The sequence below is a fragment of the Rhinopithecus roxellana genome, chromosome 8 (genome assembly GCF_007565055.1).
Source record: "Rhinopithecus roxellana isolate Shanxi Qingling chromosome 8, ASM756505v1, whole genome shotgun sequence".
NCBI classification, from domain to species: domain Eukaryota; kingdom Metazoa; phylum Chordata; class Mammalia; order Primates; family Cercopithecidae; genus Rhinopithecus; species Rhinopithecus roxellana.
In genome coordinates, this window is record NC_044556.1 from 920230 (window position 1) to 1042125 (window position 121896).

The following is a 121896-nucleotide window of genomic DNA, read 5'->3' on the forward strand; positions in this document are numbered from 1 at the left end:
GTGTGCTGAATGAAGACTGAATGGATGAATGATGTAGGTGTTCTAGACAAAGATACATGACTTTTACCCCCAGGTCTTCCTAACAACTCCCTGGACTGGACTGGAGGGTAGGAATTAGTGAACAAAAGAGCAAACTTTCAGGAAGTAAAGATGTTCAAAAAAATGCTAATTCAGAGAAAATAGGAAAGAAGTGAAGGTAAAATTCATTGATTGAACGTGTCTAGGTGTCATCATCTGCCTTCACATATTGTCACTAGTTCTCTCAGCAGGCTAGGACTCTGTGTCCCAAAAGCCTGAAAATTTTCCCCTGTGAGCCAAGCTAGATACCAAGTTCTGTCTCTGGGCTCTACTCCTAGTACTGCTAAGCAATAATGGAAGAATTGACAAAAACAACTTCCCCCTCGCCACATGAGCAAACATTCAAGAAGTGAGGATGTTCGAAAAAAATGATATTTCTGGGAGAAAAGAAAGAGAGTGGAGGGGAAGTTCATTTGCTGAACATGTGCAAAGTGGCATTATCTGTCCTCACATACTGTCACCAATTCTCTCAGCAGCCCGGGTCTTTTGGTCCTAAAGGCCTGCAACGTTTCCCCTGACAGCCAGGCTGGGTGTCAAGCCCTGCCTGTGGTCTTCTGCTTTTATACCCACTACACAATAGTGGAAGAATCAACAAAACAACTCCTCCACCCCTCCTCACTTGGGGAGCAGAACAAATGATGGGCTCAGGAACAGGCCAGAAGAACCTGCACTCACCATTCAATCTCTTTAGGATCGCGGTCCTTCAGAAGCTCTTGCACCTCCTGTCGGCAGCGCTCCTGGTATTCTGGGTGCCTCGCAAGGTTGTACAGGACCCAGGAGAGACCACTGGCCGTGGTGTCATGGCCTGAGGAGCAGCCAGGTAAGCTTGACTTCAGCACCAGAGGGTGGACAGCGCCCAGATATTGAGCCCCTCAGGAGGATGGAGGGAGGGGGAAGATGGGCAGAATGGAGTGATCCAGGGTCCACCCACCTGGATCCTGAGATGGAGGGACTTCTGTCCCCATTGTAGTCCCACACTGGGACCCTCACCTGCAAACATGAAGGTGTCAGCCTCTGCTCTTATATCCTCATTTGCCAACGCCTTCCCATCTTCATCCTGAAGAGAAAGAAAGACACACACACACACACACACACACACACACACACACACACACACACAAAGTATACTATCTCTGAGACTTCAGAGTCTAACCTGAGATGATCTCTGAAGCTCTGATCTTCTTAAGAAAACTCAAATCCACTCTGCACGCCTAAATCTCTCTTGTTCACCGTCACCAGAGCCCCAACTCCGAGGGCCTCCCCCAGCTTCTTTGTCTCCTCTTTGGACCCTGGTGGCAGGAATCAATGGCTCTCGAATGTTTTCTTTTTCTGCATAATACAGACTTTCAGAGGAAAAGATACTGGCAACCTGGGGTACAGGATATTTGAATGGCAATTTGCCTTGGAGGTCAGAAATTATGTATTGCTCCAAAAATATTTGCTCACATTCTAGAGTGGTAAACTCAGAGAGTCTTATCTTTCCAGAAGATATATGGGTTATAAAACTATAGAAATTGCCATCTCACAGGAGAGGAGTAATTTATACTCCAGAACAAAGCATTCTCTCTCTCTCTCTCTCTCTCTCTCTCTCTCTCTCTCTCTCTCTCTCTCTCTCTTCTCTGTCTCTCTCTCTCTCTCTCTCTCTCTCTCTCTCTCTCTCTCTCAACTTTCACCCTGTAAGAAAGAAGGAACATATGAGCTAGCAGTCCTATATAAGATATAAGACTCATCATGTGGGGGCCCCTCTCCTATGGTGCAAATTCTTGTGCATTTACAGGTAAAAAACATTGTGTTGCCCTAGGAATGGGGAACCAGCACTACAATCCTACTCTGTCTGATGTTATTGCTGTAAATAGCTAATGGGCTGCTATGATCCAGGGGTTTGGTGCATCTGTCATCATAGATATAGACATAGACATAAACATATAGATATACATAAAAATGTGAAAGACTAACACAGTAACTTGTAAGTTAAGTAAAATCTCAGGCTCTTCACAGTTTCAAAATTAGCAGTGCCCCATGAGCTGCATGCAGTAAAGTCATCTCTAAAACCTATCTGTGACCTTCCATTTCTCAAGCATCTTCCATGGCTCCCAGTGCCCTTTGGATCAAGACCAATTTATTTCATCTGACATTTGACATCAAGCTCTATTCTCTCACTTAAATTCAGATCATAGAGAAACCCACCTTGCTCAGCAGAAGCACATCAATGAAATCCAGAGTCTTGGACTTGGCTTTGTCCTTGAGGAAATCATCAATACCCTGAGTAGGGAGGGTGCGGCGCCGCTCCTGGATGACAGCATCTGTGAAGTCATGCACCAGGCGGCAGGCCCTGCGGAAGCGCTGCCCGTCTTGGGTGAGGTAATACAGAAAGTCCATGTGCTGGAAGATACGCTGGCTTCTTTTCTCTACAAGGGCACTGAGCTCCAAGATGGTGGCAATATATTCACTGGGCCTCCTGCAGGCCGAGGGCAGAAAGGGAGGCAGCACTGTAACATATGCAAAGCCCAAGGAACACCTCCCACCAGCAGCCAGGAGCGACCTCCCATCAGGAAACTCAGTATCTAGAAACAGATGGTCCTAGAGATACATGGTGGATATCAGTCATGAGATTGACTCTCCAGACCGTCTTCTCTCCCTGCATCTCATATCTGAGAGAGTGTCTCCATGCACCTAGGCACCTAGAGTACAGCTTGGACACCACGTTTCTCTCCTCTCTCTCCCACCCAGTATCCAGTACTGATCATTTTTCTTACCAAAAGTGTCCACACAACTCAGACTTCATCCTCTTCCAATTCATCCCTGCTCCAGCTACCCTCCCCCCGCCCCAATAACCAAATCTCTCTCATCTCTCTTTCTCCCTCTCTCTCTTTCACCGTGTAAGAAAGAAAGAGCAGCCAGGCACAGTGGCTCATGCCTGTAATCCCAACACTTTCTGAGGCCAAAAAGGGCAGATCACCTGAGGTCAGGAATTCGAGACCAGCCTGGATAACATGGTGAATCCCCTCTCTACTAAAAATACAGAAATTACCTGGACGTGGTGGCGGGCTATCAGTTTCCCATACAGCTCAACTCTTACCACATTCATCATCAGCTGAAATTACAAAAGCTCTCCGGAAATCTCTTTATAAACTTCATACCACTTTTCCTGATTTTCAGTGTCCTTAATATCTAGCCCCTACTTCCACAACCTCGTTTCTACTGTCTCCTGCACATGCTTGGCTCATCCTAACCTTGCTTTTGCCCAAATATTTCTACCTACCTGGAAAGACAACACTTTCTTCTCTTCGTCGACCTTCAAAGCACAGCTATGATACAAATCCTCCAGAAAGTTACTTCTGGTTACTTTGCTCATTCCTCCCTTCCCAACTTACTCCCTTTGGTCCGTGGATTCACATCCCAGGCCCTGGGAAGGAACTCACTCCTGACAATGGCTGTCAAAGCTGAAGATGCATTTCTGCAGACTGTCCAAGGTCATCAGGCTGATGTGCTCAAACATGTCCAGACGACTGCTGCCCTCTGAGGCCAGGTGCTGCCACTTGTCCTGGCCAGAGAAGGGAAGAGAGCTAGAGCTGGGCCCTGCTGCCTTTGTGCTCCTCCCCAGCCCGAAGCATCAGGATGGACTCCCCCACAACCAGCCGGCTGCTCCTCTGCCCCAGGAACCCATTGCCAGCAAGAACCAGACTTGGATGGGAGCAGAAGCTGTTTGTATTAGGAGATGAAGACCCATGGCTTGGAGTCAAGAAACCAGCATTCAAGTTTCAGCTCTGTCTCCTAAGCTCTGTGTGCCCTTGGTCAACCTAGTGCACTCCTCTAGGTCCCACCTGTCAAATATTCAATAAAGATCAAGATGATCTGCTTTGGGGCCAGATCAATCAGGATAGAATCTCTGCTCCACCACTCCTAGCTCACCTCCTGACTGGTTGAACTGTGTCCAGCTCTCTAATCTCTCTGGCCCTCAGTTCGTCATCTGCAATAGGACAAAAATAACCATAACCTAACAGGGTTATTAAAATTAAATTAGACAACTTATATCCTGGCATTGGGACACGACTTTTTTTAGGCATATGATGAGTGCCCAGTAAATGTTTGCTTTATTCATCTCCATTGCAATAAATTCGTTTCAAAAATATCCCTGTGTTGGAAGAGGCACTTCTTCATCAGCCCTGAGCATCCTTGCTGGGTATGCCACCAATGCAAGACCATTATGTTCTTACTTGAGCCATTTCTCAGAGTTGTGTTTGCAGAAAACAACCTGGAGAGACAAGGCAGTGACTCCCCCTGGACCAGTATCAGGCTTGTATCTGCCACTATTAAAGCAGATTCCCTAAGCCTAATGCACATTGTCTGTCATACAATGTACTGCATGAGCAGACTACTATAGAGGCCCACCAGTGTCACCCCCATGGAATTTAGGTTGACTCAGAAAAAGGATACAAACCAACAAGAAGTACATGTCACTTATTGTGCCATGAGTAATCAACTACCCTTTGTCTCTGACCCAGGAGTCTTGTGTCTTGTGTTAGAATCCATGAAATGGTAACAAGCCAACTTATCAGCTTGCATATTTTAAAAAGTCCTAGACACTTCACAAAATCCTGACCCCCAATTCTTCACTTCTCCCTGTATTCACACCCTTTGCACAGTAATTTTTCAGCAACTCCCATTAAGAGATGCATTCTGTTTTACACCCCTTTGAGTCTGTACTGGACTTTTGACTTTCTTTGGCCAATACAGTGTGGTGAAATGATGACGTAGTAACTCTAATAGACCCAAACCTGGTTGCACTTTGAAGCATTGCAGAGACAATGTCCACCGACATTGCAGCCTCCTCTCAGTTTCTCGGAACACAGTCTCTGCCATGTGAGCAACCGGGTGCCTTCTGGAGGCAGAGAATCACATGGGGGAAGTCCAGCTGTCACAGCTGAGGCCATCCCAGATCAGTCTGAAGCTAGTGAAGCCCCAAACATGTGAATGAACTAAGCCAGGATCAACAAAGCTGCCCACCGGACCCACAGCTTCTCATGTGCCAAGAGTGATCCCTTCCACATCCAGAAGAACTGGCCAGCTGTCTCACAGACTCGTTAGAAATCGTAAACCCTTTTTGCTCTAAGCCAGTGTGTTCTGAAGTGATTTGTACTCAGCAATGACTACTACGCAATCTTTACTTTTACTCTCTTGAGTTTACAGGGATTCTGTGAGAAAAACACAGAAATTGACACCTTCTGAGAACCTACTTGTGCCAAGTAAATGACCTTTTAAGTAGGGATTATCCTCCCCATTTTACAGATGAGGAAACCAAGGTTCAGAAAGGAAGAGCAATGGCCCAATGTCATCCAGAAGAGCCAAAATTCCAGACCAGATCTGTCCATTGTTCCTCCACCCCAAGACTCCAGCTGGGACCCAGAGTTCAAGGGACTCACAAGCATGATGGTCGCACTCTTGTTGAAGATCTTTATATAGGGCTTCAGGATGTTGAAATGGAAGGCGGGCGTCAGCATCCGACGGTGGTGGCTCCATTTGTCACCGCCACTCAGCAGTATCCCTTCTCCTAGTAGGGCAACCAAGGACAGTGGGCAAGAGCAGCACCTTCCCCACCCCTGCCCAAGGTCGTCCCCAACCCCTTTCATGTGCAGGTACTCACCCAGCCAGGGCTTCAGAAACCTGATGAAGAGATCATCCTTGGGTGCAATGGCAGCTGGCATGAATGAGGATCATGAGGGGCCATGTAGAGGGCAAGAGAGGAACTTCAGGTGTAGGGCAAGGCTCCCTACCAGCACTTTCCCCACTCCATGCCCAGCATAGTGGGAAGGGGGCCAAGGGCAAAAGACGAAGGGAGGATAGAGGAAGAAGGACCAGCCCAGGCTGCAACAGCACAGTTGCAAATGACACAACCTAACGAGGCATAGCACAGCCCAGCACACCTTGACGTGGCTCCTATATGTCCCAACATGTTCTGCAATAACCAAGCACAGCTCCACACTCTACAAAATACCTTTAAAGGAGCCCAGGACACCCTGTCTGCCCCAGCACTCTCTGTCATCTCCTGACATGGACCTGAGATAGTCTGACATGACCTCTGTGTACCCCACAGACAGGCCCTAGATAGAGTTTAAATATGATTTCTTAAATGTCCCAGACGTGTCCCAGGTGTAACCAAGGCTTTTCTTCAAGCATGAGAGGAATGGATTTCAAAACCTGGCTCAGGAAGACTAAAATAATGACTCTGACAAATTCCAAAGAGACCTTAGCTCCCAGACCTTGGACAAGCTACAAACATGGTGAAGGGATGACAAGGAGGAGAAAAGACAATTTCAAATCACATGTCAGAGAAGAGCCGGAAAGTCTCTGCCATGCCCCAAGTGTCCTTGGTCAAAGCTGAGCCACACACGTGATGACTTCTCCATACGATCCCAGGTTAAACAGAAAAGATATAACCAGGTATAATATTGAAACTATAGGCTATTTATGGGACCTCTGGGGGAAAGCTGAGCTTTCTAACAAGAACCGAGCTGCTGGGACCCATGGTTGACACCATAAGAGAAAGACTGCCTTAAAAGAAAAAGTGATGCAGAGAAATGGTGAACTTAAGAAAAGGAGACAGATTCCTGATGATGTTCATTGACACCTGGATTCAGGCATGCCTGAAGACCACCGTCCCTGGACTTTACACTACTTTGATTCTCTTTATTTGCTTAGAGCACACAAAGTTGAGTTTCCAGCACTCACAACTGAAAGAAACCTCAGCAGCCAGAGAGCTGGTGACCTGCACAGAGTCACTAAGGATTTTGGGGTCAGAACCATAGTTTCTGTGGGATGCTGCCACTTCCCTTGCTGAGCCTGGTATGTCCAAGGACGAGAAGAGCAGAGAGCAAGGGGAGATCAAGCAGCTGGTGTGGGTTCTCCTATTGGAGAATCCTGAAGCCTGCAGGAGGAGAGCAGTGAACGTAGGGTGGATGAGTGACAGGATGAGGTAGAAGGAACAGACCCATCATAGGTGGACGTCACATAAATAACAGCCCAGATTTGCTGCCAGCCACAAGTCCTCCTACTGCTCTGGGCTGAGGGATGGACAAAGCTTGTGCCAGTACTGGCCTGGCCCCCAAATACCGATGAAGCCCACTGCATCATCCTGCCACACACTTTTTTAAAAATCCTACTCATTGGTCCAGACTCAGCTCCAACAACTCCTCCTCCAGGAAACATTCCAGCCTGCCCCATCAAACACCCAGCTCTCTGGGGTGTCACACCCATCTCTCTCTTGCCGATTCCTGATCCCATGAAGCTGGAAATGTCTCTGTCTAGACCTGTCTCCTCAAGCATGGGGGTTCCTTCAAGAAAGGGCCCTGAATTGAGACGTCTTGGGCCCCAGTGGTGCCCAGAACACCAAGGCAGGGAGCAGATGGCAATGGAGGGAGAAGACTTTGAGATGGAAGTCTCAGTGATGGGCATGAATAGTCAAGGAGGGGCCGGGGTACTGTAGGGACCACGCAGAGGCTTGGCCTTGCACCCACCACCACAAGCTCTGCATGGGTACCTGAGGCATTGGTGATAGACCGGATGGTGTCAGGGTGGCATAAAACGATGAAGGGGATGATGGGACCCATCCATATCGTAAACCCCTGGGAATAGGTGGCCGACAGCTGGGTCAAGTTCTTCAAGCCCTCCTCTGTAGGAGTGATCTGAAACAAGTCAGGGGGCGTCAACTCCTGTGATGGTTAATTCTAGGTGTCCACTCGACCGGGCTAAGGGATGTCCAGGTAGCCAGTCAAACATTATTGCTGTGTGTGTCTGTGAGGGTGTGTGAGAAGACATTAGCATTTGAAGGTAAACAGGATGGAAATAGTAGGTACAGAGGAATGAGTGAGTGAGGAGAGGAATGAGTGAGTGGGTAGAGGAATGAGTGAGTGAGGAGAGGAAAGAGTGAGTGAGGAGAGGAATGAGTGAGTGAGGAGAGGAATGAGTGAGTGGATAGAGGAATGAGTGAGTGGGTAGAGGAATGAGTGAGTGGGTAGAGGAATGAGTGATTGAGGAGAGGAATGAGTGAGTGGATAGAGGAATAAGTGAGTGGGTAGAGCAATGAGTGAGTAGATAGAGGAATCAGTGAGTGAGGAGAGGAATGAGTGAGTCAGGAGAAGAATGAGTGAGTGGATAGAGGAATGAGTGAGTGAGGAGAGGAATGAGTGAGTGAGGAGTGGAATGAGTGAGTGGATAGAGGAATGAGTGAGTGAGGAGAGGAATAAGTCAGTGGGTAGAGGAATGAGTGATTGAGGAGAGGAATGAGTGAGTGGATAGAGGAATGAGTGAGTTAGCAGAGGAATGAGTGAGTGGGTAGAGGAATGAGTGAGTGGGTAGAGGGATGAGTGAGGAGAGGAATGAGTGAGTGGGCAGAGGAATGAGTGAGTGAGGAGAGGAATGAGTGAGTGGATAGAAGAATGAGTGAGTGGGTAGAGGAACGAGTGAGTGGATAGAGGAATCAGTGAGTGGGTAGAGGAATGAGTGAGTGGATAGAGGAATGGGTGAGTGAGGAGAGGAAAGAGTGAGTGGAGAGAGGAATGGGTGAGTGAGGAGAGGAATGGGTGAGTGAGGAGAGAAATGAGTGAGTGGATAGAGAAATGAGTGAGTTGATAGAGGAATGAGTGAGTGGATAGAGGAATCAGTGAGTGAGGAGAGGAATGAGTGAGTCAGGAGAAGAATGAGTGAGTGGATAGAGGAATGAGTGAGTGGATAGAGGAATGAGTGAGTGGGTAGAGGAATGAGTGAGCGAGGAGAGGAATCAGTGAATGAGGAGAGGAATGAGTGAGTGGATAGAGGAATGAGTGAGTGAGGAGAGGAATGAGTGAGTGAGGAGAGGAATGAGTGAGTGAGGAGAGGAATGAGTGAGTGAGGAGAGGAATGAGTGAATGGATAGAGGAATGAGTGAGTGGGCAGAGGAATGAGTGAGTGGATAGAGGAATGAGTGAGGAGAGGAATGAGTGAGTCAGGAGAGGAATGAGTGAGTGGGCAGAGGAATGAGTGAGTGGGTAGAGGGATGAGTGAGTGAGGAGAGGAATGAGTGAGTGGGTAGAGGAGTGAGTGAAGAGAGGAATGAGTGTGAGCAGAGGAATGAATGAGCCATCACCCTTGCTTCTCTGGGGTCCTACGCCCCAGACGCCATCAATACCAAGCTCCCTGAGCACCATTCCTGCTCCTCTGGAAATCCGTCCACCCTGAGACCCCAGACACATTTTGCTGTCACACTCACCAGGCCCAGGTGGCCCCAAAACCAGTTCTGTTTTGGGGGCTGCGGGAAACACTGGAGCCGGCGGCAGTTGTCATAGAAGGCGTAGGTCCAGGCCAGGACGCGGGCGAGGAGCCAGGAGCCTGCAACCAGCATCAGGAGCAGCCCTGGGGACGTTGTCACCGGTCCCAGGCCCAGCCAGGGTAGGCTCAGCAGTGACATCCTACGGGGCAGATGGGATGGAAGATGAGGTCCTGAGGCCCAGGGAAGAGCTCCAGGGACAGTGGAGAAGGGCAGGATCAGGAACTACTGGGGGCAGGGGAGGGAGGGCTCCGAGGTGGGTAAACAAGGGCTGAGATCTAAAGTCCAGAAAGGCCCAACCAAAACCAACAACCAGTGGCCTCCAGTGATCTGGCAACCACACAGAAAGGGAGAGAGATGGGCTGATTAGAGTCCAGAAGGGCCCAGCCTGAATCCTTGGGAATTTGCTGGGAGTTCAGTTACCAGGAAACCACCAGTTTCCCATGCCAGCAGCTTGTAGCCACCCCAGCCTTGGGCAGTGCCTTCCCCATTCCAGGCCAGGACCCTCCAGCCCGGCCACCCCCAGCCTGGCACCTTTTGTCAGGAACAGCCTGTCCCACAGAAACTCCTCTCCGCTTCTGCTGGGAGGTCTTTGGCCCTGGTCTCTGACCTAGGGAAGGCCTTAGGAGGCTGGGCTGGGCTCGGATGGGCTGAGGCAGCCAATCCCCACAGTCTGGGTGTGTCTTCCGTGCCTGGGCAGCCAGCTAAAACCTCGGGTTGGGCCAGCTGGGTGCAGCTTAGGGTGCTCCAGCACGAGCACTGAATTCTCAGGTCTCAGTACCTTCTTGGCAGTCTGCAGGGGAAGTTGGGGGGTGGTTAAAGGGGAATCTGAGCCCCAAGTTTACCTCCACCCTGCCGTTCCAAGACAAGGGCGTTCAGATAAAAGCATATACTTAGCGTGGGAGTTCGCAGCCAGCTGAGCTGGACCAGGACAACCCTTGCCCCAGATCATCTGGGCTCCTCTCCAAACATGGGCAGGGAGGACGTCAGGCACCATATCTGGTGCAGACTTTGGAGATTCAGAGACAGAAGCCTGTCATCTCTGGCTTCACAACCTGGCAAGAGTTCAAGTCCTGCCTCCAGGCAGCCCAGGGCCTGAGCTAAGACCTGACTGCTGGAAGCAGGAAGAAAGAATCCAGCCCCAGCCCCGCTGAGGATTATCCACATCAGATTCTGGGGATAAAGAGTCCAGCTGAATGAGTAAACCTAGAGGTTGAGTTTAGCTTAGGAGGACAGAGTGGAGGCAGAGGGGAGGAGGCTGAGAGGGGCCATGAGCAGACAGGGTCCAGGCAGGGGAGGGCAGAGCGAGGGGACCCTGAGTGGAGTCCTTGTTCTGCCCTGTCCTTTCTCTGACTGTGGGCAATGTGGCCCTCCTGGGCTCAGGCTTCCCAGGGATGTCAGATGAGGCCTTAGAGGGCAACAGAGGAAGGCTCCTAAGAAGACAGAGTCCAAAAAGAGGGACCGAAGGGAAGCGGGTGGCAACTAGCACTCCAGCTGCTGCGTGCCTGTCTCTACTCTGTGCAAAAGACTGTATGGAAGGTACTACTGTGTGTGCACCTACTGTGTGCCAGTCTCACTATATAAAGTGCACCTACTGTGTATCAGCTACTCTACATAAATTGTGTCTACTATGTGCCAGGTGTGCCACATAAAGCTCACCTACTGTGTGCAGCATGCTCTATATATATAGAGTTTGCGCAGAGTACTTCACATAAAGCGTGCCTACTCTGTGCCACATGCTGTATATAAAGCATACCTACTGTGTGTCAGGTGCTCCACATTGAACATGTCTGCTATGTACGTGGTGACCTACCTAAAGCGCACCTACTCTGTGTCAAGTATTCTATATAAATCTTGTCTATTATGTCTATTATGTGCTGGCTACTCCACATATAGTGCACCTACTGTGTGCCAAGTGCTCCACATAAAGAGTGTCTACTGTGTGCTGGGTGCCCTTCACAAAACCTGTATCTTGAGTCCCTAGCCCTTTATATAAACCATACCTGCTGTGTGCCAGGTGCTTTAAATAAAGCACACGTACTGTGTGCTAGATGTTCCACATAAAGTGCTTCTCCCGTGTATTAGGTCCCCTACATAAAGTAAAAGTACTCTGTGCAACATATTTGACATAAAGCACACATACTGTGTGCCAGGTGCACTATATAAAGTGTGCCTTACTGAGTGCCAGATATGCTACATAAAGAGCACCTGCTGTGTGACAAATATGCCGCATAAAGTGTACCTACTATGTGCTAGGTGCTCCACATAAAGTACACCTACTGTGTGCCAGATGCTCTACATAACGTGCACCTACCATGTGCCAGGTGTTCTACATAATGTGCACCTGACTGTATCAGATGCTCACCTGCATCACAGTGCCCAAAGCTGTCCCACCACCCTCCCATTGGCTCTCTAGACCAGAACCCTGGGCATTGTTGGAGAGACCTGAGTGATGGCATCCAGAGGAGGGAAGGTGTCCATTTAACATAAAAACAAGTTGAGGCTCAGAGGAGGCAGTCCTCTAGTCCAAGTTGCAGAGCTCATAGGAACTCAGGTCTATGAGACCCTCAAGTCCAAATCTGTTCTCTCTGCCATGCTGCACCGTCCCCATTCATTAGCGTCAATGCCATGTTAATATAGGGACATTTATAATGGAGGAATCTCAGGCAATGTGGTGGCCCCAAAGGGGAAATATCTTGAGGCCCTTGGACAGTACCTGGCTCCTTCTCCCACACGCAGGATTTTCCGCCCAACAGAGGGGGCCAGGGCTCCCCTCCTGGCCCTCCCTAGATCGTGTCCAGAATTTCCCTGTGGGGTGGACTTAGGTGAGGGGAGGCTTGAAGGAGGTGGCTCCTAGCAGAACTGCTGAGCAGGAGGGTGGGGAAGCCAGTACTCCTGACACTGGTTGGGTGTTGGGGAGCACGTAGACCACCCCCACCCCACTACCCTTGCCAACTCAAACAACTCCGTCTCAAAAAAAAAAAAAAAAAATACAGTGTATGTGTGTATATTTGTTTACTCATTTATATATGCACTTGACAAATTTTCAGAAAAATCCACACATCACTATGGAATTAGAAGAAGTAGAATTAAGGTAAAGACCATTTTATCTTTCTACACATCTCTGTTGCTTTGTTTTTCAAACTGAGCTGCTCTACATTTAATTGCTAAGCAAATATTTCAGAATAAATAAGGATTTGGCAGAGCAAAGGCACATAGTTGACACACAACACAGGTGAGCAGTTGTATGTTTATCTATGAAGACACAGCTCCTAGGAATCTGCATGGAGTCTCTAGAACAAGCATTCATCAGTTGTGTGTATATCTATGAAGACACAGCTCCTAGGAATCTGCATGGGGTCTCTAGAACAAGCATTCATCAGTTGTATGTATATCTATGAAGACACAGCTCCTAGGAATCTGCATGGAGTCTCTAGAACAAGCATTCATCAGTTGTGTGTATATCTATGAAGACACAGCTCCTAGGAATCTGCATGGGGTCTCTAGAACAAGCATTCATGCCGCCTGTTGCCTGTCGTTTCACCTTGCCTGTCTTCAACTTTCAAGAAGGAAGAAGTTCTGGATTTAGTAGAACTCAGTTGATGTCCAGACTCTCACCGGCTGAGTGACCTTTAGTAAATCCCTTGCTCTCTCTGAGCCTCGTAGCCTCCTTGGTAAGAGGAAGAAGTGGAGTTCTACCTCCCAGGTAGTTGAACTCAATAATACACTTTACTTGAGCAACTACACTGTGCCAGGCATGGTGAGAGGGCCCTGGATACAGGATGAACAAGACAGATCGGGTCCCTGCCAACCTGTTGCTCATGTCTGACAAGGGAAGCCAACAGGTCATAAGACCTAGTCCAACGGTGGTGGTAATGAAAAACATTGCCACACTGAGGCAAGCTAGAAGGGGAGGGAGGGGGCTCTTCCAAACAAGGTGATCACTCAGGGACTCCCCCAGAGGTCACCTTGGAGCAGAAAGCTGAGTGACATTGAAGACGGGGCCCTGGGGAGGGACCAGCCCCTGAGGCTGTGCCAGGAGTATGAAAACCCAGCTCCCAGAGGAACAACCAAATGGCTAAAAGATGTGTCCATTTCTGCCTCCTTCCTCTGACGACCTGTTGGCTTCCTCTGTCAGACATTGGATATCCACATCCAAAAACACTGTCAAACCACAATTCACGCCCCATACAAAATTTAACTAAATAGAGATTATGGAATTTCATGTAAAATCTAAAACTATAAAACTTTTAAAGACAGTGTAGGGGAAAATCTCCATGACCTCCAGTTAAGCAAAGAGTTTCTATGTATGGCAGTGTAAACATAATTCACCAAAAAAAGAATTGATAAGTCTTACCTCATTCAAATTTAAAACGTTTTCTCTACGAAAGAAACTTCAGAGTCTAGGAAAAAGACTTGTAAATCACACAACTGACAAAGGATTTGTACATAAAATTTATAAAGAACTCTCAAAATCCAATAATAAGAAGGCGAACAACCCAAGGAAAAATTAACGAGCAGATGATTGAACAGACACTTCACCAAAGAAAATATAGGAGTGTCAGATGGGCACAGGAAGGCACAAGTGGTTCAACGCCATTAGTCACTGGGAGACACAAATTAAAATCTCAGGGATATGCCACAGCATACCCATAAGGAAGGCTGAAACAAAAACTCACACTACCAAGGGATGTTAATTATTTGGAGGACCCAGAATTCTCATACATGACTTATGGAAATTAAACATGATGCAGATGCTTTGGAAACAGTTTGGTAGTTTCTTTTTTTTTTTTCTTTCTTTTTTTTTTTTTGAGACTGAGTCTCGCTATGTCCCCCTCCCCCAGGCTGGAGTGCAGTGGCACCACCTCAGCTCACTGCAACCTCCGCCTCCCAGTTTCAAGTGATTCTCATGCATCAGCCTCCAGAGTAGCTGGGATTACAGGCCCGCACCTCCACAACCAGCTAACTTCTGTATTTTTGTTGCCCAGACTGGTCTCGAACTCTTGGCTTCAAGAGATTTGCCTGCGTAGGCCTCCCCAAGTGCTGGGATTACAGGCCCGGCCCTGTTTGATAGTTTCTTATCATGTTATACGTACACTTAGAATATGATCCAGCCATCTCATTCTAACAGCAATGAGAACTTAGGCTCCCCGAAGAACCTCTATATAAATATTCGTAGCAGTTTCATTCATAATAGCCAAAAACTGGAAACAATCCACACATCCTTCAGCTGATGAGCAAAGAGTGTCCCATCTATGCCAGGGACTCTTATTCAGCAATAAAAAGAATCAAGGTCTTGACATGTGCAATATGGGAGAATCTCAAATGCATTATACTAAGCGAAAGCAGCCAGACTCCAAGGCTACATATGATATGACTCCATTTACAACAATATGAAGAAAGAAAATCTATAGGAATACAAAACACATTGTGGCTGCCAGGGGTTAGGGATGGAAGAAAGCTTTTTACTGCAAAGAGTGGCTATGGTAGTGATGGGTACACAACTCTAGCCATTTGTCAAAACTCAAAACTGTGCGCCCAGTAGAAGAAAGTTTACTTCTGAAGTTTTGACGTAATTTCAAGGTGAGGCAGAGGGTGACTAGTTACATGTTGTTTGCCTAAATAATGAAAGGATACCCAAAGAATAAAAGTGTTTACCTTTATAAAGAGGGAGAAACTGGGCCTGGTGCGCTGGCTCACACCTGTAATCCAGCAGTTTGGGAGGCCGAGGCGGGCGGATCACCTGAGGTCAGGAGTTCGAGACCAGCCTGGCCAATGTGGTGAAACCCCATCTCTACTAAAAATACAAAATACTTGGGAGGCTGAGGCATGAGAATCTCTTGAACCCAGGAGGCGGAGGTTGCAGTGAGCTGAGATCACTTTACTGCACTCCAGACTGGGCAACACAGTGAGAAAAGACAGAAAGACAGAAGGAAGGGTAGGGGAAGAGGAGGGGAAGGGGAGGGGAAGGGAGGGGAAGGGAGGGGAAGGGAGGGGAAGGGAGGGGAAGGGGAGGGGAAGGGGAGGGGAAGGGAGGGGAAGGGGAGGTGAAGGGAGGGGAGAGAGAAGGGGGAGGGGAGGTGAAGGGAGGGGAGGAGAAGGGGAGGGGGAGTGAAGGGAGGGGAGGAGAAGGGGAAGGGGAGGTGAAGGGAGGGGAGGAGAAGGGGAAGGGGAGGTGAAGGGAGGGGAGGAGAAGGGGAGGGGGAGGTGAAGGGAGGGGAGGAGAAGGGGAGGGGGAGGTGAAGGGAGGGGAGGAGAAGGGGAGGGGAGGTGAAGGGAGGGAGGAGAAGGGGAGGGGGAGGTGAAGGGAGGGGAGGAGAAGGGGAAGGGGAAGTGAAGGGAGAGGAGGGGAAGGGAAGAGAAGGGAACCCCTGTGGCTGCCAGGGGTTAGGGATGGAAGAAAGCTTTCTACTGCAAAGGGTGGCTATGGTAGTGATGGGTACACAACTCTAGCCATTTGTGAAAACTCAGAACTGTGCACCCAATAGAACAAAGTTTTACTTCTGAAAATTTAACGTAATTTGAGGGTGAGGCAGAGGGTTACTAACTACATGTATTGCTTGCCTAAATAAATGAAAGGATACTCAGAGAGTAAAAGTGTTTACCTTTATAAAGAGGGAGAAACTGGGCAGAGGAAGGACATATGTAGCACCAGTACTTCTCACTGTGCATTTAACTTTTTACATGAGTGAATGTATTTCATGTCCACAATATTACATTTAAAAATTTAGGGCCAGGCGTGGTGGCTCACACCTGTAATCTCAGAACTTTGGGAGGCTGATGTGGGCAGATCACGTGAGGTCAGGAGTTCAACACCAGTCTGGCCAACATGGTGAAACCCTGTCTCTATTAAAAATACAACAATTAGCTGGGTGTGGTGGCGGGTGCCTGTAATCCCAGCTACTTGGGAGGCTGAGGCAGGACAATTACTTGAACCTGGGAGGTGGAGGTTACAATGAGCCGAGATCGTGCCACTGCACTCCAGCCTGGGCAACAGAGTGAGACTCTGTCTCAAAAAAAAAAAAAAAATTAGAGGCCGAGCGCGGTGGCTCAAGCCTGTAATCCCAGCACTTTGGGAGGCCAAGACGGGCGGATCACAAGGTCAGCAGATCGAGACCATCCTGGTTAATACGGTGAAACCCCGTCTCTACTAAAGAATACAAAAAACTAGCCGGGCGAGGAGGCGGGCGCCTGTAGTCCCAGCTACTTGGGAGGCGGAGGCAGGAGAATGGCGTGAACCTGGGAGGCGGAGCTTGCAGTGAGCTGAGATCCGGCCACCGCACTCCAGCCTGGGCGACAGAGCCAGACTCCATCTCAAAAAAAAAAAGCCGGGCGCGGTGGCTCAAGCCTGTAATCCCAGCACTTTGGGAGGCCGAGACGGGCAGGATCACGAGGTCAGGAGATCGAGACCATCCTGGCTAACATGGTGAAACCCCGTCTCTACTAAAAATACAAAAAACTAGCCGGGCGAGGTGGCGGGCGCCTGTAGTCCCAGCTACTCGGGAGGCTGAGGCAGGAGAATGGCGTAAACCCGGGAGGCGGAGCTTGCAGTGAGCTGAGATCTGGCCACTGCACTCCAGTCCGGGCGACAGAGCGAGACTCCACCTCAAAAAAAAAAAAAAAAAAAAAAAAAATAGGCACCCCCTATCAAAGCCTCGTCTACTCACTCTGGAGTGGTCCCCAGGTGATCTGATGTGCCTAGGGCAGAGGGTCACTTTGAAAATCACTTCTGTGGTAGGATAAGGCATGATCTCTGATGCCAAATGAACCAGATTTATTCCCACTCTGCCACTCACTGAGTGACCTTGAGCAAGAGAGTTAACGTCCACTCCATAAAATTGGTGTGAGGATGAAAACCACTTTTACCTGGGAAAGCTAAAATGTCACCTTCTCCCTTCTCAGTGGTCTATTTGTTAATAGGACAAAAACAATCAGTGTCTGTGGAGTTTGCAGGGCATACCTGTTCTAGAAAAGTGTCTAACCACACCTGTATCTTACAGGAATATTTGTGCATCTATTGGTATAAAAATAAGATCTCTACTCCAAAAGTCATTTGATGAAGAATAACTCGATTTCTAACTGATAGTGATACCTCAAGCCACTAATGTGCATGAAAAGAAATCTTACAAACTGAGACAAAACCCTTTTACATTATTTTCTAAAATTACATCTTTTAAAACATTTAAGACTGATTTGAATATTTAACATACACATTTTGAAGAACACAAAATAATGTTTCCTAAGATGATTTAACGTCATGGAAAGATGCTCACAACATATTCCTGTGTGAATAATCCAGATAGAAAAAAGAATATATGAGCTACAATAGCATTTTTAGGTAGAATTCACATGAAAATCACCATTTCAACCATTCTAAAGTGTCCAATTCAACAGCGTTTAGTGCACTCACAATGTCGTGCTACCTTCGTCACTATCTAGGTCCGGAACATTTTCACCATCCCAGGAGGAAACCCCATCCTGATTAGCAGTCGCTCCTCAGTCCCACCTCCCCACAGCTGCTGAAAGCCACCAATCTGCTATACATCTCTTCAGATTGGCCTGTTCTGGAAATTTCATATAAAAGGACCACACACTGTGTGACCTTTTGCATCTGATGTCTTTCACTCAGTATCATGTATTCAAGGTTCATCCACAGTGTAGTAGGGATCACTGCTTCATTCCTTTTTATGGCTGTGTAATATTCCATTGTATGGATGGACCACATTTTGTTTATCCTTTCATCTGGTAATATACACCTTGGGGTTGTTTTCATCGTTTGGCCTCTGTGAATAGGGCTGCCATGAACATTCATGCACAAGCGTCTTTTTGTTTGAACACCTGTCTCAATTATTTTGAGTAGATATCTAGGATGGAATACAGGACTGTGGAATAGGGTCATAGGGTAAATTCTATGCTTCACTTTTGATGAATCAGGGGTCATTTTAATGGGGTCAGAGTGAGTCTCTGCAGAACTTAGTTCAGGGGCTCCACCCGCAGCCAAAGTCCGCCCTCTGCGCGCAGGACCAGCTCCGGCTTCCTGCGGGGTTCGGTGTGGTCCGGCAGGACGCGGAAGCGCAGCAGCGTGAGCGCCAGGACCACCTTCATCTCCGCCATCGCGAACGCCTGCCCGATGCAATTCCTTGGGGAGAGGAGTGGAAACCCTGACTGCACCCAGGAGCCCCATCCTGGCCCCCTCAAGCTGAAAACCTGGCCTGGGACACCCAACCCGGCCCAGGTCAGTTTGAGGATAGAGAAGGGGGTATCTGTGCCTGGATCCCCATGTGGGCTTGCATATCCTGCAAGCCTAGCCCAGCTCCAGCCCCCAGCCTAGACCAAGGTGGGGTGGGAGCAGGCTCTGAGCACACCACAGACCCTTCTAGGACCAACCCAACCCTACTCTATGGACCTTTTCCCATAAACTCCAGAGGAGGTGAGGGAAGGAGAGCTGGAACTCGGACCATCTACAACGTCCCCCTTCTCTCCACTGTCATGCCCAGACCCCTGCACCCATCAACCCGTCCCCACCTCAGACACAGGCCGCCCTTACCTGGGCCCTGCCGAGAAGGGAATAAAAGCCAGAGGTGACCTCTCCTTGATGTTCTCTGGGTCAAAGCGAAAGGGGTCGTAGACCTGGAAGTGAGACCAAGAGGGGTTGCTGGGTGGGGTCTCCCAGTCCACGACCCTTGAAGAGAGAGACAGTTGTGTGTGTCTTGGAGGGAGGCGATGTTGGATTCTCCTGATCAAAATCCTGCCCCCTCCTCTAGGAGTCTTGGAATGGACAAAAACAGAGGGAGGGAGGGGGGCCCCGCACCTCAGGGTCCGGCCACACAACTGGGTTGTGATGGGTTCCGAGAACACTGATGTGGCAGATAACACCTGTGGGAGAGAAGGGGGCCGTCAGGACAAGTGCCCCTGCCTGAGGGGCTCCTCTTCCTACCCAGGAGGCTCCTCCCCCTGAGGCTGTGGGCACCTTTGGGGATGACCCGGCCGTCTGGGAGCACAATGTCTTGGGTGCAGCAGCGGGAGATGGCAGGAACAGGGGGATGCAACCGCAGGCTCTCCTTGATGCACATGGTCAGGAAGGGCAGCTGGGCCAGGTCGTCCCTAAGGAAACACCCAGCCCCAATCCTTATCAAGGGAGCAAAGACACAACTATCAGCGTCTCTGTTTGCAAGTGAGATGTTTTCTCCCTGTAACGACATAAACTTTTTAAAAGAATTGTTACAACGTCGCAGGAATAAAAACAGTGTGGCACTGTTGCAGAAACAAGAAAATAGACCCATGGAACAGTGCAAAGAGCTCAGAAAAAGACATGAGAATAAGTGAAAACTTCACATTTGGTAAAGGGGCCCCCACCCACCCCAAACAAAATCCTGGGAAATGGATAGATTTTACAGTTGTGAAAGAAACATGTGAACCAACTTAAAGTCATAGAAATTAATCAAAAGTACCCTCCGAAAGTTAAAAGGCAATATTTTGCAACACAAGGCAGAAAAAAATCAATCTTAATACACATTCTTAAAATTAAATACTTTTAAACAGTCCAAAGAAAAAGAGGAAAAATAATAAGAAAGTCAGTTCCATAAAAAGAAAGCAAATAACATCAGCACGTGCAAGAGATGTTCAGTCTCACTGTTATTTTTTTAAATGTCCATCAAAAGAAGAAATATGAAGATTGGCCCAGATTTAAAATTTAGTAATACAATAGTACTATTGGTAAAGTTATGGGGAAGTTTGTGCCATAAAACTCAGCTAATAGTAAAGGACTTGCAATCATATTGTACAGCGGCTCATGCCTGTAATCCCAGTACTTTGGGAGACTGAGGCAGACAGATCGCCTGAGGTCAGGAGTTCGAGACCAGCCTGGCCAACATGGTGAAACCCCATCTCTACAAAAAAATTACCCAGGCATGGTGGTGGACACCTGTAATCCCAGCTACTCGGGAGGCTGAGGCAGGAGAAATGCTTGAACCTGGGAGGTGGAGATTGCAGTGAGCTGAGATCACACTATTGCACTACAGCCTGGGCAACAAGAATGAAAGTGTCTCAAAAAAAAATAATTGTACAGTGCAAATGGTCTTTGATTCAGCAATTGCACTTTAGAGAATTTGTCCTGCAGTGATGCTTATACATATAAGGAATGGTCACTGTGCACACATGCTGACTGCATCACATCCAGTTTAGCAAAAGTTTGGAGACAAGCCAAATACACATCGATGAGAAAATGTTTAGATAAACAGCCACACAATGGAACACTATATAGCTACACAAAAGGAGGAAATAGGGATCACTAGTCTCATCACATACTGCAGGTTAGAAGGTAAATCAGCACAGACACTCAGGAAGGCAAATTGGAAATATCTACTATAATTGAAAATGTTTAATGTCCTCTTCAACATAGAAATGAGCTGAATAAACTATACAGCACTCAGAAAAAAATAGCATTAAGGCACCCTGTTGAGTGAAGAAAAGTTACAAATATATACATAAGTTCATGTAAAACAGTAAGAAGTATATGGATATATATTTACAAAAATGAATGATTCATAGATAGATGATGGAGAGATAGATGATTGATGGATAGATAGATAGATGATAAATAGATGATATAGATAGATACATAGATAATATGTAGATCGATAAGTAGAGATAGATAATAGAAGATAGAGACACTGGCCGGGCACGGTGGCTCAAGCCTGTAATTCCAGCACTTTGGGAGGCCGAGACGGGTGGATCACGAGGTCAGGAGATCGAGACCATCCTGGCTAACATGGTGAAACCCCGTCTCTACAAAAAAAAAAAAATACAAAAAACTAGCCGGGCGAGGTGGCGGGCGCCTGTAGTCCCAGCTACTCGGGAGGCTGAGGCAGGAGAATGGCGGGAACCCAGGAGGCGGAGCTTGCAGTGAGCTGAGATCTGGCCACTGCACTCCAGCCTGGGCGACAGAGCGAGACTCCGTCTCAAAAAAAAAAAAAGAAGATAGAGACATAGTTACGTAGATAGATACAGAGATAGATAGATAGATAGATAGATAGATAGATAGATAGATAGATAGATAGATAGATGACAAATCTATGGCTCTAGAGACACCTTTGAAGAATGAGAAAGGCTTAGGTGGGGTGGCAGGATTGTCAAGGAAAACCCTAGTCTTATTTGTAATGTCTCATTTGGTGCAAGAAGAACTCTTTTGTATCATTTGTTTTGTAACTTAATGCTCTTTTCCCATGTGGTGTATATATATACACAATGGAATCCCATTTAGCCTTTAAAAAAGAAAAAATTATCTCATTTACCACAACATGGAAGAACCTGGAGGAACTTATGCTAAGTGAAGTAAGCCAGGTGCAGAAACACAAACACACATGATCTTACTTTTCTTGGCTAAATAATCTTATCTTACTTATCTTGACTAAAATAGTCAAGCTCATAGAAATAGGAATAGAACAGTGGTTACCAGAGGCCAGGGCTGGGGGAGGGACAGAGAAGGGTGAAATGTTGGTCAAAGGGTAGAAGCTTCAGTTAAACAACAGGAATAAGTTTTTGAGATCTGCTGCACAGCCAGGTGTCTTTAGTAAACAATGTATTGTATTAGTTGAAATTGCTAAGAAAGTGAACTTCAAATGTACTCAACACAAAAATGATAAATACATGAAATGATGGATTTGTTCATTACCTCGATTTAATAATTTCAGGTTGTATATCATATATATCATATATCATACATATATCATATACATATATCAAAGTATCTATCTATCCATCAATCATCTATCTCTCCATCATCCACCTATAAATCATTCATTTTTATAAACATGTATCCACATACTTTTTGCTGTTTTACATGTACTTATGCATATATTTGTAACTTTTTTTCACTCAACAGGGTGCCTTAATGCTGTTTTTTCTGAGTGCTGTATAGTTTATTCAGCTCATTTCTATGTTGATATATGTATACGTATATCATATATATATCATAACATCATATTGTACCTGTAAACATATATAATTAAAACTTGTCGAAGACAAAGAACAAATTTAAAAACACTCATTTTCCAAAATTTTATATATATATATATATATGTATATATATATATATATATTTTTTTTTTTTTTTTTTGAGACGGAGTTTCGCTCCGTTGCCCAGGCCGGAGTGCAGTGGCCAGATCTCAGCTCACTGCAAGCTCTGCCTCCCGGGTTTACGCCATTCTCCTGCCTCAGCCTCCTGAGTAGCTGGGACTACAGGCACCCGCCACCACGCCCGGCTAGTTTTTTGTATTTTTTTAGTAGAGGTGGCGTTTTACCGTGTTAGCCAGGATGGTCTCAATCTCCTGACCTCGTGATCCGCCCGTCTCGGCCTCCCAAAGTGCTGGGATTACAGGTTTGAGCCACCACGCCCGGCCTAAAATTTATATTTTAAGAAAAGTAAAAGATCTCAGAGATAATATGTAGACCTGTGTCTATTTTGTGAACTTTCATTTACAAAGAAAAGCACAGTACGTGTTCATATAAATAAAAGTCACAGTGTGAGTTCATATAAATGTGGCGTCGGGATAGCCATTTTCTAGAAGAATACACAGAAAACTGTTGGCTGTAGTCACCGCTAAGGTGGAGCTTAAAAAGGAACTTCATTTTTGTCATAAAGTCTTTTGACCATTTTTTTTAACTACACATATAATTTTGCTTGAAATCTTGGCTTTATACTCCAAGACTTGGGTCTGGGCAAAGATTTTCTATGTAAGACCTCAAAAGCACAGGCAATAGAGAAATGAGATTATATCAAAGGCAAAAGCTTCTGCACAGCAAGGGAAACAATCAACAAAGTGAAGCATCAACCCACAGAATGGCAGAAAATACAAATTACCCATCTGGCAAGCGATTAATAACCAGAATATATAAGCAGCTCAAACAACTCAATAGGAAAAGTAACCAAATTATCTGATTTTTAAATGGACAAAAGATCTGAATAGACATTTCTTAAAAGAAGACATACAAATGGCCAATAGGTAGATGGAAAAATGCTCAATGTCACTAATCTTCAGAGAAATGCAAATCAAAACCACAATGAGATATTGTCTCATCCCAGTTAAAATGGCTTTTATCAAAAAGACAGGCAATGATAGATGCTGGTGAGGACATGGAGAAAGGGGTACTCTCACACACTGTGGGTGGGAATATAAATTAGTGTAGCCACTGCAGAGAACAGCACAAAGGTTCCTTAAGAAACTAAAACTAGACATGAAGTCCTTGCCCATGCCTATGTCCTGAATGGTACTACCTAGATTTTCTTCTAGGGTTTTTATGGTATTAGGTCTAACATTTAAGTCTCTAATCCATCTTGAATTAATCTTCGTATAAGGAGTAAGGAAAGGATCCAGTTTCAGCTTTCTACTTATGGCTAGCCAATTTTCCCAGCACCATTTATTAAATAGGGAATCCTTTCCCCATTTCTTGTTTCTCTCAGGTTTGTCAAAGATCAGATGGCTGTAGACGTGTGGTATTATTTCTGAGGACTCTGTTCTGTTCCATTGGTCTATATCTCTGTTTTGGTACCAGTACCATGCTGTTTTGATTACTGTAGCCTTGTAGTATAGTTTGAAGTCAGGTAGCGTGACGCCTCCAGCTTTGTCCTTTTGACTTAGGATTGTCTTGGCAATGCGGGCTCTTTTTTGGTTCCATATGAACTTTAAAGCAGTTTTTTCCAATTCTGTGAAGAAACTCATTGGTAGCTTGATGGGGATGGCATTGAATCTATAAATAACCTTGGGCAGTATGGCCATTTTCACGATATTGATTCTTCCTATCCATGAGCATGGTATGTTCTTCCATTTGTTTGTGTCCTCTTTTATTTCACTGAGCAGTGGTTTGTAGCTCTCCTTGAAGAGGTCCTTGACATCCCTTGTAAGTTGGATTCCTAGGTATTTTATTCTCTTTGAAGCAATTGTGAATGGAAGTTCATTCATGATTTGGCTCTCTGTTTGTCTGTTATTGGTGTATAAGAATGCTTGTGATTTTTGCACATTAATTTTGTATCCTGAGACTTTGCTGAAGTTGCAGCAAAAGCCAAAATTGACAAATGGGATCTAATTAAACTAAAGAGCTTCTGCACAGCAAAAGAAACTACCATCAGAGTGAACAGGCAACCTACAGAATGGGAGAAAATTTTTGCAATCTACTCATCTGACAAAGGGCTAATATCCAGAATCTACAAAGAACTCAAACAAATATACAAGAAAAAAACAAACAACCCCATCAAAAAGTGGGCAAAGGATATGAACAGACATTTCTCAAAAGAAGACATTCATACAGCCAACAGACACATGAAAAAATGCTCATCATCACTCGCCATCAGAGAAATGCAAATCAAAACCACAATGAGATACCATCTCACACCAGTTAGAATGGCAATCATTAAAAAATCAGGAAACAACAGGTGTTGGAGAGGATGTGGAGAAATAGGAACACTTTTACACTGTTGGTGGGATTGTAAGCTAGTTCAACCATTATGGAAAACAGTATGGCAATTCCTCAAGGATCTAGAACTAGATGTACCATATGACCCAGCCATCCCACTACTGGGTATATACCCAAAGGATTATAAATTATTCTACTACAAAGACACATGCACACGTATGTTTATTGTGGCACTATTCACAATAGCAAAGACTTGGAATCAACCCAAATGTCCATCTGTGACAGACTGGATTAAGAAAATGTGGTACATATACACCATGGAATACTATGCAGCCATAAAAAAGGATGAGTTTGCGTCCTTTGTAGGGACATGGATGCAGCAGGAAACCATCATTCTTAGCAAACTATCACAAGAAGAGAAAACCAAGCACCGCATGTTCTCACTCATAGGTGGGAACTGAACAATGAGATCACTTGGACTCGGGACGGGGAACATCACACACTGGGGCCTATCATGGGGAGGGAGGAGGGGGGAGGGATTCCATTGGGGAGTTATACATGATATAAATGATGAATTGATGGGTGCTGACTAGTTGATGGGTGCAGCACACCAACATGGCACAAGTATACATATGTAACAAACCTGCACGTTATGCACATGTACCCTAGAACTTGAAATATAATAAAAATAAATAAATAAATAAATAAAAGAAAAAAAATTACAGACATCCAAATACTAAAAATAAAAGCTACATTTAAATATCAAAAAAAAGAAGAAAAAAAAGAAACTAAAACTAGAACTACCGTATAACCCAGAAAATCCACTACTGAAAAGAAAGACAAGAAATTTCTATCCCAAAGAAAGAAAATGAATCTGTTGAAGAGATATCTGTACTTCTGTGTTTATTGCAGCACTATTCACAGCAGCCAAAATATGGATTCGACCTAAGTGTCCATCAATAGATGAATGGATAAAGAAAATGTAGTGTGTATACACAATGGAATACTATTCAGTCATTTAAAAGACTGAAATTTTGTCATCTGTGGCAACACGGATGGAACTGGAGGTCATTGTGGTAAGTAAATAAGCCAAAAACAGAAAGACAAATATCGCATGTTCTCACTCATATGTGGGAGCTGAAAAAGTGGATCTCATGAAAAAAGAAGATAGGTTGGCAGAGGGGAGGGAAGGATGAGAAAAAGTTGATTAATGGGTACAAAGATGAGGTTTGACAGGAGAAATGAGACCTAGCACTCGAGAGATCACTGGGTTCACTATAGTTTACAGTATGTACTCTACATTCCAAAATAGTTTGCTTGTGTTAGTTACGTTTCTAACATAAAGGAAAGACAAACATTTCAAGCGATGGATATCCCAAGTACACTGACTTGATCTTTATCAATTATATGCATGCATTAGATTATCACATTTCAAAACTATGTACATCTATTATGCATCAATAAAAATATGTTTTAAAAAATAAAACTGCAAAAATATTCTTTATTTTAAAAGCATAAAAATATTTATTCCCCTCCCAGGACTGCCGTGCTGGGCAAAGGCGTGGACGGGAGGACACTGAATCCAAGATACCCATCCATTCCAGTGCTTCCTCTCCTTCCTCCAGCCCCTGGCCTGGCTCAGGCCTTAGAATGTCCCCACTGTGCCCTCATTCTATAGCTGGTCCTCTCCAGTACGCCCTCCACATTAGCCCTAGAAAGATCTTCCTGGTACCCAGATGTGACCTGTCCCTCCCCTGCTCAAACACTTCTCATGGCTCCCTATTGCCCTTGGGCTAAAACTGAATCCATTAACATTTTCCCCGAGGCTTCCACAGCCAGCCCCTGTTACCATTTCCAGTTTTATCATCTCACTACAACTCAGTCTCTCCCCCTCTCTCCCCTTCTCCTTTCTGTCCTGACTCTCTCTCTCTCTCTCTCTCCTCTCTCTCTTCCCCCCCGAAGACCCCAGGTGGTCTTCTTGACCTAGAGCACTGCTCCCCAAATGTACCCAATTATCGACTGATCATTATTCAGGCTCTCAACTGAGACACTTTCTATACCCCGCTAGTCCTGCTTCTCTTACTGTAAGCCCCATCCCTGCCCACGTGGCTGGGAGTGTCCTGCCCAGGGACAGTTCCCCCATCAGGCTGGGAGCACCTGGAAAACAGATCTCTGGGCTGGGTCCTTCCCAGGTCTCCAGAGCACAGAAAGATGCTGTGCACAGATGTGGGGGTGGGAATGCAGTGTGGGAGCGTTTGCTGAATGAGGACGGGACAGATGAACGATGCAGGTGTTCTGGACAAGAAAGGATGACTTTTACCCCCAGGTTTCCCTTATAAATCCCTGGACTGGACAGAAGGGTAGGAATTAGGGAACAGCAGAGCAAACATTCAACAACTGAAGATGTTTGAAAAAAATGATATTTCTGGGAGAAAAAGAAGAGAGTGGAGGGGAAGTTCATTTGCTGAACACGTGCTAAGTGGCATTATCTGTCCTCACATATCATCACCGGTTCTCTCAGAAGCCCAGGTCTTTCTGTTCTAAGGGCTGGTAACCTTTCCCCAGACAGTCAGGCTGGGTATTAAGTCCTGCCTGTGGTCCTCTGCTCCTATTCCCACTAAGCAACAGTGGAAAAATCAACAAAAACAACCCCTCCTCCCCTTCCCACTTGGGAAACAGAGTCAATGAGAGAGGCTCAGGAACAGCCACCAGCACCTGCACTCACCATTCAATCTCTTTAGGTTCACGGTCCTTCAGAAGCTCTTGCACCTCCTGCCGGCAGCGCTCCTGGTATTCCGGGTGCTTTGCAAGGTGGTACAGGACCCAGGAGAGACCACTGGCCGTGGTGTCATGGCCTGGGGGGCAGCAAAACAGGCTTGGGTCTCTGGGCTGCTTCAGCACCCGAGGGTGGACAGCAACCATGCATTTTGGGCCTCAGGGAAGATTGGGAAAGGCGGATGGGAAGTATGAGGGGCCCACCCACCCTGTTCCTGGAATGAAGAGATCCAAGTCCCCACTCTAGCCCCACACGGGGGCCCTCACCCTCAAACATAAAGGTGTCAGCTTCTGCTCTTATGTCCTCATCAGACAACTTCTTCCCATCTTCATCCTGGAGAGAAGGCAATCATTCCCCAACCCCCACCCCCATAAAAAGTCACACTACCTCTGAGGGCTCTTGAGTCTAATCTGAGACAAGCTCTGAAGATTCATCCTCTTTCCAGAAACCCAAGCCCATCTTGCACTCCTAGATCCCTATTGGTCACCATGGCCAGAGCCCCAACCCCATGGACTTCCTCCCGGCTTCCTTGCCTTTCCTTTGGTCCCTAGTGGGAAGACTCAATGACCCACGGATGCTTTCATGTTTCTGCATAATGAAAACTTTCTGAGAAAAAGTTGCTGGCAACCCGGGTTACGGGATAATTAAATGGCAATTTGCTTTGGAAATTAGAGATTAAGTATTGCTTCAAAGATATTTGCCCACATTCTACAGTGGTAAATGAATCTTATCTCCCTGGAGATATTTGAGTTGTAAGTCTATGGAATATGGCATCCAGAACAAAGCACATAATCTCTCACAAAGCTGGTGCCCTCTCCCTTTTTTCCTCTCGCTCTCTCTCTCTTTCTCTCTCTCTCTCACACGCTCTCTCTCTCTCTCTCTCTCTCTCTCTGTAGAAATTGTGCTGGAACTCATAATGTAGGGTGCCTCTCCTAGGGTACAAACTCTGCTGCACATACAGGTGAAAACATTGCATTGCCCTTGGAGGACTTTGACTTGGGGGTGGAAAGTCAGTGCCACAATCCTACTCTGGCTGATAGTATTGCCGTGAGTAAGAGATGGGCTGCTCTGATTCAGAGGTTTAATGCGTCTGTCATAATAGAAATGCACATAGACAAAGACATAGACACACAGATGTAGACACAGACACACATAGATAAAGTCATAGACTTAGACACACAGACACACAAATACACATAAACGTAGACATAAACAAAGACATAGACATAGACATAGAAACATCCACAGACACAAATACTCGTAGACATAAACATGGACAGACAAAAACAGACACAGGCACACAGGCACAGTCAAAGACAAAAATATGGCCGGGCGCGGTGGCTCACACCTGTAATCCCAGCACTGAGGGAGGCGAAGACGGGCAGATCACGAGGTCAGGAGTTTGAGACTAAAAATAGTGAAACTCCCTCTCAACTAAAATTACAAAAAAATTAGCCTGGCATGGTGGTGGGTGCCTCTAATCCCAGCTACTCGGGAGGCTGAGGCAGGAGAATCATTTGAACCCAGGAGGTGGAGGTTGCAGTGAGCCGAAATCGCGCCATTGCACTGCAGCCTGGGTGATAGAGTGAGACTCCGTCAAAAACAGGAAAAGGGAAAAGAAGGCAGGAAGGAAGGCAGGAAGGAAGGCAGGCAGGCAGGCAGGCAGGAAGGAAGGAAGGAAGGAAGGGGAAGGAAGGAAGGAAGGGGAAGGAAGGAAGGAAGGAAAGAAAGGAAAGAAAGGAAAGAAAGGAAGGAAGGAAGGAAAGAAAGAAAGGAAGGAAGGAAGGAAGGAAGAGAGAGAGAGAGAGAAAGAAAGAAAGAAAGAAAGAAAGAAAGAAAGAAAGAAAGAGAGAGAGAGAGAGAGAGAGAAGAGAGAAGAAAGAAGAAAGAAGAAAGAAAGAAAGAAAGAAAGAAAGAAAGAAAGAAAGAAAGAAAGAAAGAAGAAAGAAGAAAGGTAAAAACATAGACAAAGACAAAGACACAGATACAGACAAAGACGTACGGATATGGCCAATGACAAAGACAAAGACATACACACAGTCACAGTCATAGACAGAGACACAAACTCAGAGACAAAGATATAGAAAGACATAGGCAAAAACATAAACATAGATCCAGACATAGACATAGATGTAGATGTACATATTTAAATGTGGCCAATTAACTCATTAGCTTGTAAATAGAGCAAACTCTCAGACTTGTCAGTTTCAAACCTAGCAGCTCCCTGCTATGTGCACTCCACAGAGTCATCTCCAAAACCTATCTCTGCCTGTCCCTCTCTTCCTCAATCACCTTCCATGGCTCCCTAGTGCCCTCTGGATCAAGTTCAACTTCTTTCATCTGACATTTCACATGAAGCTCCCTTCTACTTCTTGAATTCAGATCCCAGAGAAGCCCACCTTGCTCAGCAGGAGCACATCAATGAAGTCCAAAGTCTTGGATTTGGCCTTGGCTTGGAGGAAGTCATCAACACCCTGGCTAGGAAGGGTGCGGCGCCGCTCCTGGATGACAGCGTCTGTGAAGTCATGCACCAGGCGGCAGGCCCTCCGGAAACGCTGCCCATCATGGGTGAGATAATACAGGAAGTCTATGTACAGGAAGAACTGCTGGTGTCTTTTTACCACAAGGGCACTGAGCTCCAAGATGGCGGCAATATATTCACTGGGCTTCCTGCAGCATAAAGGCAGAAAGGGAGAAAACAATTTAATACACCTGAAGCCCCAGGAGCACCTCCCACCAGCAGCCAGGAGCTACCTCCTATCAGTAAACGGAGTATCCAGGAACAAATGACCCCACAGATACAGGGTGGGGATCAGCACGAAATCAACTCTCCAGGCTCTCTTTTCTCTCCCTGTATCCAATCTCTGTGACATGCCTCCATGCCGCTAGGCACCTGGAGGATAGTTTGCACATTATGCTCCTATTCTCTCTCTCCCTCCCAGTATACAGTCTTGCCCCTTCTCCTTCCTGAAGCTGTCCACAAAGCTCGGACTTTATGCTCCTCCAACTAGTGCATGGTCCAGCTTCCACCCTAGCTTCTTAACTCCATTTAGTGCTACATTACAGTCAGTCCCTGACAGAGACCCGCTCTGACCACACCCACCAGTTCGAACCCTTTTAATGAGTCCCTAGAAACCTCAAGATAAAATTTATACCAGTCCTTCAATGATCAGGTATAACAAAACTCCTCCAGGAAAGTTTGTCTGATTTCCCTGCTCAGTCCTCCCTCCCCCACCTATCCACCTTGGGTCCACGGCCCAAGATCCCAGACCCTGGGCAAGAACTTACTCCTGACAATGGCTGTCAAAGCTGAAGACACATTTCTGCAGACTGTCCAAGGTCATGAGGCTGATGTGCTCAAACATGTCCAGACGGGCACTGCCCTCTGAGGCCAGGAGCTGCCACTTGGCCTAGCCAGAGAAGGGGACAGAGCTGGGGCAGGCTTCTTGCTCCCTTGAGCACCTCTCCAACCCCAACCATCAAGATGCACTCCCCAGAATAAGCCTCTTCATTTTTTCCCCTAGGACCCCTCCCCAGGGAGGACCAGGTTATGGTGCAAGCAAAAGCTGTTACTATTAAGAGATGAAGACCCAAGATTGGGAGTTAGGAGACCTAGGTTCAAGTTTCAGCTCTGGCTCCTGTGCTCTGTGTGCCATTAGTCAATTCACTACCCTCCCCTGTATCTTCAGGAACAGTTAAGATGATGTGCTTTGGAGCCATATAATTCACGTTAGAAACTCTGCTTCACCACGCCAAGCTCACTCATTAGCTGGGTGAACTTGGATTAGCCCTCTAATCTCTCAGACCTGCAGTTTCATCATCTGCCATGGGGCAGAAACACATCATCTCTCCTTCACAGAGTTCTTAAAATCAAATTAGACAATATATACTCATGTCATGGAATGGGCACATGGCATTGTTTCTGGCATATGGTGAGTGCTTGATAAATGTTGGGTTTCCTCATCTGCATTGTTATAAATTGATTACCAAAACATCCCTATGTTTGTAGAGGTAGTCCTCCATGAGTCCTGAGCACCCTTTCTGGGCATGTCACAAATGCAAGACACTGATGTTCTTAACTTAAAAATTTTCTCAGAGTTGTGTTTGCAGAAAATAACTTTGAGGATATGCTGCTTCTGCTTGCTATAAAAACAGATTCCTAAGCCTAACGCCCCTTCCCTGTAATGCAGTATATGATGTCAGCAGGCATTTATAGAAGCCCACCTGTGTCAGCCCATGGGATTGGAGAGGCTTGGAGAAGAAATGCAATCTAACAAGAAACACATACTCCTCTCTGTTTCATGAATAGTAAAACTATCCTTTGTCTCTGACCCAGGAGTTTCTTGTTCTTCCAGAAGAATTTATGAAACAGTAACTAGCTTAACATCAATTTTAAAGTTAAAAAAAATCTAAACACTTCACAAAACTTTTGCTCCAATTCTTCCCTTCTCCTCATGTCCACACCCTTTGCAATGTGGTTTTTCAGCAACTCCCAATAATAGAGCCTATTTTACCGCCCCCCCCCCCCCCCCCATTGATTCTGTGTTGGACTATTGGCTTTTGATGTCAAAATACAATGCGGTAAAAATGATGAGGTGATAACTAATGAAGTTAAGCCTCATCTTACTCCCTGGAACCCTGTCTGCATTGTAAACCATGGGGCGCCTTCTGGAGGGAGAGAATCAGATGGAAGGAACATCCAGGGGTCCCAGCTGAAGCCAGCCAAAACCCAAACATGTGAGAGAACTCGGCCAACACCTGCAAGGCTGCCTACATGACCCCAGGCTGCTCTTGTACCACGAGTGATCCCTTCCATCCACGTCCAGAAGAACCCACCAAATGTCCCACAGACTTATCGGCATTCATAAACCTTTATTGCTTTAAACCAATGAGCTTTCAAGTTGTTTCTTACCAGCAACAGCTACTATGCAATTGTCGTCATGACCCTCTTGAGTTTACAGGGCTTGGGTGACGGAAACATAGAAACGACACCTTCTGGGCACCTACTATGCACCGGGGTCATGACTCCATTACATCACCTTGACCGTCTTTTAAGTAGGGATTATTAGCCCCATTCTACAGATGAGGAAACCAAAGCTCAGAGAAGAAGAGCAATGACCCAATGGCACGAGCAGAGCCAAAATTCCAGACCAGATCTGTCTGTGGTCCCTCCACCCCAAGGCTGCAGCTGGGACCTTGGCTTCAAATAACTCACATGCATGATGTTCACACTCTCATTGAAAATCTTCATATAGGGCTTCAGGATGTTGAAATGGAAGGCAGGTGTCAGCATCCGACGGTGGCGGCTCCACTTGTCACCAGCACTCAGCAGGAGCCCATCTCCTAGCAGTGCAGCCAAGGGCCATGGGCAAGGGCGTCTCCCTCCCCTGGCCCTCCAGGTTGTTCCCAACCCTGTTCACCTGCAGATACTCACCCAGCCAGGGCTTCAGGAAGCTGTAGAAGACCTTATCCTTTGGTACAATGTTGGCTGACATAAATGAGGATAATCAGGGGCCATGGAGGCAGGTGAAGGAGGAACTTTGGGGGTGGGGGGAGGCTCCCAGCAAGAGGTTTGCATTTCTCCCCTCCAAGCCCCACATAGCAGGAAGGGGGCCAAGGGCAGAGGAAGAAGGGAGGATGGGGGAGGGGAAGGAAGACCAGACCAGGCTGCGGTAGCACAGTACAACAATGACACTGCTTAACCTGGCACGGAGAAGCTATGTTGGGGCTCCAACATGCCTTGACATGCCTCCTACATGACCCAACATTTTCCTCAACCCCTGAGCACAGCTCAGCACTCTACAGAATGCCTTCACAAGGACCTAGGACACCCTGTCTGCCCCAGCATTCTCTGGCATCTCCTGGCATGGCATCTTCTGACATGGACCTGGACATGAGACATGACCCTGACATGTGTTCACATGTCCTGACATGGCCACAAAATACATGACAATTCCTAACATGAGACAGTATGCTCTAACATGCACATGAGACGGTCTAACATGACCTCAAAAGCGCGTTCCACATGCAAGCTCTGGGTTGAATATAAATATGGTACCTTTAACGTCCCACATATGATCCAGACTGTTCCTTAGGCATGACCCAAACATACTATAACACAGCCTCAGACAAGACTCAAATAATGTCTCAGACAGCTCACGTAGGGACCCTGGGTCCCAGACGTCACACAAGCCCCAAACATGGCCCAGATGTGACCAGCAGGAGAAAAACGACAATGTCAAACAGCACCTGAGACAAGAACCGAACAGGCCCTCACATGCCCCACATGTCCTTGGCCACAGATAAACCCCACATATGACCAGCTCTACATGGCCCCAGTTGGATTGATACACCAGATATAACCAGGTATAACATATTTCAGGTGTAACCAGGACCCACGTGTAAATATACACATGACAAGACATAGCCGTAGAGCAGACCTGTACAGCCATCATAGAGACACGACCCAGACATGAGCAAACTGGAACAGAGGTCAGACAGGTGGAAGTCCAGGGGAGAGGGAGGCAGTGGCATCTCCACCACCGCTCCTCCTGTCTGCATGTGGGCACGCGATCCACTGGAGGCAGCACAGAGACCCCAGCTGTGGGCAAGGCGTGGCCAGTGCAGTGTCTACCTGGAGCAAAGAGCACAGGCTTGATGTAGGTGGGGTGGAAGATGCGGACGATTGCGTGCCAGGGCCCCACCCACCAGCAGCACACATCACCAAAGGTGCACACCAGGCTTTGTATGTATAGGAGACCTTCCTCCGAGCTGTGAATCTGGAGAGAAAGACACAGGACCCAGTTCAAGCTCTCCTAGGCTGTGAGAGAGAAGGATCTGCAGGGAGGAGTTCGAGGCCCTCACCCTGAGATTTCAAGCAGCATCTCATCCTCCTCTCAGTGCTGAGCCCCCTCACCCCAGGGTTTCCTCCTCACATCCTCCACACAGGACTCTCCAGTCCTTCAGTTACACAGACAGAAAAGGTATTTCCCCATGTGAATCCACACACCATGTTCCCTGGGCTGGGCTTTCATTCATCCCATTTTCCAGATGAAGAGACTGAGGCTCTACATGATAAAGTCACTTGCCCATAGTCCCAGACCATGGCAAGCCTGAGGCCTGAGACTGGGTCTATCTGCACCCATGGTCTGAGTCCTTAACCATCAAACTTCTTTGTGCCCCTAAAACAGTAGCTCTGGAAAACCCAGGCCTGCCAAGACTGGGCAATCAGAGTCACAGGGTTTGGGTGAAAAATTGGTCCTGTGATCCAGGCCAGGACAAGTAAATCATGGACCTTTTCTGGGAACTCTGGGGGAAATGTGGGCTTTCCCATGAGAATTGAGCTTCTGGGACTCATTGTTGATGTCATGAGGGAAAGGTCGTCTTGAAAGGAAAAGTGGTGTGGAGAAAGCTAAAGCCAAGAGAGGAAGGCAGATTCCCAATGACATTGTTTGAGACCTGGATCCAGTCATGCCTAAAGGCCATCCTCCCTGGACTTTAAAATCAATAGATTCTCTTTCTTTGCTTAGACCACACCAGGTTGGGTTTCCACCACTCACAACTGAAAGAGACCTCAATAACCAGAGACAGCAGCTGGGAACCAGCCCAGAGTCACTCAGCATTTTGAGGCCAGAGCTTTCGTCTGTAGGATGCTGCCTGTTCCCCTGCTCAGCCTGGCCTGTCCAAGATGGGAAGCACAGGGGTCAAGGAGAGGGCCCCAAGTTGGGGTGGAGTCTCCTTTTGGAGATTCCCAGGGCCTAGAGCAGGAGAGCAATGAATTTAGGGCAGACAAACTACAGGATGGGGTAGAAGGACTTGACCCACACCAGAGGTGGACGTCGTGGAAATAACAGTCCAGATCCTCCACCAATTACAAATTCTCCTCATTGTTCTAGGCTTTGCGACAGGCAAGGTGATGCTAGACCTGGCAAGGAGCCTTGAATACTAACGATGCCCAATTGCATCACCCTGCACTCTCCTTTCAAACATTCCTACTCATTGTTCCAGACATGGCTCCAGTAACTCTTCCTCCACGAAGGCTTCCAGCCTGCCCCAGCAGACAACTTGCTCTTCTCTGGGCTATCATCCATCTCCCTCTGGCCCTTTCTTGACCCCATGAAGTTGGAAATGTCTCCATCCACATTCACCTCCTTAAACTTAGGGGTTCCTCCAGGACAGGGCCTTGGGTTGAGGTCTCTTGGGGCCCCAGGGCAGCCCAGAACACCAGGACAGGGTGTCAGAGGGCAATGGAGAGAGGAGATGCTGAGACAGGAATTGGTGAATACATGAAAGAAAGATGAAGATGGCTGAGAGAGAAGGAAAGGAGAGGTCAGAGTACTGCAGGGGTCAAACAGGAGCTTGGGGATAGAGGGACTTGCAGGCCTCAAATGCACCGCAGCACCCACCACCAAGTGTTCCAGGTGGTACCTGAGGCGTTGATGATAGATCGGATGAGGTTGGGGTGGCACAAACGGATGACGGGCATGATGGGGCCCATCCAGACCTTAAAGCCCTGGGGGTAGGTGGCCACCTGCTGAGTCAGGACCCTCATGCCCTGCTCCGTGGGGGTGACCTGCAAACAAGGCAGGGGCCGTCACCTCCTGTAATGGTTAATTCTAGGTGTCCACCTGACTGGGCTAAAGGATGCACAGATAGCTGATCATCTGTCTGCAAGGGTGTTTCCAGAAGAGACTGGCATTCCATTTGGTTAAACTGAGGAAGGAAAAACTACCCTCCCCAGTATGAGTAGAACTCATTCAATCTTTTGAGAGACCAGGTAGCACAAATAAGCAGAGGAAAGGCTAATTTGCTCTGTTCTGGGACTGGCACATCCATCTTCTCCTGCCCTTGGACATCAGAACTCCACCTTCTCAGGCCTTTGGACTCTGAGTTACACCACTAGTGTCTGTTTCTCCAGCCTGCGGACAGCAGACCATGAAGCATCTCAGCTTTCATAATCCTGTGAGCCAATTCCCATAATAAACTTCCTCTTTTATATATCTATCTACCTATCTATCATCTGTATACCTATCTACCTATCTGTCTACCTATCCACCTATTTACCTGCATACATATCTATCAATCTATCTACCTATCTATCTATTTATCTATCTATCTATCTATCTATCTATCTATCTATCTATCTATCTATCTATCTATCTATTCTATATACCTATGTTCCTATGTATCTGTCCATCTATCTAATCCATCCATCCATCCATTTATCTCATCTATCTATCTATCTATCTATCTATCTATCTATCTATCTATCTATCTATCTATCTATCCATTCATCCATCCTATCTGTGCATCCATTTATCCGGCTACCCTATTATCTACCTACCTACCTACCTACCTATCTATCTATTCATCTATCTGTGTATCTAATCTATTCATCCTGTCTAACCTTTCTATCTATATATCTATCTGCCCATCAATCCATCCATCCATCCATCTCATGTGTACATTCATCCACTTATCCATTCATACTATTATCTATCAATCATCTAGCTATCTATCCATTTATCTAATCTATCCATCCTACATATCTAATCTACCTATCTATCCACCTAATCTATCCATCCAATCTACTATTTTATGTATGTATTATCCATCCATCCATCCATCCATCCATCCATCCATCCATCCATCCAATCCATGCATCCATCTGTCCATCCATCCATCTATCCTGTTATCTATGTATGTATGTATGTATGTATGTATGTATCTATCTATCTATCTATCTATCTATCTATCTATCTATCTATCTACCCACCCACCTACTTATCCAGCCAGCCAGCCATCTATTCACCCTGTCTGTACATCCATCCATCTATCCTATTACCTATCTACCTGTCTACATTCTTCCTGCTCTATCTCTCTTGGGGCCACCTCCAAGTCCCAAGAGCGCATCCCAAGGCAGAAGGAAAAGGCACACTGTCTGCTCACAGAGGCCCAGTTAGCTTGAGAGGAAAGATTTTCTTGCTCTGGGAGTCATTTCAGCCCAGAGGCGGCCGTATGAGGAGGTCCTCACAGGGGAGATTTGTGGGGAGCAGTATGGCCTCAAGACATGTCCCTAAGGCTGGTCCTCACATCCCTTCACGCCCTGACTGGTTCCTCTGCCAGCCACACAGGTTCCAGTTCCTCCCATGGAGAAAGTTCTGCACACAGGGGACCTTCCCTTCTCAGCAGCCACTAGGGGAGCAGAGGTGACCAACTGTCCATCAGAATAGTGTCTCCCAAATGGGAGCAGCTTCTGCACCAGGCTCTGCGCTAGTGCATCCTGTGCACCCTCCCACTTCACCTGTGGACACACCCATCAATCCTGCCATTTGCAATGAGCAGATTGAGACCACGTTCCCCAAAGGGGAGAGCAGGTCTAAGTCAGAGGGCAAGGTCTGGGGGACGAGAAAGCTCAGGGAAGGCTTCTGAAAGGGGAAGTGAGTGGCCAACTTTTATGTGGGTTTGGCAACAGGACCCCATTGGGACATCTTACTGGGGAGGAACAAGATAAGAGGAAGGTGCCTCCGGATGTGGTGGAGGTGAGAGACAGCCCACACCTCTCCTCTGGCCCACCTGTACCCTCATAACAGGAAATAGGCCAGGCAGGGAGAGGACCCTGGACAGTGGGTGCAGGAGGCCTCGAGTCCAGCCATGGAGAATGTGGGAATGCCAGGGACTCGCCTCTCTGTGCAGCCAACCCTCTGTCCAGGAGCCCCGCAGAGGCCTCTCTCCACTAATGTGGGAAGACAGGCAGGAAAAGGATTCAATGCAGGCCAGGAGTGGGAGGACAAGGAGATGAGAAGGGTTTGGGTTGGCACAGCACAGAAATGAGTGAATAAGCAGAGGAATGAGTAAGATGCCTCCCCTGCTTCTCTGCCACCCCAGACCCCAGCCCACCCCTTCACCCCCACTCCCTAAGCCTCAGACCCCTCAGGAAGTCCATTCAGTGTGAGACTCCAGACCCATCCTGCTGCCACACTCACCAGGCCCAGGTGACCCAAGAACCAGTTCCGTTTCGGGGGTTGCGGGAAACATCGGAGGCGGCGGCAGTTGTCGTAGAAGGTGTAGGTCCAGGCCAGGACACAGGCCAGGAGCCAGGAGACCCCGATCAGCAGCAGGAGCAGCCACGGGGATACTGCCACTGGCCCGAGGCCCAGGGAGGACAGGCTCAGCTGTGGCATTCTGCAGGGCAGACGGGATGGTAGGTGAGGTCCTGAGGCCCAGGGAAGGGCCCAGGGAGCTCCAGGGACAGTGGAGAGAGGCAGGGATGGGCAGTACTGGAGGTAGAACAGGGAGAGTAAACACGGATGGATAAACAGGGCATGAGAGGTAAAGTCCAAAAAGGCCCAACCAAAACCAGCAGCCAAGTGACCTCCAGTTACCTGGTAAGCACTTAGATTGGGAGAGAGAGAGAGAGAGAGAGAGAGAGAGAGACTGACTGACTGATTAAAGCCCAGAAAGGCCCAGGCTGAATCATTGGGAGGTTGCCAGGGGCTTGGTTTCAGTTAGGAAACCACCCATCCTCCAGCCCAGCACCCAGGAGCTGCCTGGGCCTTGGGCAGCAGTGGAGAATGTGGGAAGGCCAGGGGCTCGCGCACTCAACCCCTTGCCCAGTGCCCCTCTCCATCACAGGCTAGGATGCCCCAGGCCCGCCACCCCCACCCTGGCACCTTCTGTCAGGAGCAGCTTGTCCCACACAACTTCCTCTCCCCTTCTTCTGAGAGGTTTCTGCCCCTGGCCCCTGATGTAGGGAGGGCTGTGGGAGGCTGGGTTGGGCTGGGCCGGGCCAACCAATCCCCACAGCCTGGGTGCTTCTCCCGTGTCTGGGCAGCCGACCAAAACCTAGGTGTGGGGGACCAGCTGGATGCAGAAGAACCAGCTTGGGTGACACAGCAAGGGCACTGGATCCTCAGGTCTCAGCACCTCCCACATAAGGTGAAGAGTAAACTGAGAGGGGTCAGATAGAGTTTCTACTGTGTGACACCTGCTCTTGAAGAGTGCCTACTGAGTGTGTGGCAGATAAAAGCATGAACTTGAGAGTTCAGGTGTCAAATGAGCCAGGCGAAGCCAAGCCTTGTTCCAGATCATCTCCTGTGCTCCTCTCTAAGACTGGGCCAGCAGAACACCATGCACCACTTCTGGATGCTGAATCAGGCAACTTGGAAGAGACAAGCCTCTATCCCCCCGGCTGCTGGATGGAGTTCAAGCCCTGCCTCCAGGCAGCCCAGGGCCCTGTTGGAGACCTGACTGCTAGGAGCGGGAACAAAGAATCCAGCCCCGCCGAGGATTACCCGGGTCAGATTCTGGAGATTAAGAGCCCAGCTGGAAGAGCAAGTCTGGAGGCTGGACTCAGTGTAAGAGGACAGAGCAGGGATGTAGAGGGTAAGGATGAGAGGGAACAGATGGGGTCCAGGCAGGGGAAGGGCAGAACTGAGGAACCCTGAATGGAGTCCTCATTCTGCCTCATCCTTGCTCTGACTTTGGTCAGTACTGCCCCTCCTGGGCTCAGTCTTCCCACCTGGGAAATAGGATGTTGGATGAGGGCCTTAGAGGGGAACAGTGAGGGCTCCTAAGAGAAGGGAGCCCCAAAAATGAGTGACAACTAGCAACTGTTTCCCGCAACCCCCCGAAACGGAACTGGTTCTTGGGTCACCTGGGCCTGGTGAGTGTGACAGCAGGATGGGTCTAGGTCTCAGAGTGGATGGACCTCCTGAGGGGTATGAGGCTCAGGGAGTGGGGTTGAAGGGGTGGGCTGGGGTCTGGGTTGGCAGAGAAGCAGGGGAGGCATCTTACTCATTCCTCTGCTTATTCACTCATTTCTGTGCTGTGCCAACCCAAACCCTTCTCCCCTCCTTATCCTCTCACTCCTGGTTAGTTGCTAGTTGTCACTAGCAGGGTGACAACTAGCACTAAAGGGTGGCAACTAGCACTTGAGCTGCTGTGTTCCAGTCTCCACTCTGCACAAAGGCTGCATGGAAAGTACTTCTACTGTGTGCCAGTCCTCTAAATGAAGTACTTCTACTGTGCGCCAGGTGCTAAATCCTGCTACTGTGTGCCAAGTGCTCTCCATAAAGTGTGCCTACTGTGCGCCAGGTGCTAAATCCTGTCTACTGTGTGCCAAGTGCTCTCCATAAAGTGTGCCTACTGTGCACCAGGTGCTAAATCCTGTCTACTGTGTGCCAAGTGCTCTCCATAAAGTGTGCCTACTGTGCACCAGGTGCTAAATCCTGTCTACTGTGTGCCAAGTGCTCTCCATAAAGTGTGCCTACTGTGCGCCAGGTGCTAAATCCTGTCTACTGTGTGCCAAGTGCTCTCCATAAAGTGTGCCTACTGTGCACCAGGTGCTCTACTTTTTTTTTTTTTTTTTTTTTTTTTTTGAGACGGAGTCTCGCTCTGTCGCCCAGGCTGGAGTGCAGTGGCCGGATCTCAGCTCACTGCAAGCTCCGCCTCCCGGGTCCACGCCATTCTCCTGCCTCAGCCTCCCGAGTAGCTGGGACTACAGGCGCCCGCCATCTCGCCCGGCTAATTTTTTGTATTTTTTAAATGGAGATGGGGTTTCACTGTGTTAGCCAGGATGGTCTCAACCTCCTGACCTTGTGATCCGCCCGCCTCGGCCTCCCAAAGTGCTGGGATTACAGGCTTGAGCCACCGCGCCCGGCCTGGGTGCTCTACACTAACCCTGTACACTTAGTGCCTGGTATTCCTCGTAGAGTGTCTACTGTGTGCCACTTGCTCCACATAATGAGTGCCTACTGAGTGCCACCTCCTATATATGAAGAGTGTCCACCAAGACCTAGGTGCTGTCCACATAACACATGCCTACTGAGTGCCAAGTGCTCTACATATAGAGTGCCTACTGATACCACCTGCTCTATATGGAGACTCCCTACTGAGTGTTCCCCGATGTACATAAAGAGGATCTATTGAGTGTTGCCTGCTCTATGTTAGGAGTGCCTACTGAGTGTTGCCTGTGCTCCATAAAGTGTACCTACTGTGGGCTGCCTTCTGTACATAAAGGGAGCCTACTGAGTGCTACTTGCTCTACATGAAGAGTCCCTACTGTTGCCTGTGCTATGTAAAAAGTGCCTACTCAGTACCACGTGCAATACATAAAGAGTGCCTACTGGCCTGTAATCTCAGCACTTTGGGAGGCCGAGGCGGGTGGATCACGAGGTCAGGAGATCGAGACCATCCTGGCTAACATTGTGAAATCCCGTCTCTACTAAAAAAAAAAAAAAAATACAAAAAATTAGCAGGGTGTGGTGGTGGGCGCCTATAGTCCCAGCTACTAGGGAGGTTGAGGCAGGAGAATGGCATGAACCCGGGAGGCAGAGCTTGCAGTGAGCCAAGATTGCGCCACTGCACTCCAGCCTGGACTACAGAGCAAGACTCTGTCTCACAAAAAAAAAAAAAAAAAAAAGAGTGCCTACTGGCCAGGCGCAGTAGCTCACGCCTGTAATCCCAGCACTTTGGGAGGCCGAGACAGGCAGATCATATGAGGTCGAGAGTTCAAGACCAACCTGGCCAACATGGTGAAACCCCATCTCTACTAATAATACAAAAATTAGCCGGGCGTGGTGGTGGGCACCTGTAATCCTAGCTACTTGGGAGGCTGAGGCAGGAGAATCGGTTGAACCCAGGAGGCGGAGGTTGCAGTGAGCGGAGATCGTACCACTGCACTCCAGCCTGAGCAACAGAGTGAGACTCCATCTCAAAAAAAAAAAAAAAAAAAAAGAGAGCAAGAGCCCACTGAATGCCACTTGCTCTAGATAAAGGGTGCCTGCAGATGCCACCTGCTCTATATAAAGAGTGCTTACTGAGTCTTATCTGCTCTTGATAAAGAGTGCCTACTCACTGCTGTCTGCTCTACAAAAAGAGTACCTACTGCTGCCACCTGCTCTTCATAGTGTGCCCACTCTGTGATGCGTGGTCTACATAGAGTTTCTACTGTGTGACACCTGCTCTTAAAGACTGCCTACTGAGTAAATGTAATTTTTTTTTTTTTTTTTTTTTGAGATGGAGTCTAACTCTAGTTGCCCAGGTGGGAGTGCAATGGCACTATCTTGGCTCACAGCAACATCCGCCTCCCAGGTTCAAGTGATTCTCCTACCTCAGCCTCCTAAGTAACTGGGATTATAAGCATGCAGCACCATGCCCAGATAATTTTGTGTTTTTAGTATAGACAAGATTTCTCCATGTTGGTCAGGCTGGTCTCCAACTCCCAACCTCAGGTGATCCTCCAGCCTTGGACTCCCAAAGTGCTGGGATTACAGGCATGAGCCACTGTGCCCAGCCATAAATGTAGTTTTAAGATGAGTGGGGCTGTCCACAGGCAAGGACAAGGAGAAGGAGTTTGAGACCATGCAGGAGGCGTGCGGTGCTGTGGATGTTCACCAGGCCTAGGTTTGGACACAGCTCTGCTATTTCCTGGCTGTGTGACCTTGGGCAAATCTCTCAACCTCTCTGCACCATATGTATCTCTTCTGTAGGAGTCATATGATGGGTGAAATGGCTGGTGGAGATGACCCTGAATACAGCAAGAGCTGTGAGGGTTTTACAGTGGTGTCCCAGGGAAGTGAACTGACCATTTGGGGGCAATTCATCATCCTGACAAAAGGAGACTCATTACGTGTATTATTTGCCTAAATATACTCTGAAAGGATACAGAAAACGTAAAAGTGTTTACCTTTGTAAAGATAGGGAGACTGGGTAAATGAAGGGCATAGGTACAAGAAACATTTTTCACTGTGCATTTTATTTTTTACATATGTGAATATAGTTTATGCCAAAAATATTGCATTTAAAAATTTAACCACCAGCTGTCAATGAGTCTCATCTGAATCACAAAAAGGAGGAGGTAGAGCAAGACAGCTGAATAAAATGCTCCATTGATCAGTCTCCTCCACAGGAACGCCAAATACAACAACTATCCACACCAGAAAATATCTTCATAAGAACCAAAAATTAGGCGAATGATCATGGTGTCTGGTTTTAACATCATATCAAAAAAAGAGGCACTTTGAACTCATGGAGATAGAGAGTAGAAGGATGGTTACCAGAGGCTGGGAAGGGGAGTGGTGGAGTGAGGGGAAGTTAGGGACGGTTAATGGGTACAAAAAAAGATAGAAAAAATTAATTAGACCTATAATAAGACCTACTATTTGATAGTACAACAGGGTGACTATAGTCAATAATAACTTAATCATACACTTTAAAATAATGAAAAGAGTGTAACTGGATTGTTTGTAACACAAAGGATAAATGCCTGAGGGGATGGATATTCTCCATAATGTGATTACTATGCATTTTATGCCTGTATCAAAACATCTCATGTACCTCATAAATATATATACCTACTATGTACCCACAAAAATTAAAAAGTTAAAGAAGCACTAAAGAATGTGCAAAAGACAGTCTTTTTATTTATTTTTATTTTTTGTCTTTTTTTTTTTTTTTTTTTTTTTTTTTTTTGAGACAGAATCTTGCTCTGTCACCCAGGCTGGAGTGCAATGGCACAAGAGCTCACTGCAACATCTGCCTCCCAGGTTCAAGCGATTCTCACGCCTCAGCCTCCCAAGTAGCTGGGACTACAGGCTCATGCCACCACGCCCGGCTAATTTTTGTATTTTTAGTAGAGACAGCATTTCGCCATGTTGGCCAGGCTGATCTCGAACTTTTGACCTCAGGTGATCTGCCTGCCTCGGCCTCCCAAAGTTCTGGGATTGCAGGAGTGACCCACCGTGCCTGGCCAAAAGACAATCTTAAATTGCCTACACTAACGCTTCCCCATCTCCCAGAAGTGGCCTCATGGCTGGAGGGAGACTCCGTGTGCTTGAGTGGAGGAGAGAGAGCACAGTGATTATGGGACTTTGCATTGAAACTCAGTGCTGCCCTGTCACAGCAGAAAGCAACATGGGGTAGAATTTAGCCAGTGCCCCCAGAGGAAGCATTTAGGCCAGCCCTAATCAGAGTGGAACTGTCCCTCCCAATGGTCAGAACCTGAGTTCCAGCTAGTACCACCATTGCAGGCTAAAGTGCTCCAGGGTCCTAAATAAACTTGAAAGGCTACCACCTGTTTGTTCAAGGCCCAAGGGCTCTACAATCAGTATGTGGTAAATCCAGCTACAAGGACTGCAATTCTGGGACAAGTCCTGGTGCTGTGCTGGGCTCAGAGCCAGTGAACTTGGGGTGCACACAACCTAGTGAGGCAGCAGCCAGGGCAGCGAAGGGAGTCTTGGCAAGCATTACCCCTGCCACAACTCCAGGCAGCACAGCTTGCAGCTCCAGGAGAGACTCCTTCCTTCTGCTTCAGGAGAGGCCGCTTGGATACCAACACAGCCACAGCGGAATAGGGCACCAGACAGCGGAATAGGGCACCGTACTTCATTCCTTTTTATGGCTGAGTAATATTTCATTGTATGAATAGATCACATTTTCTTCATCCATCCATCTGTTAATGGATATTTGAGTTCTTTCTCCCTTTTGGCAATTGTGAATAGGGCTGCTATAAGCATGCATGTACAAGCTTTTTTTGTTTGAACAACTGTTTTCTATTCTTTTGAGTATACTCCTAGGAGCGGAATATGGTATCTTGGAATTGGGTCATATAGTAATTCTATGTTTCACTTTTTCACGAATCTCCAGACTGTTTTCCACGGCAGCTGCACCATTTTACAGTCACACCAGGAATGGATGAGGGCTTCAATTACTCCACATCCTCTCCAACACTTGCTATATTCCCCTTTTTAGATGCTAGCCATCCTGTACGTATTGAGGTGACATCACATTGTGCTTTTGGTTTGCATAATGGGAACAATGTTTAGCATCTTTTCACAGGCTCATTTGGCAGAAAAATAGCATTTGTAAACAAAATTACAGGCAAATGCAGTACAGCTATATAGATGTAAATAAATATTTTCATATGTAAAAAGATCACATATAAATTAAAAACTGGAAGCATATGTAAGAAAATATAAACAGTGATTATTTTGACATTTTGAAATTATGGATGGTTTTTATTTCTTGCAATTTCTTCTATAAGCATGCATTATTTATGAAACTTAAACTTTAAAGGGAAGAAAAACAAATGTGACTTTCAGCTTAGAATATATTAAATAGTTATTTATTTTATTTTGCGATGTTCCATTCTTATTTTGCATCCAATAATCCTTCCAGGTTCCCAATTTGTTGGCCCGTGAAAGGCGTTCAGTCCTCGGACTCTGTGCCCCGCGGGACCCCCCTACAGTCAGACAGGGGAAGTCCCGGTGCGGCCGCTGTCCTTGGTGCTGAAAGGGGCGGCCCCTAGCCCACTCCCTCTACCTTCCTCTCACTACTGAAAACCTGCATGACCTGCACTTTTTAGACAAGAATAAATTCCTGGTCGTCCCTCTCTGGAAAAATTAATTTTTTCCATTCTAAGCTTTGGGCCAACCTTTCACCAAAGTCCACTGTAGATTCTCGGATGTAATAACGGATATTTTGAGCACACAAAATATTTGAATGAATTTTCCTCAAGAGAAGGATGCCATGCATCCCAGGTCTTAAAGCTACCTCTTGTGATTTTTTAAAATGTCAAAACTTCAAATGTGATACAAAAAGAAGAGAAAGAGAGTCAATTAACCCTCATGGACCACTAATACCCAACAGATGTGGCTCAGGGATGTTGTAGATACCGACTTGTTCAGTCTTCACAGCAGCCCAATGAGTTGAATACTATTAAATGGTAAACAAAACCATGGCTACAGAGGTGAACAAGTTTTCCCCAAGCCAATCAGCTAGTGAATAGCAGATTGGGATTCTGACATTTATAATACAATTCCAAGGTGATATGGATTATCTTAGCCCATTCTGGCTGCTATGACAGCATAACTTACACTAGGTAGTTTATAAATAACAGGTATTTATTGCTCACAATTGTGGAGGCTGGGAAGTCCAAGATCAAGGTGCCTGCAGGTTCAGCATCAGCTAAGGGTCTGTTCCTCATAGATGGCACCTTGCACATGTCTTTACATGGTGGAAGGGGCAAACAAGCTTCCTCAGGTCTCTGTTATAAGCACCTTCGTAAGTGATAATCCCACTTATGAAGGCAGAGTCTTCACAACTTAATCATCCCCCAGAGGCCTCCCCTCTTACTACCACCACATGCAGACTAGGCTTCAATGTATGGATCTGGGGGCTACATAAACATTCAGGTCACAGCATGGATCTAGGGTCATCGACCCTGACTGCTTCTAGCCATCTGCCCCACCTGCCCTAAATAGCAGTCCCTGTCCTCATGGGCCAATATGGAACTCCAGATGCCACATCAATCTTGCAAGCAATTTGTTAAAAAGTCAAAAATAGCAGATGTTGCCAAGGCTATGGATAAAAAGGAACATTTACACACTGTTGGTGGGAATATAAATTAGTTCAGCCACTAAGCTAATGGAGTGTGGAGAGCAGTTAGGAGATTTCTCAAAGAACTGAGAGTTGAACTACCATTTGACCTAGCAACCCCACAACTGGGTATACACCCAAAGGAAAATAAATCATTCTGCCAAAAAGACACATGCACCCACATGTTTATCACAGCTCTAATCACAATAGCGAAGATGTTGAATCAACACAGGCACCCATCAATGGTAGAGTGGATAAAGAAAATGTGTAGAAATACACCATGAAATACTATGCAGTCATTAAAAAGTACAAAATCTTGTCCTTTGCAGCAACACAGATGCAGCTGGGGGCCATTATCCTAAGCAAACTAATGCAGGAACAAAACAAAATGTTACATGTTTTCACTTATAAGTGGGAGCTATGCATTGGATACACATGGTAATAAAGATGGGAACAACAGACCCTGGGGACTACTAGACAGGGGAAGCAGGGAGGGGGAAAAGCTGAAAAACTACCTATTAGATACTATGCTCACTACATGGGTGATGGAGTCATTCATACTGTAAACCTCAGCATCATGCAATATACCTTTGTAATAAATTTGTATGTTAGCCCCTGATTCTAAAATAAAAATTGAAACTCAAGAATTTTTACTCTCACACCTGCAATGTCAGCACTTTGAGAGGCTGAGGTGGGCTGATCACTCGAGGCCAGGAGTTTGAGACCAGCCTGGCCAACACAGGAAAACCCCGTCTCTACTAAAAATACAATTAGCCGGGTGTGGTGGTAGACACCTGTTATCCTATCTACTCGGGCAACTGAGTCAGAAGAACCACTTGAACCCAGGAGGTGGAGGTTGCAGTGAGCCACTGCACTCTGGCCTAGGCGACAAGTGAGACCCTGTCTCAAAGAAAAAAAAAAAAAAATCTTGCAAGGAAGGAAAGAAGAAGGGAGGACTGAGCAGAGAGACTGTCGCAGCTTTCTCTTAAGAAAGGTTACCAGAACTACCACATAATCTTTGGCTTCTCCACATGGGACAGCCACAGTCACTTAACAAATTGAGCTTCAAGAAAGGCTTTCAAATGTGATCTGTATTTCAGGCTGCTATGGACCTAGCTAAAAAACAGGGATTCTAAATTGGCAAAAAGTTATATCAGAATACACATTTATTTGGTGGGGGTGGGGGCAGTCTTTATTTAGGCTCTTGGAGAACCCGCCCTCAGAACGGGGTTCCTGTGCTCACCCAGAGAGGCAGTTAAGGTCTTGGGCTCAGAGACATCTCCCCACCTCTTCCCAACCAGGTCCTAGATCCCTGCAGTCCTCAAGCGCCCCCTACTGGCTCTCCGCGGGACTCAGGCACAGGGGCCAGCACAGATTTATTCTCGGGAATCTGAAAAGGTAGTTGCTGCAAAAATAGGTGATGCAAAGGTAAGCGGGTAGGTCACTGCAGGACTCAGCCCAGGGGCTCTACTCGCAGCCAAAGTCCGTCCTCTGCACGCAAAATAATCTCCGGCGTCCTGCGTGGCTCCCTGTGGTCGGGCAGGATGCGGAAGCGCAGCAGTGTGAGCGCCAGGACCACCTTCATCTCTGCCATCGCGAACGACTGCCCGATGCAGTTCCTGGGGGCCAGGGTGGGGGGGTCTGACTGTACCCAGGACCCAGATCCCGGCCCCAGTGCGCCAGAAACCAAGCCCGGGACCCCCAACCCCACCCAGATCACCTTGAGGGGCAGACAGGGGGGAAACTGTGCCTGGGACCCCCATGTGGGCTTGCATATTCCCAGAGCCTAGCCCAGACCCCAGCCCCAAATAAGAGCAGATGGGGCAGGAGGCTCTGAGCACACCCTTTTTCCTAGGATCTTCTTTAAAACTCCTGTCACAAAAACACGTGGTCCCACAAGTCAGGCATCTGACAAGGCAGCTATGTGTGCCATCCTCAGCCCATGCCCACCTCAGACACCCCCTGGCCTCACCTGGGCCCTGCTGAGAAAGGAATAAAAGCCATAGGTGACCTCTTCTGGGTGTTTTCTGGGTCGAAGCGGAAGGGGTCATAGACCTGGGTTGGGGGCAAGTTAGGGCTGCTGGTGGGGCTTCTCAGGATACCCAGCCACCCCCACATAAGACAGATATGGGTGGAACAGAGAGAGAGTATCTGGTTTTCCAGGACAAGACCCCTCCCCTGACCAGGCCCCAGGGATGGAGAAGCAGGGAAGGGCAGCACCTCAGGGTCTGGCCAGACTGAGGGGTTGTGATGCATTGCGAAGATGCTGATGCTACAGACGTTCCCTGTCATGCAGGAGATGATAGTCAGGACAAGGTCCAAGCTGCCTGCTGGGACCACCGCCCTGCCAAGGACCCTCCTCCCCTGCCATGGTGGGCACCTTTGGGGATGACCCGGCTGTCTGGGAGCACCACGTCCTGGGTGCAGCCACGGGTGATTGTGGGGACTGGAGGATATAACCGCAGGCTCTCCTTCAGGCACATGGTCAGGAAGGGCAACTGGGCCAGGTCGTCCCTAAGGAAACACCCAACAATTATCCAGGGAGCAAACACAGCCCTCCTGCTGCCCCTGGAGACCCTCTCACCACCTCCCTCTGACCCTCAGTCTTGTAACAAAATTAATTCCAGAAGCAACAAAGTTGTAAGCATTAGAAAACCAAAGTCACAAAACTACTAGAAGAAAAATTGACCTGGTGTTTTTAGAGGTATTTCTGAGCAAAACAATATTCAGAGGGTGTCTCTTAAAAGTGCTCATTCTGGTGGGGTGCAGTGGCTCACTCCTGTAATCCCAGCACTTTGGAAGCCTGAGGCAGGTGGATCACTTGAGGTCAGGAGTTCAACACCAGTCTGACCAACATGGTGAAATCCCATCTCTACTAAAAATACAAACTTAGCCAGGCATTGTGGTGGGCACCTGTAGTCCCAGCTATTCAGGAGGCTGAGGCAGGAGAATCCCTTGAACCCAAGAGGCAGAGGTTACAGTGAGCCAAAATCATGCCACTGCACTGCAGTCTGGGAGGCAGAGCAACTCCATCTCAAAAACAAAAGTGTTCATTTGTTTGTGTGAAAAAGTATTTAAAATTATATAAAGAGGTAACAAAAGCAGGGGAAAAAACATCTCTACAAAGGGCTTATAAGGTTACTTGAATAAACAATCTCCGCTTCACACTGTAGGGTGGGATGACCATATGTTGTAAAGGTGTCAATTCTTTCTAAATTAATCAATATACTTCATGCAATTAATAAAAAATCTAGCTGGATTCTTTTGGGAGCTTTGAAATCTTCTTCTAATTGAAAGAATTTTAAAGTTCATCAAGAGCTAGGTCAATTTTTTTTTTTGAGATGAGTTCTCACTCTGTCACCCAGGCTGGAGTGCAGTGGCCTGATCTCAGCTCACTGCAACCTCCACCTCCTGGGTTCAAGAGATTATTGTGCCTCAGCCTCCCAAGCAGCTGGGATTACAGGTGTGCACCACCACAGCCAACTAATTTTTGTATTTTTAGTACAGATGGGGTTTCACCATATTGACCAGGCTGGTCTCGAACTCCCGACCTCCAGTGATCTGCCCACCTCAGCCTCCCAAAGTGCTGAGATTACAGGCGTGAGCCACCGCGCCCTGCCCAAGCTAGATCAATTTTTAAGTAAAAGATTGAAGAAGGGGAACCCAAGCTTCCAGATATTAAGAAATATTACAAATGCATACTAATAAAAATAAAATAATTTTTAAAAAACTGTGGGACTGCTGCAAGAACAGAAAAACAGGTCCATAGAACAGAGTAGAGAGCTCAGAATCAGGCATGTGAAAAGGGGGAAACTTAACATCTGCTAAAGGAAGGTTCATATGCCCCTGGAAAATGGATAGTGTGGTGGAAGTTGTTCAGACCACTGGAAATGTGTGAACAAAGAGAAACAGGTTCTTTACTACTGCATATACAGGGCGGAGTCTTTTCCTTTGTGAGGAAGGTAAAAGTATAACGTTAAAAGATGATAACACAGGAGACATTTTTGTGACTTAAGAGTAGGAATTCTTAAAACCCCAAAAGCTTAAACAAGATAAAATATAAAGGATAAATATGCATGCAAATTAAGGATTTCTGTGCAATAAAAGATACTGTGGACCCAATTAACATTCCAATGAGAGATAAGAGATTCAGAGAAGATGCCTAAGATAGATAGATAGATGATAGATACATAGATAGATGATTGATAGATAGATAGATAGATAGATAGATAGATGATAGATAGATAGATAGATAGATAGATAGATAGATAGATAGATAGACAGATAGATATGCAGAACGATATCTTGAATATGTCAGGAATTCCTGCAAATCTGCAAGAGAACAAACAGGTGACCCAAGTGAAAAAGTAGACAATGCTCAAACATGAGAAATTTAAGAGGAGATGCTCAAAGTCACTGGCTATCACAGAAATGAGAGCTAGCTGACAATGAGATACCACTTCACATCTATTCGAGGCTAGAATGGCCAAAGGTAGGTGTTGCCAAGGGTTGACTGAAGTGTGAGTAGAGGGGTCACATGCACTGATAGTGGGGTGCACAGAAGCTGCCAATATGGAAGGCAACCACCAGGACATGGCCAAGGAAAGATGTGTGTTTTGCAGCCCAGCAAGCTGGTTTCCAACTGTAGATCCCAGAGAAATTATCAGACATGTAGATAAAGAGATATGCACAAAGATGGTCATTGCACTGGAGATATAGAAGCAGTCCAGGTATCCACTACAGAACTGAAGAGAAAAGGACTAGATCATAGCTAAAAGCAAAAGGATAAATATACTTAGGACAACAGTGCTGCAAATCATAGTGCTACATTTACATAGCACAAATCATAGCACAAAACCATGGTGCTATAAACATAGCACAAATCATAGTACTATATTTCTGAAAAGGTAGGAACCAGCACATCTGTGAAATAAAAACATATATAGAATTTTAAAATGTATCCACCCTAACAACAAATTTTACAAATAAAATATCCGTCATTTTGTAATCATATTGCTGGAGAGCTGAAAGTAGAGATTTGAGACAAATGGGAAGAAATACGTACTGCATAGAAAAATGATGAAAATTTGCCATGAATTGAGGGACATCGTTAACTCAAACATTAGCACCTAACATCCAAAAAATTTGTTAATTAAAATTTTCAAAAGCATTTATCAAACTAACTAGCCTGATCACAGAGTTCAAATGGAAAAAATAAGAACTCGAGGGAAAAAAAAAACTGTAAACGCAAAGAAATGAGACAGAGAGAAACTATACCAAATATGAATATGTTTTTAAAAGTAGACTTCATGTTGCTCATGTAAGACTATATAATAAATAGAACAAAATGAAGGCAACAAATAAAACCATATATATACACACATATATGTATATATGTATATACACACATATATGTGTATATATGTATATACACACATATATGTGTATATACGTATATACACATATATACATATATAGTTATATACACATATATATGTATATACATATGTACGTATATACATATATACGTATATGTATATATATAGTTGCTTGTGAATTTGTTGTTATTTAGAATCATGACACAGGACAAAATATTCATTAAACTTGGTTGGGACAATTAGACATTTGGAGAAAAAATAGATTCCAACATAGATTTCAAAGGGAAAAATTTATAAATGTGAAAAATATTGACAAAATGTTAAATAAATAAACTTTAAAAAATACATAAGCCTATTAGAATAAGTCAAACAAGAGTTTTGCATTTTACTATTAGAGTATAAAAGGATTTTTTAAATAATTTTTTTCAGAAACTCAAACAGGAATTATAAAAGAAAAAATTAACAAATTTGGTGACAAATAAATGAACCAAAAACAAAAATAAAGTCCAAGACAATGCGAGGAAAAATTTTGCATAAGAGAAAAAAGAAATAATGTTCTTAATATGTAAAGAGTTTTTATAAATAAATAAGAAAACTAGTATGACCCAAAGTAGAAAAAACAAATTATGCAAAAACTGACACTTCACAGAAAAAGAGAGATGGATGGCTCATCAGCAGGTGAAAACAGTGCTCAACTTTACCCATATTTAAAGTTGTGTTCATTAAAATAATAAAATATTACATTGCACCTATCAGATTGGCAAATGTTTTAGTTTCATAATAGGCACTTCTGATGAGGTTATGAGGAAGTATGGCATTCTCAAAATCTGTGTGTAGGAGCAGACTTCCCAAGAGCTCTTGAATTGTAAAACTCAAAAGGTCTTTGGGTCAGCAATTGCACTTCTAGGAATTTGTTCTACAAAGATGACACGTCAGCAATGATCATGGCACACCGATATTCAACACATCATGTCTTTCATACCAAAAGGCTGGAAAGTATACAAACATGCATTGATAAGAGAATGTTTTGATAAATCATAATATTAGATTGGTCCAAAAGTCATTGCAGTTTTTGCCACTAATTCTCCAAGCAGCCCTGTGGGACAGCAATTCCCCACACCCCCAATTTACAAAGGAGAAAAGTTGTTCAGAAAAGGGAATTGATTTTACTAATGTTGCATAGCAAGTTAGTGGGGAAATAAATATGGACTCCCAGACCATTCTGTCCCCAAAGCATGCAATGTTACCCTTGCTAGCCCCCGCTAGGTAGAGTAGTAGAGCCCTGTTTCTGGGCTCTACGCCTATTCCCACTACCAAATATAAAACTAATGAGACAGACAGAATGGCAACAATGGCAGAATCATCAAAAAGATTCTCCCCTTTTCCCCCACCTGGGGAGAAGAACCAACCAGAGGGACTCAGAAACAGCCACCAGCACCTGCACTCACCATTCAATCTCTTTAGGCTCACGGTCCTTCAGAAGCTCTTGCACCTCCTGCCGGCAGCGTTCTTGGTATTCCGGGTGCCTCGCGAGGTTGTACAAGACCCAGGAGAGGCCACTGGCTGTGGTGTCGTGGCCTGAGGGTCAGCCAGGCGGGCTTGAATCTCTGGACTGCTTCAGCACCCAGAGGGTGGACAACTCCCATACAGTGAGGCGCTCAGGAAGGTTGAGGGGAGGGAGAGGTTGGGCAGAATGAAGTGATTCAGGGCCAGCCCTCCACTTCCCTGGAGTGGAGAGACCCCTGTTGCCACTGTAGTCCCAGACTGGGACACTCACCTCCAAACATGAAAGTGTCAGCTTCTGCTCTTATGTCCTCATCTGACAACTCTTTCCCATTTTTATCCTGGAGACAAGAACCCCAATCACACTAGCTCTGGGGTCACCGGAGTCTAAACTGAAACAGTCCCTGAAGACCCGTTATCCCAGAAAAGTCCCTCCCTTGTCACTTCCCAATATACCCCCACAGGCTTCCTCCTGGCCTCCTGTTTGTTCTTCCCAGGCAGCTTTCCATGCAGCTTTCTCTTTTTTTTTTTTTTTTTGAGACGGAGTCTCGCTCTGTCGCCCAGGCTGGCAGTGGCCGGATCTCAGCTCACTGCAAGCTCCACCTCCCAGGTTTACACCATTCTCCTGCCTCAGCCTCCCGAGTAGCTGGGACTACAGGCGCCCGCCACCTCACCCGGCTAGTTTTTTGTATTTTTTAGTAGAGAGGGGGTTTCACCAGGTTAGCGAGGATGGTCTCGATCTCCTGACCTCATGATCCGCCCATCTCGGCCTCCCAAAGTGCTGGGATTACAGGCTTGAGCCACCGCACCCGGCCCCCATGCAGCTTTCTATGCAATCACCTCTAAAACTTATCTGACTTGTCCTTCCCTTCCTCAAGCACCGTCCATGGCTCCTTAGTGCCTTCTGGATCAAGTTCAGTCCTTCACTCTGACTTTTGACCTGAAGCTCCATTTTACTTCTTGAATTCAGATCCCAGAGAAGCCCACCTTGCTCAGCAGGAGCACATCGATGAAGTCCAACGTCTTGGATTTGGCCTTGGCCTGCAGGAAGTCATCAACACCCTGGCTAGTGAGGGTGCGGCGCCGCTCCTGGATGACGGCATCTGTGAAGTCGTGCACCAGTCGGCAGGCCCTGAGGAAGCGCCGTCCACAGGGAGTGAGAAAGTACAGGAAGTCCTTGTACAGGAAGAACTTGTGATTCCGTTTCACTATAAGGGCACTGAGCTCCATGATTGTGGCAATATATTCACTGGGCTTCCTGCAGGGCCAGTTCAGAGAGAGGAAGCAACTCCTTACACACATGAAAGCCTGGAAGCACCTTCCAGCCAGAATCCCAGGACCACGTTCCATGCAGAAAGGGGTGCCTTGCAAGCACACTTCACTCTCTGCCTCCCACTCTCCGTGAGCTGCCTCCTGCCTCAGGTCCTCAGGTCACAGCTTGGCCATTATGGGCATCTCCTCTCTCTCTCTTACAAAACATCTGCTCTTGCCTATTATTCCCCAGTTTCTCCCAAATCTGCCCCATTCTCTCCACCAAACTCAGACCTGCTCTCCCTGGCCTCCTTGCATGCTGCATCTACACAACAGTCAATCTTCCATAGAGTCCCAGAGTCCAATGTCCCAGCTCAGCACTGACCATGATGCTCATCTGCTCAAACACCTCCCATGGCTCCCTGGGAACCTTGAACAAAATTAATCTCCCTTTGACTTTTCAAGATCCTTAAGATCTAGTTACTGCCAACCCCTCCACCCTCATTTCCAAGTGTCTCCCAACTCCCTGTTGCACATGCTGTGCTCATCTTAGCTTCCTTGCCTTGACCCAAACAGTTCCACTTGTTTGGAGGAACCTTCTCTTTATCTCGCGCTCTCTCTCTTTCCTTCTCTCCTTCTTTGTCCTTCAATGCCCAGTTCTCATCATCTCTCCAGGAAGGCTCTTCTTGTCTCCTTGGACTTTGCTCTCCCCACCTTCCCCTGCTCCCGCATCCATCCCATGTTCCCAGGCCGTGGGGCAAGAACTCACTCCTGACAATGGCTGTCAATGCTGAAGATGCATTTCTGCAGACTGTCCAGGGTCATAAGGCTGATGTGCTCAAACATGTCCAGACGGGTGCTGCCCTCCAGGGCCAGGCGTTGCCATTTGGCCTGGCCAGAGAAGGGGACAGGGCTGGGGCCAGGCCCTGGCTCCTCTGAGTGCCCCTGCAACCCCAGCCACCAGGATGGACTCCCACAGAGGCAGACTCCTGGTTTTCCGTCCCAGACGCCCATCCCCAGGGAGGACTAGGCTTGGCTGAGAGTGGAAGCTGTTACTATTAGGAGATGAAGATCCTACGTCTGGGTTCAAGCCCCAGCTGTGATTCCTAAGCTGTGTGTACCCTTGGTCAACTCATAGCCTTCTTCTAGGTCTCACCTGTCAAATCCTCAATAGCAATCAAGATGACCTGCTTTGATGCCAGGCAGCCAGGCTAGAACCCCTTCTCCCCCTCTCTTAGACTCACTGACAAGCTGGGTGAACTTGGGAAATCTCCCTAACCTCTCTGGCCCTCAGTTTCACCATTTGTCATGGTGGTGGGTGGGGGGGGGGGTGGAAAATATCCTCTACCTCACAGGGCTGTGAAAATTAAATGAGACCACATATACCATGGAATGGGCATATTACCTCATTTCTGTCATATGATGAGTTCTCAACAAATATTAGCTTGAGTCATCTTCATTGTTATAAATTGATTACAAAAAAAGTTCCTGTGATCCCCCTGAGCACTTTTTTCTGAGCATGCCAAGAATGCAAAATCCTGAAGTTTTGTTGTTGTTGTTTGTTTGTTTGTTTGTTTTTGAGATGGAGTCTCATTCTGTTGCCCAGGCTGGAGTGCAGCGGCACGATCTTGGCTCACCACAACCTCCACCTGCCGGGTTCAAGCAATTCTCCTGTCTCAGCCTTCTGAGTAGCTGGGGTTACAGGCACACACCATCACATCTGGCTAATTTTTGTATTTTTAGTAGAGACAGGGTTTCACCATGTTGGCCAGGCTGGTCTCGAACTCCTGACCTCAAGAGATCCCAATGTGCTGGGATTACAGGCAGGAGCTCCCATACCTGGTCAACCCTGAGGTTCTTAATCTGGGTTATTTCTCAGTCTTGTGTTTGCAGAGAACAACGTTGGGGTATAAGGTAATCGCTCCTCTGGGACACACATAGGCTTATTCTGCTTGCTCTAAAAGCAGATTCCCTAAGCCTAATGCTCCTCCCCATCATGCAGTATACTACATGGCAGGCATCTATGGAAGCCCACCTTATCACCCCAGGGAATCTGAGTGGCTTAGAGAAAGGATCCAAAACAACAAGATGCACATGCCACTTGCTGAGACATGCGTAATAAACTTTTGTATTTGACCCAGAAGTCTCGTGTCTTCTGGCAGAATCCATGCAAAAGTAACAAGCTAATTTATCAGCTCACAGGAGAAAAAGAAAATCCTAGTTATTTTACAAAACGCTTGGCCCCATTTCTTCCCTTCTCCCCACATCCACCTCTTTTGCAATGTGATTTTTTAGCTACTCCCATTAAGAGATGGAGTCTATTTTGCCCCACATTGATTCATGGTGGATGTTTTATTTATTTATTTATTTTGGCCAATAGAATGTGGCAAAAATGATAAGGCCATAACTAGTGAGAAGTTGGCTGGGTGCAGCGGCTCATGCCTGTAGTTCCAGCACTTTGGGAGGCCGAGGAGGGCAGATCACTTGAGATCAGGAGTTCGAGACTAGCCTGCCCAACATGGTGAAACCCTGTCTCTACTAAAAATACAAAAAATTAGCTGGGCGTAGTGGTGGGCACCTGTAATTCCATCTACCTGGGAGACTGAGGCAGGAGAATTGCTTGAGGCAGGGGTTGCAGAGAGTCAAGATCACACCACTGCACTCCAGCCTGGGAGACAAAGCGAGACTTCATCTCAAAAATAAAATAAATAATAATAACTAATGAGAAGCATTGCATCCTCCTCTCACGGCCTTGGAATCCTGTCTCTGCCATGTGAGCAATCCTGGGGTGTCATCTAGAGGCAGAGAATCACATGGAGAAAAGTCCAGGTGTCCCAGCTGAGGCCATCCTAAATCAGCCAGAAGCCAGCAAAGCTCCAAACATGTGAGAGAACTGAGCTGGTACAAGCAAAGCTGCCTACCTGACCCACAGCTGCTCTTATACCTTGAGGGATTCCATCCACATGCAGAAAGGCTGGCCAACTGTCCCACAGACTTGTTAGCAAATATAAACCCTTATTGCTCTAAACCAATTAGTTTTGAAGTGATCTGTACTCAGCAATGACTACTATGCAAGTGTCATTCTTCCTTTCTTGAGTTTACAGGGCTTCAGTGAGAAAAATGTGGAAATTGACTCCTTTTGACCACCTACTAAGTGTCAGAGACATGAGTCCATCACATGCTCCTACCACCTTTTAGTAAGGATTATTAGCCTCATGGGGAAATCAAGGCACAGAGAGGAAGAGCAATCTGTACGTGTTCCCCCCACCCCAAGGCTGCAGCTGGGACCCTGAGTTCAAAGCACTCACATGCATGATGTTCGCACTCTTGCTGAAAATCTTTATATAGGGCTTCAGGATGTTGAAATGGAAGGCAGGTGTCAGCATGCGACGGTGGTGTCTCCACTTGTCACCAGCACTTAACAAGAGCCCATCCCCTAGTAGGGCAGCCAAGGGCTGTGGGCAAAGGCAGAACCTTCCCCTGGGCACAACAGTTGGTCCCCATCCCATCCACCTACAGTTACTTACCCAGCCAGGGCTTCAGCATCTTGTAGAAGACTATGTCCTTGTCTGTAATGGCATCTGACATGAATGAAGACCATCAGGATCCATGGAGAGGATAGAGGAGGGACTTTAGGTATGGAGGGTGGCTCCCAGACAGAGGTTGGGACTTCTTTTCTCCAAGCCCAGCATAGCAGGAAGGAGGCCATGGGCAGAGGAAGAAAGGAGGGTGGGGGGCATAAAGGAGGCTGGACTAGGCTGCAATAGCACTATAGAGCAATGATACGCCCTAACATGGTACAGCATGCTAAGCATGCCTTGACATGGCTCGTACATGGTCCAACATGTTCTGCAACACCCAAGCATAAGTCAATACTCTAGAAAACACCTTTACAGAATAAGAGTTAAAGACAGAATTCTGATGATATTAGGTGAGACCTGGATCCAGTTGTGCCTGAAGGCCATCCTCCCTGGACTTTGCAGTCAGTAGGTTCTCTTTAATGGCTTAGACTTCGTGGGGTTGAGTTCCTACCACTCACAATGAAAAGATACCTCAGCAGCCAGAGAGAGCCATGGACCTGCCCAGAGTCACGCAGCATTTTGGGGCCTGAGCCATGGTCTCTGTGTGGTGATACCCCTTCTGCTGCTCATCCTGGCCTGTCCAAAGATGGGAAGGGCAGAGGGCAAGGGTAGGGCTCCAGGCTGGGGTGGGGTCTCCTATTGGAGATTCCTGGGGCCTGGAGCAGGAGGGCAATGAGCATATGGTGGAAGTGCCACAGGATGGGGTTAGAAGGAATTGACCCACAAGAGGTGAATGTCATGGAAATAGCAGCCCAGATCTTCCACCAACCACAGCTCCTTCTCATTGCTCTGGGCCTGCAGAAGGACAAAGCCAATGCCAGGCCTGGCCAGGAGCCTTGAATACTAACAATGCCCACTGCATCACCCTGCCTCTGCTTAAAAAAAATTATCACTCATCATTCCAGACCCAGCTCCTGCTACTCCTCCTCCAGGAAGTCTTCTAGCATGCCCCAGTAGAAATCTTGTTCTCCTCTGATCTGTCACAGCCCGTCTCCTCCTGGCCCATTTCTAACCCTATGAAGTCTCTGTACCGATCCATCTCTTCAAGTTTAGGGGTTCCTCCAGGACAGGGTCTTGGATTAAAGCTTCTCAGGGCCCCAGTGGTTCCCAGAACAACAGGGAGGTGAGGAAGATGGCAGCAGAGAGAAGAGACACTGAGGTTGGGGTTGGTGAATCCAGGAAGGAAAGAGGAAGGTGGCTGAGAGAGAAGCAGGAAGGAAGGGGCTGAGTACTACAGGGGCTGCACAGAAGCTTTGGGGATGAGGAGATCTAGAAGCCCTCCGACATTCTCCTGTGCCCACCACCACAAGTTCTGCAGGAGTACCTGAGGTATTGATGACAGATCGGACGATGTCGGGGTGGTACAAGTTGATGATGGGAAAAATGGGACCAATCCACCTCACAAAGCCCTGGGGGTAGGTGGCCACCAGCTGGGTCAGGACCCTCAAGCCCTCCTCCGTAGGGGTGACCTGCAAGCAAGGCAAGGGCCATCACCTCCTGTGATGGTTAATCGTAGGTGTCCACTTGACTGGGTTAAGGGATGCCCAGAGATCCAGTCAAACATTATTTCTGGGTATGTCCGTGAGGGTGTTTCAGGAGAGATTAGCATCTGAAGGTAAACTGAGGAAGGAAGATCTCCCCTTCCCAGTCTGGGCTGGCATCATCCAATCTGTTGAGGGTCCAGGTAGAATATGAAGGAGGAGGAAGGGTGAATTTGTTTTCTCCTCTGCAGCTGAGACATCCATCGTCTCCTACGCTCGGACATTAGAACTCCAGGTTCCCAGGGCTTTGGACCCAGACGGAATTGCACCACCAGTGTCCCTGATTCTCCAGCTTGTGGAAGGCATAGAGTGGGACTTCTCAGCCTCCATGAACACAAGTCGATTCCTATAATAAGTGGCCTCTTCTGTCTCTCCATAGATTAGATAGATCACAGACAGATGGCCGGATGGATGGATGGATCCATAGATAGATAGATAGATAGATAGATAGATAGATAGATAGATAGATAGATAGATGTGGATATTGATATCATATTAATTCTATTAATCTGGAGAAAAAAATACATTTCCCAGGAGGAGCCACAGCAGGTCCCACTGCAGGATTCAGAGGTGGCACAGCCTCTGCAATGAACAGCATGTCCAGATTCTGCACACATAGGGGTAATCTCCACTCCCTCCTGCTCCTTTCTCTTAGGGGCAGTATCTAAGTTCCAAGGCTACATCCCAGGGAACAGGGAGAAGACATACTATCTGTTCATGGAGAAGTCCACCTTGAATAAAGAGGATGGATTTTCTCATCCTGAGAGTGGCTCCAGCCCACACACAGTCATGTGGGATGGGCTCACAAGGGTGGTGTGTGGGCAGCAACATGGCCTCAGGACATGTCCCCAGGGCTGGTCCCCACATCCTTTTATGTCCTGGCTGGGCCTCAGGGGCTCCAGGTCCTCCCATGGAGAAGGGTCTGCACACTGTGGAACTTCCTTTCTCAGCAGCCCCCAGGGGAGAAGAGGTGACTCTAACTGCCTGTCAGGAAGAACAGCGGCTCTCACTAGGGAGCACCTTCTGCACATCAGGCTCAGAGCTAGTCCGTCCTGTGCTCCCTCCCCCTGCACCTGCGGACACACCCATCAATCCTGCCATTTGCCAATGAACAGACTGATGCCAAATCCCTCAAAAGGGACAGAAGGTCTAAGTGAAAGGGCAGGGTCTGAAGGGTCATAGATAACTCTAAAGAGGAAGTAAATGGCTAAACTGTATCCAGGTTGGGCAACACAACCCACTGGGACAGCTTAGTGGGGAGAAAGAAGATGCCTCTGCAAGGGGGAGGGTGGAGACGGCACACTTCTCTCTTCCAGCCCAGCTGTGTCACAATGTGAGGGCAGGGGGTGTATAGCTACCTTCTATGGGAAAACTGCAGCCCAGAGATGGGCGGACACAAGCAAATGGGTCAGGCAGAAAGTGGGCTTCTAGACAGTGAGCTCAAGAGGCCTCAAGTACAGCAGTGGAGACTGTGGAAATATTGGTGAATCCCTGCCGTGTAATCCCCACTCTCCCACAGGAACCCATCAGAGGTTCACTAGTGTACTGAAAACAGTCAGGAAAAGAATTCAAAACACGCTAGGGGTGGCTTCCCCTAGACAAGGAGGTGAGAAAGGCTTGGCATGGCAAAGCAGAGGAATGAGTGAGTGAGGAGAGGAATGAGTGAATGAGGAGAGGAATGAGTGAGTGAAGAGAGGAATGAGCGAGTGAGGAGAGGAATGAGCAAGTGAGGACAGGAACGAGTGAGTGGATAGAGGAATGAGTGAGGGAGGAGAGGAATGAGCGAGTGAGGAGAGGAATGAGTGAGCAGGGAGAGGAATGAGTGAGTGAGGAGAGGAATGAGTAAGTGGGTAGAGAAATGAGTGAGTGAGGAGAGGAATGAATGAGCGAGGAGAGGAATGAGTGAGTGGATAGAGGAGTGAGTGAGGGAGGAGTGGAATGAGTGAGTGAGCAGAGGAATGAGTGAGTTTCTCTCCCGTCCCAGACCCCAGCCCACCCCCTCAGCCCGAGCCCCTTTCCACCCTCCTACCCTGAGACACCAGATCCATCTTCCTGCCACTTACCAGGCCCAGGTGACCCAAGAACCAGTTCTGTTTTGGGGGCTGCGGGAAACACCGGAGGCGGCGGCAGTTGTCGTAGAAGGTGTAGGTCCACATTAGGATGCAGGCCAGGAGCCAGGAGGCCCCGACCAGCAGCAGGAGCAGCCATGGGGATGCTGCCACCGGCCCGAGGCCCAGCCAGGACAGGCTCAGCAGCGACATCCTGCAAGGCAGAGGGGATGGAGGGTGAAGTCCTGAGGCCTAGGAAAGGGGCTGGGGAGCTCCAGGACCGATGATGGGTAAACATGGTTAAGAGCATGGAGGGAGGCCAGGCGCGGTGGCTCAAGCCTGTAATCCCAGCACTTTGGGAGGCCGAGACGGGTGGATCACGAGGTCAGGAGATCGAGACCATCCTGGCGAACACGGTGAAACCCCGTCTCTACTAAAAAATACAAAATACTAGCCGGGCGAGGTGGCGGGCGCCTGTAGTCCCAGCTACTCAGGAGGCTGAGGCAGGAGAATGGCATGAACCTGGGAGGCACAGCTTGCAGTGAGCTGAGATCCGGCCACTGCACTCCAGCCTGGGGTGACAGAGCGAGACTCCGTCTCAAAAAAAAAAAGAGCTTGGAGGGAGATTCAGGGAATCTCAGGGGAAGAGGCCAAGGGAGAGGGGAGAGGAGAAGTGACACAAAATTCGAGATCAAGGAGACTAGAGACCAGACAGCCTCATCTAGAACCACCAGCCAACTTACCTCTGGCTACCTGCAAGCACCCATCACCAGGGCCAGCTCCCTGGAGCCACCCCAGTCTTGGGCAGTGCCCCTCCCTATCCAGCCCTGCCACCCCCAGCCTGGCACCTTCTGTCAGGAGAAGCTTGTCCCGCACAACCTCCTCTCCTCCTTTGCTAGGAGGTTTTTGCCCCTGGCCCCAGATCTAGGAAACACTTCAGGAGGCTGGGCTGGGCTGGGCTGGCCAATCCTCACAGCCTGGATGCCTCCTTTGTGCCAGGGCAGCCAACCAAAACCCAGGGACTGGCGGGGACCATAGCTGTAGAAGAACCAACTCCGGGTGACCCAGCACGGCCACTCAGTACTCAGAACCTCATGTAAGGCAGAGGGTAAGTTGGAGGGCAGCCAATGGTGATCTGAGCCCCAAAATTTGCAGCCACCCTGCTTTTCCAAGACCAGGGGAAGGTAGGTAAAGGAATGAAGTGTTCAGGTGCCAGGTGAGCTGGGTGAGGCCAAGCCTTCTCCCAAAACAACCCTCGAGTTCCCCTCCAAATGTGGGCCAGGAGAATGCTGTGCACCATTTCTCAGTGGAGATTTCGGAGATTCAGAGGCAGAAGCCTGTTGCCCTCCACTGCCAGCCTGGCAGGAATTCAAGTCCTGCCTCCCAGCAGCCCAGGACCTAGGTTGAGACCTGACTGATAGAAGCAGGAACAGAGAATGCAGCCCCACTGGGGATTACCCAGGGTCAGATTCCGGAGATAACGAGACCAGCTGGAAAAGCAACCTGGATGCTGAGCTCAGCGTAGGAGGACAGAGGGGGCTCATGAAGGGTAAGGCTGAGGGAAGCTGTGAGCAGACAAGGTCCAGATGGGGAAGGCAGAGCCAGGGGACCCTGATTGGAGTCCTCCTTCTGCTCTGTCCTTGCTTTGATGATGGGCAGTACTGCCCCTCCTGGGCTCAGGTTGTTTTGTTTTGTTTTGTTTTTTTGAGACAGAGTCTTGCCCTGTCACCCAGGCTGGAGTGCATTGGTGCAATCTCGACTCACTGTAACCTCTGCTTCCCAGGTTCAAGCGATTCTCCTCCCTCAGCCTCCTGAGTAGCTGGGATTACAGGCGCCCATCACCACACCCAGCTAATTTTTTGTATCTTTAGTAGAGATGGGATTTCACCATGTTGGCCAGGCTGATCTCAAACTCCTGACCTCGTGATCTGCCTACCTAGGCCTCCCAAATTGCTGTGGGCTCAGATATTGCATTTGGGAGATGGGATGTGGAATGAGGGGCTTTAGAGGGAGACAGAGGAGAAGTCTTCAGAGGAAAGAACCTCAAAAAGAGGAGGTGAAGGGAAGGAGCTGGCAACATGCGCTTTAACTGTAAGGCTCAGTTACTCAAAGTGTGGTCCACGGACCTGCGCCATGAGCATCATCTGACAGCTGGCAGGAAATGCAGAATCCCATGCCCCAACCCAGAAATACTGACTCAGGATTGCATCTTAATAGAACCCCAGGGAATTTCTATACAATCCTTCAAGTTTAAGTAGCCTTGCTTCAAGATTCCTGGCTCCAGGCTTTGCAGGAATGCTGCGAGTTAACCCCTTAACCTTTCTGATTCTCAGGGCTTCTTTCAGTTATAAAATAAAAAGAAAAATCTATGCATCTCAGGGCTGTTCATGCAACTACATGTTTCTTAAGCACCTACTATGTGCCAGGCACTGTTCCAGGCACTGGGGATGCAACAGTGAGTGCTCGGCTGTCAAAGGTATCACAACACATAAAGAGACAGGCAATGATCCAATAAATCAGACAATCCAATAAATCATAGAATCAGGGAGGGCTTCCAGGAGGAGGTGACCTTTTAGCAGAGACATGAATGAAGAGGGAGACTGTCCAAGGGCAGCCATGGGATGGGGCACCCAGGTTGCGCAAAAATGCACATGAGTTCTTGTTCCCTTGAAGGTCATGCTGAGATCACCAACATGTGGGACCACACAATTCATCCTTGGGAAGTTCAAGGTGGGAAGCGAAATCTGGCCCAATATTGAAGCCATAAGCAGATGTTGAACTTTCATGAGCCATGAGCAAGGACTCACACCCCAGCAGGACTCTGCAGCCTGGGAGAAGCCAAGGTTTATCACTAAGATCCTGATTCCTGGACCAGGCAGCAGAACAGGAAATTGAGGGAGGGAGGGATAGTCCAGAGGGAGCTCTCTGCTCTGGGAGTTTTGTGCCTGAGAAGTCTGGAGTCTCCCCAAGATTTCTCATCCAACCAGGAATATCTCAGGGGCCAAATCACACAGCCTGGCTTATGGAATAATCCCCTAGTGAGTATTGGAGGGAGAGGAGTCACTTATGGGAAAACAGAAGCTGGTGCTTCTCTGCAGGGGCCCTTCCACCCCTACCCAGAGTGGGGCAGTAGGAAAGTGCATCAGACCACAGAGTGACCAGCCTCAGTCACCACCCAACAATTCCTAAGCCTGAGTCTTCATATCTGACAAATGTGTCTCCTAAAGCATCACAAAGCATTGCCAGCATTCTATCAGACACAGGCAGAGAGAGCAGAGAATAAGTTTCAAATTAAAGATGTGAGAAATGGTCCCACCAATATAAAAAACATACGAGTGTATGTGTGTGTGTCTGTATGTACACGTGTATACACGTTGAAAAAAATCCAGAAGAATGTACATACCACGGTGGAACTGGAGACATTACAACTGAAGTAGAGACCTTTTAACTTTCTACATGTCTCTGTTGCTTCGTTTTTCAAGCTGGGCTGCTGTAAATGCAATAATTAAAACAAAATTTTTTTTAATAAATAAGGATTTGGTACAGTGGGGACACAGAGTTGATCCACAATATAGGTAAGTAGTTCTTTTGCTTTGCTTTGTTTTGTTTTGTTTTGTTTTGTTTTGTTTTGTTTTTTGAGACAGAGTCTCACTTTGTCGCCCAGGCTGGAGTGCAATGCTGCGATCTCAGCTCACTGCAACCTCTGCCCCACCAGGTTCAAGCGATTATCCTGCTTCAGCCTCCTAAGTAGCTGGGATTACAGGCATGAGCCACCACACCCAGGTAATTTTTGTGTTTTTAGTAGAAATGGGGTTTCACCATATTGGCCAGGGCTGGTCTCAAACTCCTGACCTCAAGTGATCCGCCCACCTCGGCCTCCCAAAGTGCTGGGATTACAGGCGTAAGCCACTGCACCTGGCCAATAGGTGAGTTTTTCTTACTGTGTCACCATGAAGGCCCAGCTCCCAGGAATCGGCCTGGGGTGTCCCTAGAACAAGCACACGGGCAGCCCGCTAGCTGGAGTTTCACCTCCCCTTTCCTTGAATGTTCAAGAAGGAACACATTCTGCCTTCTGCAGAACTGAGTTCAAGTCCAGGCTCTGCCACTCGCTGGCTGTGTAACCCTCTAAGTCTCATAACCTCCTAGGTAAAATGAAGAGGTCAAGTTCTAACTTTTAGGTAATTAGTTTCTCAACAACAAACTTCACATAAGCACTTAAACAGTAGCAGGCATGGTGCTAGGACCTGGGACACAGGTTGAACAAGACAGGCGAGGTCTCTGCTGGTAACCTACTGGTCACATCTGGCAGGCTTCCCAGTTAATCCCCAGGAAAGGTTTCTTGATGCATGGGTTACATCCTGTTCCTGAGTAAAGAATCTTGTGAGGTTCTCAAATCTTATCTTTAATTACTCAGATCTTATGAGTTCTTCTAACTGTTGATGTTCTGATTTTCCACTGATATGGAAAAGCACAATCCTTTGTTTCTAAACCATGAAGTGCTCCTGATATATTTATAAATCATAAAGTTTTTCTTTTTTTTTTTTTTTTTTTTTTTTTTGAGACAGGGTTTTACTCTTGTCACCCAGACTGGAGTGCAGTGGCACAATCTCAGCTTACTGCAACCTCCATCTCCTAGGTTCAAACAATCTTCCTGCCTCTGCCTCCTGAGTAGCTGGGATCACAGGAATGTGCCACCATGCCCAGTTAATTTTTGTATTTTTAATAGAGACGGGTTTTCACCGTGTTGGCCAGGCTGATCTCAAACTACTGACCTCAGGAGTGATGAGTTTCTCCTCAAGTGATCTGCCCATCTCGGCCTCCCAAAGTGCTGGGATTACAGGCATAAACCCCCGTGCCCAGTCTTAGAAAGTTTCACTGATGGTTTTACATACAAAATGTTTTAGCCTGTATGTTATAATCTGTATCCAATCATTACGACCTCTGTATTATACCCTCCAATAAAAACAGACGATTCTGATATGAGGAGTTCCCTTCCCTTCTCCTAAACTTTGTTATAAAAACATTCCAACTTGTAAAAGATTCTGGCACCCATCCAAATGTGTTGGTGCATCTTCCTGGGTTGATCCTCACCTTTGGCTTCCAATAAATCTTTATCCAAGTATTTCTGCCTCTAGTCATCAGTGTTTCAGAGTGACCTCCCTGGTCACCCTGGACCAATCTGAGCAGGTTTCGACTTTCATGCAAGGAATCCATCGTGTTCCCCCAACTTGGATGCCCCTGCTGGGTGCAACAGATAAGTTTCTCCTGAAATCAACCAACTTCCTGTTTTAGGCAAAGTTCTGCCTTATTGAAGCTGCTTTCTCCCTTGTCTAGGAGGTGCAGCGATGCTCTCAGAATAAGAGCTACTGCTGCAAATTTAAGGTAAGGGTTTTAGTTGAATTCTAGGGCAGGGTGAATCCTAGGGCAGGTGAATGGTTTCTCTCAGGGGTTGGGGAGAGACAAACTTTCCTTGGTTTTATCCTATTTTGATCACATTAGGGCATTCTTGTTCCACAACATAGCTTATCTCACTCAAACCTACCAAGATGAGAAATGGGTCCTGTTAAGACTGACTGTACCTCAGTTAGGGTTTATGCATAAAAGTTACGGGAACAGTTTTTTGTTTTCGTTTGTTTTGAGACGGAGTTTCTCTCTAGTCACCCAGGCTGGAGTGCAATGATGCAATCTCTGCTCACAGCAACCTCCACCTCCTGGGTTCGAGAGATTCTCCAGCCTCAGCATCCCAGCCTCCCGAGCACCTGAGACTACAGATGCCCGCCACCACACCCAGCCAATTTTTTTTTTTTTTCAGCAGAGACGGGTTTTCACAATGTTGGCCGGGCTGGTCACGAACTCCTGACCTCAGGTGATCCGCCTCCCTCGGCTTCCCAAAGTGCTGAAATTACAGGTGTGAGCCACCACGCCCAGCCATGAAAAGTTATTTTTAAAGTCTTTATATTTACAAGTGCTGAGATAAGTGGTCCTGCCTAACCCAGGATGGTCATAAGCAACAATGGCTGAAATGGAGATCTTTTTGAAATGCCTGAAGTGATTTATTTGTGTGGGCAATTAAAAAAGATGCTAGTCTTAGGACCAGAAAAATTAAATGAGAGACTAACTTTCAACAGGACTTAGAAGCTTCTAAACCTCCATCTGTTCCCCCTCCTCTTACCCGCTGTGCTATTGTGGCGGGAGAGTTCTCGCTGACAATCACACAACCAGGCCTGCATGACAGTCACACAGACAGGTCTGCATAGCACTCCTGTTACACAGACAGATTTCCACAGAGCTGTCTTAAAATTGAGCAAAGAGTCCAAACTAGGGAAATAGGTGCTCAGGCATCAAAGTTAGAAACGAAACATATGGTCAATAGGAGCCTTGCACAGGCTTCTCCCTAACCTGGAACAAGTCAAAATAATAGAGGCAGTCTTACATTCCTAGTGCCAGGACCCATCTCGGGTAACAGAATCTGAGACAAGTCAAGGTAACAGGCAGCTGTTTGAATAGATTCATTGGAGAGTCTAAGGCAGCTCTCTGGATCAATCTGTAAAGGAGATAAGATAGAAATAATCACTCCAGGCCAGGCGCGGTGACTCATGCCTGTAATCCCAGCATTTTGAGAAGCCGAGGTGGGCAGATCGCCTGAGGTCAGGAGTTTGAGACCAGCCTGGCCAACATGGTGAAATCCCCATCTCTACTGAAAATACAAAATTAGCCAGGTATGGTGGTGGACACCTGTAATCCCAGCTACCCAGGAGGCTGAGGCAGGAGAATCACTGCAACCCAAGAGGCAGAGGTTGCAGTGAGCAGAGATTGTGCCACTGCACTCCAGCCTGGGTGACAGAGCGAGACTCCATCTCAAAAAAAAAAAGAAAAGAAAAGAAAAGAAAAGAAAAGAAAAGAAAGAAAGAAAGAAAGAAAGAAAGAAAGAAAGAAAGAAAGAAAGAAAGAAAGAAAGAAAGAAAGAAAGAAAGAAAGAAAGAAAGAAAGAAAGAGAGAGAAAAAGAAATAATCACTCCAGTACCACAGTAGACAGGCCTTGAAGGTACTAGGACCTTTTAATCAGACTTAGCCAGCATTTTTTCCTCTGACCTTATAGTTGAAACAAAATTAGTTACCAGTAGACTTAGGCGAATAATATACAGCACATAGGCACATAATCCCAACCTATGTAAGCACTAAGAAAATTGTAACACTTTGAGTTGGTCTGTCTGAATTATCTCAGGCATTCTCCCTGTGTCTGGTTACAGTAATAAATTCCTTTCTTTCCTAGTCTGTCTGCTTCTCGTTATAGGGCCTCAAGGAAACGCAGCAAGACCTGGCTTGGTTCCGGAAACAATATGAGTTCATCTCTTTTTGCTTGTTCACTCGATTCCCATATATCCCTCAGGCAGAGATTTTTAGGAGTTCACAATGCACACATTTCCTTCCCTCAAAAGGGGAAAATATATATGAATGTAAAATGAAAAGAACAAATGGAACAACTACAAAAAGAAAATGTAACCACTGAGATTAAAAAATCCAGATCCAATAATTTTTTTCTAAACTGGGAGATTAAGAAACAAAATTAAATTCTCAAACATTAATATATGCCAGGTTTTTTGAGACCACAGCTGGCTATGTATCATGACTGATTCTTTTGTACATTTTAAATTGATGGACAAATTACATTACAATTCAGGGCCGGGCAAGGTGGCCGAAGCCTGTAATCTCAGGACTTTGGGAGGACAAGGCGGGTGGATCACTTGAGGTCAGGAGTTTGAAACCGGCCTGGCCAACATGGCGAAACTCCATCTCTACTAAAAATACAAAAATTAGCTGGGTGTGGTGGTGGGCACCTGTAATCCCAGCTACTTGAGAGGCCGAGACAGGAGAATCACTTGAACCCAGGAGGAAGAGGTTGCAGTGAGCCGAGATCGTGCCACTGCACTCTAGCCTGGGTGACAAAGCAAGACTCCTTCTGAAAGAAAAAAAGAAAGAAAAGAAAAGGAATTCAGAGCTCAGATGGTCAACTTATAACTATAGGGTTAGCACACAGAGCCTTCTAAATTCTCTGGTTTTTTCTGCCCATTTTAAATCTGCTAACTTTTCTACTGGTATTGAGATAAAGCTCACTGTTTATGGTATTGCTAATGCAAGATTACTTAGAGATTGTGTGTGTGTGTGTGTGTGTGTGTGTGTGTGTGTGTGTGTGTTTTAACAATTCAGCCAGTTCTAACTAAAATATAAACATTAAAAATTTTAACCCTAAGCTCATTTAGAACTAAAGAAAAAAGGGGCAAAAGATGTTTTTAAAATCAAACTGCCGTAAGAACTGCTTTACCCAACATTTTGATCCACAGCCTTCATTAGGTTATCTGTTGAGACAAATAAAGTTTAGCCAAGTAAACAAGTTCCGATTTTGTCAGATGTAATATGGATCCAACAGTCTTTTATAAACTAGTAAGTTTACAGTGCTCTCTCATGACTAAAATTCTAAAATAAAAACTATAAAGTCTTTATGTGTGTATATATGTTTGTTTAGATGTGTTTAAATATATGCACATATATTGTTATATGTTGTATCTATATGCTACAAAACTGACTTATAAATAGATGAGTGCTCATAAATTACTAAGCCCAAATATATTTGTTCCAAGTTTGTATGACTTAAGGAAGTCTTTAATAAATAAGTTGGCATTCAAATTATTCATAAGATAAAAATTTAAATGTCTTTAAAATTGTCAGTGTACATTTTTGCCTGAGTTTACTGGTCAGAAAATTTTGTATTTCTCTCCACTAGATGTTTTAAGGTGTTTGGGTTTGACACAAGGGTTATAACACTGTAAATCTGGTCAAAACCAAATGATCTTTGTTTGTATAATTTTAACAAATCAGATATTTAATATTGTTAGCTTAATAAAAACAGCTAAATCTTCTGAGTTGTTGACAAAATACCCATATTTTAATTTAAGTTTCTCACTTGGGTGAACACTGATAATCACAAGCTATAAAAATGCTTAACATAACCATACATAACTTTAAATAATGACTTTGTCTAATATCTAAGTTATCATAAATAGTCTAGTCAACCTACTAAAAATAAATAAACTGGGTAAGCATAAATGAGATAAATGCTTATTAAAACCTTCTTATGTAATTCAAAATCTTAACATTATGGTTACATTAAATAATAGATACTCATTAAACATTTGGGTCATTTCTAATAAAGAAAAAATTGTGTCCAAGCTGAGAACCAAATCAAGAATGCAACCCCATTCACAATAGCTACAAAAGAATAAAATAACTAAGAATACTGTTAACCAAGGAGGTGAAAGACCTCTACAACGAGAGTCACAAAACACTGCTCAAAGAAATCAGAAATGACACAAACGAATGGAAAAACATTCCATGCTCATGAATATGAAGAATCAATATTGTTAAAATGGCCATACAACTAAAAGCAATTTACCAATTCAATGCTATTCCTATCAAACTACCAATGACATTATTCACAGAATTAGAAAAAACTATTTTAAAATTCATATGAAACCAAAAAAGAGCCTAAGCAGCCAAGGCAATCCTAAGCAAAAAGAACAAAGCCGGAAGCATCACATTACCCAACTTCAAACTATACTACGGGGCTACAGTAACCAAAACAGCATGGCACTGGTACAAATACAAACATATAGACCAATGGAACAGAATAGAGAGCCAAGAAACAAGGTCACACACCTACAACCATCTAATCTTTGACAAAGCTGCCCAAAACAAGCAATGGAAAAAGGACCCTCTATTCAATAAGTGATGTTGAGATAACTGGCTAGCCATATGCAAAACACTGAAACTGGACCCCTTGCTTATACCATACACAAAAATTAACACAAGATGGATTAAAGACTTAACTGTAAAACTAAAAACTATAAAAGTCCTGAAAGATAATCTAGGATATGCCATTCTGGGAATAGGACAGGCAAAGATTTCATGATGAAGATGCCAAAAGCAATTGTAACAAAGAAAAACAAAAATCAACAAATGAGACCTAATTAAACTAAAGAGCTTCTGCACAGCAAATAAACCATCAACAAAGTAAACAGACAACCTACAGAATGGGAGAAAATATTTGCAAACTATGCATCTGACAAAGGTCTAATACCTAGAATCTATAAGGAACTTAAATTTACAAGAAAAAAACAAGCAACCTCATTAAAAAGGAGGCAAAAGATATGAACAGACAGCTTTCAAAAGAAAACATACATGTAGCCAAAAAGCATACGACAAAATGCTCAACATCACTCATCATTAGAGAAATGCAAATCAAAACCACAATGAAATACCACCTCACACCAGTCAGAACGACTATGATTAAAAAGTAAAAATTAGGCCGGGCGCGGTGGCTCAAGCCTGTAATCCCAGCACTTTGGGAGGCTGAGATGGGCAGATCACAAGGTCAGGAAATCAAGACCATCCTGGCTAACACAGTGAAACCCCGTCTCTACTAAAAAAATACAAAAAACTAGCCGGGCGAGGTGGCGGCGCCTGTAGTCCCAGCTACTTGGGAGGCTGAGCCAGGAGAATGGTGTAAACCCAGGAGGTGGAGCTCGCAGTGAGCTGAGATGCGGCCATTGCACTCCAGCCTGGGCAACAGAGCAAGACTCCGTCTCAACAACAACAACAACAAAAAAAAAAAGTAAAAATTATATACATAGTAATAACATGCTGGAGAGGTTATGGAGAAAAGGAAATGCTTATACACTGCTTGTGGGGTTGTAAATTAGTTCAGGCATTGTGGGAAGCAGTTTAGCAATTTCTCAAAGGACTTAAAACAGAATTACCATTTGACCCAGCAATCGCCTTACTGAGTATATACCCAAAGGAATAGAAATTGTTCTACCATAGAGACACATGCACATGTATGTTCATTGCAGCACTAGTCACAATAGCAAATACATGGAATCAACCTAAATATCTATCAACTGGATCAAGAACATGTGGTACATATATACCATGGAATACTATGCAGCCGTGAAAAAAAGAATGAGACCATGTCCTTTGCAACAACATGGATGAAGCTGGAATCCATTATCCTAAACAAACTAACACAGGAACAGAAAAGCAAATACTGCATGTTCTCACATGCAGAACATGTGTTCTCACATGCAGAAATGTTTAATAGGAGCTAAACATTGAGGACATTTGGACACAAAGAAGGGAACAACAGACACCGAGGCCTACTTGAGGGTGGACGGTGGGAAGGAAGGTGAGGACCAAAATACTACCAATTGGGTACTATGCATATTACCTTAGTGATCAAATAATCTGTACACCAAACTCCTGCAACATGCAATTTACCTATAACAAACTTGCACATGTGTGCCAGAACCTAAAATAAAAGTTAAAGAAAAGAAAAAATTATGTTATACAAAAACACGTTTCTAAAAATTATAAAGTAGCTCACCTCTTTAACATACTAATTTGTGACAGACAACTCAAGGTCTTACTTCCTAAGTTTCCACTAAAATTTAAGGTTATTAAAAATAAAAATTCGGCCAGGCGCGGTGGCTCAAGCCTGTAATGCCAGCACTTTGGGAGGCCGAGATGGGCGGATCATGAGGTCAGGAGATCGAGACCATCCTGGCTAATACACTGAAACCCCGTCTCTACTAAAAAATACAAAAAACTAGCCAGGCGAGGTGGCGGGTGCCTGTAGTCCCAGCTACTTGGGAGGCTGAGGCAGGAGAATGGCATAAACCCGGGGGGCGGAGCTTGCAGTGAGCTGAGATCCAGCCACTGCACTCCAGCCTGGGCGACAGAGCGAGACTCCGTCTCAAAAATAAATAAATAATAAATAAATAAATAAATAAATAAATAAATAAATAAATAAAATAAAATAAAATAAAATAAATAAAAATTCAGACCAGGTGCAGTGGCTCACACCTGTAATTCCGGCACTTTGGGAGGCCAAAGTGGGTGGATCATCTGAGGTCAGGAGTTCCAGACTAGCCTGGCCAACATGGTGGAACCCTATCTCTACTAAAAATACAAAAAAAAAAAAAATTTGCCAGATGTGGTGGCACCTACCTGTAATCCCAGCTACCAGGGAGGCTGAGGCAGGAGAATCCCTTGAACCGGGGAGGCAGAGGTTGCAGCGAGCCAAGATCGTGCCACTGCACTCCAGCCTGGATGACAGTGCAAAACTCTGTCTCAAAAAAAAAAAAAAAAAAAAAAAAAACACAATCACACTACAAGAGGTTTGTCTTTACATTTTGGTCATTGGCCTTAAAAACAAAAAGTTTACATGTTATTGCAATAATTTCTGTGTTATCTTCATCAGGTTTTTAATTACTTACAAAGACTAAGCTGCAAAAGAGTTAGGCCAGGCCTGGTGGCTCACGCCTGTAATCCTAGCACCCTGGGAGGCCGAGGAGGGTGGATTGCTTGAGCTCAGGCGTTCAAGATTAGCCTGGGCAACATAGGGAAGCCCTGTCTCTACAAAAAAAAAAAAAAAAAAAAAAAAAAAAAAAAAAAAATTGCTGGGTGTGGGGACATAAACCTGTAGTCTCAGTTACTCGGGAAGCTGAAGCAATGGATTGAGCCCAGGAGGTCAAAGCTGCAGTGAGCTATGTTCGCACCACTGCACTGCAGCCTGGGTGACAGAACAAAACCCTGTCTCAAAAATAAATAGATTAAATAAAATAAAAGAGTTAAGATTTTCACATCCATACAATTTTCTCTAATGCTTGTAAAGTTTTTTGATTATCACTCTAGTTAAATAAATATTATTTTACAATGACCTGTGATTTTAATTTGTTTTCTTTTTCTTTTCTTATTTCTTTTTTTTGGGGGGGTCTCGCTCTGTTGCCCAGGCTGGAGTTCAGTGGCATGATCTTGGCTCCCTGCAACCTTGACCTCCTGGGCTCAAGCAATCCTCCCACCTTAGCCTCCTGAGTAGCTGAGACTACTGGTGTGCATTACCATACCCGGCTAATTTTTGTATTTTTTGTAAAGATGGTGCTTCACCATGTTGCCCAGGCTGGTCTCAAACTCCTGAGCTCAAGTGATCCGCCCGCCTTGGCCTCCTAAAGTGCTGGGATTACAGATGAGAGCCACTGTGCCTGGCCTATAATTCTAATTTGATCAGGTGTTTAGATCTTTTTATATCTTTTACAGGTTTCTCCAAGATCAAAATCCTAAAATAAGTCTTTATAGATTAAATAATTAGATTTATTTGAAAAATTATATTAAAAAGTTGTCACAAGATAAATAATACTAGATCTTTCAGTCATGTTTATACATGTTATTAATATAAATGTTCCAAAAATTACTTACATTTATAAATATCAAATATACTTGCAGTCATAATTTTAATTATGTCAATCCTTTCTAAAATTAGATTTATATAAATGTTATAAATACAAATATCTTAAATATTATCCTTTTTTTTTTTTTTTTTTGGAGAAGACTGCACTCTGTGGCCCAGGCTGGAGTGCAGTGGTGAAATCTCAGCTCACTGCAACCTCCATCTCCCAGGTTCAAGCGATTTTCCTGCCTCAGCCTCCCAAGTAGCTGGGATTACAGGTCCCTGCCACCTCGCCCGGCTGATTTTTTTGTATTTTTGGTAGAGACGGGGTTTCACCGTGTTAGCCAGGATGGTCTCGATCTCCAGACCTCGTGATCCGCCCGCCTCAGCCTCCCAAAGTGCTGGGATTACAGGCGTGAGCCCCCGCGCCTGGCCGATTTTTGTATTTTTAGTAGAGATGGAGTTTCGCCATGTTGCCCAGGTGATCCGTCCGCCCTGGCCTCCCAAAATGCCGGGATTACAGGCGTGAGCTACCGTGCCTGGCCCAAAAAACATTTTCAACCAACTCTAGTACAAAATCACTTTTTTTATTTTTTTTTTGACAGAGTCTCACTCTCTCTCCCAGGCTGGAGTACAGTGGTGTGATCACCGCAACCTCCACCTCCCAGGTTCAAGTGATTCTGCTGCCTCAGCCTCCCAAGTAGCTGGGATTACAGGCACCCACCACCGCGCTGGGCTAATTTTTATATTTTTAGTAGAGACGGGGGGCGGGGAGGTTTCACCATGTTGGTCAGGCTGGTCTCGAATTCCTGACCTCATGATCTGCCCGCCTTGGCCTCCCAAAGTGCTGGGATTACAGGCATGAGTCACTGCACCCTGTCCAAAATTACTTTTCTTATAAAAGACTCTACAGCACAGATTCCTAATAATTTAATGATCTATAGACTAAATAAAGACGTCCAAAACTCCAATAAAAACTTACGCGTAAGGATTATTAACCCAACATCAAACATAACAAAAATTATAGGAGACTGAACTGATAAAAGACTAAAATGATTTACATGACTTTCTATTTAACACATTGCTAATTCTTTTTATATTGTTTTCCAAAATCAAAAAAAAAAATTTCTTTTAAACTATGTATGTCTTACAAGTGGGTAAAACATAATTTTATAAACAAAATTAAAACATTTACCTGTCTCTCTACCTAAATTCTCTAGAATTTTAAAACTATTCATCAACAGCTAAGACCAAAATAATGGCTGCCCAACAACTAGATATGACTCACAATTCAAAGGAAAACACGGAGCCTCAAGTCATGACCTGCCGCATGTCACTAACAATTTCTCCTGCCTGCAATAACAAAATCATTTATCTCCTCAGCCTAGAAAGACATGACTTCTTGAAAATGAGCCTTCCCAATGGCAAAAGATAAATAACCCCTATTACTCTAACCTGAGCAGAGATTGGTCATCACTGCTTCCTTGAAAAGATTATCCAAAGAACTAATAACCTACAAGTCACCTTCAGCAGGCTTCCAAATTAATCATCCCAGAAAGATCTTATGATTCATGGCTTACCTCCTGTCCCTGAATAAAAAATCATGAACCGCAGAACCAGCTGTCCTGCAGACCTGCCCATGGTGCTGATAAAATCTGGCCTGATAGTCAAGCCAAAGTGCTTACTGAGTGCCATTTACCACAATAAAGGTCATGAATCATAGCCAACCTCAAATCTTACCCTGAGTTCCTCAAACTGTTGACATACGTAATATGTAACCTATTGACATTGAAAAAGACACAAAGTTGTTTCTAAATCATAAAGTTGTACTGATTGTTTTATATATATTAATGTTTTAGCCTATATGTTGTCATCTGTAGCCAATAATTATAATCTCTATATTATACCCTGCAATGAAAAAGCCAACTCCAACTGGGCACAGTGGCTCGTGCCTGTAATCCCAGCATTTTGGGAGGCTGAGAAGGGAGGATTCCTTGAGCCCAGGAGTTCAAGACCGGTCTGAGAAACAAAAGGAGATCCTGTCTCTACAAAATAATAATTAACCAGGCTTGGTGGTGCACACCTGTGGTCCTAGTTACTGGGGAGACTGAGGTAAGAGAATCGCTTGAGCCCAGGAGGTGAAGGCTTCAGTGAGCTGTGATCGCACCACTGCACTCCAGCCTGGGTGATAGAGTGAGACCCTGTCTCAAAACAAAAAAAAAAAAAAAAAAAGAAGAAAGAAAGAAAAACAGACAACTCCTGTTTGAGTTCCCCTCCCTTCTCCTAAACTTTCTCACAAAAACATTCCAATTTATAAAAGACTAAAGCATGTTCAATTTCGTTACTGTGTCTTCCCCAATCAATCCTCACATTTGACTTCCAATAAACCTTTATCGAATTATTTCTGCCTCAAAGCCTTAATTTCAGTCAACACTGCCAACCTGGTGTTCCTGTCTGATGGAAGAAGCCAACAGATCACAAGACCAAATCCAATGGTGATGGTGACGAAAGAATTTACAAGAGTGAGGTGAGATAGAAAGAGACCCAGGGGGCTGTTCTGGATATGGCAATCAGGCAGGGGGCCCCCAGGAGGTGACCTTTGAGCAGAAACCTGAGTGACATGGAAGAGTGACCTGTGGATAAGAACCAGCCCATAAAGTCATGCCAGGTGTGTAAAGACCCAGCACCAGGAGGAGTAAATGAGTGGCCCAAAACATTTGTCCATTCTTGCATCCTTCTTTAGTTGTACCAAGATAAAGAGAGACTTCAGCAATTTCCCTTGGGGTCCATGGGGTAAACAGGAACCAGCCATCCTGCAGACCCGCCCATGGCGTTGATAAAATTTGGCCTGATAGTCAAGCCAAAGTGCGTACTGAGTGCCATTTACCACAATAAAGGTCATGAATCATAGCCAGCCTCCCAAGGCATGTCCAGAGATAGACTGACTGGCTGGGGCTGCCAGCTTCTTGCCAGAGGCAACAGGAGATCAGATGAGCTGCAGAAAAACAGTCCCAGGAAAGCTTCAGAAAAGTCCAGATAACCCATAAGAGTTGGCATCAACCCCTCATGGGTGGGATGTATTGGGTGGCACTGGTCCTGAACAGCTGACCCCAGCACCCTCACCAGTGACCCATTCCTATTGTATTAGCCTGTTCTCACGCTGCTAATAAAAACACAGGGTAATTTAATAAGGAAAAAGGTTTAATTGACTCACAGTTCCACAGGGCTTAGAAGGCCTCAGGAAACTTACAATCATGGGGGAAGGGGAAGCAAACATGTGCTTCTTCATATGGCAGCAGCAAGGAGAAGTGTCAAGCAAAAGGGGGAAAAACCCCTTGTAAAACCATCAGATCTCGTGAGAACTCCCTCACTATCATGAGAACAGCATGAGAGTAACCACCCCCATGATTAAATTACCTCCCAGGTAACTTCCACGACATGTGTGGGTTGTGGGAACTACAATTCAAGAGGAGATTGGGGCACAGTCCAACTGTATCACCTATACGCTTTATAAAATTAATCATGAAAGAAGGGAGGAGGAAAAAAAAACACACCAAGTTTGCAGCACATTCAGCATTAATCATTATGTCAGCTGGGCGCAGTGACTCACGCCTGCAATCCTAGCACTTTGGGAGGCCGAGGCAGGTGGATCACGAGGTCAGGAGATCGAGACCATCCTGGCTCACACGGTGAAACCCCGTCTCTACTAAAAAAATACAAAAAATTAGCCGGGCATGGTGGTGGGCGCCTGTAGTCCCAACTACTTGGGAGGCTGAGGCAGGAGAATGGTGTGAACCCAGGAGGCAGAGCTTGCAGTGAGTGGAGATCGCACCACTGCACTCCAGCCCAGGTGACCGAGCAAGACTCTATCTCAAGAAAAAAAAAAAAAATCATTATGTCAGTTTGTTCTCTGACTGCTTCCTCATAGCTGTTTGCTGCCTCGTGCCTTAGAATCACATAAACCCTGTCACAAAATTATAGATCTCTTTAACTGCCCTAGAGGTAGTGTCTCAAGCATTGTGAAATGTGAGTTCTCCATTTGAGATATTCTTTCAGGTTTTGCATATCAGGGAAACTACTGACATCAGTTATTCTGCAGGACCCCACGAGGGGCTCACTCACCAAAGAAGGCAGTTTCCACATCTTGATCATTTCATCCTCCTTTCTTCAACCAATCAGCGACCCCCATTTTCTAATCCCTCACCCTCCATGGAGTCCTTAAAAACTCCAGCCCAGAACTCCTGGGGGAGATGGATTTGAGAGTTCCTTCCATCTCCCAGCTCGGCCACCCTGTGATCATTAAACTTTTTCTCTGCTGCAAACACTTCTGTCTCAGTGTATTTTCTGTTATTGCGCAGCAGACATATGAACCTAGTGGTCCTGTAACACCAGCCCCCAGTCCTAGATGGAGAGACTCAGGATGTGAACAACAGTCCCTCCCTGTGACAGGGAAAAGAGGAGAGTACAGGAAGAGACAGAATATTGTTCCTCATTCAAGTGTCTGCCTAGCCAGTGAACAAGGGGCCACCCAAGACAGAGAAGCTGAGCGGACCTCAGTCTGTGGGATCAGGGGGACTAGCATTGACCCATTGTCAGGAATGAACCACAACAAGAGACTTTGGACACCTGCCTGCAGCCTCTCCAGTCATATAAACAGATGGCAGTTTGGTCAATGGGAGCATCCACTGATGATCAGAGGGGAGAAGGGAATAAGATCTGTCCTCTGCCCTCCTCTTTCAGCCACAGATCTTGGTTCCAGGAGCAACTGTTTCCTGGCACCACCAGCCTGGGAGTGGTGACAGCTCTTGGTGGATGCTAACCCCCAAGGTGCTGCACCATCCCTCATGGCTCCCCTTAGCCCTGCCCACACCTTTGCAAACAGCTCCTTCTTAAACCCACTCCTTTAGCCCCTGTGAGGTCCCTGCCAGGACCCAAGTGCTACATTCCCGAAAAAGACAGGACTCCTCAACACACCAGTTATGTGGGTGCTGAAGTTTACACAGGCACATCATAAGCATTCTCCCAGCTGTTGGAATGGGAGCAGGGGGTTGAAGGGAGAAGTCTTGTCCTCAGTGCTTACACTTAGCAATTGTTTCCTTTTATTATATGAAGGTTGCACAGCATTTTAATTATAATTACTAATATATATAATATATATTATATATTATACATATTATGTATAATATATAATATATTATATCATATATTTATATGTAATATATGACATAATATATTGTACATATTATGTATTATATAATATATTATATAGCATATATACAATATACTATATATAATTATATAATGTAAACATATATACACATATATTATATACATATATACATATATACATATATTTAATACATACATATTATATATGATATATTATATAATTTATATCTTATATATCATATATCATATATCACATAATATATATAATTACAAATTATATTTTAAAAGAAATTGCTGGTTGGGTACGGTGGCTCATGCCTGTAATCCCAGCACTTTGGGAGGCCAAGGCAGATGGATCACCTGAGGTCAGGAGTTTGAGATCAGCCTGGCCAACGTGGTTAAACCCCATCTCTACTAAAAATACAAAAATTCACCAGGGGTGGTGGAGCACGCCTGTAATCACCACTGCTTTGGAGGCAGAGGCAGGAGAATCACCTGAACCCAGAAAGCAGAGGACGCAGTGAGCCGAGATTGTACCACTGCACTCCAGCCTAGGTGACAGAGCTAGACACTGTCTCAAAAACAAAAACAAAGAAAAGAAATTGCTTAGCATCTTGCCTGACATGTATTAGAACTCCATCTATATGACTTGTGAGAAGCCAGATAGTGTCATGGTAAAGAACAGGGACTCCAGGTACAGGCTGCTTGGTTCAACTCTCAACCAGCTGTGTGCATTTGGGCCAGTCTCTTTACTTCTTTGTGCCTCAGTTTTCTTGCCTGAAGTGATAGCAAGGTTGTTGTAAAAATTAAGTGAGTTGAAAAGAGTAAAGTGCTTACAACAGCATTCCCTGGCACATGATCAGCCGCAAGCATGTACATGCCATTTTTACTCTAATGACAGGACAAGGGCACAGACTCCAGCTAGGAGCCTTGGTTCCCTCTGGCACAGGCAGCAAAGACTTTGATGGCTTCGAACTTCCTATGTTGTTTCCTCTGGTCTTTAGTAGGGTGGAGTTTCTCAGGAGAGGAGCAAGCACCAAGCTTAGGATTAGATGACCCATGGCCAAACCTGGGCCTGCCACTAATCAGCTGTGTGACTTTGGGCAAGTGACTTGTCTTCTCTGAGTCTCATGTTCCTCTTCAGTACAAAGAGCACAATGATAAGCCTATCGAGACTGGAGAAGCCAGCAGACATGCATGTCTTAGTTTGGGTTTCCTGGAAGTAGACCCTGATGCAAGGATTGAAGTGCAAATAATTTATTTAGAGGCGGCCAAATTTCAACTGCCAGTTGTTTGTTTGGGAGGCAAGTCCAGGAAACACCAGTGGGACAGCTGAAAACTGAGACAGGAAAGGAAATGTAGCAATTAAAAGGAACTTATTTAAAATAGTTTCCACCATGGGCAGCCAAGGCTCAGCCTTGCATGGCACCTCTGGGAGACAGCATAGAACATGCACCTCAGAGACATCCCACTCAGGGTAAAGGAGCTGGGGCACCTACCCACCGATATTCTCCACCCATTATTGACGGCTGCTTCCAAGGGCGTGAGAATGTGCTTCCTGTACTGCAAGGGTGAGAAATGGGATCAAGGGCATGAGAACGTGCTGCCTGCACTGCAAGGGCTAGACCTAGGGTCAAGGGCATGAGAATCTGCTGCCTGCACTGCAAGCGTCAGACGTGGGGACAAGGGCATGAAAATGTGCTGCCTGCACTGCAAGGGTCAGGCCTGGGGACAAGAATATTGGCTCTGATAGTGGCTCCAGCCATGAATAGGAACACAGTCTGGTGCAGACAGCTACAGTGGCTCAGTGACAACAACATGCACACACTCACATATGCACACCACACTCAGACACTCAGTCGCAGTCACCAACACAGGGTGTAATACAGACATATATGCACACATGATCACAGCCACCCATGCACACAATTACATACACTCACAAACACACTTGCACGTGCTGTGAATGCAGTCCCACAGATGCACACAAACACACACCTACAATCACACACCCACACACATCCTCTCTCTCTCTCTGTCACACACACACACACACACAAACACACAAACACAGAGACAAACTAATAATCCAGACACCTTGGAGTCTGTTCTCCCCAAACTGTCCAGTGGAGCCTCCTTCACATTCAAGAGAGGAAGGAGGCCCCACAGCAACCAATGAAAAGACCAGGCCTGAGTATGCTTTGTTGTGTTTTTTTGTTTGTTTATTTATTTTTATTTTTATTTTTTTTAGACGGAGTTTCACTCTGTTGCCAGCCTGGAGTGCAGTGACAAGATCTCGGCTCACTGCAACCTCTGCCACCCAGGTTCAAGCGATTCTCCTGCTTCAGCCTCCCGAGTAGCCGGGACTACAGACGCGCGCCACCAGGCCTGGCTAATTTTTGTATTTTTTAGTAGAGATGGGGTTTCACCATATTGGCCAGGCTGGTCTCAAACTCTCGACCTCATGATCCACCTGCCTTGGCCTCCCAAAGTGCTGGGATTACAGGCGTGAGTCACTGCACACAGCCCTGAGTATGCTTTTAGAATTACATACACAGGTGTAGCAGAGTCCTAGAAGCCCACTGGTCCTCTGCCTCCCCACTCACGCACTCGTTCATAAAGCATCACTCCCCTTAGAGGAATCAGAAAGCCTACGTGGAGTGGGAAAAGAAACCTTTGACTCTGCAAGTATAAGTCACTCTTTGAAGGAGTTTGCTGCAACTCCATGGATAGAACTAAAGGCAGAGGGTGAATTTGCTCTCTGTTCTGGAGCTGGGACATCCACCTTCTCCTGCCCCTGGACTTGAGAACTCCAGGTTCTCAGGCCTTTCAATTCAGATGCAACTACTCCACTAGGCATCCCTAGTTCTCCAACTTACAGAGAGTGTCTTGTAGAACTTCTCAGCCTCCCTAATCACATGAGGCGATCCCCGTAATAAATTCCCTATTCACTCTACCTCCCTTTCTAGATAGATAAATAGATATGAATATAGATAGAGATATATCCTATTGATTCTGATACTAAGGAGAATCAGGTCGGCCTGCAGCCTCTGGAGGTGATGCAGCCTCTGCAGTAAACAGTGTCTCGATTCTGCATGGATAAAGGGAACCTCTGCTTCCTCCTGTTCCTTCTATATCAGGGACATCTCCAAGCCCCAAGGGTGCATTCCAGGGCAAAGGAAGAAGATACACTGTCTGGCAACAGAGAGGTCCGTTTTGACTTGAGAGAAAATGTATTCTAGTCCTGAGAGTGGTTCCAGCCCAGAGAGTCATATGGATTGGGCTCCACAAGGGTAGTTTGTGGGCAGCAGTGCGGCCTCAGGACATGCGCTAGGGCTGGTCCCCAAATCCTTTCATGTTCTGGCTGGTCCACCCAGACTTCAGTTCCTCTCATGGAAGAGGGTCTGCACATAGGAACCTTCCCTTCTCAGCAGCCCGCAGAGGAGCAGAGGTGACCCTAACTGTCCATCAGGATGGTGGCTCCCACCTGGGAGCAGCTTCTGCACCAGGCTCTGTACCAGTGCGTCCTGTGCACCGTCCCACTGCCCTTGTGCACATGCCCATCAATCTTGCCATTGACAAATGAACACACTGAGGCCACATCCCCCAAAGGGAAGAGCAGATCTAAGTCAGAGGGCAAGGTCTGATGGAGAGAAACAGACAAGGGGCGGCTTCTGAAAGGGGAAGTGAGTGGTCACCTTGTATCTGGGTTGGGCAACATGGCCCATTGGGACATCTTAGTGAAAGGAAGCAAGAGGAAGGTGGCTCCAGAATGGGAGGAGTTGGGTTGCATAAGTGCAAGTCAGATGGTGACGGTAATGAAAGACATTAGCAGAGTGACAGGAGCTGGAATGTGACCATGGGGTCTGTTCTGAAAGCAGAGATCAGTCAAGAGGCCGAATCAAATCCAAATTCCATCTGCTCCCTCCAGCCAGCTCAAAGTCCAGGATTTCTGGGTGATAACACAGTCTTCTTTTACTCTTATTATTATTTATTTTTACTTTTTTTTTATACTTTAAGTTCTAGGGTACATGTGCACAACATGCAGGTTTGTTACATATATATACTTGTGCCATGTTGGTGTGCTGCACCCATCAACTCATCATTTACATAAGGTATAACTCCCAATGCAATCCCTCTCCCCTCCCCGCTCCCCATAATAGGCCCTGGTGTGTGATGTTCCCCTTCCTGAGTCCAAGTGATCACATTGTTCAGTTCCCACCTATAAGTGAGAACATGTGGTGTTTGGTTTTCTCTTCTCGCGATAGTTTGCTGAGAATGATGGTTTCCAGCTGCATCCATGTCCCTACAAAGGACACAAACTCATCCTTTTTATGGCTGCATAGTATTCCATGGTGTGTATGTGCCACATTTTCTTAATCGAGTCTGTCACTGATGGACATTTGGGTTGATTCCAAGTCTTTGCTATTGTGAATAGTGCTGCAATAAACATACATGTGCATGTGTCTTTATAGCAGCATGATTTATAATCCTTTGGGTTTATACCCAGTAATGGAATGGCTGGGTCATATGGTACTTCTAGTTCTAGATCCTTGAGGAATCGCCATACTGTTTTCCATAATGGTTGAACTAGTTTACAATCCTACCAACAATGTAAAAGTGTTCCTATTTCTCCACATTCTCTCCAGCACCTGTTGTTTCCTAACTTTTTCATGATTGCTATTCCAACTGGTGTGAGATGGTATCTCATTGTGGTTTTGATTTGCATTTCTCTGATGGCCAGTGATGATGAGCATTTTTTCATGTGTCTGTTGGCTATATGCATGTCTTCTTTTGAGAAATGTCTGTTCATATCCTTTGCCCACTTTTTGATGGGGTTTTTTTTTCTTGTAAATTTGTTTGAGTTCTTTGTAGGTTCTGGATATTAGCCCTTTGTCAGATGAGTAGATTGCAAAAATTTTCTCCCATTCTGTAGGTTGCCTGTTCACTCTGATGGTAGTTTCTTTTGCTGTGCAGAAGCTCTTTAGTTTAATTAGATCCCATTTGTCAATTTTGGCTTTTGTTGCCATTGCTTTTGGTGTTTTAGACATGAAGTCCTTGCCCATGCCTATGTCCTGAATGGTATTACCTAGGTTTTATTCTAGGATTTTTATGGTATTAGGTCTAACATTTAAGTCTCTAATCCATCTTGAATTAATTTTTCTATAAGGAGTAAGGAAAGGATCCGGTTCAGCTTTCTACTTATGGCTAGCCAATTTTCCCAGCACCATTTATTAAATAGGGAATCCTTTCCCCATTTCTTGTTTTTCTCAGGTTTGTCAAAGATCAGATGGCTGTAGATATGTGGTATTATTTCCGAGGACTCTGTTCTGTTCCATTGGTCTATATCTCTGTTTTGGTACCAGTACCATGCTGTTTTGGTTACTGTAGCCTTGTAGTATAGTTTGAAGTCAGGTAGCATGATGCCTCCAGCTTTGTTCTTTTGACTTAGGATTGTCTTGGCAATGCGGGCTCTTTTTTTGGTTCCATATGAACTTTAAAGCAGTTTTTTCCAATTCTGTGAAGAAACTCATTGGTAGCTTGATGGGGATGGCATTGAATCTATAGATCACCTTGGGCAGTATGGCCATTTTCACGATATTGATTCTTCTTATCCATGAGCATGGTATGTTCTTCCATTTGTTTGTGTCCTCTTTTATTTCACTGAGCAGTGGTTTGTAGTTCTCCTTGAAGAGGTCCTTTACATCCCTTGTAAGTTGGATTCCTAGGTATTTTATTCTCTTTGAAGCAATTGTGAATGGAAGTTCATTCATGATTTGGCTCTCTGTTTGTCTGTTACTGGTGTATAAGAATGTTTGTGATTTTTGCACATTCATTTTGTATCCTGAGACTTTGCTGAAGTTGCTTATCAGCTTAAGGAGATTTTGGGCTGAGATGATGGGGTTTTCTAAATATACAATCATGTCATCTGCAAACAGGGACAATCTGACTTCTTCTTTTCCTAACTGAATACCCTTTATTTCTTTCTCTTGCCTGATTGCCCTAGCCAGAACTTCCAACACTATGTTGAATAGGAATGGCGAGAGAGGGCATCCCTGTCTTGTGCCAGTTTTCAAAGGGAATGCTTCCAGTTTTTGCCCATTCAGTATGATGTTGGCTGTGGGTTTGTCATAAATAGCTCTTATTATTTTGAGATACGTTCCATCAACACCGAATTCATTGAGAGTTTTTAGCATGAAGGGCTGTTGAATTTTGTCAAAGGGCTTTTCTGCATCTATTGAGATAATCATGTGGTTTTTGTCTTTGATTCTGTTTATATGCTGGATTATGTTTATTGATTTGCATATGTTGAACCAGCCTTGCATCCCAGGGATGAAACCCACTTGATCATGGTGGATAAGCTTTTTGATGTGCTGCTGGATTCAGTTTGCCAGTATTTTATTGAGGATTTTTGCATCGATGTTCATCAGGGATATTGGTCTAAAATTCTCTTTTTTTGTTGAGTCTTTGCCAGGCTTTGGTATCAGCATGATGTTGACCTCATAAAATGAGTTAGGAAGGATTCCCTCTTTTTCTATTGATTGGAATAGTTTCAGAAGGAATGGTAGCAGCTCCTCCTTGTACCTCTGGTAGAATTCGGCTGTGAATCCGTCTGGTCCTGGACTTTTTTTGGTTGGTAGGCGATTAATTATTGCCTCAATTTCAGAGCCTGCTATTGGTCTATTCAGGGATTCAACTTCTTCCCGGTTTAGTCATGGGAGAGTGTAAGTGTCCAGGAAATTATCCATTTCTTCTAGATTTTCTAGTTTATTTACCTAGAGGTGTTTATAGTATTCTCTGATGGTAGTTTGTATTTCTGTGGGGTCGGTGATGATATCACCTTTATCATTTTTTATTGTGTCTATTTGATTCTTCTCTCTTTTCTTCTTTATTAGTCTTGCTAGCGGTCTGTCAATTTTGTTGATCTTTTCAAAAAACCAACTCCTGGATTCATTGATTTTTTGGAGGGTTTTTTGTGTCTCTATCTCCTTCAGTTCTGCTCTGATCTTAGTTGTTTCTTGCCTTCTGCTAGCTTTTGAATGTGTTTGCTCTTGCTTCTCTAGTTCTTTTAATTGTGATATTAGAGTGTCAATTTTAGATCTTTCCAGCTTTCTCTTGTGGGCATTTAGTGCTATAAATTTCCCTCTACACACTGCTTTAAATGTGTCCCAGAGATTCTGGTATGTTGTATCTTTGCTCTCATTGGCTTCAAAGAACATCTTTATTTCTGCCTTCATTTCGTTATGTACCCAGTAGTCATTCAGGAGCAGGTTGTTCAGTTTCCATGTAGTTGAGCGGTTTTGATTGAGTTTCTTAGTCCTGAGTTCTAGTTTGATTGCACTGTGGTCTGAGAGACAGTTTGTTATAATTTCTGTTCTTGTACATTTGCTGAGGAGTGCTTTACTTCCAATTATGTGGTCAATTTTGGAATAAGTGTGATGTGGTGCTGAGAATAATGTATATTCTGTTGATTTGGGGTGGAGAGTTCTATAGATGTCTATTAGGTCTGCTTGGTGCAGAGATGAGTTCAATTCCTGGATATCCTTGTTAACTTTCTGTCTCGTTGATCTGTCTAATGTTGACAGTGGGGTGTTGAAGTCTCCCATTATTATTGTATGGGAGTCTAAGTCTCTTTGTAAGTCTCTAAGGACTTGCTTTATGAATCTGGGTGCTCCTGTATTGGGTGCATATATATTTTGGATAGTTAGCTCTTCCTGTTGAATTGATCCCTTTACCATTATGTAATGGCCTTCTTTGTCTCTTTTCATCTTTGATGGTTTAAAGTCTGTTTTATCAGAGACTAGGATTGCAACCCCTGCTTTTTTTTGTTCTCCATTTGCTTGGTAAATCTTCCTCCATCCCTTTATTTTGAGCCTATGTGTGTCTCTGCATGTGACATGGGTCTCCTGAATACAGCAAACTGATGGGTCTTGACTCTATCCAATTTGCCAGTCTGTGTCTTTTAATTGGACCATTTAGTCCATTTACATTTAAAGTTAATATTGTTATGTGTGAACTTGATCCTGCATTGTGATATTAGCTGGTTATTTTGCTCGTTAGTTGATGCAGTTTCTTCCTAACATCAATGGTCTTTACATTTTGGCATGTTTTTGCAATGGCTGGTACCGGTTGTTCCTTTCCATGTTTAGTTGTTTAGTGCTTCCTTCAGGGTCTCTTGTAGGGCAGGCCTGGTGGTGACAAAATCTCTAAGAATTTGCTTGTCTGTAAAGGATTTTATTTCTCCTTCACTTTTGAAACTTAGTTTGGCTGGATATGAAATTCTGGGTTTAAAATTCTTTTCTTTAAGAATGTTGAATATTGGCCCCCACTCTCTTCTGGCTTGTAGAGTTTCTGCTGAGAGGTCTGCTGTTAGTCTGATGGGCTTCCCTTTGTGGGTAACCCGACCTTTCTCTCTGGCTGCCCTTAACAGTTTTTCCTTCATTTCAACTTTGGTGAATCTGACAATTATGTGTCTTAGAGTTGCTCTTCTCGAGGAGTATCTTTGTGGCGTTCTCTGTATTTCCTGAATTTGAACATTGGCCTGCCTTACTAGGTTGGGGAAGTTCTCCTGGATGATATCCTGAAGAGTGTTTTCCAACTTGGTTCCATTTTCCCCCTCACTTTCAGGCACCCCAGTCAGATGTAGATTTGGTCTTTTCACATAATCTCATACTTCTTGAAGGCTTTGTTCATTTCTTTTTCCTCTTTTTTCTTTAGATTTCTCTTCTAGCTTTATTTCATTCATTTGATCCTCAATCGCTGATACTCTTTCTTCCAGTTGATCGAGTCAGTTACTGAAGCTTGTGCATTTGTCACGTATTTCTCGTGTCATGGTTTTCATCTCTGTCAGTTTGTTTATGGCCTTCTCTGCATTAATTATTCTAGTTATCAATTCTTCCATTCTTTTTTCAAGATTTTTAGTTTATTTGCACTGGGTACATAATTCTTCCTTTAGCTCTGAGAAGTTTGATGGACTGAAGCCTTCTTCTCTCAACTTGTTAAAGTCATTCTCCGTCCAGCTTTGATCCATTGCTGGTAATAAGCTGCATTCCTTTGGAGAGGGAGATGCGCTCTTATTTTTTGAATTTCCAGCTTTTCTGCCCTGCTTTTTCCCCATCTTTGCAGTTTTATCTTCCTTTGGTCTTTGATGATGGTGACGTACTGATGGGGTTTTGGTGTGGGTGTCCTTCCTGTTTGTTAGTTTTCTTTCTAACAGTCAGGACCCTTAGCTGTAGGTCTGTTGGAGATTGCTTGAGGTCCACTCCAGATCCTGTTTGCCTGGATATCAGCAGCAGAGGCTACAGAAGATAGAATGTTGCTGAACAGCGAGTGTTGCTGTCTGATTCTTGCTTTGGAAGCTTCATCTCAGGGGTGTACCCCGCCGTGTGAGGTGTGGGGTGTCAGTCTGCACCTAGTGGGGGATGTCTCCCAGTTAGGCTACTCAGGGTTCAGGGACCCACTTGAGCAGGCAGTCTGTCCGTTCTCAGATCTCAATCTCCCTGTTGGGAGATCCACTGCTCTCTTCAAAGCTGTCAGACAGGGTTGTTTGCATCTGCAGAGGTTTCTGCTGCTTTTTGTTTAGTTGTGCCCTGTCCCCAGAGGTGGAGTCTACAGAGACAGGCAGGCCTCCTTGAGCTGCTGTGGGCTCCACCCAGTTTGAGCTTCCCAGCGGCTTTGTTTACCTACTCAAGCCTCAGCAATGGCGGGCGCCCCTCCCCCAGCCTCGCTGCTGCCTTGCAGTTAGATTGCAGGCTGCTGTGCTAGCAATGAGGGAGGCTCGGTGGGCGTGGGACCCTCCTAGCCAGGTGTGGGATATAATCTCCCCATGTGCCGTTTGCTAAGACCCTTGGTAAAGTGCAGTATTGAGGGGGGCGTTACCCGATTTTCCAGGTGTTGTGTGTCTCAGTTCCCCTGGCTAGGAAAAGGGATTCCCTTCCCCCTTGCGCTTCCCAGGTGAGGCGATGCCTCTCCCTGCTTCAGCTCTCCCTGGTCAGGCTGCAGCAGCTGACCAGCACCGATTGTCCGGCACTCCCTAGTATACCTCACTAGGAGGTACACTAGAGCGTACCTTACTGTACTGGTACCTCAGTTGAAAATGCAGAAATCACCCATCTTCTGTGTTGCTCGCACTGGGAGCTGGAGACTGGAGCTGTTTCTATTTGGCCATCTTGCTCCGCCCTCCTTGTTTTGTTTTAAAATAATTCCAACTACCTACTTTTTGTTTTTGAGATGGAGTCTCACTCTGTTGCTCAGGCTGGAGTGCAGTGGCATAATCTCAGCTTAATCTAAACTCCACCTCCCAGGTTCAAGCAGTTCTACTGCCGCAGCCTCCCAAGTAGCTGGAATGACAGGCATGCACCACCATGCCCAACTAATTTTCGCAATTTTAGTAGAGATGGGGTTTCCATATGTTGACCAGGCTAGTCCCAAACTCCTGACATGAAGTGATTCACCCACCTTGGCCTCCTAAAGTGCTGGGATTACAGGCGTCAGCCACTGCACCCGGCCGTGATGTGCAGTACTCTGCTTCATATTTTGATGTGGGCTTGTGTGGTGTGGAAATCTATAAACTCAATGGCAATTATCACTTCTACTGCATCCCAGAGTGGAGTAATCACTGAATCATGAAAATTTAACATCCCGTGTTGGACTTGTTGCTTCCATTAACAGCAAGTGAAGTTATTTGAACTGAATTCCAGCATTTTTAAAAAGCTGGATGCAGCCAGGCGCAGTGGCTCATGCCTGTAGTCCCAATAATTTGGGAGGCCGAGGCGGGTGGATCACTTCAAGTCAGGAGTTCGAGACTAGCCTGGCCAACATCGTGAAACCCTGTCTCTACTAAAAATACAAAAACTAGCCAGGTGTGGTTGCAGGAGCCTATAATCCCAGCTACTCAGGAGACTGAGGCAGGAGAATCACTTGAATCCAGGAGGTGGAGGTTACAGTGAACTGAGATCATGCCACTGCACTCCAGCCTGGGCAAAAGAGTGAGACTCTGTCTCAAAAAAAAAACAAAAACAAAAAAAACAAAAAAACTGGATGCTTCTTCAATTCTTCATATGAATAAGTGACATGAAATGACAGTGAAACAATAGCAAAGACATGGAATCAACCCAAATGCCTATCAGTGATAGACTGTTAAACAAAATGTGGTACATATACACCATGGAGTATTATGCAGTCATAAAAAGGAGCGAGACCATGTCCTTTGCAGGGACATGGATGGAGCTAGAAACCATTATCCTCAGAAAACTAACGCAGGAACAGAAAACCAAACACCGCATGTTCTCACTCATAAGTGAGAGCTCAACAATGAGAACACATGGACACAGGGAGGGAAATAACACACACTGGAGCCTGTGCTGGGGGCAGGAGGAGGGAGAGCATCAGAATAAATAGCTAATGGAGGTGGGACTGAATACTGAGGTGATGGGTAGGTATCACCATGCAGCAAATCACATCGCTGCAATCACATTGCAGCAAATCACCATGGCACACATTCACCTACGTAACAAACCTGCATGTCCTGCACATGTATCCCAGAACTTAAAATAAAATAAATTTTTTTAAAAAAGAAAAGACAGTGAAAAATCACAAAAACAGGATTCAAATAAAAACAGAAACCTAGAGATAAAACCAACATAAATTATATCTTCTCTCTGAAGGCATTTCTCAAATCAGGAAAATTCGGAACTCTGTTTCAACAGTTTTGTGATTGCAGAAAAAAAAAAAAAAAAAAAAAAACACCTTAAGCGTAGGTGTGATACAAGGAGGGAAAATGGTAAAAAGCCCCTCCTTGCATATGTGGAGCCTTCAAAGGGCTACATCTCTCAGGGTGAGAAAAAAAATAAAGCAAAACAGCGTGCAAGTGTGATTTCAGCTTATATTTAAACCACCTGGGTGACCTTGGTCACCACAAGCCTAGAGCGTCATTAAACATGAACCTCAACCAGCTGTCCTCCAAAGACTGCTCCCTAGAGAAAGCTGCCTTCTTGTGGCTGGGCGCAGTGGCTCACACCTGTTAATCCCAGCACCTTAAGAGGCCAAGGCAGGCTGATCACTTGAGGTCGGGAGTTCGAGGCCAGTCTGCATGGCGAAACCCCATTTCTACTAAAAATACAAAAAATTAGCTGGATATGGTGGCGGGTGCCTGTAGTCCCAGCTACTCGGGAGGCTGAGGCAGGAAAATGGTGTGAACCCGGGAAGTGCAACTTGCAGTGAGCTGGGATCGCACCACTGCACTCCAGCGAGGGTGACAGAGTAAGACTCCGTCTCCAAAAAGATAATAAAATAAAAATACAAAAATTAGCCAGGGGTGGTGGCAGTCACCTGTAATCCCAGCTACTTGGGAGGCTGAGGCAGGAGAATTGCTTGAACCAAGGAGCGGAGGTTGCAGTGAACTGAGATTGTGCCACTGCACTCCAGCCTGGGCGACAGAACAAGACTCCGTCTCAAAAAAAAAAAAAAAAAAAAGAGAGAGAGAGAGAGAGAAAGAGAAAGAAGGCTGCCTTCTTTAAATCCTACCAATATCATTTCAAATATGCAAATATGGCAGCCAATACCAGGCAAAGATGACCGAAACACTGACCCCATGACAAAAATGACAGTCATTGTAATAGATACAGACACTTTCAATGCTCAGACACACTGTAAACCAACCAGGCTTATTATTGTTTAATAAGGACAGTCATTTAAGAACAATGAAAACAGTGAAGAACCCTAAGGTGAGCAGAAAAAAAATAACTGGATGTGTTAGGAAATGAGAATTGAGATTGCCGAGTACGGATGTAGCGCCGCTCCACCGTGCTCACCCAGAGGGGCTGTCAGGGTCTTGGCTCAGAGACACTCCGCCCCCTCCCAGCCAGGCCCTGGATCCCTGCAGTCCTCCAGCGCCCCCTGCTGGCTGGCTGTGGGACTCAGGCACAGATTGATTCCCCGGAATCTGCAAGGAGACCTGAGGGCGCAGGGGCTCTGAGACCTCAGAGTGGTGGCTCACTGCGGGTTCGCGCTCAGGGGCTCCATCCGTAGCCAAAGTCCGTCCTCAGCGCGCAGGATCAACTCTGACTTCCTGCGGGGCTCCGCGAGGTCAGGCAGGATGCGGAAGCGCAGCAGCGTGAGCGCCAGGACCACCTTCATCTCAGCCATGGCGAATGTCTGGCCGATGCAGTTCCTGGGGGAGGGGGTGGGGACTCTGTGCCCAGGACAGCCATCCCGGCCCCATCGCGCCGGGAACCTGGCCTGGGACTCCCAACCCCACCCAGATCCGATTGAGGGGCAGAGAGAGGGACCCCGTGCCTGGGACCCCCATGTGGGCTTGCATATCCCCCGAGCTTGGCCTAGACTCCGGCCTCCAAATCAGACCAGCAGATACAGGAGTGGGGAAGTCTGAGAACACACACCCACTTTTCCTGGGATCTTATTCAAACCCTAGACTCCCTGAAACACGTGGCCCCACGTCAGACCTTGTCTCCACCTATGGCACCCTCACCCCATGCCCACCTCAGAATCCCCTGAGCCTCACCTGGGCCCTGCCGAAAAGGGAATAAAAGCCAGAGGTGATCTCTTCTGGAGATTTTCTGGGTCGAAGCGAAAGGGGTCATAGACCTGGGGAGTGAGCGAGTTAGAGCTGTTGGGTGGGGGCCTCTCAGGACACCCAGCCACCCCCATATAAGACAGATGTGAAGCCGGGGGCGGTGACTCACGCCTGTACTCCCAGCACTTTGGGAGGCTGAGGGGCGAATCTCATGAGGTTGGGAGTTAGAGATGAACCTAACCAACATGGAGAAACCCCGTCTCTGCTAGAAATACAAAATTAGCCAGGCGTGGTGGTGGGCGCCTGTAATCCCAGCTACTCAGGAGGCTGAGGCAGGAGAATTGCTTGAACCCGGGAGGCGGAGGTTGCAGTAAGCCGAGATCTCTCCATTGCACTCCAGCCTGGGCGACAAGAGCAACTCTTCATCTCAAAAAAAAAAAAAAAAAAAAAAAAAAAAAAAAAAAAAAAAAAAAACAGATGTGGGTGGAGTAGAGAGGGAGTATCTGCTTCCCCGGGACAAGATTTCTCCCCTGACCAAGCCCCAGGGATGGAGAAGGGGGAAGTGGTAGCACCTCAGGGTCCGGCCAGATTGAAGGGTTGTGATGGATCCCAAAGATGCTGACGGTGCAAGTGTTTCCTGTCCGGGAGGAGGTGCAGTCAGGACAAGGATCCCCACCACACGATGGGACCTCCACCCTGCCCAAAGCCCTCCCTGCCTGCCCAACTGTGGGCACCTTTGGGGATGACCCGGCCATCCGGGAGTACCACGTCCTGGGTGCAGCAACGGTGGATCCTGGAGACTGGGGAATGCAGCCGCAGGCTCTCCTTCAGGCACATGGTCAGGAAGGGCAACTGCGCCAGGTCATCCCTAAGGAAACATCCAACAATTATCCAGGGAGCAAACACAGCCTTCCTGCTGCCCAGAGAAACCCTCGCACCAACTTGTAACCACCCGGTGGATTCACCTTGCTCGCTGCCTAGAAAGAGCCGATTTATCAAGACAGGGGGTCTTTCGCGAAAGGGCTATATTCAATTTTGTTTCAAACTCAAACCATGAACTGAATCCCTTCCCAAAGTTAGTTCAGCCTATGCCCAGGAATGAATAAGGACAGCTTAAAGGTTAGAAGGATGATGGAGTCGACTAGGTCTTATCTCTTTCACTGTCATAATTTCCTCAGTTATAATTTTTGAAAAGGCGGTTCCAACCTCCCTCTCACCCTAAATCCAGTAACAAAACGAATTCCAGAAGAATCAAGGATTTAAGCACGAGAAAACCAAAGTCACAAAAGTATTAGAAGAAAACTTGATATGGTACTTTTAGAAGCATTTCTAAGCAAAACACAACACATAGAGGGTCTCCTTAAAAGTGTTAACCTATTTGCATTAAAAAATGTTTAAAATTATATAATGGGGCCGGGTGCCGTGACTTATGCCTGTAATTCTAGCACTTTGGAAAGCTGAGGCGGGTTGATTACTTGAGGCCAAGAGTTCAAGACCACCCTGGCCAACATAGCAAAACTCCATCTCTATTAACAATGAAAAAATTAGCTGGGTGTGGTGACATAGGCCTGTAATCCCAGCTACTCAAGAGGTTGAGGCACAAGAGTCACTTGAACCTGGGAGGCAGAGGCTACAGGGAGCAGAGACCATGCCACAGCACTCCACCCTGGGTGACAGAGCAAGACCCTGTCTCAAATTAATAATATAATATAATATAATATTGTGGGGAAAAGAGAGGTCAGCTTGTTACTGTGTTTATATAGAAAGAAGTAAATTTAAGAGACTCCATTTGGCTCTGTATTTGAGATGCTGTTAATCTGTGACTCTACCCCCAATCTTGTCCTTGCTAGAGACATCGCTGTGGTAATTAAAGTTGAAAAGATTTTGGGCTGTAAGGAATGTGCTTTGTTAGGCAAATGCTTAAAGCCTGCTTGTGGTTGAAGGTCAGTACCATTCTCTTAAATCTCAGTAAAAGAAAAACATCTGTCTCCTGCCCGTCCCTGGGTAAATGGAACATCTCCGTGTATCTGTATGTCTTACTGCGGATTTACTCCCTTATCTTTTGAGCAATAAATACTGAGGGAACTCAGGGACCGGTGCCGGTGTGGGTCCTCTGTAAGCACAGCACCGGTCCCCTGGGCCCCGCTTTTCTTTCTCTATACTTTGTCTCTGTGTATTATGCTTTTTCTCAAGTCTCTCGTTCCACCTAACGAGAAGCACCCACGGGTGTGGAGGGGCAGGCCACCCCTTCATAATATAATATAATATAATATAATATAATATAATATAATATAATATAATATGCTAAAAAAGATGAGGGGAAATCACCATAAAGATTATGAAATTGTTTTAATAAGATTCCCTCCATACTCTAGAATGAGATGGCTTAATATTGCGAAGGTGCCCTTTCTTTATAAATTAATCAACATATTCAAAGCAATACAATAAAAATCTAGCTTTTCATTTTGTAGGAACTTAACCATCTTATTCTAATTGGAAGAATTAAAGTTCATCAAAACCTAGGTCAATTTAAGAATAAAAGATCCACCAGGCATGGTGGTGCGTGCCTGTGGTCCCAGCTACTGAGGAGACTGACGTGTCAGGATCCCTTGTGCCCAGGAGTTCAAGGCTGCAGTGAGCTGTGATGACACCAATGCACTCCAGCCTGGGCTATAGAGTGAGATCCCATCTCTCAAAGAAAAAAAGATAAAATTAAAATGAAAGATTGAAGAAGATAAATCCAATCTACCACGTATTATGATCTATTACAAAGGTATAGCATAAAAATGAAATAAAATACTTTGCAAAAGATAAAGCGGCCGGGTGTGGTGGCACATGCTTGTAATCCCAGCACTTTGGGAGGCCGAGGCAGGCTAGCCACAAGGTTAGGACTTCGAGACCAGCCTGGCCAACATAGTGAAACCCCGTCTCTATTAAAAATACAAAAATTAGCTGGGCATATTGGCAGACACCTGTAATCCCAGCTGCACAGAAGGCTGAGGCAGTAGAGTATCTTGAACCCGGGAGGCAGAGGTTACAGTCAGCGGAGATCATGCCACTGCACTCAAGCCTGGAAGACAGAGTGAGACTCTGTCTCAAAAAAAAAAAAAAAAAAAAAAAGAAAAGAAAAGAAAAGAAAAAGAAAGAAAGAAAATAAAAAAGAATGATTTTAATTGTAATACATAGTAAAGGCAAAAATCCCACAACTTCTCCCTTGCTCCAGGCTGAGTACCAGGCCCTGAGTACCAGGCCCTGTTTCTGAGCTCTGCACCTATTCCCACTAGGCAGTAATAGCACAAGCACCAATAAGACCCTCTCCCTTTCCCACCTGAAGAACTAAACCAATAACAGGGACTCAGAAACAGGACATGAGAACCTGCACTCACCATTCAATCTCTTTAGGATCACGGTTCTTCAGGAGCTCTCGCACCTCCTGTCGGCAGCGCTCCTGACATTCCGGGTGCCTCGCGAGGTTGTACAGGACCCAGGAGAGACCACTGGCCGTGGTGTCATGGCCTGAGGGGCAGCCAGGTAAGCTTGGGTCTCTGGGCTGCTTCAGCACCAAAGGGTGGACAGCACCCATGCATCGAGGCCCTCAGGAGGAAGTGGGGAAGGAAGATGGGATGGGGTGATCCAGGGTCCACCCACCACATCCCTGGAATGGAGACACTCTTACCCCTAGTGACATCACACCCTGGGACCCTCACCCCCAAACATGAAGGTGTCAGCCTCTGCTCTTATGTCCTCATCTGACAACTCCTTTCCATTTTCATCCTGGAGACAAGACAAGACCTCTAAATCACACCAGCCAAGAAGGCGCCTCAGTCTAAACTAAAACAGTTCATGAAGATCCATATTCCAGGCAAGATTCCTCCCTTATCATCACTAGACCTGCCTAGCAGGACTCTTTCCTAGTCTCTTGCCTCCTGTTTGCTCCTCCTAGGAAGTCTTCTCCAGAGTCACCTCTAAAATGTATCTTACTTGTCCCTCCTTTCCTCAAGCACCTTCCATGGCTCCCCAGTGCCCTCTGGATCAAGTCCAAGTTCATGGATCTGACATTTCACATCAAGGTCCATTCTACTTCTGAAATTCAGATCCCAGAGAAGCCCACCTTGGCCAGCAAGAGCACATCAATGAAGTCCAACGTCTTGGACTTGACCTTGGCCTGCAGAAAGTCATCAACACCCTGGCTAGTGAGAGTGCGGCGCCGCTCCTGGATGACGGCATCTGTGAAGTTGTGCACTATGTCACAGGCCCTGCGGAAGCGTCGCCCATTGGGAGTGAGGAAGTACAAGAAGTCCGCTTGCAGAAACATGTGCTGGTTCCGTTTCACGATGAGGGCACTGAGCTCTAAGATGGCATCAATATATTCGCTGGGCTTCCTGCAGGGTCAGGCCAGGGAGAGGAAGCAGCTTCTAAACACATATGAAAGCCTGGGAGCACCTTCTAGCCAGAATCCCAGGACCACATTCCATGCAGAAAAGGGTGCCCTGCAAGCACACTTCACTCTCCACCTCCCACTCTGTGAGCTGCCTCCTGTCCCGGATCCCCAGGGCACAGCTTGGCCATCATGGGCATCTTCCCACCCTCTTACGCAACATCTGCTCCTGCCTGTTTCTCCTTGGTTTCTCTCAAATGTGCCCCATTTTCTCCACCAACCTCTGGCCTCTTCCTCTCCATGGTCTCCTTGCTTCCTGTGTCTACATAACAGTCAATCTTCCACAGAGTCAAACGTGCAAGCTCAGGACTGACCATGACCCTCATCGTCTTAAACACCTCCCGTGACTCCCTGGGAGCCTTGGATAAAGCTCATACCCCTTTGCATGGCTTTTCAATGTCCTTAAGTTATAGCTACTGCTGACCCCTCCAATCTCATTTCCAAGGTGTCCCCTTGATGGCTATTGGACGTGCTTCTGCTCATCCTAGCCTCCTTGCCATTACCCAAACAGTTCTACCTACCTGGAGAACTGATCTTTCTTATCCCCTTCCCTGGACTTCCATGCTCAATTCTGACTCATTTTCTCCAAGAAGGCACTTCCAGATGCCCTGATCAGTCCTCTCTCCCCAACCTACTCCCATAGGTCCATGGCCAAGATCCCAGGTCCTGGGGAAGAACTCACTCCTGACAATGGCTGTCAAAGCTGAAGACGCATTTCTGCAGACTGTCCAAGGTCATCAGGCTGATGTGCGCAAACATGTCCAGACGGGCACTGCCCTCCAGGGCCAGGCGTTGCCATTTGGCCTGGACCGAGAAGGGGACAGAGCCAGAACTGAGCCCTGGTTCCCCTGAGTCCCTTCCCATCCCCAACCTGCAGAATGGATTCCCTCAGAACCATCTTCTAGTCCTCTTCCCCAGGTATCCATCCCCAAGGAGGACCAAGCTTGTGAGGGACAGAAGCTGTTACTATTAGGACATGAAGGTCCAAGTCTGGGGGTCAGGTGACCTGGGTCCAAGTTCCAGCTCTGCTCCTTGCCTATGCACCCTTAGTCAACCCACTGTCCTCTTTAGGTCCCTCTGTCAAATCTTCAGTAATAGTTAAGATTATCTGCTTTGGGTTGGGCACAGCGGCTCACACCTCTAATCCCAACACTTTGGAAGGTGAGATGGGCAAATCATGAGGTCAGGAGATCGAAACCATCCTGGCCAACATGGTGAAATCCCATCTCAACTAAAAAACACAAAAACTAGCTGGGTGTGATGGCAGGCACCTGTAATCCCAGGTACTCAGGAGGCTGACGCAAGAGAATCACTTGAAACCAGGAAGCAGAGGTTGCGGTGAGCCGAGATGATGCCACTGCACTCCAGCCTGATGACAGAGTGAGACTCCATCTCAAAAAAAAAAAAATGATCTGCTTTGGTGCCAGATAACCAGGTTAGAACCCCTTCTGCACCACTTTTAGCTCACTTCCTAACTGTAAACTTAGGCAAGCTCCCTAATCTCTCTGACCCACAGTTTCTTCATCCATAATGTGGCAATTATGAGCATCTCTACCTCATAGCATTGTGAATATTGAATTAGACAACATAGATCATGGAATTGGCATATAGTTTCTGCTACACAGTAAGTGCTCAATAAATGTTACCTGTCATTATCATCCTCATCATTAGCACAGAGGCAAGTGATTACAGAAATGTCCCCCACTTTTTGCCCCTCATCCTTGGCGATGAGACTTGGCACCTCCTTCCATTTGCAGGCAGAACCTGAGTCTCCATTTCTTGAATTTGAGCTGGTCTTGAAACTGGCTTTCACCAGGAGAATGTGGTAAAAATGCTAGTGTGCTACTTCTGAACTAGCATCAGGAGGTACTAAAATGTTTCTGCTCACTCTCTTGAAACTCAGACTCCACTGCGGTAGTGAACCTAGGCTAGCCTCCTGGAAAATAAGGGACAAATGGAAGTGTCTGCTTGGAACACCGAGGCCAGTGAGTTTTAAAGTAGTCTGCTATGCAGAAACAGCTATGTGAATTTTTTCTCTTAAATGTAGTCTCACTCTCTCACCCAGGCAGGAGTGCAGTGGCATAATCTCGATTCACTGCAACCTTTGCCTCCTGGATTCAAGCAATTCTCCTGCCTCTGCCTCACAAGTAGCTGGGGTTACAGGCATGTGCCACCATACCTGGCTAATTTTTTTTTTTTTTTTTTTTTTTTTTTGTATTTTTAGTAGACATGGGGTTTCACCATGTTGGCCAGGCTGGCCTCAATCTCCTGGACTCAAGTAACCCACCCATCTCGGCCTCAAAAGTGCTGGGATTACAGGCGTGAGCCACCGCACCCTGCCATTATCCAAATTTCATCATAACTGCCTTTAGTTTGCAAGGCTTCTGTGAGGGAGACTAGTAATTAATGCCTTCTGAACGCCTACTATGTGCCAAGAACGTGACTTCAGTACGTGATCTTGACCACCTTTTCAGGAGAAATTATTATCCCCATTTTACACATGAAGAAACCAAGGACTGGGGAGGAAAAGCTATGGCATCAAAGCCACCCAACAGAGCCAGCATTTCAGACCAGATCTGCCTGAGGTCACTTCTCCTTTCCCAAGGCCCCAGAGGGGACCCGGCTTTGTGGCACTCACGTGCATGATGTTCGCGCTGTTACTGAAAATCTTCACATAGGGCTTCAGGATTTTGAAGTGGAAGGCGGGTGTCAGCAGGTGGCGGTGCCATCTCCACTTGTCACCGGCACTAATCAGGAGCCCATCCCCTAGTAGAGGCAGCCAAGGGCAATGGGCAAGGATAGCACCTTCCCCCGGCCCCAGAAGGTTGTCCCCATCCCCACTCTTCTAGTTACTCACCCAGCCAGAGCTTCACGGAGCGATAGCCACTCATATCCTTGGGAGCAACAGCAACTGACATGAATAAGGAACATCAGGGGTTATGGAGAGGGGCAGGGGAGGGACTTTGAGTGTAGGGGGAGGCTCCAAGCCAGGGGTTTGCACTTCCACCCTCCAGGTCCAGTAACTCAGGAACAGGGTCAAGGGCAAAGGAAGGAGGGAAGACAGAGGAGGAGAGTGGGGACCAGACCAGGCTGCAGTGGTGCAGTACAATAATGACACAGCCCAACATGGCACAGCACACCCCAGCATGCCTTGGCATGGCTCCTACATGATCCAACATGTTCTGCAATACCTGAGCATGGCTCAACGCTCTACAAAATGCCTTTACAGAGACCTAGGACACCCTCGCCAGGCACGGTGGATCACACCTGTAATCCTAGCACTTTGGGAGGCTGAGGCGGCGAATTGCCTGAGCTCAGGAGCTCAAAACCAGCCTGGGCAACACGGTGAAACCCCATCTCTACTAAAAAGTACAAAAACATTAGCTGGGCGGGGTGACGGGTGCTTATAGTCCCAGCTACTCGGGAGGCTGAGGCAGGAGAATAGCTTGAAGTGGGGAGGCAGAGGTTGCAGTGAGCCAAGATCATTCTACTGCACTCCAGGCTGGAAGATAGAGCGAGATGCCGTCTCCATTAAAAAAAAAAAAAAAAAAAAAAAAAAAATCTTAGGACGAGGACATCCTGTCTGCCCAGTACTCTCTGACATCTTTTGACATGGACCTGAAATATGTGGCATAGCCTGAGACGCGTTAACATGTTCTGACATGGACACAGTATACATGACCTGTCCTGATGTGACATGCTCAGACATGGACCTGAGAGTCTAAAATGAATTCCACGTGCACTACAGATGGGCCCCAGATAGGATTTAAATCTGGTCCTATTAGCGTCCCACGTGTAACCTAGGCTTGATTTAGGCTTCCTCAGTATCCTGCCACACTCCACACTAAGCATTAATGAGTGAGGCCCTGTCTCAAAAAAATTTTAAAAAAGAACTAAGAGGGAGGCCTCGATATGCTATGTGACCTTGAGAAGTCATTGCGCCTCTCTGTACCTCAGTTTTCTTACTCAGGAAATGCCTATCTCACAAGGAGGCTGGTGAATGGATGTCTAGTGAATGGTGGTATCTGCCTGTCCAGCATCCATCCTCCTCATGCCTTCCCCACTCTCAATCCAAGTCGTTGAGAAGACTCTCATCCCCTGCTCCAGAGCTCCAGAGCTGAGCATATGACCCTAAACCTATGCAATCAAGCTGCGGTGACTGGATAAGAAATTGGTTCTATGACCCAGGCCAGGCCAATTGAGGGGAATCCTGGAAATTTTCCTGGAATTACATGGAATTTTCCATGGGGGTTGAGCTTCTGGGACTTATCTGTAACAGCATGAGAGTGAAACCATCACAGAGGGATACAGAGCTAAGAGATGAAGACTGGCATTATGAAGGCCTGGATCCAGCTATGCCTGAAGACCACCCTTCCTGGACTTCACTTTTACTTCCTGACTTTTACTTTACAGTCAATGCATTCTCTTTCTTTGCTTAGACCACACAGGGTTGAGTTTTCTTCACTCACAACTAAAAGAAGCCTCAGCAGCCAGAGAGCACCAGGGACCTGCCCAGAGTCACCCAGCAGGTTAGTGCAGAGCCATGGTCTCTTTTGGATGTGCCCATTTTTCTGCTCAGCATGGCCTGTCCAAGGGTTGGAAGGGCTGGGAGCAGAGGCAGGGAAGAAGCTGCAGCATAGCCTCCTGAGAAAGATACCTGAAGCCTGGAGCACAGGGGCAGCAAACGTTGGGTGGACGAGATGCAGGACAGGGTAGAAAGGCCCAAGCCACCAGAGTTGGACATCATGGAACTGGTGGCCCAGATCCTCTATCAGCCTCATGTCTTCCTCATTGCCCTGCAGCTGGGGATAGACAAGGCTGACAACAGGCCTGCAGGGGGCCTCAGATGCTACCACTGCCCATTGCACCCCCCTACCCACCACACAACCCCAAACTACTCAGCCCTTTGACCTGAGACACAGCCCTCTTCCTGTGTCTGTGTCTATGTGCTTCTCTGTTCCCACACTCTCTTCCTCTCTCTGTGTCTTTCTCTAGATAGATACGTAGATGATGGATGGATGCATGGATGGATGGATGGATGGATGGATGGATGGATGGATGGATGGATAGATAGATAGATAGATAGATAGATAGATAGATAGATAGATAGATAATAAGATAGATGGTTGGATGGGCCCACAGATAGGATGGGTGGATGCATGGATGGATTGGTAAGTAGGTGGACAGGGAGTAAGGGATGGAGTTGGATAGATAGACAGACAGACAGACAGATAGATAATAAGATAGTGAGATAGATAATAAGATAGATGGTCGGATGGACCCACAGATAGGATGGGCGGATGCACGGATGGATCAGTAGGTAAGTGGGGAGGGAGGGAGGGAGGAAGATGATAGGTAGGTAGGTAGATAGATAGATAAATAGATTCAATAGACAGATGGACACACAGATAGGATGGATGGATGGTTGGATGGATGGATCGATGGATGGATGGATGGATGGATGGATGGATGGATGGATGGATGGATGGATATATGGATAGGTAGTTTGGTCAGTCGGTAGATATACAAGCAGATAGATAGAAGACAGATAGACAGGCCGGGTGTGGTGACTAATGCATGTATTCCCAGCACTTTGGGAGGCTGAGGTGGGTGGATTACGAGGTCATGAGTTCAAGACCATCCTGACCAATATGGTGAAACCCTGTATCTACTAAAGATACAAAAATTAGCTGGTTGTCATGGCACGTGCCTGTAATCCCAGCTACTAGGGAGGCTGAGGCAGGAGAATCGCTTGAACCCGGGATGTGGAGGTTGCAGTGAACCAAGATCATGCCACCACACTCCAGCCTGGGCGACAGAGCGAGACTCCATCTTGAAAAAAAAGTAGATAGATAGATAGATAGATAGATAGATAGATAGATAGATAGATAGATAATAGGATACATGGATGGATGCACAGATAGGAGGGATGGATGGATGGATAGGTAAGTAGGAAGGTAGGTATGTAGGTAGATAGGTAGGTAGGTACTAGGTAGGTATATAAGTAGGTAGGTAGATAACAGGATAGATGTATGGATGCACAGATAGGATGGATGAATGGATAGGTAGTAGGTAGGTAGGTAGGTAGGTAATAGGACAGACAGACAGATGAGAGAAAGAGAAAGGTAGGTGACTAATCCATACATGATAAATAGGATACATGGATAGAGAGATAAGAGGGACAGGTATAGATGAGAGAGATGTATGAGTGATGGCTACGTAGATGACAGACATGGTCAATGACAGATATAGATATGTGCGTGTATGTGTTTCTTTTACTTTCTGTTTATGTGTTCCTTTTTCTGTGTCTTTCTCTCCCTCTCCTCTCTCTCTCCTTCACTCTGTCTCTCACTGTTTCTCTCTCTGTCTCTGTGTGTGCATCTTTTTCCCTATCTCTGTTTCTCCCAAGTCCAACTCTCCATCTCTCTCTCCCTGTCTCTCCCCACCAAAACTTGATCGTTCACCCCACTTGCTATTTATCCCAAATTCATAACTAATCGCAGTCCATTGAACTTTCTCTCCTGTCTCCCAGTCCCAGCACAGCCTCCTGCCCCTAGCTTTAGGTAGGTACCCCCAGCTTTGCAGCAAGCTAGCAGGGGGCAGATGTAGACACAGCCCTTCTCCCAAGCCTGGCTGCACCACCCCAGACCAGGCTCCACGTCCCACCCCAAGGATAGCCCTGAATTTCAGTTCATGGGAGAATGTTCTGTCTCATACTCCCATCACTCCCACACCTGTGCCCAGGCTGGAGCCAGCTGGGAAAGACTGAAGGAGATACCCAGAAAGATCCAGAAGGAAGTGGAAGAAAATGGGTAGAAACCAGTCAGGGAACAAGAGCAGAAGTAGCAGGTGAGTGGGAGAGGAGGGACTGGAGAATCAAAAGACACTGTCTTAGTGTGGACTCTCTAGAAGCAAAACCTGAATTGCAGATACTTCTGCAAGGGGTGCTATAGAAAGGAGCTTTTAAAAAAAGGTGGGGCGGGGAGAAACCAGGTAGGGCAAGGGAAGGAGGCAGGCAGCTGATAATTCCCCTCTCCTGTTCACACACCCTCCATGGCTCCCTATGGTTCTCAGAATCAATCTCCTCCTCTCCCTCTTTCCTCTGCCTCTCACCCTGATTGCTCTGGTGGCACCAAACTCTATCTTGCTGCTCAAAAGCCAGGTGCTTGCTCTCTCACCTCCAAGTCTTCGAGTGGGCCCAACCTCCACACAAAACTATCTTTCTCTTTCTCTTCTTTGCTTAAAAAATTCCTACTCATCGTTCCAGACCCACTTCCAAAAACCCCTCCTCCAGGAAGCCTGCCTGCCTGCCCCAATGGCAGAAAACCTGATTCCCCTCAAGGGTCCCACAGTCCATCTCTCCTTCAAGCCAGCCCTGACCACAGAGGATGTGGAGTGTCTCAGTCTATTTCTGTGGCCACAAGATTGGGGGTGCCTCCAAGGTAGAAACTCACCTGAGTCTCTCCAAGGATCCCAAGAATGGAGGTTGGTAAATAAGTGAAAGTAATAAAAGATGACCAAGGGCATCTAGAGCCACAGGACCTTGGGTCCTACAGGATCAACACGCAAGCTGGGCAAGAAAGGGCCCGCAGGCTTTGGACACTGCCTCCCGGGTTCAAGCGATTCTCCTGCCTCAGCCTCCAGAGTATCTGAGATTATAGGCACCCATCAGCACACTTGACTGATCTTTGTATTTTTAATAGAGACGGGGTTTCACCACGTGGGCCAGGCTGGTTTCGAACTCCTGACCTCAGGTGATCCACCTGCCTCGGCCTCCCAAAATGCTGGGATTACAGGCGTGAGCCACTGCACCGGCCATCTCATCTTTTTACTTAAACTCCAATGACAAATTTTAAAACCTGAGATCTCATTCTATAAAATCTGTATCATGTTTTCATGTAGCTTGATGTTTTAATTATTCTTCCATCAGTCTTCACAAGCATAATTATTAATGTTTTCACATCCTGCCAATTCATTCCACAAATCGTTATTCAAGGTAGATGGTGTCCATTCTACATTCAGGTGATAGAGCAGGGAATAGGGTGGGTGAAATCACTTTTGCTCTCAGGGAACTTGCAGTGGTTCATATGGCTTTACCATAATTAGTTCACTAGTTTTGAAACCATGTTTACTATTTATCACTAGCGTAACAAATGCAATGGAAGTCTCATGTAATTACGTTACATATAACTGATTATCAACTGAATATAGCATCCCCCAAATAAGTTATTTGTATAGTTTGATGTTTTTGATATATACTGCAAAATTACTTTGAAGAAGAATTTTATAAATATCCACACGCCTATCTGCTCTGTATGAAGGTGGACAGCATTACACACTGAAAGCCTTCTATGTTTTTTTTAAAAGCCTTTATCAATGTAATAGTCAAGAAGTAACATCTCGGCTGGGTGCCATGGCTCACATCTCTAATCCCAGTACTTTGGGAGGCTGAGGCAGGCGGATCACCTGAGGTCAGGAGTTCGAGACCAGCCTGGCCAACATGGTGAAACCCCATCTCTACTAAAATTACAAAAAAAAATTTTTTTTAATTAGCTGGGTGTGGTGGTAAGGGCCTGTAATCCCAATTACTCTGGAGGCTGAGGCAGGAGAATCACTTAAACCCGGGAGGCAGAGGTTGCACTGAGCCGAGATCATGCCACTACACTCCAGCCTTGGTGACAAAGCAAAACTCCGTCTCGGAAAAATATATATATACACATACAAAATTTGCCAGGCATGGTGGTACATGCCTTTAGTCCCAGCTATTAGGGAGACTGAGGCAGGAGGATCGTTTGAACCCAGGAGGTGGAGGCTGCAGTGAGCCGAGATAACGCCACTGCACTCCAGCCTAGGTGACACAATGAGACCCTGTCTCAAAAAAGAAAAAAAAAGTAACATCTGAAATTGTCTTTATTGATTATGAGATTGCATAGATTTTCTTAAATTCGTCAATAATCTCTGTCTCTATTTATTCAAACTGCCTATGCAAAACTTTTGCCTGTTAGCCAATTGATAGTATCTCTAATGGATTTGTAAGTGTAATTTGTGTGCTTTTGTCTGTAATTTTTATCAATGGTTTCCTTTTAAAAACAGAAAGAGGCTGGGCACGGTGCCTCAAGCCTGTAATCCCAGCACTTTGGGAGGCCGAGATGGGAGGACTCCTTGAGACCAGCAGTTTGAGACCACTCTGGGCAACATAGTGAGACGCTGTCTCTACAAAAAATCAAAAAAACTAGCAGGTCTGTTGGTGCACAACTATAGTCCCAGCTACTGGGGAGGCTGAGATGGGAAGATAGGTTAAGCCCAGGAGGTCAAGGCTGCAGTGAGGTATGAATGCACCACAGCCTGGGTGACAGAGCGAGACCCGGCCTCAAAAAAAAAAAAAAAAAAAAAAGATTATGGCCAGCCAGGGTGTACCTGCTCTGTGCAGTCCACCTAGAAGCCCCAAGTAGAACAAGGATGCATTAACGTGGGGAAGACAGGCAGGAACTTGAGCCAAAGCAGGCTTAGGGTGGGGAAAAGAGAGAAAGAAAAAGTCCTGGGGCCATGGAGTGGACAGAGAGGAGGAATGAATCTGGTTGGGTCAGTGAGAGAAGAGGGGCTCCCCTCGGTCTCCCTCACTCCTCTGATGTCCCAGACCCAAACCCACCCTCAATATCCAGCTCCCTGAGCCCTATTCCTGCCCCTCTACAAGTCCATCCACCCTGAGACGCCAGACCCGTCCTGCTGCCACACTCACCATGCTCAGGTGACCCCAAAACCTGTTCCGTTTGGGGGGCTGCCGGAAACACCGGAGGCGGCGGCAGTTCTCATAGAAGGCGTAGGTCCAGGCCAGGACGCGGGCCAGGAGCCAGGAGGCCCCGACCAGCAGTAGGAGCAGCCACGGGGACGCTGCCACCGGCCCGAGGCCCAGCCAGGACAAGCTCAGCGTCACCATCCTGCAGGGCAGACGGGATGGAGGGTAAAGTCCTGAGGCCCAGAAAAGAGCCCAGGGAGCTTCGGGGACATTGGACAGGGACAGGGACGGGAGGTGCTGGAGGCAGGGAGAGCTCAGAGATGACAAAACAAGGGCTGAAAGCAGAGAGGGAAACCCAGCAACAGCCAGGAGAAGAGGTGGAGAGAGAAGACGTAAAGAAGAGAGAAGGGAGAGAGAAAGAGAGACAGGAAGCCTTAGAGTCCCGAAAGGCCCAGCCTGAATCACTACAGGCTGCCAAGGGCTTGGTTTCAGTTACCAGGAACGCATCAGCCCCACCAGGACCAGCTCCCTGGAGCCATCCCAGCCATGGGCAGTGCCGCTCCCTCTCCCAGACCAGGACCCTCCACCCCCGACAGTTCCAGCCTGGCACCTTCTGTCGGGAGCAGCTTGTCCCACACAACTTCCTCTTCCCTCCTCCTGGGGCTTCTTTGTACCTGGCCCCTGACCTAGGCAAGGCTGGGCTGGGATGGCCAGTCAGGGGTAGCCAATCCCCATAGGCCATAGGCCTGGCTGCCTCCTCCCTGCCTGGACAGCCGGCCAAAACCTGCAGGCGGTAGCAGCTGGGTGCAAAGAGGAACCAAGTCAGTGGCACAGTTCAGAGTGGGAACTGGATCTTCAGGGATCAGTATCTCCTGCTTGAACCTGGGGCCTAAGAGACTCTGGGACCCCACGTTTACAGCTACCCCTGCCCTGCCAAGGCCACATAAATCATGAGGTTGGGAATTCAGGCGTCAGGCAAGGAGGACCAGGCAGGCCAACCTTGCACCCAAACATCTCCCACACATGGGCTGGGAGGACGCCATGCACCATTTTTCGGTGCAGAATTAGGAGACTTCGAGAAGGGAGTCTCTGGCTTCTGACTGCACAACCTGGCAGAAGTTCAAGTCCTGCCTCCAGCCAGCCCAGGGCTGGGTTGACACATGACGGCTAGGAGCAGGAACAAAGAACAAAGAATCCAGCCTCGCTGAGGATTACCCAGGTCAGATTCTGGGGATAAAGAGAACTGGAAGAGTAAACCAGGAAACTGTGGTCAGTTTTGTTTGTTTTAATGCAAAGCAGAATTATTTGCATGCCCAGCAATGAGGATTAGGAAGCTAGGTAAAAAGAAAAGAAGCCTTCAGCAGCAAATGGAACTCATCAAGACTCTTTTTTTTTTTTTTCTTTTTTGACACGGAGGCTTGCTCTGTCACTAAGGCTGGAGTGCAGTGGCGTGATCTCGGCTCACTGCAAGCTCCGCCTCCCGGGTTCACGCCATTCTCCTGCCTCAGCCTCCCAAGTAGCTGGGACTACAGGCGCCCGCCAACACGCCCGGCTAATTTTTTTGTATTTTTAGTAGAGATGGGGTTTCACCGTGTTAGCTAGGATGGTGAACTCCTGACCTCAGGCGATCCACCCGCCTTGGCCTCCCAAAGTTTTAGGATTACAGGTGTCAGCCACCGCGCCTGGCCAAGACCTTTAAGAAGCTAACTGTGGGATCTCACTCAGTGTAGAAGGAGGGGTGGGAGGCATGGGGGGCAAGAGTGAGAGGGGGCCGTGAGCTGACGGGGTCAGGCATGGGATAGCAGAGCCAAGGGACTCTGGGTGGAGTCCTCGTTGCGCCCTGTCCTTGCTCTGACTGTGGGCAGTGCTGGGTCTCCTGGACTCAGTCTTCCTATCTGGGAAAGTTTTTTTGTTTGTTTTTGAGGTGGAGGCTTGCTCTGTCCCCAAGGCTAGAGTGCAGTGGTGTGATCTCAGCTCACTGCAAGCTCTACCTCCAGGTTCAAGCTATTCTGCTGTCTCAGCCTCCCAAGTAGCTGGGATTACTGGCACCCGCCATCACACCTGGCTACTTTTTGTGTTTTTAGTAGAGACAGGATTTCACCATATTTATCAGGCTGGTCCCCAACTCCTGACTTCAGGATCTGCCCGCCTCGGCCTCCCACAGTGCTGGGATTACAGGTGCGAGTCCTCAGGCCCAGTCCCAAGATAGGAGTAAGTTTGAAGGATGGAGCTGCTGAATGAGAAAATTGGAATAGGTATTCCCCCTGTGATTGATCAGATTTTGGGGAGATGCCCAAAATTTCCTTCCCTAACTAAGGGCTACCTACATACCATGTAGCCCTGCCTGATCCAGTTCAGGTCCTAGAGCACATTGGAGGGCCCTGGAGCTGGCAGCAAGCTGAGATGCACAGATTCTGCTCCTTCTCTACTGGGGTGGCTCCACCTGGTCCACCCCACAGATGAGCCAGGGGCAAGGCCAGGGCCCCTTGGAGTAGGTGGGAGGCAACAGGGTAGATGCCCAACTAGGTCTGGAGAGAAGAGGGAGGGAGGAGATTAAAAACAGAGAGGTGCCAAACCTTGCTCCAGCCACACAATGAAGTAATTAAACATTACCGTGGGTGAAAATGAATCCTGGCACATAGTAGGTGCTCATTTAAAATTTAGGGAAGAAAAGGACTTTTCTAGCCATGAGCTATATAAGAAGTGGATACTCAAAATGTGCTCCTTGGACCAGCAGCGTCTTGGAAATGCAGAATCTCAGATTCTAACCCAGAACGCTTAAAGGTGATAGCCCCAAAGTCTTTGTCATTGTCTTCAGCAAGAGGAAGAGCTTAATTTCTTTCCCCTTGAATCTGGACTGGCCTGGGATTCAGAACAGAAGTGGCATGTCACCACCTCCACCACACACTATTGGTTGCTTAACCAATAGTGCCTGTGTGACAGTGAGACCTCATCTCTGCAAAAAAATAATAATAATAATAATACAAAAATATTAGCCAGGTGTGGTGGCACATGCCTGTGGTCCCAGCTACTTGGGAGGCTGAGGTCCCAAGCTACTCGAGTTGCTTAACCAATAGTGCGTGGTGGAGACGGTGACATGCCACTTCTCTTATGGGAAATTAGCAGAATCAGACAAGCTAGACAGTGACTGAGGGGGCTGTTCTGGACTCGGTAATCAGGCAGGGACGTCCCAAGAAGAGATCTTTGAGCAGGAACCTGAATGACATAAGGGAGTGGGCTCTGCATAAGGGCCCTTCCCGGAAGTTGTGCCAGGTGGGTAAAGCACGAGGTGGGACACACATGTTCATTCTTGCTTCCATCCTCAAATGCACTGATAACCAGGGCTAGAGGGGTGCCTGCAACCAAAAGACACAGGAGAAGCAGGAATCGGATGCACTGGAGACCCATGTGGTGACCGATAAAATCTCACTCAGCACTCACACCAGAAGCCAGTGTTGAAGTTTGATTTAACACGCTCAAGAACTCAAAACCCAGCCAGGCACAGTGGCTCGAGCATGTAGTCCCAACACTTTGAGAGGCCAAGACAGGTGGATCACTTGACCCTAGGAGTTCGAGACCAGCAACACAGTAAGACCCCATCTCTGAAGAGAGAAATATATATATATATATATATATATAATATATATAAATATAAAATATATATATATTTGTGTATATATATATATATTTATATACAATATATATATATACACACACACACACACACATATATACACACACACACACACGAAGAATTAGCCAGGTGTGTGGCACATGCCTGTGGTCACAGCTACTTGGGAGGCTAAGCTGGGAGGATCGCTTGAACTCAGGAGGTCGAGGTTGCAATGAGCTAGGATTGCACCACTGCATTCCAGCCTGGTGACAGAGTGAAACTGTATCTCAAAAAAAAAAAAAAAATGACAAAGAAGAAGGATGAAAACCTAACAAGCCCCTTAGTCCATATTGAGGGCAGGACCAGCAGGTGTAGCTGTAACTGACACATTTGCAGCCTGGGTGACAGAAGACCCCATGAACTGGATTGGGAGACAGAAATCCTAGAAGGGAACTTTGGAAAAGTTCAGAGGTCACACAAGAGCTAGGAACCACCACCAGAGCATGTTACACGATGTTACTCAATGATTTCCTCTCTTCTTTTTATTTTTAATAAATTTTATTTTTTAATGTATTATCTATTCTGGCCAGGTGCGATGGCTCACGCCTGCAATTCCAGCACTTAGAGAGTCCAAGGCAGGCAGATCACTTGAGGTCAGGAGTTCGAGACCAGCCTGGCCAACATGGCAATACCCTGTCTCTACTAAAAAAAAAAAAAAGCCAGGCTTGGTGGCCTGCACCTGTAATCCTGGCTATCCAGGAGGCTGAAGCACAAGAATCACCTAAACCCAGGAGGCAGAGATTGCAGTGAGCTGAGATGGCATCACTGCACTCCAGCCTGGATAACAGAGCAATACTCTGGCTCAAAAACATAAAAATAAAAACAAGAAAGGAAAGAAAAGAAAACAGAAAATGGTCAGGGATTGTGGCTCACGCCTGTAATCCCACCACTCTGAGAGGCCGAAGCAGGCAGATCACATGAGGTCAGAAGTCCAAGACCAGCCTGGCCAACATGGTGAAACCTTGTCTCTACTAAAAATACAAAACTTAGCGTGGTGGTGCACACCTGTAATCCCAGCTACTTGGGAAGCTGAGGCAGGAGAATCGCTTGGACCTGGGAGGCGCAGGTTGCAATGAGGCAAGATCATACCACTGCACTCCAGCCTGGGCGACAGAGCGAGACTCCATCTCAAAAACAACAAAACAAAACAAAACTAGCCTACTGCCATCCACTACTCCAAGCCTCAGAAGGGAGACTTGGAGAGAGGACCCTTGGGAATTGCAGTGTCATAAAAAGAGGTCATTTGCTGCCCCTTCTCTCCCTATGCAATAGATTAAAACTGGCAGCAAACTCTTTGCTACCTTCCCCTTGAGAGGCTGTGACGGTTAGTGTTTTATGTCAACTTGGCCCAGCTATAGTATCCAGTTATTTAGTCAGACAGTAAACTGGGTGTTGCAGTGGAGTTGTTTTGTGGATATAATTATAGTCTGTGGACTTCTTTTTTTGAGACAAGTTCTCTCTCTGTTGCCCAGGCTGGAGTGCAGTGGTGCAATCGTAGCTCTCTGCAACCTCCACCTCCTGGGCTCAAGCAATCCTCCCACCTCAGCTTCCCAAGTAGCTGGAAGGCCGCAGGCACATGCCACCATGCCTAGCTAATTTTTGTATTATTTGTAGAGATGGGATCTCCCTGTGTTGTCCAGGTTGATCTCAAACTCCTGGACTCAAGAGATCCTCCAACCTCAGTCTCACAAAGTGCTGGGGTTACAGACAATCTGTTGATTAAGTAAAAGAGATTACCCTGGATTATGTGAATGAGCCTCATCCTGTCAGTTGAGAGGCCTTAGAGCAAAAACTGAGTTTTTCAGAAAATGAGAAATTCTTCCTTGAGACTACAGCATCAGTGCCTGCCTGAGTTTCCAGCCTGGTGACCTGCTGCAGCTATAGATTAACAATTTGCCAGCCTATAACCGCATGAGCCAAATTCCTTAAAGATATATGTCTTTTTTTTTTTTTTTTTTTTTTTTTTTTTTTTGAGACGAGTTTCACTCTCATTGCCCAGGCTCAAGTACAATGGCGTGATCTCGGCTCACTGCAACCTCCGCCTCCCAGGTTCAAGCTATTCTCATGCCTCAGCCTCCTGAGTAGCTGGGATTACAGGCTCCCACCACCACCCCCAGCTAATTTTTGTATTTTTAGTAGAGATAGGGTTTCACCATGTTGGCCAGGCTGATCTCGAACTCCTGACCTCAGGTGATCCATCTACTTCGGCCTCCCAAAGTGCTGGAATTACAGCCCTGAGCCACCTTGACCAGCCAGATATATGTCTTAAAATGAATTTACATCTAGTTATAGTTTTGTATATATAGATCTTAAGATGTTGAAAATATGACTTAAGATAAATATATGATATAGCTTTTTTTTTTTTTTTTTTGAGACAGGATCTTGCTGTCACCCAGGCTGGAGTACAGTGGCGTGATCACGGCTCACTGCAGCCTTGATCTCCCGCACTCAAGCGATCCTCCCACCTCAGCCTCCCAAGTAGCTGGAACTAAAAGTGCATGCCACTGTACTGAGCTAATTTTTGTATTTTTGTAGAGGTGAGTTTTCACCATATTGCCCAGGCTGGCCTCCAATTCCTAGGCTCAAGCAATCCGCCCACCTCGGCCTCCCAAACTACTGGGATTACAGACATGAGCCACCACGACCAACCCAGATATATCTTAAAATAAATACATAAATATTGGTTGGTTTGTTGATTGGTTGATTGATTGATTGATTGATTTTATTGATTCTGTTTCTCTGAAGGACCTTAACTGATACAGAGGTGCAGCCTACTTCCCCACTCCTTGAATCTGGGCTGTCTCTGTGTCTTCTAGGACTTCAGGGCCTAGGTCATAAGCAGCATTATAGCTTCCTTCTGCATCCATTGAAATAGACACCTTGGACTCAGCTGTCATGTAAAAAGGCAGCACAAGCACCCCCGTGGAGAGGTCTTATGTGAGAGAAACTCAGACCCCTGGCAAATAGGCAGCTCCAAATTGCCAGCCATGAGAGTGAGCCACCTCAAAGTATCTCTTCCAACCTCAAATGAGCTGCCCACACTGATGCTGTCTAGGATGGAGAAAGCCATCCTTGCTGAGCCCTGCCCAAATGGTAAATTTGTGAGCAAACCAAAAGTTGTATATATTCTGATACAGATAGGAGTTCATACACATACCAAAAAAAAAAAACACAAAAAAAAAAACCCAAAAAACAACAAGCAAACAACAAAAAAAAATTTGTATATCTCTTTTTTTTTTTTTTTTTAGATAGAGTTTCACTCTTCTTGCCCAGGCTGGAGTGCAATGGCGTGATCTTGGCTCACCGCAACCTCCACCTCCCTGGTTCAAGTGATTCTTCTGCCTCAGCCACCCAAGTAGCTGGGATTACAGGCTTACGCCACTATGCCTGGCTAATTTTGTATTTTTAGTAGAGATGGGGTTTCCCCATGTTGGTCAGGCTGGTCTCGAACTCCCAACCTCAGGTGATCCACCTGCCTCAGCCTCCCATAGTGCTGGGATTACCGGTGTGAGTCACCGTGCCCAGCCTGTTTATCGTTTTAACCTACTAAGTTTCCTGGTGGTTCAATATACAATAATAGATCATTGAAAGAGATACATTTCCCAACAAGTTTGGAGTCATCAAAAAATTGATAATGGGCTTGGTGCAGTGGCTCACGCCTGTAATCACAACAGTTGGGGAGGCCAAGACCGGCAGATCACTTGAATCCAGGAGTTCCAGTAAGGAAGGAAACCACTATTACTCCTGCTGCCCTCCTCCCCACACCTTGCCTAGTTCACAAGACAGGAGGAAAGACTGAAAGCAAAAAGTTAGAAAGAAACAAAAGTAAGATAAATAGCCAGCCAACCTTGGCACCACCACCCGGCCCTAGGAGTTAAAAAAAGTAATAATGATAATATCAACCCCTGACCTAAACTACTTGTGTTATCTGTAAATTCCAGACACTGTATGAAAAAAGCATTGTAAAACTTTCTGTTCTGTCAGCTGATGCATGTAGCCCCCAGTCACGTTTCCCACGCTTGCTCCATTTATCACGACCCTTTCACATGGACCCCTTAAAGTTGTAAGCCTTTAAAAAGGCCAAGAATTTCTTTTTCGGGGAGCTCGGCTCTTAAGACGCAAGTCTGCCCACGCTCCTGGCCAAATGAAAAACCTCTTCCTGGTCGGGCGCGGTGGCTCAAGCCTGTAATCCCAGCACTTTGGGAGGCCGAGACGGGCGGATCACGAGGTCAGGAGATCGAGACCATCCTGGCTAACACGGTGACACCCCGTCTCTACTAAAAAAATACAAAAAACTAGCCGGGCGACGTGGCGGGCGCCTGTAGTCCCAGCTACTCGGGAGGCTGAGGCAGGAGAATGGCGTAAACGCGGGAGGCGGAGCTTGCAGTGAGCTGAGATCCGGCCACTGCACTCCAGCCTGGGCGGCAGAGCGAGACTCCGTCTCAAAAAAAAAAAAAAGAACAAAACTGGGAAAGAGCAAAAGAAAAAGAAAGGCTAAGAGAAGTATAAAAAGAAAACTTGGCAATGTGAGAGGACGTGGACATGGATGTAAACATGAAAGAAGTCAAGTTAGGCAAGGATCCAAGAGCCGGACCAGGCTAGAGAGAGATTCATGTGCAAGATGCAAAAAGAGAGGACGCTAGAAGGGTAAACGTTCAAAAGGCAATAAAGGAAATGGCCAAGACCTCAAGACAAAGAGGCCATCGGCCAAAAGCTGCTGCACCTTGGAGGAACCAAATACTGATCTGATCAGGCTGACAGGAGCTGCAGAATGCAAAGACTAGGACAGACTAGGCACCTTCTCATTAGGCTCCCAGGAGCCGATGGTCGCATTAGAAGTTAAAAGAAGCAAGATTCTGCCATATCTGGATTCCAGTTACTCACTGAAGGCTAAGCCACTAAATAGAGTTACAAAGGGAGTATGGGGGAGAAGCAGCCCTCCTCTAAGAAACTTAAACAGGAAAAAGAACCCTACCTTGTGAAAACTTGCTTATAGACTTTACAGAATTGCCCCATGCCGGAGGCTATCAGTACATACTAGTGCTTGTTTGCTTAATTAAGATAAAATCGGGTTTTTGCCTATGGTCCTCCTCTGAATCAGGGGCACCCCCACCAAACAAACTAGGTATTTGCCCTATAAGATTTTGTTTGGTTGGCCACCCCCAAATCATAGGTCAAATTAAAGGTGACTTCCAGAAACTAAAGGAATTAACCTTAAGAAAGCAAATGCAAGCCGGGCGCGGTGGCTCAAGCCTGTAATCCCAGCACTTTGGGAGGCCGAGATGGGTGGATCACGAGGTCAGGAGATAGAGACCATCCTGGCTAACACGGTGAAACCCCGTCTCGACTAAAAATACAAAAAAATTAGCTAGGCGTGGTGGCGGGTGCCTGTAATCCCAGCTACTTGGGAGGCTGGGGCAGGAGAATGGTGTGCACCCAGGAGGCGGAGCTTGCAGTGAGCCGAAATCGCGCCACTGCAGTCCAGTCTGGGTGAAAGTGCGAGACTCCGTCTCAAGAAAACAAACAAACAAACAAACAAAAAGAAAGCAAATGCTGGCTTTAGAAAATAGCCATACAAAGTGTTCATAATTAAATAAATGAAAATGCCTGTAAGCCTGACACCCCTTTAAATCTGGTGACTCTGTTTAAAGTAAAATCTAATTTTTCTAGGACCCATATAGGATGGGCCCTATCCTGTAACCTTCTCCACTCCCACTGCTGTTAAAGTTGCAGGTGTTGTGTCTTGGATCCACCACAGTCAGCTAACACTGGCAGCTCAGGACAAGTGGACCAGCCAGCAGGACGCAGATCATCCAACCTGGCTGATCCTGAGACGAGACCAAGCTGCTGCTGAAGACAACAGCCCTGCTTAGGTCACTCCAGAGACTGACCAGTCTACGCACAGCTGAAGCTTGAGGAGACAACAAGCCCTGCTCTAGTCACACACCAGCAGCTGACTAATCTATGCACGGCTGAAGCTTGAGGACTCGTCAAGCAAGTAAATGTAGTTAAAAATCTTAAGACTAATTATTTTCCTGTAATACTGTTTTCCTATTGTTCTGTCACTGTATTCAATCTTTTTCCCAGGTAAGGACCTCTTTTGTCCTTGCTGGACATTGTTTTGTTGTTGTTACCCCCACCATAACCATGCTAGAAGAAACAGCTATATAAGGTGTCCCCACTGTGCACATACTACTTAGGAAACCCAGACCTGTCCAGCCCAGCAACAATTCGGAGTCTTGCAGTCATTCTTTAAACATATAGACCAGAAGTTACCAGAACCTCCTCCTTTAGCAAAAACAGAAAAAACCTATTTGCTCAGTTGGCTGAAAACATAGCTGGCAGCCTGGATATTTCTTCACGTTATGTTTATAAAAAGGCTAACATAAAAGACCAATGGCCGTGAGAAGCAAAAGAGTTAATGCCTCAAGATAACTTTACTTTAACTAACTCTTTCCTCAAACAGATGCCCCAAGTTCAAGCATCTGGCTCTTTAAAACTTCTGTTATTAAAAAATACTGTTACGTGCTAAGAAAAAGCCTTTAAGACCTAGTAACAAAACTAACCTGCTTAAGACATGACAAAGTTAGTACATGTGTATATACAAGTTTAACACAGGTTTGATCCTACGTCTTCATTTAGAAAATAGTTTGCAGCTATAAAAAATTTAAAACTCTCATTATGAGTGTGTTACTGGTAATAAAAACGTGCTTGCTGCTCCCCTGTGTATTACACCTGCTCCTTCAAATGATAAAAGGTTGTGTAGCTACCACAGTTCATCAAAAAACTTCAGCACAAGTGTATTACATAAAACCCTATCGCTCTGTCTCACAAAGAGACTCAGAAAATAAAAATAAAATAAAAACTCCCACTATTTAGTGATAATGCTCAAAGCGGGGAATGAGGAAAAAGACCACTACTACTCTTGCTGCCCTCCTCCCCCCACCTTGCCTAGTTCACAAGACAGGAGAAAAAACAAAAAGCAGAAAGTTAGAAAAAATCAAAAGTAAGATAATAGACAACCTTGGCACCACCACCCAGCCCTAGGAGTTAAAAAAAAAGTAATAACATCAACCCCGGACCTAAACTACTTGTGTTATCTGTAAATTCCAGACACTGTATGAAAAAAGCATTGTAAAACTTTCTCTCTGTCAGCTGATGCATGTAGCCCTCAGTCACATTTCCCACGCTTGCTCCATTTATCACCACCCTTTCACGTGGACCCCTTAAAGTTATAAGCCTTTAAAAAGGCCAAGAATTTCTTTTTCGGGGAGCTTGGCTCTTAAGACGCGAGTCTGCCGACCCTCCTGGCTGAATAAAAAAACCTCTTCCTTCTTTAATCTGGTGTCTGAGGAGTTTTGTCTGCGACTCATCCTGCTACACCAGATCAGCCTGGGCAACAAGGTAAAACCCCATCTCTACAAAAAACACAAAAAAGGATCTGGGTGTGATGGCATGCACCTGTGGTTACAGCTACTCAGGAGGCTAAGGTGGGAGAATTGCTTGAGCACAGGAGACGGAGTTTGCAATGAGTTGATATTGCACCACTGCACTCCAGCCTAGGCAACAGAGCAGCAATATCCTGTATCAAAAAAAAAAAAAAAAAGGCCAGGTGCGGTGGCTCACGTCTGTAATCCCAGCACTTTGGGAGACCAAGGTGGGCAGATCATTTGAGGTCAGGAATTTGAGACCAGCCGGGCCACCATGGTGAAACCTCGTATCTACTAAAAATACAAAAAAAAAAAAAAAAAAATTAGCCGGGCATGGGGGTGCTCCTGTAATCCCAGCTACTCAGGAAGCTGAGGCACTAGAATCGCTTGAACCCAGGAGGCAGAGGTTGCAGTGAGCCGAGATCACATCACTGCACTCCAGCCTGGGTGACAGAGTGAGACCCTGTCAAAAAAAAAAACAACTGGTACCATGCATAAATGCTTTTATATACATTGGAAAACATTTATATATATACACACACACACACATATACATATATATGCAATATTTAAAAACTGGAAAAAAACACACACACACACCAAACTACTGGGCCAGAAGTAGGAAGTAGTAGCAGAAAGTGGAAAAATTTCCCTTTCAAACTTTACACTTACAACCTATTCCCTGCTCCTTCCATGTCCTTGAGGAGGGAGGAGGCTGTCAGGAGAGGAGCGAGCACCCAGCTCATGGTCATACAGCCCATAGTCAAAGCCAGGCTCTGCCACTCCCTCACTGCCGTGCGACCTTGGGCAAGTGGTTTGCCCTCTCTGAAATTCACATTCATCGTTGGTAAAAAAAAAAAAAAAAAAAAGGCACACTGATAGGTTTCTGGAGATTGGAGGAGGCAGCACACATGAGTGTCTTAATTTGGGTTCCCTGGAACTAGACTTTAATATGAGGAGTTGAGTGCAAATCCTCTGTCTGGAGGGTGACCATAAGACAAGAGTTCAACTGCCTGTTGTTTATTTGGGAGGTGAACCCTGGAAACACAATTAGGACAATGGAGAAGTGGGATGGGGAAGGGAATGCAGCAGCAGTTAAAGGGACCTTTATTAAGGAAGTTTCTACTGTCGGTAGCTAGGGCTCAGCCCTGCCTAGTACCTCAGGGAGACAGAATAGAACATGCACCTCCCAGAGCAAGGGAGTCATCACACCCAGAGCGAGGGAGCTGGGGTATTTATCCACCAAATACCCACCAGTCATTACTGAGAGCTGCCTCCAAGGGCATGATTTCTCCAGAATGTCCTGCCTGCACCACACAAGTCAGACCTGGGGACAGAGGCAGGGGCTCTGACAGTGGCTCCAGCCATGAGCGGGAACACAGCCTGGTGTGGATAGTTACAGTGACTCAGTGAGTGGAGTTCACCTCTTCTGTCCTTCCAACACACCCTCCCATATGCACACACACAGTCACACCCATACACACACGTTTACACACACTCGTGTGCACACTACAACACATACACACACTGTTACCCAAGTGAACCTAAACACATACGCAATCACACATGCACGCTCAAACATGCACGGACTCAAAATTGAACGAACAATGAACTCCTTAGCGCCTGTTGTCTCCAAATTGTCCAGCAGAGGGCGGGTTCTTCACACTCAGGAGGAAGGAGGTCCCACAGCTGCCAGCGACAGGACCAGACTTGGGTGTTTTGAGAACTACACTTGCAGTAGTGTAACAGGGCTCCGGGGACCCAAGGAACTTACTCCTCCCTTCTCACTCTCATTTAATCGCCCTCGTGGCCCTTGGCGGAAACTTAACGTGCATTACAAGCATGATGATACTGGACTATTCGCACGACAAGGGAAAGGGGAGATGCAGAGAGGGGCAGTCACGTGCCCAAGGCCGCTCTTTGGAAGGAATAGAGCCCAAATTGAACCCACATATGTCGGATCCCAAGGCTAACTTTGCTAGTGAATGGCGGGGTTGCACTGAAAACGGTCCAGGAGGTGTTTGACGAAGGATGCGTTCTTGGAGACCCTCGGTTGGTAGGGAGGTGTTGGAGAGGCAGCACCTGCGAGATCCGGGTGGCTCACGTAGGGTCTGGGACTGTTTCCCATTCCGCTCTGGAGTACCTCGGACAGGGGATTCTGGCCGACGACCCCAGCACAGGCCACCGGGGGGCGCCCCAGGACACATGCCGCTGCTACTGCCTCTCGCCCAGCCAGCCCAGCTGTAGCTCATCTCCACGCCCCCAACTCTAGCCCAACCCCCGTCGACGCCCCCTTCTACGCAACGTGGCTAGGGACCCAGACCAGGACTGAGAGCCTGAGGGGTGGAGCAGAAAAGGACTCAGGGCTCCCGCTGAGGCCCCACCGAAGGAT

General features: G+C 46.4%; 4 protein-coding genes across 17 annotated transcripts in view; all 4 read right to left on the reverse strand.

The window, feature by feature from the left end:
* The window catches only part of LOC104661013 (cytochrome P450 4F12), a 19714-nt gene extending 9740 nt beyond the window's left edge, over positions 1 to 9974 (reverse strand). For 2 of the 4 annotated variants that reach the window (XM_010361513.2, XM_030935279.1), the window contains exons 1-8: positions 9914 to 9974; positions 9323 to 9521; positions 7616 to 7760; positions 5502 to 5776; positions 3501 to 3622; positions 2266 to 2536; positions 1069 to 1135; positions 754 to 883 (exon numbers count right to left, since the gene is read on the reverse strand). In XM_010361513.2, the coding sequence (XP_010359815.1) occupies positions 754 to 883; positions 1069 to 1135; positions 2266 to 2536; positions 3501 to 3622; positions 5502 to 5776; positions 7616 to 7760; positions 9323 to 9520 (1208 nt within the window). In that variant the 5' untranslated portion in view covers position 9521; positions 9914 to 9974. Of the gene's footprint in view, positions 1 to 753; positions 884 to 1068; positions 1136 to 2265; positions 2537 to 3500; positions 3623 to 5501; positions 5777 to 7615; positions 7761 to 9322; positions 9522 to 9802; positions 9863 to 9913 lie in introns of those variants that run through there. The other 2 variants (XM_010361510.2, XM_030935278.1) reach the window with 2 other exon arrangements.
* An 8003-nt stretch (positions 9975 to 17977) lies between these two features.
* LOC104661014 (cytochrome P450 4F3) lies at positions 17978 to 39368 on the reverse strand. Of its 3 annotated transcripts, none has more exons than XM_010361514.2 (13): positions 39239 to 39368; positions 38552 to 38750; positions 35994 to 36138; positions 33001 to 33054; positions 32782 to 32909; positions 30855 to 30976; positions 29966 to 30236; positions 27833 to 27899; positions 27516 to 27645; positions 19350 to 19483; positions 19191 to 19255; positions 18927 to 19009; positions 17978 to 18518 (listed from the first exon to the last, which is right to left on the reverse strand). In XM_010361514.2, exons 2-13 carry the CDS (start codon positions 38747 to 38749, stop codon positions 18353 to 18355), a joined length of 1563 nt encoding a protein of 520 aa, XP_010359816.1. In that variant the 5' UTR covers position 38750; positions 39239 to 39368; the 3' UTR covers positions 17978 to 18352. The 3 variants fall into 3 exon arrangements, with proteins under 3 accessions (XP_010359816.1, XP_010359821.1, XP_030791145.1); XM_010361519.2 differs by lacking the exon at positions 35994 to 36138 and adding an exon at positions 34201 to 34345 and having other exon boundaries at positions 39239 to 39367; XM_030935285.1 differs by lacking the exons at positions 33001 to 33054; positions 35994 to 36138; positions 39239 to 39368 and having other exon boundaries at positions 38552 to 38744.
* Positions 39369 to 47112: 7744 nt separating this feature from the next.
* Positions 47113 to 76845, reverse strand: LOC115891978 (cytochrome P450 4F8). 7 transcript variants are annotated; one of them, XM_030935280.1, is made up of 14 exons: positions 76813 to 76845; positions 65649 to 65735; positions 62261 to 62459; positions 59981 to 60125; positions 58603 to 58656; positions 58384 to 58511; positions 55845 to 55966; positions 54812 to 55082; positions 54099 to 54165; positions 53770 to 53899; positions 49324 to 49457; positions 49164 to 49228; positions 48916 to 48998; positions 47114 to 48562 (listed from the first exon to the last, which is right to left on the reverse strand). In XM_030935280.1, the coding sequence occupies exons 2-14, from the start codon at positions 65666 to 65668 to the stop codon at positions 48397 to 48399; spliced, it is 1584 nt and encodes a 527-aa protein (XP_030791140.1). In that variant the 5' UTR covers positions 65669 to 65735; positions 76813 to 76845; the 3' UTR covers positions 47114 to 48396. The 7 variants fall into 7 exon arrangements, with proteins under 7 accessions (XP_010359818.1, XP_030791140.1, XP_030791144.1 ...); XM_010361516.2 differs by lacking the exons at positions 65649 to 65735; positions 76813 to 76845 and adding an exon at positions 63094 to 63155 and having other exon boundaries at positions 47113 to 48562; XM_030935284.1 differs by lacking the exon at positions 76813 to 76845 and having other exon boundaries at positions 58384 to 58492; positions 65649 to 65707.
* A 16502-nt stretch (positions 76846 to 93347) lies between these two features.
* On the reverse strand, positions 93348 to 109256 carry LOC104661137 (cytochrome P450 4F8-like). Of its 3 annotated transcripts, none has more exons than XM_030935288.1 (13): positions 109012 to 109256; positions 108405 to 108603; positions 103323 to 103467; positions 101523 to 101576; positions 101304 to 101431; positions 99348 to 99469; positions 98339 to 98609; positions 97935 to 98001; positions 97614 to 97743; positions 94962 to 95095; positions 94800 to 94864; positions 94216 to 94298; positions 93348 to 93864 (listed from the first exon to the last, which is right to left on the reverse strand). In XM_030935288.1, the coding sequence occupies exons 2-13, from the start codon at positions 108600 to 108602 to the stop codon at positions 93687 to 93689; spliced, it is 1575 nt and encodes a 524-aa protein (XP_030791148.1). In that variant the 5' UTR covers position 108603; positions 109012 to 109256; the 3' UTR covers positions 93348 to 93686. The 3 variants fall into 3 exon arrangements, with proteins under 3 accessions (XP_030791148.1, XP_030791147.1, XP_030791146.1); XM_030935287.1 differs by having other exon boundaries at positions 103323 to 103461; positions 108898 to 109053; XM_030935286.1 differs by having other exon boundaries at positions 108898 to 109052.
* Between the last annotated feature and the right edge of the window lie 12640 nt (positions 109257 to 121896).

Excerpts from the sequence above, each read along its gene's own strand:
- LOC104661014 (XM_010361514.2), bottom strand. The coding sequence starts at position 38,749 with ATGCCACAGCTGAGCCTGTCCTCCCTGGGCCTCGGGCCAGTGGCAGTA. Across the intron at positions 36,139-38,551 it reads TCTTGGGTCACCTGGGCCTG|GTCACCCCCACGGAGCAGGG; the intron begins GTGAGTGTGGCA and ends CCTTGTTTGCAG. Across the intron at positions 33,055-35,993 it reads ATCTATCATCAACGCCTCAG|CCAACATTGTACCAAAGGAT; the intron begins GTACCACCTGGA and ends CATTTATGTCAG.
- LOC115891978 (XM_030935280.1), bottom strand. The coding sequence starts at position 65,668 with ATGTCTCCAGTTCCACCGTG. Across the intron at positions 58,657-59,980 it reads ATCTGTCATCAATACCTCAG|ATGCCATTACAGACAAGGAC; the intron begins GTACTCCTGCAG and ends CATTCATGTCAG. Across the intron at positions 55,083-55,844 it reads ATTGACAGCCATTGTCAGGA|GAAGCCCAGTGAATATATTG; the intron begins GTGAGTTCTTGC and ends CTGGCCCTGCAG.
- LOC104661137 (XM_030935286.1), bottom strand. Across the intron at positions 101,432-101,522 it reads CTCCGTGAAGCTCTGGCTGG|GGGATGGGCTCCTGATTAGT; the intron begins GTGAGTAACTAG and ends TGCCTCTACTAG. Across the intron at positions 98,610-99,347 it reads TTTGACAGCCATTGTCAGGA|GAAGCCCAGCGAATATATTG; the intron begins GTGAGTTCTTCC and ends CTGACCCTGCAG.